Genomic DNA, 144,179 nt, shown 5'->3' with positions numbered 1-144,179 from the left:
CCAATATAAAGGGTGCTGCCTGTGTGCCAAGGGACAAGATGAATAAACAAAAGGAAAAAGGTGGCACACCAGGGCGCACACACCAAATAGAGATAAAGTGAAAAAAGCTTTATTGTAACAAAAAATGCACACACATGTTAAAAACATTTAAAACACTAAAATCAGTGATAAACTGTGTAGTACATGTAACGGACATATGTTGACAATCAAAATAATCTGCGTAGAAGTCATGGAATGTGGCCAAAATATAACGGTTATAATACAACGACCATACTTTCAATGTATATGAGACTCTACTAATACAGACATATCACCATAATGACAAAAAGATGTAAATAAGCTTGTCAATATATGTTACACTATTTCACCCATGGTGGTAAAAGAATATTTACTCAACACCAGCAATACCATAATAGTGAGCTAATAATAATATGGCCCTATAAGATCCTATGTGAATTGCATAGATGCAAAGATAGCCATACTCACCAAAGGTTATAGTGCTGTACTGCCTGTCCCTACGTGTATCGCTATGTCTTGTAGCTTCATCAGGGAAAGGTGAAGTCCAATAGCACAGTCAAAGTTTAAATAGTAGTAAGTGCACTTACTTATTGTTACCTCGATCGTCAACACCTGTGTTGATGGCCAAGGAGCAATCATCCAGCTATTTACATATGGCTTCCTGATAGTGCCTAAGCATGCGGTTCAGCCTGCTGTCAGGCTCCTAGTATGACTCAGAGAGAAGGCAGCAGGAGGGAACAGGGAGGGCCGAAGCTCCAGAGAGTTGTCTGGGCAACCAAAGATAACCATCCAAGGCAGGAGTGAAGTGTCAGCATATTGCTAACTACGCATGTTTCAGAGAGGATCACAGAGCAACAGGGATCCCTGCCGATTACCGAAATGATCGATGATATGCAATCTTCCATTCACTACTAAGTAAGATAATTATCCTTGGTCACTGACAGAAATTGGTTTCCTTTCTGAGATACGCAGGTTTCAGTTTCCCAGTCTATGTCAGGGTAGTTGAAGTCCCCCATAATAATCACCTCATTGTGATTTGCTGCTTTGTCTATTTGTTTCAATAATACATTTTCAGTGGTTTCTGTTATATTTGGTGGCTTATAACAATCCCCTATGAGGATTTTATTACTTTTCCCTCCTTGTATCTCCACCGATAGAGACTCCACCTCTTCGTTTCCCTCTTGCATATCTTCTATTAGTGTGGGCTTTAAAGTGGACTTTATATATAGACAGACTCCACCCCCTTTCCTTTTTTACGATCCCTCCTAAACAAATCATATCCTTGCAAGTTACCCACCCTGTCATAGCTGTCATCTAACCATGTCTCAGTTATTCCTACTATGTCGTATTTTTCCTCATACATTACCAACTCCAGATCTTCAATCTTATTGGTCAGGCTCCTTGCATTGGTCAGCATGCAGGAAAGAAGTTTTGCTTCCTTTTTCTTAGCTTCCTTCTGAGTACCCTGTCTTGGGTCCTCTTTACCACATCTAGTATCCTTGAATAGTTTGTCCTTCTGCTGCATGTTCTTGTCTGCTGTTTTTCCTCCCATCCCCTCTTCTTATAGTTTAAAGCCCTCCTGATGAGTGTGGCAAGTCTTCTGGCGAATGTGTGTTTCCCAGGATTTGTGAGGTGTATCCCATCTCTTGCGAGAAGTCCATCGTAGAGGTAATTCATGCCATGGTCCAAGAATCCAAATCCTTGCTGCCTGCACCACCGTCGTAGCCAGTTGTTCACCTCTGGTATCCTATTCCATCTTCTGATGCCATGACCATCGACTGGGAGGATTGATGAGAAAGCAACCTGTATGTTCCGTTCCTTTATTTTCTTCCCCAGAATTTCAAAGTCTTCGCAGATAGTTGGAAGGTCATTTCTTGCCGTGTCGTTTGTGCCTACATGTATCAGTAGGAAAGGATAGTCGTCCTTGGATTTGAGGATAGTTGGTATCCTGTTGGCCACATCCTTGATTTTTGCTCCTGGGAGGCAGCATACTTCTCGTGTGGTTATTTCCAGCCTGCAGATAGTTGCCTCCTTGCCTCTTAGTAGTGAGTCGCCCATAACTACCACTCTTCTTTTCTTTCCGGACGCACTGCTTGTTGCTCATGAGTGTTTTTGAGTGTCATTTGTTTCCGCCATTGTTGACACAGTAACTTCTTTTGGTGATAGTGTGTCTTCTCTTGTAGATACGGTATCATCCTGAGCTGTGCCATTTTCGTTCTCCAGCATGAGGGCTTCATATTGGTTACTAAGCTGTGTGGGTGGTGATGACCACTTGATCCATTTGCTTCTTTTCGTCACATGGCTTCACTTTTCAGCCTCTGTATGTGCTCTGAAGCTTTTTTCACTTTCTGTATCCTGAATGGTTGCTTGTGCTTCATCCAAGAAGTCCTCATGTTCTTTAATTACCTTCAATGTTGCTATTCTTTCTTCCAGTCGCTGCACCTTTTCCTCTAAGAGGGCAACAAGTTTGCACTTCTGACAGGTAAAGTTGAGTTTTTGGGCCGGAAGATCCGTAAACATGTAGCATGTGTTGCAGGTGACCATGTGGATTTTCTTCTCTTCCATATTGCTATTGCTGATGCAGTCTCTGATGGGTGGAAACTCGCGCGCCGATCCCTGGTTTTGTGATGTCCTCAAACAGCGAGTCGGCAAGTCCCAGCGATCGATCAGCTTAACGCGACTCTTCTCCTCTTCCCAGAATGCACCGGAAATATGCAGATGAGCTTCCTGCTTCTCCAATCCCTGGTTTTGTGATGTCCTCAAACAGCGAGACCCGGTAAGTCCCAGCGATCGATCAGCTTAAGGCGAATCTTCTCCTCTTCCCAGAATGCACCGGAAATATGCAGATGAGCTTCCTGCTTCTCCAATCCCTGGTTTTGTGATGTCCTCAAACAGCGAGACCCAGCAAGTTCCAGCGATCGATCAGCTTAAGGCGACTCTTCTCCTCTTCCCAGAATGCACCGGAAATATGCAGATGAGCTTCCTGCTTCTCCAATCCCTGGTTTTGTGACGTCCTCAAACAGCGAGACCCGGCAAGTCCCAGCGATCGATCAGCTTAAGGCGACTCTTCTCCTCTTCCCAGAATGCACCGGAAATATGCAGATGAGCTTCCTGCTTCTCCAATCCCTGGTTTTGTGATGTCCTCAAACAGCGAGACCCGACAAGTCCCAGCGATCGATCAGCTTAAGGCGACTCTTCTCCTCTTCCCAGAATGCACTGGAAATATGTAGATGAGCTTCCTGCTTCTCTAATCCCTGGTTTTGCGATAAAAATCAGATAAAAATAATAGGCTTAGCACATGAGATTAAATTATAGGATATAGTTAAATATATAAATAGCTAAGTGAGTGGGCACTAGTGAGGGTAACAACGGGGACACTTTCATGGTTAGAAGGATTTCAGTGACAGTGAAATGCCTCACGAAGCCCAGACTTAGGTGCAGCGGGCTGCCAGGGGAAGCATGGGTCAATCGCTCAAGGCAGTTGGAGGCAGCATTAAGTTCCCAGAAGAATATTCCTGTAATGCATGAAGCCTAGGGTTCAGACCAGGTCCCAGCATGTGGGATCCCACCAGAAAGGCCACGTTTATTTTTTGCAACCCTGCATGTTTTATGCTGTGCTTCAATAAGCTAGCACGCGATTTACCTCAAGAGGTGTTCCTGAGTCTAAAACAAAGGCAAAACAAAGCAAAGATAAAGTCCAAAAGAGTCCTTCCCTACAGGATTCACCCTCAGGTAACACACAAAGTCCTCAGTTCCTCCTGGAGCCAGGTTGGAGTTCCTCCTCTCCCAAGACATAACACACACTGACTCTCAAGTCAAGCTATTTAACCAGACCATGTGATGATCACATGACAATGACATCATCCCAGGTCCTGTCAGTAAACTTGCTAGTGTCGGCTCTGCAGGTGAAGATATGGTGGGCACCCTCCCCCCACTCTTTTGATGCCCACATAAAACCAGCCCATGTCTGCAACCTTAAATTAACCCTTCCAATATGTAGTGTGCTGGGGGAAAATATCCTGATTTCACATCACTGCTGCCACTATGCAGAGTGACACACAATGTATCTCCCCTCAAATAATGTGCCACTGACCCATCTATTTTCATGATGTCAGCTAGAGCTCCTTTTTTGCTTTTTAATGTATTTGGAGTAATGGTATCCAATTCACTGGATGACTAGTTTGGAAGCAGCAGGCTGACCCCAAATCAAGAGGGTTTTTTTGTGCAAGTGGCTTCCATGTTATTCGCAAATTGAAATTTCTAATTGCTGTTTATGGTGTGCTTTTTAATTTCCACTGTCCAATTGGAAACGCTCCGGTTCAGTCTGTTTTTTTACTTTTTAATGATTAACAGATTTAGTTTTGTATTTTAAATGTTAGTTTTATGCTATACATTTTATAGCATAAATCACATTTGCTGATTAACTTAAGAGTAATATAAAATACCAATAGATTCTCATACACTGCACAAGCAACAGCAAACATGCAACTGCTGTTTAATTCCATTTCCAATTTTTTTTAATAGGCTTAATTCTGGATGGGCAAACTGCATGAGATTTTAATGAAGTAAACCAAGATTTATTAACTAATTGACCATTTTAGATAAATGTCTCTTCAAGAAGAAATACAACTGGGAATGTCTGATTTACAATTCTAATTCTTGAATTCTTGTATTAATATTGATTCCATGAACAGTGAGGTACAGATATGATTTTGGGTTTCAAAATAAGAAATGGCAAAATTGATGAATGTTAAAGTTGATGAATGATAAATATTAAGAAAAAAACAGATATAAAGAAAGAGGGTAGATGAATAGATACCAGTATTTATTTTACTGATGTATTTGGCACCACTAATTTTCCAGTACGCTACATACACCATCATCACTATCATAATCAAAAAACAAGAAAACATTAGTGGTAATGACTGGATTCCAATGGAAAATAATGGTATCAGTGAAAAGATCCTGGAAAAATGGGACCAATTGTACTGCTAAGCTGCTATTGTCAATGTTAGAAAAAATTGGTAATCAGTTCATTATGAAGTACTCTGTGATAGGGGATGTTCCACCGATCAGCAAGAAGCACTATTTATATGAGTCAGTAAGTATGTATGGGAGAATATTTCCATGTGCTGTCTGACTGTTGCCAGCAGACATTAGAATTTGAGTGCCTATTAGAGTTGAGCGACTTTTGCTTTTTTAGGGTCGCGTTTCGTTTCGTGAAACCCGACTTTTCCAAAAGTCGGGTCGAGCAAGATCGTCCGATTATAGGGAAAAGTCGGGGTCGTCCCGAAACACGAAACCCAATGTAAGTCAATGGGGAATAAAAGTCGGCAGTGAGAGGAGGACAGGAAACACACCTACAGTGCCCATTTGAATGCCAAAAGCATCAATTCTTCTTACTTAAGCTTGTCAACCTTAATTAACTTCATAATACAAGTTACGCACTGAAAAATGGGGGTTATTTGGCTAAATTTGTGGGGGGGGAGGGCTGGCTGCAGGTTTTCATGTGCCCTGGGCGAAAGAGCGCCCCTTTAACAAATACCACAACTCATCATGCTCCGATACGGCAGAGAAATAGCGGTATAGTACAATGAAAAATACCTCACTTTTTACATCTCATGACGAGGCCCATCTATTTCTCCATACAAAATCATTGGTCCCATATAATGTTTGAAACAGTATATGATGAGCTCCACATAATGCTACAGTATATGTTGGTCCCCATGGATGAAGCTCCACTGTCTTATGGGCCCAAATAATGCTCCAAACATAATGGGCCCCATTTCTACTGCTCTAGTGTATAATGGGCCCTGTAAATGCTGCTCCAGTGTCTGATGTCCACCTTTGGAATGTTCCAGTGTATGGTGGGCCCCATCTATCATTCTCCAGAGTATAGTGCTCCCCAAAAATTGCTGTCCCAACATAGAAAACAATCAAATAAGTCTCCTCGCTAGGGAATCCCTGTACTTGTCTGGACAGGTGCTGTAGCTTGCTTAACAGCTCGCCAGCCGTTCTCACTCCCAGTATAGATTGCACGTGATTGCACAAAGGTTAGAAAGGGTACCGTATCCCTGGATAACATGTATGGATAGCGTACACATTCAAAATATATGTCTATACAGCATGAGGCAGGCTCAGACGGTGTTAGGCCCAGTATGGATTGCACGTCATTGCACAAAGGTTAGAAGGGATACCGTATCCCCGGATAACATGTATGGATAGCATACACATTCAAAATATATGTCTATACAGCATGAGGCAGGCTCAGACTGTGCTAGGCCCAGTATTGATTGCACGTCATTGCACAGAGGTTAGAAGGGGTACCGTATCCCCGGATAACATGTATGGATAGAGTACACATTCAAAATATATGTCTATACAGCATGAGGCAGGCTCAGACGGTGTTAGGCCCAGTATGGATTGCACGTCATTGCACAAAGGTTAAAAGGGGTACCGTATCCCCGGATAACATGTATGGATAGCGTACACATTCAAAATATATGTCTATACAGCATGAGGCAGGCTCAGACGGTGTTAGGCCCAGTATGGATTGCACGTCATTGCACAAAGGTTAGAAGGGGTACCGTATCCCCGGATAACATGTATGGATAGCGTACACATTCAAAATATATGTCTATACAGCATGAGGCAGGCTCAGACGGTGTTAGGCCCAGTATGGATTGCACGTCATTGCACAAAGGTTAGAAGGGGTACCGTATCCCCGGATAACATGTATGGATAGCGTACACATTCAAAATATATGTCTATACAGCATGAGGCAGGCTCAGACGGTGTTAGGCCCAGTATGGATTGCACGTCATTGCACAAAGGTTAGAAGGGGTACCGTATCCCCGGATAACATGTATGGATAGCGTACACATTCAAAATATATGTCTATACAGCATGAGGCAGGCTCAGACGGTGTTAGGCCCAGTATGGATTGCACGTCATTGCACAAAGGTTAGAAGGGGTACCGTATCCCCGGATAACATGTATGGATAGCGTACACATTCAAAATATATGTCTATACAGCATGAGGCAGGCTCAGACGGTGTTAGGCCCAGTATGGATTGTACGTCATTGCACAAAGGTTAGAAGGGGTACCGTATCCCCGGATAACATGTATGGATAGCGTACACATTCAAAATATATGTCTATACAGCATGAGGCAGGCTCAGACGGTGTTAGGCCCAGTATGGATTGCACGTCATTGCACAAAGGTTAGAAGGGGTACCGTATCCCCGGATAACATGTATGGATAGCGTACACATTCAAAATATATGTCTATACAGCATGAGGCAGGCTCAGACGGTGTTAGGCCCAGTATGGATTGCACGTCATTGCACAAAGGTTAGAAGGGGTACCGTATCCCCGGATAACATGTATGGATAGCGTACACATTCAAAATATATGTCTATACAGCATGAGGCAGGCTCAGACGGTGTTAGGCCCAGTATGGATTGCACGTCATTGCACAAAGGTTAGAAGGGGTACCGTATCCCCGGATAACATGTATGGATAGCGTACACATTCAAAATATATGTCTATACAGCATGAGGCAGGCTCAGACGGTGTTAGGCCCAGTATGGATTGCACGTCATTGCACAAAGGTTAGAAGGGGTACCGTATCCCCGGATAACATGTATGGATAGCGTACACATTCAAAATATATGTCTATACAGCATGAGGCAGGCTCAGACGGTGTTAGGCCCAGTATGGATTGCACGTGATTGCACAAAGGTTAGAAGGGGTACCGTATCCCCGGATAACATGTATGGATAGCGTACACATTCAAAATATATGTCTATACAGCATGAGGCAGGCTCAGACGGTGTTAGGCCCAGTATGGATTGCACGTCATTGCACAAAGGTTAGAAGGGGTACCGTATCCCCGGATAACATGTATGGATAGCGTACACATTCAAAATATATGTCTATACAGCATGAGGCAGGCTCAGACGGTGTTAGGCCCAGTATGGATTGCACGTGATTGCACAAAGGTTAGAAGGGGTACCGTATCCCCGGATAACATGTATGGATAGCGTACACATTCAAAATATATGTCTATACAGCATGAGGCAGGCTCAGACGGTGTTAGGCCCAGTATGGATTGCACGTCATTGCACAAAGGTTAGAAGGGGTACCGTATCCCCGGATAACATGTATGGATAGCGTACACATTCAAAATATATGTCTATACAGCATGAGGCAGGCTCAGACGGTGTTAGGCCCAGTATGGATTGCACGTCATTGCACAAAGGTTAGAAGGGGTACCGTATCCCCGGATAACATGTATGGATAGCGTACACATTCAAAATATATGTCTCAGGAGGCAGGCTCAGACGGTGTCAGGCACAGTATGGATTTGACGGCCCAGATTACACAGCGGAGGAGCAGGGAGAGGTAAAGATTGCAAATGCTGGGGCCCTGGCCAAGCAAGGGGGGCCCACTCGTGGGCGTCGGTACTGGCACTGGGCCCCTCATAGTACAGCGGTGTGTCTGACGGCGGGTGTGCACCACCACTGTCAGAGACACTTGATTGCACTATGAGGGACCCTGTGCCAGTGCCCGCGCCCAAGAGTCGGCCTACCCACCTGTCCAGGGCAACGGCACTCGCACGGTGTCATGCGCTAGGTGGTGACCCCGGCCATGGGGGGGGAGGCAGCACAGTTAGGGAGTTTTAGAAAGTGGCATATGTTGATGTTGGACATTCAACTGATGCAAAAGGCGAAATAGGTGAAGTACCAGGAAGAGGTGGACCAAAGCAAGCCATTTTTCTGTCACCCTATGTGTCATCAGGGGAAGGTGGGACAAAATCCTTGGAAACCCATGCGTGGTTCATTTATGCACACTTTATCCAAGTACAATTTATCAAAGTACTGGCAGTTATAACATGGCAGTTAGACAGGGCTGGAGACAGGTAAGACATTTATATACATCTACTCCCTGTACATTTGGAGGACAACAAATATATACCATATGCATTTGTGTAATTTTAATCCTGGCCGCTGCATTCACACACATCAACCGCCCTGGCATTAACTCACTACACTCCATTCACATTGGCCCCTCGCTTCTTTCCTCTCCTATGTATAGCACTCATGCTCTTTTCACGTTAAACTGCACAGATCCAGTCAGTCCCACCATTCAACAACAGAGACGCTCTCACAAATCACTTAACCATCTGCTCACTCTTTCTATCCTCCTTCTCCTAGTCGCAGGAGACATTGCTCCCAACCCTGGTCCCCCATGTTATAGAAAGTCAAACCTCCCGACTGCTACACTCAGAAACCCCTCTAATCTTATTAATATTCCCTGCATGCCATCTGTCTCTCTTAATTGTGCACTTTGGAATTCTCGCTCAGTGTGTAACAAACTCTCCTTCATTCATGACTTTTTCCTTTCTAATTCTCTTAACCTCCTGGCTCTTACTGAAACCTGGATCCAGCAGTCAGACACTACCGCTGCTGCTGCTCTTTCATACGGGGGGCTTCACTTCTCTCATACCCCAAGATCAGACAATAGAGCTGGTGGAGGCGTTGGTCTGCTCCTATCACCAAAATGTACCTTTCAGGTTATCCCTCAAGTACCCTCACTTGTCTTCCCTTCTTTTGAGGTCCATGCCGTCAGACTCTACACCCCCTTCTCCATGCGAGTGGCGGTGGTGTATCGTCCTCCCGGCCCCTCCCATCAGTTCCTGGATCATTTTGCCACTTGGCTTCCACATTTTCTCTCCTGTGACATCCCTACCCTCATCATGGGTGATTTCAACATCCCCATTGCTCTTCCCCTCTCCCCATCTGCTACTCACCTTTTATCTCTAACCTCCTCATTTGGCCTTTCGCAGCTTACTAATTCTCCAACGCATGAAGACGGAAACTCCCTCGATTTGGTCTTCTCTCGGCTTTGTGCAGTGGATGATTTTGCAAACTCCCCTCTCCCGCTCTCTGACCACAATCTTCTTTCATTCTCTATCAAGAACTGCCAGGCTGCTCAGGTCACCCCCACTGTCCAGACTTATAGAAACAAACAGGCCATTAACACCCAGAAACTTATGAAGAACTTGCAGTCTTCATTGGCCCCTATCTCCTCCCTCTCCTGTCCTGATTCTGCATTGAAGCATTACAATGAAACACTTCAAAGTGCCCTGGATGAATTTGCACCCCCTATAAATAGAACACCACAACGCAGACGGCGACAACCCTGGCACACGGTGCAAACACGTTTCCTGCAGCGGTGCTCCAGGTGCGCCGAACGTCTGTGGAGAAAATCCAATCTACACGAAGATTTCATCCATTTTAAGTTTATGCTTAGAACATACAACACTGCCCTTCACCTCTCCAAACAAACCTATTTCAACACCCTCATCACCTCACTGTCCAATAACCCGAAACGTCTCTTTGACACTTTTCATTCTCTACTCAATCCAAGAGTACAGGCCCCAACCACGGAGCTCCGAGCTGACGATCTGGCCAATTACTTCAAAGAAAAAATTGACCAGATCCGACAGGAAATTATCTCCCAATCACCTCATACCATGCACCGTCCTCCCTCCCCCACTGCATCTTACTCACTCTCTGATTTTGAACCAGTCACAGAAGAAGAAGTAAGCAGGCTCCTTGCATCTTCTCGCCCAACTACTTGCACCAGTGACCCATTTCCGTCACAGCTCCTTCAGTCCCTTTCCCCTGCTGTCACCCCTCACCTAACTAAAATATTTAACCTCTCTCTCTCTTCTGGTATTTTTCCCTTCTCATTTAAGCATGCCATCATACATCCACTACTTAAAAAACCATCCCTCGACCAAAACTGTGCCGCTAACTATAGACCTGTCTCTAATCTTCCCTTCATCTCTAAACTCCTGGAACGCCTGGTCCACTCCCGTCTTATCCGCTATCTCTCAGAAAACTCTCTTCTCGACCCTCTCCAATCCGGTTTCCGCTCTTTACACTCCACTGAAACTGCCCTCACTAAAGTCTCTAATGATCTGCTAACAGCTAAATCAAATGGTCATTACTCCATGCTAATTCTCTTGGATCTCTCTGCAGCATTCGACACTGTGGATCATCAGCTCCTCCTTACTATGCTCCGTTCCATTGGCCTCAAGGATACCATTCTCTCCTGGTTCTCCTCCTATCTCTCCGACCGCTCCTTTACTGTATCTTTTGCCGGTTCCTCCTCCTCTCATTTTCCCCTTACTGTTGGGGTCCCCCAAGGATCGGTTCTAGGTCCCCTCCTCTTCTCCTTGTACACTGCCCCTATTGGTCAAACAATCAGTAGATTTGGTTTCCAGTACCATCTCTATGCTGATGACACCCAATTATACGCTTCTTCTCTTGACATCACGCCAGCCTTTCTAGAAAACACCGGCGATTGTCTAAACGCTGTGTCTAATATCATGTCCTCACTATATCTGAAACTGAACCTGTCAAAGACTGAACTCCTGGTGTTTCCTCCCGCTACTAATGTACCTATACCCGACATTGCCATTTCTGTGTGTGGTTCCACTATTACTCCCCAGCAACAGGCCCGCTGTCTTGGGGTCATACTTGATTCCGAGCTTTCCTTTGCCCCCCACATTCGATCACTGGCTCGCTCTTGTCATCTGCACCTCAAAAACATTTCTAGAATTCGACCTTTTCTTACCTTTGACTCTGCAAAAACTCTTACTGTTTCTCTTATTCATTCTCGTCTTGACTATTGTAACTCTCTTCTAATCGGTCTCCCTCTTACCAAACTCTCCCCCCTCCAATCTGTCTTGAATGCTGCAGCCAGGATCATATTCCTCACCAATCGTTACACTGATGCCTCTACCTTGTGCCAGTCATTACACTGGCTACCCATCCACTCCAGAATTCAGTATAAACTTATTACCCTCACTCACAAAGCCCTCCATGGCTCAGCACCACCCTACATCTCCTCCCTTGTTTCAGTATACTACGCTACCCGCGCCCTCCGTTCTGCTGATGACCTGAGATTAGCATCCTCAATAGTCAGAACCTCCCACTCCCGTCTCCAAGACTTTACACGTGCCGCACCAATTCTTTGGAATGCACTTCCCAGGTCAATACGATTAGTCCCCAATCCCCACAATTTTAAGCGTGTCCTGAAAACGCATTTATTCAGACTGGCCTACCACCCCAACACATTAACCTAATCTATCCCTGTGTGGCAGAGCCAAAAGTTTTACCATAACCAGGTTCCCCACATCATGTTCCCACATGCTTTATGCCTCCATTAGCCCTCTGTGTCTGTACTGTTACACACTTAACATTATGACTGGTCCATACAATTCAGGGTAACTGTTACCACCCACCTTTCGTGTCTCCCTCTTTCCTCATAGACTGTAAGCTTGCGAGCAGGGCCCTCTTTCCTCTTGGTATGTGTTATAATCTACTGTATGTGATTATTGTTATGCTGTAATGTCTATTGTCTGTACAAATCCCCTCTGAAATGTAAAGTGCTGCGGAATATGTCGGCGCTATAAAAATAAAATTTATTATTATTTATTATTATTATTATTTTAATGAAGGTTAGATCATCCACATTTTGGGTTGACAGACGGGTCCTTTTTTCTGTCAGGATTGATCCAGCTGCACTGAAGACTCTTTCCGATAGCACACTTGCAGCTGGGCAAGAGAGCTCCTGTAAGGCATATTGGGCCAATTCAGGCCAGGTGTCCAGTTTAGCGGCCCAATAGTCAAAGGGGAATGACCTGTGTGGGAGAACATCGATATGGGAGGAAAAGTAGTTTGTAACCATAGTTGACAACTGCTGTCTCCTGTCACTTTCCATCGATGCAGTATTACCAGTTGTGTGAGCGGTATTTGAAAAATCAGTCCACAACATTGTCATGAAACCCCTGTCTCCAATGCCACTTCTGCTGTGTGCACCACGAACACCTCTGCCAAGCTGCCCCCGGCCTGTACGGCTCGTGTGAGAACCATCACCGCTGCTGTGTGCTGGGAATGCCTCAAGCAACCGATTTACCAGAGTTGCTTGTTTATTAGCCAATATTAGGTCAAGTTTCTCCTGTGGCATGATGTTTTGTAATTTGCCTTTATAGCGTGGATCCAGGATGCTGGCCAACCAGTAGTCGTCATCGTTCATCATTTTGGCAATGCGGGGGTCCCTTTTTAGGATCCGCAAGGTATAATCTGACATGTGGGCCAATGTTCCCGGTGTCAATGATGCACTGCGAGTGCTGGGTGGAGGAGCACTTTCTGGCAAATCCACATCCCTCCAGTCACGCACAAACCCTGTACCAGACCTTGCCACGCCAACATTTTCACTTGCCCCACGAGATGCATCCTCCTCCCCTAAGTAATCATCCCCATCATCCTCCTCCTCCTCCTCCTCTTCTTCCTCCACCTCGTCCAGGAGAGGTCCCTGAGCAGACAATGGCTGAATGTCATCAAGGATTCCCTCCTCCTCTTCCTCCTCATCAACATTGGCTGCAGACGCCTGCTCCTTAAGGTGCGTCAAAGTTTGCATGAGCAGACGCATAAGTGGGATGCTCAAGCTTAGGATGGCGTCGTCTGCGCTTACCAGCCGTGTGCATTCCTCAAAACACTGAAGGACTTTACAAAGGTCTTTCAGCTTCGACCACTGCACGCCTGTCAACTCCATGTCTGCTCTCAAAGTGCATGACCGTGTATCCTCCCACAAATGCATTATGGCCTGCCTCTGCTCGCACAGCCGCTCCACCATGTGCAGGGTGGAGTTCCACCTTGTTGCAATGTCGATAATGAGGCGGTGGTTGGGAAGGTGGAGCAATCGCTGCAGCTTCTGCATATGAACGGAGTGTACAGGCGACCGGCGGATGTGCGCGCACAGTCTTCGCACCTTCTGGAGCAGGGCTGTTAAATCCGGATAATTTTTGAGGAAGCACTTCACCACCAGGTTCAAGGTGTGAGCCAAGCAAGGTATGTGGCTGAGTTTTGAAAGGGCTATGGCTGCCACAAAATTATGGCCGTTATCACTAACTACCTTGCCTGCCTCAAGATGTACACTGCCCAGCCATGACTCAGTTTGTCGCTTCAAGTACTCGGCCAGCACCTCGGCGGTGTGTCTGTCGCCCAAACACATCATCTGCAACACAGCCTGCTGACGCTTTCCACTAGCTGCTCGATAGGGGGACACCTCGTGTGCAACAGTGGCAGCTGCAGATGGAGTGCTCGTACGACTGCGCTCTGTGGACGAGCTGTCGCTTCTGGAGGAGGAGGAGGAGGGTGGAACGCCTACAGCCAACTGTTTCCTATACCGTGGGCTAGGCAGCACTGTCCCACCACCGCTGTCCCCTGTGGTCCCTGCATCCACCACATTAACCCAGTGCGCAGTGATGGACACGTAACGGCCCTGGCCATGCCGACTGGACCATGCATCAGTTGTGAGGTGCACCTTTCCGCTCACTGACTGCTTGAGTGCATGGACAATGCGGTCTTTCACATGATGGTGGAGGGCTGGGATGGCTTTGCGAGAGAAGAAGTGGCGACTGGGTAGGTTATAGCGTGGTACTGCATAGGCCATGAGTTCGCGGAAAGCTGTGCTTTCCACCAACCGAAAGGGCATCATCTCAAACGAGATTAGTTTGGCAATGTGGGCGTTCATACCCAGTGTACGCGGATGAGAGACTGAGTACTTTCTTGACCTACTCATAGTGTCTGGGAGGGTGAGCTGGACTTGAGAGCTGCATATGGTGGAAGTAGCGGTGGACAGGGCGGACTGAGAGAGGGTTGATGATGGTGATGGAGTTGGTGTTCTTTCTGATGGCCTAGAATCAGTCTTTCGTTGATATAACAGTGGGATTCCCTGACTGCTGTGGCCTTGCAACGACACCTCAACATTTGCTGCTGTGCTAACCGGTGGGCTTACAGTGGGGGAAACAATGTAGCGTTGCTGACTACCTTCGTTGTGATCAGTTGCACATGTGGCACTTGAGGTTTGGTGTTGTGTCCACGCTTGCAAGTGCATGCTGGTTAAATGTCTAAGCATGCAACTGGTATTCAAATTTTTCAGATTTTTCCCTCGGCTAAAGGTCTTTGCGCACTTCTTACAGATAACCTTGGCCTGATCATGAGGATTTTGTTCAAAAAAGTGCCACACTGCACTCTTCCTACTTTGGCAGACATTTTGCGGCCTAGCACGCTGTGATCTTTTGACCCTCTGGACAAGCTGTCCAGCAACTCTTTTGATGTTTGGAACCTGTCTTTGGAGTGCTCCGGGCCTGCCAGATAACAGCTGTTGCGATGTCGATGTCTGCTGTGGATGCTCCTCATCTGAGCTATTGGAAGCAGCACCCTCTTCCCCCAATGGATGCCAATCTGGGTCAACAACTGGGTCATCCATCACCTCCTCTTCTATGTCATGTGCACCTTTCTCTGTGTCACCGTGTATGGTGGTATAGTGTGCGGGAAGGGGCACCTGAGTCTCATCAGGGTCAAAATCTGGCTCTGTACACTGCGAGGACAATGTAGTGCTCTGAGTGAATGTACCAGCAGAATCATCCATCAGCGGCTGTGCATCAGTGCACTCCATGTCAGATTCATCTTGGCCTGGGTAATTCACCATTTGACTTGATAATCCAGGCATGGTATGTGAAAACAGCTCCATGGAGTAATCAGTAGTATGGCCTGCGTCATCCTTCAATCTTGGTTGGGGTGAAGGACACAAGGAAAGGTGTGGTTCATGAACATGAGCCTCCAATGACGACTCAGTGCTTTTACTTTTTACAACTGAAGAAGAGGAGGCGATAGAGCTGGAGGCTGAGTCAGCAATGTAAGACAAAACTTTTTCCTGATGCTCTGCCTTTAAAAGCGGTTTGCCAACTCCTAGAAAACTAAGCGTTCGAGTCCTTATGTAGCCAGACGATGACGCAGGGTCAGCACCTCCTGCATTCGGTCCTATTTTGCTCCTGCCACTACCATCAGATCCACCACCAACACCATCATTACCAGCTGCCAACCCCCGCCCAATTCCACGGCCTCTTCCACTAGCCTTCCTCATTTTTGGTAGAAATGTAGACAAAATCCAACAAACTATATAGTAATGTAAAACAAGGTACAAGGTGTCTATAGGACAGGGGAGTTTTAGAATTTATGCACACAATTGTGGACACTGGACACTTGTGGATTGTGTGCGGCCCACTGATATCTGAGCGCTATGTGACACGCTCGATGGCACAGCTGCCTGTGACCAAAGTGACGAGAGGATAATGGAGATTTTGAATCTCTGCGTACACTTTTGGACACTGGACACTTGTGGATCGTGTGCGGCCCACTGATATCAGAGCGCTATGTGACACGCTCGATGGCACAGCTGCCTGTGACCAAAGTGACGAGAGGATAATGGAGATTTTGAATCTCTGCGTACACTTGTGGACAGTGGACACTTGTGGATTGTGTGCGGCCCACTGATATCTGAGCGCTATGTGACACGCTCGATGGCACAGCTGCCTGTGACCAAAGTGACGAGAGGATAATGGAGATTTTGAATCTCTGCGTACACTTTTGGACACTGGACACTTGTGGATTGTGTGCGGCCCACTGATATCTGAGCGCTATGTGACACGCTCGATGGCACAGCTGCCTGTGACCAAAGTGACGAGAGGATAATGGAGATTTTGAATCTCTGCGTACACTTGTGGACAGTGGACACTTGTGGATTGTGTGCGGCCCACTGATATCTGAGCGCTATGTGACACGCTCGATGGCACAGCTGCCTGTGACCAAAGTGACGAGAGGATAATGGAGATTTTGAATCTCTGAGTACACTTGTGGACAGTGGACACTTGTGGATTGTGTGCGGCCCACTGATATCTGAGCGCTATGTGACACGCTCGATGGCACAGCTGCCTGTGACCAAAGTGACGAGAGGATAATGGAGATTTTGAATCTCTGCGTACACTTTTGGACACTGGACACTTGTAGATTGTGTGCGGCCCACTGATATCTGAGCGCTATGTGACACGCTCGATGGCACAGCTGCCTGTGACCAAAGTGACGAGAGGATAATGGAGATTTTGAATCTCTGCGTACACTTGTGGACAGTGGACACTTGTGGATTGTGTGCGGCCCACTGATATCTGAGCGCTATGTGACACGCTCGATGGCACAGCTGCCTGTGACCAAAGTGACGAGAGGATAATGGAGATTTTGAATCTCTGCGTACATTTTTGGACACTGGACACTTGTGGATTGTGTGCGGCCCACTGATATCTGAGCGCTATGTGACATGCTCGATGGCACAGCTGCCTGTGACCAAAGTGACGAGAGGATAATGGAGATTTTGAATCTCTGCGTACACTTTTGGACAGTGGACACTTGTGGATTGTGTGAGGCCCACTGATATCTGAGCGCTATGTGACACGCTCGATGGCACAGCTGCCTGTGACCAAAGTGACGAGAGGATAATGGAGATTTTGAATCTCTGCGTACACTTGTGGACAGTGGACACTTGTGGATTGTGTGCGGCCCACTAATATCTGAGCGCTATGTGACACGCTCGATGGCACAGCTGCCTGTGACCAAAGTGACGAGAGGATAATGGAGATTTTGAATCTCTGCGTACACTTTTGGACACTGGACACTTGTGGATTGTGTGCGGCCCACTGATATCTGAGCGCTATGTGACACGCTCGATGGCACAGCTGCCTGTGACCAAAGTGATGAGAGGATAATGGAGATTTTGAATCTCTGCGTACACTTTTGGACACTTGTGGATTGTGTGCGGCCCACTGATATCTGAGCGCTATGTGACACGCTCGATGGCACAGTTGCCTGTGACCAAAGTGACGAGAGGATAATGGAGATTTTGAATCTCTGCGTACACTTGTGGACAGTGGACACTTGTGGATTGTGTGCGGCCCACTGATATCTGAGCGCTATGTGACACGCTCGATGGCACAGCTGCCTGTGACCAAAGTGACGAGAGGATAATGGAGATTTTGAATCTCTGCGTACACTTGTGGACAGTGGACACTTGTGGATTGTGTGCGGCCCACTGATATCTGAGCGCTATGTGACACGCTCGATGGCACAGCTGCCTGTGACCAAAGTGACGAGAGGATAATGGAGATTTTGAATCTCTGCGTACACTTGTGGACAGTGGACACTTGTGGATTGTGTGCGGCCCACTGATATCTGAGCGCTATGTGACACGCTCGATGGCACAGCTGCCTGTGACCAAAGTGACGAGAGGATAATGGAGATTTTGAATCTCTGCGTACACTTTTGGACAGTGGACACTTGTGGATTGTGTGCGGCCCACTGATATCTGAGCGCTATGTGACACGCTCGATGGCTCAGCTGCCTGTGACCAAAGTGACGAGAGGATAATGGAGATTTTGAATCTCTGCGTACACTTTTGGACACTGGACACTTGTGGATTGTGTGCGGCCCACTGATATCTGAGCGCTATGTGACACGCTCGATGGCACAGCTGCCTTTGACCAAAGTGACGAGAGGATAATGGAGATTTTGAATCTCTGCGTACACTTTTGGACACTGGACACTTGTGGATTGTGTGCGGCCCACTGATATCTGAGCGCTATGTGACACGCTCGATGGCACAGCTGCCTGTGACCAAAGTGACGAGAGGATAATGGAGATTTTGAATCTCTGCGTACACTTTTGGACAGTGGACACTTGTGGATTGTGTGCGGCCCACTGATATCTGAGCGCTATGTGACACGCTCGATGGCACAGCTGCCTGTGACCAAAGTGACGAGAAGATAATGGAGATTTTGAATCTCTGCGTACACTTGTGGACAGTGGACACTTGTGGATTGTGTGCGGCCCACTGATATCTGAGCGCTATGTGACACGCTCGATGGCACAGCTGCCTGTGACCAAAGTGACGAGAGGATAATGGAGATTTTGAATCTCTGCGTACACTTGTGGACAGTGGACACTTGTGGATTGTGTGCGGCCCACTGATATCTGAGCGCTATGTGACACGCTCGATGGCACAGCTGCCTGTGACCAAAGTGACGAGAGGATAATGGAGATTTTGAATCTCTGCGTACACTTGTGGACAGTGGACACTTGTGGATTGTGTGCGGCCCACTGATATCTGAGCGCTATGTGACACGCTCGATGGCACAGCTGCCTGTGACCAAAGTGACGAGAGGATAATGGAGATTTTGAATCTCTGCGTACACTTTGGGACACTGGACACTTGTGGATTGTGTGCGGCCCACTGATATCTGAGCGCTATGTGACACGCTCGATGGCACAGCTGCCTGTGACCAAAGTGACGAGAGGATAATGGAGATTTTGAATCTCTGCGTACACTTTTGGACACTGGACACTTGTGGATTGTGTGCGGCCCACTGATATCTGAGCGCTATGTGACACGCTCGATGGCACAGCTGCCTGTGACCAAAGTGACGAGAGGATAATGGAGATTTTGAATCTCTGCGTACACTTTTGGACACTGGACACTTGTGGATTGTGTGCGGCCCACTGATATCTGAGCGCTATGTGACACGCTCGATGGCACAGCTGCCTGTGACCAAAGGGACGAGAGGATAATGGAGATTTTGAATCTCTGCGTACACTTGTGGACAGTGGACACTTGTGGATTGTGTGCGGCCCACTGATATCTGAGCGCTATGTGACACGCTCGATGGCACAGCTGCCTGTGACCAAAGTGACGAGAGGATAATGGAGATTTTGAATCTCTGCGTACACTTGTGGACAGTGGACACTTGTGGATTGTGTGCGGCCCACTGATATCTGAGCGCTATGTGACACGCTCGATGGCACAGCTGCCTGTGACCAAAGTGACGAGAGGATAAGGGAGATTGGATTGCTTTTAAAAAAGCAGTTTGCGGAGCAGTGGGTAAACAGCAATGCCAGCGTGTCAGGAAGCCTTAAAAGGCAGCCCAACAACCAACACCACTGATACACCACAATATAGCCTCCCCTTGCACTGCACACACAGTGACTTGTGTGTTGTGCAGGCCAAATCGCTAGCAGCAGAAGCAGTTTTTTTGTCTTCTTCCCTGCCTAACGCTCTCCCTACAGAATCAGCAGCAACCTCTCCCTATACTAAGATCGGCAGAAGTAAGATGGCGGTCGGCGTGCACGCCCTTTTATACCCCCTGTGACGCCCACCAAAGCAAGCCAATCACTTGCATGCCCTTCTGAAAGATGGTGGTGACCCGTGCCTATGTCATCACGTTGCCCACAGTGTCCGTGGATCCTGATTGGCTGAAAAAGAGTGCAAAACAAACTTTTGAAACGCGACTTTGGCGCGTAAGTCGCCGACCTCGTGGCCGACCTCATCCTAGGGTCGGGTTTCGTTTCATGAAACCCGACTTTGCCAAAAGTCGGCGACTTTTGAATTTTTTCGACCCGTTTCGCTCAACTCTAGTGCCTATTGCAAAAAAGGTAGAAACATACAATCTAAAGATCATTAGCAGCAGACATTATTAGTTGAGAGTCTATTACAAACAAAGTGAAGTATGCACATGTCTTTGACAAGTCAAAAGTGAAAGACACTCTAGTTGCTATGCATAAATTATAACAGGTAAGAATCCGTTACTTAGATCCTGACAGTCCCTCAACCTGAATCCCCAACACGTATTTTGCATCTGTTACTTCTTGCAAAGTCTGTCAGTGTCCAAGATTCCAAAAGACACCCACTCACTCGTCATTCCAGATTGCGTTCAAGTGGTGTGACAGGCGCCTATGTCAACCAAGCTTTATCCCTTGTTCTTATGTCTGACAGAGCAAATCTAGTAACAGAAGATAAGTAACAGAAGATTTCTGCAAGACCTCCACCAAATACGGATTTGAAAATCTAATTGTGAGACAACGGAAAGCCGTGCAAGAAATACAATCATTGGACAACATTGCCATCAAACCAATGGACAATGGGGGTAACATAGTTTTATGGCCAAAACAAATGTATGAGAGGGAGGTATTCAGGCAAATAAAAGGCAAAAATACATACTGGAAATTAGATCCTCTGTATTTTTTCCCAGCTGAATAGAAGATTATTCTATTTTGGGCCTTCGAGAGTGTAATCATGCGAAAACAGATTCTCAATGGGTTACTTATAGTGTTGAGCAATACCATCCGACATTGAGAAATATCGGATCGGAATGGATCGGCCCGATACCCAAAAAAGTATCGGGTATCGCCGATTCCGATCCCGAAAGTCCCATTCAAGTCAATGGGACAGAAATATCGGAATTAAAAAAAACCCTTTCTTTACTTGCACATCCAGTTCGGGAAGGGGGAAGAGTGTGGGCGGTGCGTGGGCGGACACTGTGCATGTATGTGTGTGTGGGCAGTGTCTGTGCGGGCCTGCAGGGGGTCTGTACAGGCCTGCCGGGGGTCTGTATGGGCCTGCTGGGGGCTTGTGCCAGCTGCCAGGGGTCTGTACGGTCCTGCTGGGGGCTTGTGCCAGCTGCCGGGGGTCTGTACGGGCCTGCCAGGGGCTTGTGCTGGCTGCTGGGGGTCTGTACGGGCCTGTCGGGGGCTTTTTCCGGCTGCCGGAAGTCTGTACGGGCCTGCCGGGGGCTTGTGCCCGCTGCTGAGGGTCTGTACGGGCCTGCCGGGGGCTTCTGCTGGCTGCCGGGGGTCTGTACGAGCCTGCCGGGGGCTTGTGCCGGCTGCCGGGGTCTGTGCGGGCCTGCTGGGGGCTTGTGCCGGCTGCCGGGGGTCTGTATGGGCCTGCCGGGGGCTTGAGCTGGCTACCGGGGGTCTGTACGGGCCTGCCGGGGGGCTTGTGCTGGCTGCCGGGGGTCTGTTCGGGCCTGCTGGGGGTGTTGTGTGTGTGCAGGCATCGCCCGATGGGACTACAAGTCCCATCGGGCGATGCCTGCTACAATGACAGTGATTGACACATTAGCCAATGATGGGACAGTAGTAGTCCCATCATCCGGCTAATGTGTTGAATGTAAAAAAAAAAATGCATACTACCTACATACTACATACATACATACTACATATATACAACATTCATACATACTACATGCATACTACATATATACAACATTCATACAACATACATACATACTACATGCATACTTCATATATACTACATTCATACAACATACATAAATACTACATACATACTACACCGTTGTGAATATAATACATACTACATACATACAACATATACACTACATTCATACAGCATACATACATACATACTACATATATACTACATTCATACAACATACATACATACTACATACATACTACATATATACTACATCCATACAACATACATACTACATATATACTACATTCATACAGCATACATACATACATACTACATACATACTACATATATACAAAATTCATACAACATACATACTACATACATACTTCATATATACTACATTCAAACAACATACATACTACATACATACTTCATATATACTACATTCATACAGCATACATACATACTACATACTACATATATACTACATTCATACAGCATACATACATACATACTACATACTATGTACATACTACATATATACTGCATTCATACAACATACATACATACTACATACATACTACATATATACTGCATTCATACAACATACATACATACTACATATATACTACATTAATTCAACATACATACATACTACATACATATATACTACATTCACACAAAATTACATACATACATACATACTACATACTTACTACATACATACAACATGCTACAGACATACAACATACATACAATACATTCATACATTCATACAATACATACATATAGACATACAGTACATATAACATAGAGTACATACTCACCATCACTTGTCACTTTGATCCCCGAAGCCAGAGTCATCTGTGGAAAAATATGAAAATAACAAACAACTTATATACTCCCTGATCCACAGAAATCCACGAGTGTCCCACGCTGATCTCCCGTGGAGAACAGCAGCATCAGCTGATGCGACCGCTCTCTACGGGGCCCCAGGAATACAATGACGGGAGGTAGGTATTCCTCCGCCACTGTAAAAAAAATAGTCCCTAGTCTCCCTTTTGGCATTGCTGTGTGAGAAAGTTCCCACGCAGCTTTTGCCATAAAGTGAGACCAGGGACTATTTTTTTATGTAGTATGTATGTAGTATATAGCATGTAAGTAGTATGTATGAATATTGTATATATGTAGTATGTATGTTGTATGAATGTTGCATATATGTAGTATGTATGAATGTTGTATATATGTAGAATATATGTTGTATGAATGTTGTATATGTAGTATGTATGTAGTAAGTATGAATGTTGTACATATGTAGTATGTATGTAGTATGTATGTTGTATGAATGTAGTATGTATGTAGTATGTATGTAGTATGTATGAATGTTGTATATATGTAGTATGTATGTTGTATGAATGTTGTATATATGTAGTATGTATGTAGTATGTATGAATGTTGTATATATGTAGTATGTATGTATGTAGTATGTATGTTGTATGCATGTAGTATGTATATATACATATATATTTTTACATACAACACATTAGCCGCATGATGGGACTACTGTCCCATCATTGGCTAATGTGTCAATCACTGTCATTGTAGCAGACATAGCCCGATGGGACTTGTAGTCCCATCGGATGATGCCTGCACACACACAAGACCCCCGGCAGGCCCGCACAGACCCCCGGCAGCCGACACAGGCCCCCGGCAGACCCGTACAGACCCCTGGCAGCTGGCACAAGCCCCCGGCAGGCCCGTATAGACCCCCATCAGCCAGCTCAAGCCCCCGGCAGGCCCGTACAGACCCCCGGCAGCTGGCACAAGCCCCCGGCAGGCCTGTACAGACCCCCGCCAGCCGGCACAAGCCCCCAGCAGGCCCATACAGACCCCAGAAGCCGGCACAAGCCCCCGGCAGGCCCGTACAGACCCCCAGCAGCTGGCACAAGCCCCCGGCAGGCCCGTAGAGACCCCCGGCAGCCGGCACAAGCCCCCGGCGGGCCCGTACAGACCCCCGGCAGCTGGCACAGGCCCCCGGCAGGTCCGTACAGACCCCCGGCTGTCGGCACAGACCGCGCATCATGATGACATCATTTCAGCAGCCAATCACAGCCACAACAGTGGCTCATTGCATTATGGAGACTTCCAATTCCGGTATCCGATATTGAAAAAATATCGGTACTCGGTATCGGAATTCCGATACAGCGAATATCGGCCGATACCCGATGTTTGCAGTATCGGAATGCTCAACACTAGTTACTTATAAAGTTCCCCAAAATTCCAACCCTGTAATTTATCCATAAAATACATAAAAACCCACTGGAAACTCCAGGGCATCTGATTATGTCGGGCATTAAGGAAAGGGGTTATGTAACCCAATATGTAAGTTCATTGACCACTATTTAAAATCTTTGGTGGCGTCACTACTCTCATTTGCACATGACATAACAAAAACAAACGTCTATGACTACACAACATTTAATCTTAATTATGCAAGAAGTTTATTTCCAATAGGCCAGGAGACAATTTTTTTAAAAAGTCTTTGCCTCTTCCTGATTTCCTATTATTTTGCATGTGTCACGTGTACCTGTCCTGTGTGACATGGTAACTGAAACAACAAGACTGTCACGTATACCTGTCCTGTGTGACACGACCCGCAGGTCGGTAACTGAAACAACAAGACAAAAGGGGAACACCGGGTAACCAGTTACAATTGTGGGCCCTGCAATAGGGAACAGGGACATGGAGACCTCCTGCACTTCGCTGAGGCATTGTCCCTGAACACTCCTAAAGTTCCCTTTACAGGCTCTTCACCTGTCACCAACCAGGATACCTGAGTCCTTCAATAGTCCTGCACCTAACCCTTACTAGGGAACTGGATAGTGCAGACACTGGTCCCACCGCCGCACTAATACACGCGAAGGAAAATACACCAAACGGGGAAAGCAACAAAACACTTATCTTTCTCTGCTGCAGTCACTGGGCAGCAGAGTTCATCACTGGATTAACTTTCAGCAGTGGCTCGACACCTCAGAGCCAGCTGCTACCTTTACCATCTTTCTCTGCTGCAAACACTGGGTAGCAGAGTTCAGCTCCAGATCAATTTTCAGCAGTGGCTAAACACCTCAGAGCCAGCTGCTAACTTCACCGTGGTTGGAATCCACCAAGGACCTGCTATAACCAAACCCCAGCTGATACATCAGGTGACCTTATATAGCAAAGGAGGAGTGGTCACCATCAGCAGAGAAACCAAAGATATGTAATAACCCCAGAGACCACTGGAGGCAAAAGGTAAAGCAAAGAAAACTATCAGACATGTAATAACATCTGTGGCCACTGGGGGGAAAAACCCATATTAAGGCCCCAAAGGCCTGAAAGGAAAAAAAAAAGGTTTAAATGAGGGAATCCAGAAGCTCACACAGATCCAAGAATTGGACTGTGACAGCATGTTTGTCACAATTAAATGTTTAAGATCACTCAAAAAATTTAAATATTAGAGGAAGATAAAAGAAAATCCAATTTTTAAATGAAGGTCTGTACTGCTAAGCAAAAAATAAATCCAAACCGACAGGGCCCTGTGTGAAAAAGGTGATGGCTCCCCCCTTTAAAACAAAAATTAACTGGGGTTTATCACATCTTTGGGAAACTGAGTTCAAAATCCCTAACCACACCCAGGCCTGATTACTCCCACACCTGTTTTCAATTAAGAAATCACTTATATAGGACCTACCTGACAAAATGAAGTAGACTAAAAGATACTCCAAAGCTAAACATCATGCCGCGATCCAAAGAAATTCTGTAACAAATAAGAAACAAATTTATTGAGATCTATCAGTCAGGAAAAGGTTATAAAGCCATTTCTAAAGCTTTGGGACTCCAGTAAACCATGGGGTGAGTTATTATCCACAAATAGCAAAAATATGGAACAGTGGTGAGTAGGAGGAGGTCCCAGGAATGGCCAGCCAGTCAAAATTACCCCAAGAGCACAGCAGTGACTCATCCATATGGTCAAAAAAGATCATCTCAGTCTTACCAGAAAACATCTTGATGATTCCCAAGACTTTTGGGAGAATAGTCTGTGGACTGACAAGACAAAAGTTTAATTTTTGGAAGGTATATGTCACATTGCATATGGAATAGAAGTAGCACAGCCTTTCACAAAAGGAACATCGTGCCAACAGTAAATGTAAATATGGTGGTGGTAGTGTGATGGTTTGGGGCTGTTTTGCTACTTCATGACAGGGAACCATGAATTCTGCTGTCTTCCAAAAATTCCTGAAGGATCATGTCTGGCCATCTTTCCTTGACCTCAAGCTGAAGGTCACTTGGGTTCTGCAGTTCTCTGGTCTGATGATGGCAGATAGGTATCAGAGTTAACTCTTACCCTGTCCAAAAATATGTCATGTCAGATGACACCCCCTGCTGATGATAAAAATATGGCATGTATGATAGAAGGCAAGAAAAGCATCCTACCAGTGCTGCACAGATAAAATTGTTTCATGCAGCTAACTAACCCGAGCAATGCATTATATATTAACTTGACCATACTATGTCCTATACAGTAGCTGCCACCAATTCAAAAATAGCTGTGCTACACAAATAGTACACTGTGTCTGCACTTTTAAAGTTTATTACATCTATTAAGTATGTTGCATCAAGTGTGTTCACCCTGAAGAGGAAAATTTAATAATGAAAGAAATATTCTAAAGTTTATAGAAAAAGGTCAAGTTGTAAAAATGTAAAGAGTTTTCTACAAAAGAGGAAAACTTCTCAAAGGGAAGGTCATTAAAAACACTGAACAATTGTATTAATTGGCTTCCCAACTATTTATTACATTTAATAGAATGTTTTGTGATCACAAGCATTGAAAGCTGCAGTGGAGCACAACAAAGCAAATGAAGAAAGAAATGAGGAGCGTCTGTATTGTTAAATTTACTTTGGTTATTAATTGGGAACAAAGATTAAAGTCATAATTAAAAAATGAAGCAATGTTTGATCAGTACAGAAATTTACTGAATTCTGCATTGAATCATTAAACATTAAGCGATATTTCCACATTTCATTACAGGAGAGGCAGCATGAGCCCTATCCAGTCATTTATCTTAAATCACAATATCTAAAATATAAAGGAATTTGAACAGAAGCAAACAGTATGTGACTGCTCTGTCACTGCATCATAGGGTTAAGTTAATGAGGTACCACAAATCATAACAAGCTTTCTGTGCCAAGTTCTACTTAGCAGTGGTAAAATATTACTTTTCTTTATATTTATATTTAGTTTGTAATACACAGAGAGGTTATTGTGACTAAGAAAATTCCGAGAATTTTGATTTGTAAGAGGAAAAAAATAAAGTTTGCATCTCATCTACTTAGGGATGTAGTTACAAATTAGTGAATGTATTCAATGCAAATCAATCTCATGTCAAATTTCTAAAAAAACTTGATGAAATCAACAAATTAAAAACATTTGCTATTTTTTGTGCGCAAGTCAATAAATGACCACCACTATTTTTCATAAAGCAGCAAATTGTGTGAACCAGAGAAAGCTTGCATGATCTCAAGCATAGCTTTACACAATACCTTGCAGCTAGTACATCACATTGTATAGTACAGCAAGACAGGTGGAACTTTCATGGCCTGTATAAAAGCAAAGATATGGAATGCAGCGGCCAATTTATAGTGATTTTGAATAGTGAGGACATTTCACAGTTCACGGCTTATCAAAATAGATAAGGACAGTTAGTTTAGTGGGGATAACAGCTGGATGTGTGCAATATTGTATTCCCTGAAACATCTTTCCTGTAAAGCAATGTATTTACTTTACCTGAATCCAGATCTCGCGTTAGACGGATGTCAAGAAAAGGAACTTGGGGACCTAAACAAGAATAGGTGAACCAAAGTAATACACATTGATATTGAGATAGGTGATGAAGGTCATCCATGTAGTGTCTGTACCAAATGATGTCACCAAAAACTGGATTGGATGTGTTAAATATAACTTTCTCCTTCCACGATGGCTTGTATAAAATTTCAAGGGATGGAGAGATTTCTGAGCCAATGTGGGCATTGTCGATTGGTAGATAAAATTTGTTGTCAATCCTAAAATAATTTTGGCCCATAAGATATTCCAAAACTATGAGAATGAGTTGTTTCAATTCACTAGTAAAGGAACTATATTGGTCTAAATTACAGTGCATAAATTTCATATCTGGATGATGAGGAGTAATAGAGTATAAATTGATTAAGTCAAAGGTAAAAAAAAAAGAAAATAGTTTGTACCAATGTAATTTATCAAATATTTTGAGAACTGCAAAACCATCCTTCAGACATTCTGGTGTTGTGATAACTTAAAGCTACAGGTGCTCATCCATCCAGTCACTTAAGCTCTTGTTCACTGAACCTATACTGAAATAATGGTGTTAGGCGTCGGGTTCCTGTCGCTGCACAGCAGGAATCCCGAGCCTTGCATTCAGCAGTCTCCCATTCCTCTCTGGCCATAAAGAAGGATGCTCAGCAGACTCGTCGATCCTGGCGCTCTGCTCAGACCAGCTCTGTGTGTTTGGTTGCTGCTGCTACCTCTGGTCCAGCTATAGCAACGCATGCTGGTCAGCAGCGAGCTACTCCAGGGACTAAGTCCTTCTTTCAATCCACTGAGCATACCTGTGGCACGATCTCTCATTGTAGATCGGAGGTCAGATGCTCAGGTCCTTCTCCAGCTCGGATTGGACCATCAGGAAGGTCAGGAAGGTCCCGGAAGGATGCTGCTATAAAACGTTTGTATGGCCGCTCGGCCATGCGCAAATATAGACAAAGATTAGACCATGTGGAGTGAGTGTTGTATGCATGTATGAATGTCTCTGGTGAATGACTCATTAAGAAACCCCTACCTTTGGTACGTATGTGTTGTGCAGCCTAGTCTGTTAAGCGCCCAGGTCTTGCTGTAGGTAAAGGCAGTCAGAGACTGGAATCAGTGTCCACCGGTGGGTGTACACACCACGGTGCACGTGCTCGACACTCCATCATATTCAGCGTCTATAGTGGTGTCTGCAGGTGCGACGCCACATGCTCAGAAGGTCTAGAGGGACTCTGAACCCATGTCCTTGGGGCAGAGTTCTGTGACTGCATTCTGTGAGCCCCCTTGCCAAGCTCTGTGAGTTCTGACAAACTCCGGCATTTAATTTCCAAGGTACTGCAGCTCTGTGATGTAACGCACACTGGGTGAGGTTAAACAGCGTGTGGCCTTTTGTATACCGCTATATACATCCGCCATTACTAAGCAGCAGTTTACCACCTCTGCATGGTGGACCCCAGGCTGTGAACACACCTTACTATCATTTTATTATTTGGTGGGTTCTGCCAGCCCTAACAGATGTGACATAAGGGCCTCCCCTTATGTCCCATCTGTTAGGGCTGGCGAAACGCACCAAATAATAAAATGATAAGCAGTGACTTGTGCGTCATTTTCGATAATCTGTGAAAAATAGGCATGAAAGTTGATCTGTCAAAAAGCATTTATTGGTTTTATTATTATTAATCCCTTATGCTACATCCTTTTCAAGACATTTGGAACGAATGTATTTGAACATTAGACTTGGTTAGATAGTTACATAGTTACTTAGTGCATAGCATTTATGACACTAGGAGTACCACTACATGACAATTTGAACAGAATGTGTATGAGGACCTTCTTTATGTCTAATACAGGGTGTATCTGAGTCCCTCTTACATCACATTTTTGGCAGTTCTTGCTTCCTTCATAAATTACACTGACATATCCAATATTTTACTAAAAAATTAAATTGTGGTTTACTTAAATTATAATTGGTTTAAAAAAATCATTTTAAAATGTTGCTTTATATAAAAGTCATTATACATGAAAGACTGTTTCTTTGCATTATTTTTCATAAAAACTCCAGTTTCTTGTCGATTTTGAATTTTTTATCATCCCTTTTACCACCTTGGGTTTTTCGATTTTTGAGTTTTTGTTTTTTGCTCCCCTTATTCTCACAGCCATAACTTTTTTTTTACATTATTATGGCCATGTGATGGCTTGTTTTTTGCAGGACGAGTTGTATTCTTGAAAAACACCATTGCTTTTACCACTGAGTGTACATATAGTGTACTGGAAAAATAATAAGAACATTCAGAGTGCGGTGAAATTGAAAAAAGTGCAATTACACAATTTTTTTTACCATGTTCACTAAATGCTAAAACTAACATGTCATAATTATTCTCCAGGTTATTTTGTTTTGAGTTCGTACATACCAAGCATGTGCAGGTTCTTTTTTATTTAAGTGGTGAAAAAACTTCCAAAGTTTGTCCAAAAAAGGCATCATTTTCCAAGACCTGAACAGTCTACAGGGTGGGCCATGCATATGGATACATGTATATGGATACACCCAAATAAAATGGGAATGATTGGTGATATTAACTTCCTGTTTGTGGCACATTAGTATATGGGAGGGTAAAAACTTTCCAACATGGATGGTGACCATGACGGCCATTTTGAAGTTAGCCATTTTGGAACCAACTTTATTTTTTCACAATGGGAAGAGGGTCATGTGCAGCAGATGACCCAAATCGGCGCACTGAATTTGCAGAAAGCGCAAAACAAAAATTGGAACAGGATCCACAGTTTACACAGAAAATTATGTTCAATGATGAGGCAAAAATTTCTGGGTGGGCCATTTATATGGATACACCTAAATAAAATGGGAAGGGTGACAGTTTTCTTGCATAGGGTGTCTTGCATTGAAATCTGCAATTTCCCGGGTACTGCGTTCACCATATATCAACACAATTTCTATCCGCCCCTCACGTGTTAACCTCTTTGACATATCACTTGCTGTAAACAAAGATAAACTTGCAAATAACTCATGAAAGAATAAACTTATGTTAAAACCAAGCACACCATTGTTTTTCTTGTGAAATTCTCAATAAATTTGATGTGTCACATGACCTGCTTCACACTGGAAAAAATAAAGTTGGATCAAAAAAGGCTGACTTCAAAATGGCCACCATGGTCACCACCCATTTTTAAAAGTTTTCCCTCTCCCAAATACTAATGTGCCACAAACAGGAAGTTGATATCACCAACAATTCCAATTTCATTTAGGTGTATCCAAATGCATGGCCCACCATGTATATTTTTTTGGTGATCTGGGGCTAGTTGCATCTGTTTTCTCTCAGAAAGGAAATGTAACATCAACTGTTCTTCACTGTCCTATTAAGGGAATAGAAGAATCCAGGATATCTATAAACAGAAATATAGTGAGGAAACACTTAGCTAACCTAAATGAATTCAAGTCTCCAGGTCCAGATGAATTACACCCCAGAGTACTAAAGGAGATAGCAGAAGAAATATTTGAACCCCTCTCCATAATCTTTGAAAATTCTTGGAGAACAGGAGAAGTCCCAGAAGACTGGAGAAGAGCAAATGTTGTTCCTATCTTCAAAAAGGGGAAGAAGGTGGACCCAGGCAACTATAGGCTGGTGAGTCTGACTTCTATACCAGGAAAGATCTTTGAACAAATTATTAAACAACATGTATGTCAGTACCTGGATAAGAATGAAGTGATTAAACAGAGTCAGCATGGGTTTGTAACTAATAAGTCATGTCAGACTAACTTAATTTCCTTATATGATGGAATAACTGATTGGGTGGATCAAGGAAATGCTGTAGATATAGTATATCTTGACTTCAGCAAAGCATTTGACAAAGTATCTCATGCAATCCTTATTGAAAAAATGACTAAGTATGGAATGGACAAGGCAACTGTTAGGTGGATTCATAACTGGCTTAGTGATCGGACCCAAAGAGTGGTCGTAAATGGCTGCACATCCAGTTGGAAGAATGTCTCAAGTGGGGTACCACAGGGCTCTGTCCTGGGCCCTGTATTGTTCAACATCTTTATCAACGAATTAGATGAAGGAATTGAGGGTAAACTGATTAAATTTGCTGATGACACAAAGCTAGGAGGGATAGCTAATACTAGAGAAGAGAGAGAGAGGATTCAAAAAGATATAAATAAACTGGAGAAGTGGGCAGCAACTAACAGAATGGTTTTTAACAGGGAAAAATTCAAAGTACTACATCTGGGCAATAAAAATGAAAAAAGCATATACAGAATGGGAGGAATAGGGATAAGCAACAGCACATGTGAAAAAGACTTGGGTATACTAAATGATCACAGACTGAATATGAGTCAACAGTGCGATGCAGCAGCAAAAAAGGCAAATGCAATTCTAGGATGTATTAACAGAAGCATACAGTCTAGATCACGTGAAGTCATTATTTCCCTCTACTCCTCTTTGGTCAGACCTCATCTGGAATATTGTGTCCAGTTTTGGGCACCACATTTTAAAAAAGACATCAACAAACTAGAGCAAGTTCAGAAAAGAGCGACCAGAATGGTGACTGGTCTGCAAACCCTGTCTTATGAGGAAAAGTTGCAGGATTTGGGAATGTTTAGTTTGCAAAAGAGAAGACTGAGAGGAGACTTAATAGCTGTCTACAAATATCTAAAGGGCTGTCACATTGTAGAAGGATCAACTTTATTCTCATTTGCACAAGGAAAGACTAGAAGCAATGGGATGAAACTGAATGGGAGGAGACACAGATTAGATATTAGAAAAACTTTTTGACAGTTAGAGTGATCAATGAGTGGAACAAGGTGCCACGAGAAGTGGTGAGTAGAGTTGAGCGACTTTTGGTTTTTTAGGGTCGAGTTTCGTTTCGTGAAACCCGACTTTTCCAAAAGTCGGGTCGAGCAAGATCGTCCGATTATAGGGAAAAGTCGGGGTCGTCCCGAAACACGAAACCCAATGTAAGTCAATGGGGAATAAAAGTCGGCAGTGAGAGGAGGACAGGAAACACACCTACAGTGCCCATTTGAATGCCAAAAGCATCAATTCTTCTTACTTAAGCTTGCCAACCTTAATTAACTTCATAATACAAGTTACGCACTGAAAAATGGGGGTTATTTGGCTAAGTTGTGGGGGGAGGGCTGGCTGCAGGTTTTCATGTGCCCTGGGCGAAAGAGCGCCCCTTTAACACATACCACAACTCATCATGCTCCGATACGGCAGAGAAATAGTGGTAGAGTACAATGAAAAATACTTCACTTTTTACATTTCATGACGAGGCCCATCTATTTCTCCATACAGATTCATTGGTCCCATATAATGTTTGAAACAGTATATGTTGAGCTCCACATAATGCTACAGTATATGTTGGTCCCCATGGATGAAGCTCCACTGTCTTATGGGCCCAAATAATACTCCAAACATAATGGGCCCCATTTCTAATGCTCTAGTGTATAATGGGCCCTGTAAATGCTGCTCCAGTGTCTGATGTCCACCTTTGGAATGTTCCAGTGTACGGTGGGCCCCATCTATCATTCTCCAGAGTATAGTGCTCCCCAAAAATTGCTGTCCCAACATTGAAAACAATCAAATAAGTCTCCTCGCTAGGGAATCCCTGTACTTGTCTGGACTCCTCGTCGTCCCCATCTTCCATCTCACTGCACAGTATTTCAACTTTGCAAGTGCTGTGATCCTGAGCAAGCAGGGGGGGCCCACTCGTTGGCGACGGCACTGGCACAGGGCCCCTGATAGTACGGTGGTGTGTCTGATGGCGGGTGGGCCGAACCTGCACTTTCATCTGCAGCTTCCTCTTTGTCACCGTGTAAGATGGAACTGTATATGGGAAGGGTAACCTGAGTTTCATCAGGGTCAGATTCAGGTCGTGTAGTGTGCGAGGGGAATATAGTGGTCTGGGTCAATGTACCAGCAGATTCATCGAGCAGTGGCTGGGCATCAGTGCACTTGTGTCGCCCCCAGGAGTACGGTCGCCACAGTGGCATTACCTTCTTCCTAGGGAGTGTGATGTCATGCTTGGGAGCAACGAACGATCTCTCTAGCAGGTTAACTGATTGGGCGGCGTTATTCCCACGAGTCATGACCCTCCAAACAGCGTTCATGAAGGCAAAGTGTTTGTTTTACGTGGGCAGTATGGTTGCAAAGCTGAACCTTAAAGGAATGTCCAGAAGGGCACCACCAGGAGTGGAGCCTACGGTTAAATTCGACTCCACCTGGGAAACCTCAACCATGCCAGCTACAGAACAGATGCACACATTGCAAGCTTAATTCCGTTAACGAACGAGACTCCGTCATGCCCCGCAGTCCAAGTCCGGCTTACTAGAGGGACACGTGAGGCTCTGGCACATGAGATTGGCCAATAACTGGTGTGAAATGCCCTTACATGTCCGTGGCTGCATGTGCGATACACTGAAAAGGCCAGCGTTTGTCGCTTACAGGTGCAGATAACCCGGTGAACAACATTAGTGATGGAGATCACTGATTACAATTATTACCCGCGAACAATGATTTCCCAGTAAGTGCAGGTCAACCGCAGTTCCGGAATTAGGCCTAACCGTCATTCCTGAAAAAATGAAAAACTTACGTGTGCAAACCACAGGTGCTGTAGCTTGCTTAACAGCTCGCCAGCCGTTCACGCCCAATATGGATTACACGTGATTGCACAAAGGTGAGAAAGGGTACCGTATCCCCAGATAACATGTATGGATAGCGTACACATTCAAAATATATGTCTATACATCAGGAGGCAGGCTCAGACGGTGTTAGGCCCAGTATGGATTGCACGTAATTGCACAAAGGTTAGAAAGGGTACCGTTTCCCCGGATAACATGTATGGATAGTGTACACATTCAAAATATATGTCTATACATCAGGAGGCAGGCTCAGACGGTGTTAGGCCCAGTATGGATTGCACGTGATTGCACAAAGGTTAGAAAGGGTACCGTTTCCCCGGATAACATGTATGGATAGCGTACACATTCAAAATATATGTCTATACATCAGGAGGCAGGCTCAGACGGTGTTAGGCCCAGTATGGATTGCACGTGATTGCACAAAGGTTAGAAAGGGTACCGTTTCCCCGGATAACATGTATGGATACCGTACACATTCAAAATATATGTCTATACATCAGGAGGCAGGCTCAGACGGTGTTAGGCCCAGTATGGATTGCACATGATTGCACAAAGGTTAGAAAGGGTACCGTATCCCCGGATAACATGTATGGATAGCATACACATTCAAAATATATGTCTATACATCAGGAGGCAGGCTCAGACGGTGTTAGGCCCAGTATGGATTGCACGTGATTGCACAAAGGTTAGAAAGGGTACCGTATCCCCAGATAACATGTATGGATAGCGTACTCATTCAAAATATATGTCTATACATCAGGAGGCAGGCTCAGACGGTGTTAGGCCCAGTATGGATTGCACGTGATTGCACAAAGGTTAGAAAGGGTACCGTTTCCCCGGATAACATGTATGGATAGCGTACACATTCAAAATATATGTCTATACATCAGGAGGCAGGCTCAGACGGTGTTAGGCCCAGTATGGATTGCACGTGATTGCACAAAGGTTAGAAAGGGTACCGTATCCCCGGATAACATGTATGGATAGCGTACACATTCAAAATATATGTCTATACATCAGGAGGCAGGCTCAGACGGTGTTAGGCCCAGTATGGATTGCACGTGATTGCACAAAGGTTAGAAAGGGTACCGTTTCCCCGGATAACATGTATGGATAGCGTACACATTCAAAATATATGTCTATACAGCATGAGGCAGGCTCAGACGGTGTTAGGCCCAGTATGGATTGCACGTGATTGCACAAAGGTTAGAAAGGGTACCGTATCCCCGGATGACATGTATGGATAGCGTACACATTCAAAATATATGTCTATACATCAGGAGGCAGGCTCAGACGGTGTTAGGCCCAGTATGGATTGCACGTGATTGCACAAAGGTTAGAAAGGGTACCGTATCCCCAGATAACATGTATGGATAGCGTACACATTCAAAATATATGTCTATACATCAGGAGGCAGGCTCAGACGGTGTTAGGCCCAGTATGGATTGCACGTGATTGCACAAAGGTTAGAAAGGGTACCGTTTCCCCGGATAACATGTATGGATCGCATACACATTCAAAATATATGTCTATACATCAGGAGGCAGGCTCAGACGGTGTTAGGCCCAGTATGGATTGCACGTGATTGCACAAAGGTTAGAAAGAGTACCGTTTCCCCGGATAACATGTATGGATAGCGTACACATTCAAAATATATGTCTATACATCAGGAGGCAGGCTCAGACGGTGTTAGGCCCAGTATGGATTGCACGTGATTGCACAAAGGTTAGAAAGGGTACCGTTTCCACGGATAACATGTATGGATAGCGTACACATTCAAAATATATGTCTATACATCAGGAGGCAGGCTCAGACAGTGTTAGGCCCAGTATGGATTGCACGTGATTGCACAAAGGTTAGAAAGGGTACCGTATCCCCAGATAACATGTATGGATAGCGTACACATTCAAAATATATGTCTATACATCAGGAGGCAGGCTCAGACGGTGTTAGGCCCAGTATGGATTGCACGTGATTGCACAAAGGTTAGAAAGGGTACCGTATCCCCGGATAACATGTATGGATAGCGTACACATTCAAAATATATGTCTATACATCAGGAGGCAGGCTCAGACAGTGTCAGGAACAGTATGGATTTGACGGCCCAGACTACACAGCGGAGGAGCAGGGAGAGGTAAAAATTGCAAATGCTGGGGCCCTGCCCAAGCAAGGGGGGCCCACTCATGGGCGTCGGTACTGGCACTGGGCCCCTCATAGTACGGCGGTGTGTCTGACGGCGGGTGTGCACCACCACCGTCAGAGACACTTGATTGCACTATGAAGGACTCTGTGCCAGTGCCCGCGCCCAAGAGTCGGCCTACCCACCTGTCCAGGGCAACGGCACTCGCACGGTGTTGTGCGCTAGGTGGTGACCCCGGCCATGGGGGGGAGGCAGCACAGTTAGGGAGTTTTAGAAAGTGGCATATGTTGATGTTGGACATTCAGCTGATGCAAAAGGTGAAATAGGTCAAGTCCCAGGAAGAGGTGGACCAAAGCAAGCCATTTTTCTGTCACCCTATGTGTCATCAGGGGAAGGTGGGACAAAATCTTTGGAAACCCATGCGTGGTTCATTTTAATGAAGGTTAGATCATCCACATTTTGGGTTGACAGACAGGTCCTTTTTTCTGTCAGGATTGATCCAGCTGCACTGAAGACTCTTTCCGATAGCACACTTGCAGCTGGGCAAGCGAGCTCCTGTAAGGCATATTGTGCCAATTCAGGCCAGGTGTCCAGTTTAGCGGCCCAATAGTCAAAGGGGAATGACCTGTGTGGGAGAACATCGATATGGGAGGAAAAGTAGTTTGTAACCATAGTTGACAACTGCTGTCTCCTGTCACTTTCCATCGATGCAGTATTACCAGTTGTGTGAGCGGTACTTGAAAAATCAGTCCACAACATTGTCAAGAAACCCCTGTCTCCAACGCCACCTCTGCTGTGTGCACCACGAACACCTCTGCCAAGCTGCCCCCGGCCCGTACGGCTCGTGTGAGAACCATCACCGCTGCTGTGTGCTGGGAATGCCTCAAGCAACCGATTTACCAGAGTTGCTTGTTTATTAGCCAATATTAGGTCAAGGTTCTCCTGTGGCATGATGTTTTGTAATTTGCCTTTATAGCGTGGATCCAGGATGCTGGCCAACCAGTAGTCATCATCGTTCATCATTTTGGCAATGCGTGGGTCCCTTTTTAAGATCTGCAAGGCATAATCTGACATGTGGGCCAATGTTCCCGGTGTCAATGATGCACTGCAAGTGCTGGTTGAAGGAGCACTTTCGGGCAAATCCACATCCCTCCAGTCACGCACAAACCCTGTACCAGACCTTGCCACGCCAACATTTTCACTTGCCCCACGAGATGCATCCTCCTCCCCTAAGTAATCATCCCCATCATCCTCCTCCTCCTCCTCTTCTTCCTCCACCTCGTCCAGGAGAGGTCCCTGAGCAGACAATGGCTGAATGTCATCAAGGATTCCCTCCTCCTCTTCCTCCTCATCAACATTGGCTGCAGAAGCCTGCTCCTTAAGGTGCGTCAAAGTTTGCATGAGCAGACGTATAAGTGGGATGCTCATGCTTAGGATGGCGTCGTCTGCACTTACCAGCCGTGTGCATTCCTCAAAACACTGAAGGACTTTACAGAGGTCTTTCAGCTTCGACCACTGCACACCGTCAACTCCATGTCTGCTCTCAAAGTGCCTGGCCATGTATCCTCCCACAAATGCATTATGGCCTGCCTCTGCTCGCACAGCCGCTCCACCATGTGCAGGGTGGAGTTCCACCTTGTTGCAATGTCGATAATGAGGCGGTGGTTGGGAAGGTGGAGCAATCGCTGCAGCTTCTGCATACGAACGGAGTGTACAGGCGGATGTGCGCGCACAGTCTTCGCACCTTCTGGAGCAGGGCTGTTAACTCCGGATAATTTTTGAGGAAGCACTGCACCACCATGTTCAAGGTGTGAGCCAAGCAAGGTATGTGGCTGAGTTTTGAAAGGGCTATGGCTGCCACAAAATTACGCCCGTTATCACTAACTACCTTGCCTGCCTCAAGATGTACACTGCCCAGCCATGACTCAGTTTGTCGCTGAAAGTACTCGGCCAGCACCTCGGCGGTGTGTCTGTCGCCCAAACACATCATCTGCAACACTGCCTGCTGACGCTTTCCACTAGCTGCTCGATAGGGGGACACCTCGTGTGCAACAGTGGCAGCTGCAGATGGAGTGCTCGTACGACTGCGCTCTGTGGACGAGCTTTCGCTTCAGGAGGAGGAGGAGGAGGAGGAGGGTCGAACGCCTACAGCCAACTGTTTCCTATACCGTGGGCTAGGCAGCACTGTCCCACCACCGCTGTCCCCTGTGGACCCTGCATCCACCACATTAACCCAGTGCGCAGTGATGGACACGTAACGGCCCTGGCCATGCCGACTGGACCATGCATCAGTTGTGAGGTGCACCTTTCCGCTCACTGACTGCTTGAGTGCATGGACAATGCGGTCTTTCACATGATGGTGGAGGGCTGGGATGGCTTTGCGAGAGAAGAAGTGGTGACTGGGTAGGTCATAGCGTGGTACTGCATAGGCCATGAGTTCGCGGAAAGCTGCGCTTTCCACCAACCGAAAGGGCATCATCTCAAACGAGATTAGTTTGGCAATGTGGGCGTTCAAACCCAGTGTACGCGGATGAGAGACTGAGTACTTTCTTGACCTACTCATAGTGTCTGGGAGGGTGAGCTGGACTTGAGAGCTGCATATGGTGGAAGTAGCGGTGGACAGGGCGGACTGAGAGAGGGTTGATGATGGTGATGGAGTTGGTGTTCTTTCTGATGGCCTAAACTCAGTCTTTCGTTGATATAACAGTGGGATTCCCTGACTGGTGTGGCCTTGCAACGACACCTCAACATTTGCTGCTGTGCTAACCGGTGGGCTTACAGTGGGGGAAACAATGTAGCGTTGCTGACTACCTTCGTTGTGATCAGTTGCACATGTGGCACTTGAGGTTTGGTGTTGTGTCCACGCTTGCAAGTGCATGCTGGTTAAATGTCTAAGCATGCAACTGGTATTCAAATTTTTCAGATTTTTCCCTCGGCTAAAGGTCTTTGCGCACTTCTTACAGATAACCTTGGCCTGATCATGAGGATTTTGTTCAAAAAAGTGCCACACTGCACTCTTCCTACTTTGGCAGACATTTTGCGGCCTAGCACACTGTGATCTTTTGACCCTCTGGACAAGCTGTCCAGCAACTCTTTTGATGTTTGGAACCTGTCTTTGGAGTGCTCCGGGCCTGCCAGATAACAGCTGTTGCGATGTCGATGTCTGCTGTGGATGCTCCTCATCTGAGCTATTGGAAGCAGCACCCTCTTCCCCCAATGGATGCCAATCTGGGTCAACAACTGGGTCATCCATCACCTCCTCTTCTATGTCATGTGCACCTTCCTCTGTGTCACCGTGTATGGTGGTATAGTGTGCGGGAAGGGGCACCTGAGTCTCATCAGGGTCAGAATCTGGCTCTGTACACTGCGAGGACAATGTAGTGCTCTGAGTGAATTTACCAGCAGAATCATCCATCAGCGGCTGTGCATCAGTGCACTCCATGTCAGATTCATCTTGGCCTGGGTAATTCACCATTTCACTTGATAATCCAGGCATGGTATGTGAAAACAGCTCCATGGAGTAATCAGTAGTATGGCCTGCGTCATCCTTCAATCTTGGTTGGGGTGAAGGACACAAGGAAAGGTGTGGTTCATGAACATGAGCCTCCAATGACGACTCAGTGCTTTTACTTTTTACAACTGAAGAAGAGGAGGCGATAGAGCTGGAGGCTGAGTCAGCAATGTAAGACAAAACTTTTTCCTGATGCTCTGGCTTTAAAAGCGGTTTGCCAACTCCTAGAAAACTAAGCGTTCGAGGCTTTATGTAGCCAGACGATGACGCAGGCTCAACACCTCCTGCATTCGGTCCTATTTTGCTCTTGCCACTACCATCAGATCCACCACCAACACCATCATTACCAGCTGCCAACCCCCGCCCAATTCCACGGCCTCTTCCACCAGCCTTCCTCATTTTTGGTAGAAATGTAGACAAAATCCAACAAACTATATAGTAATGTAAAACAAGGTACAAGGTGTCTATAGGACAGGGGAGATTTTGAATTTCTGCAGACACTTGTGGACACTGGACCCTTTTGGATTGTGTGAGGCCCACTGAATATCTGAGCGCTCTGTCACAGGCTCGATGGCACAGCTGTGACCAAAGTGACTAGAGGATAAGGGAGATTTTGAATTTCTGCAGACACTTGTGGACACTAGACACTTTTGAATTGTGTGAGGCCCACTGATATCTGAGCGCTATGTCACAGGCTCGATGGCACAGCTGTGACAAAAGTGACTAGAGGATAAGGGAGATTTTGAATGTCAGCAGACACTTGTGGACACTGGACACTTTTGGATTGTGTGAGGCCCAATGAATATCTGAGCGCTATGTGACAGGCTCGATGGCACAGCTGTGACCAAAGTGACTAGAGGATAATTGAGATTTTGAATTTCAGCAGACACTTGTGGACACTGGACACTTTTGGATTGTGTGAGGCCCAATGAATATCTGAGCGCTATGTGACAGGCTCGATGGCACAGCTGTGACAAAAGTGACTAGAGGATAAGGGAGATTTTGAATTTCTGCAGACACTTGTGGACACTGGACACTTTTGGATTGTGTGAGGCCCACTGATATCTGAGCGCTATGTGACAGGCTCGATGGCACAGCTGTGACCAAAGTGACTAGAGGATAAGGGAGATTGTGAATTTCAGCAGACACTTGTGGACACTGGACACTTTTGGATTGTGTGAGGCCCACTGATATCTGAGCGCTATGTGACAGGCTCGATGGCACAGCTGTGACCAAAGTGACTAGAGGATAAGTGAGATTTTGAATTTCAGCAGACACTTGTGGACACTGGACACTTTTGGATTGTGTGAGGCCCAATGAATATCTGAGCGCTATGTGACAGGCTCGATGGCACAGCTGTGACAAAAGTGACGAGAGGATAAGGGAGATTTTGAATTTCTGCAGACACTTGTGGACACTGGACACTTTTGGATTGTGTGAGGCCCACTGATATCTGAGCGCTATGTGACAGGCTCGATGGCACAGCTGTGACCAAAGTGAATAGAGGATAAGGGAGATTTTGAATTTCAGCAGACACTTGTGGACACTGGACACTTTTGGATTGTGTGAGGCCCACTGATATCTGAGCGCTATGTCACAGGCTCGATGGCACACCTGTGACAAAAGTGACTAGAGGATAAGGGAGATTTCAGCAGACACTTGTGGACACTGGACACTTTTGGATTGTGTGAGGCCCAATGAATATCTGAGCGCTATGTGACAGGCTCGATGGCACAGCTGTGACAAAAGTGACGAGAGGATAAGGGAGATTTTGAATTTCTGCAGACACTTGTGGACACTGGACACTTTTGGATTGTGTGAGGCCCACTGATATCTGAGCTCTATGTGACAGGCTCGATGGCACAGCTGTGACCAAAGTGACTAGAGGATAAGGGAGATTTTGAATTTCAGCAGACACTTGTGGACACTGGACACTTTTGGATTGTGTGAGGCCCACTGATATCTGAGCGCTATGTCACAGGCTCGATGGCACACCTGTGACAAAAGTGACTAGAGGATAAGGGAGATTTTGAATTTCAGCAGACACTTGTGGACACTGGACACTTTTGGATTGTGTGAGGCCCACTGATATCTGAGTGCTATGTCACAGGCTCAATGGCACAGCTGTGACAAAAGTGACTAGAGGATAAGGGAGATTTTGAATTTCAGCAGTCACTTGTGGACACTGGACACTTTTGGATTGTGTGAGGCCCAATGAATATCTGAGCGCTATGTGACAGGCTCGATGGCACAGCTGTGACCAAAGTGACTAGAGGATAAGGGAGATTTTGAATTTCAGCAGGCACTTGTGGACACTGGACACTTTTGGATTGTGTGAGGCCCACTGATATCTGAGCGCTGTGTCACAGGCTCGATGGCACAGCTGTGACAAAAGTGACTAGAGGATAAGGGAGATTTTGAATTTCAGCAGACACTTGTGGACACTGGACACTTTTGGATTGTGTGAGGCCCACTGATATCTGAGCGCTATGTGACAGGCTCGATGGCACAGCTGTGACCAAAGTGACTAGAGGATAAGGGAGATTTTGAATTTCAGCAGACACTTGTGGACACTGGACACTTTTGGACTGTGTGAGGCCCACTGATATCTCAGCGCTATGTCACAGGCTCGATGGCACAGCTGTGACAAAAGTGACTAGAGGATAAGGGAGATTTTGAATTTCAGCAGACACTTGTGGACACTGGACACTTTTGGATTGTGTGTGGCCCAATGAATATCTGAGCGCTATGTGACAGGCTCGATGGCACAGCTGTGACTAAAGTGACTAGAGGATAAGTGAGATTTTGAATTTCAGCATACACTTGTGGACACTGGACACTTTTGGATTGTGTGAGGCCCAATGAATATCTGAACGCTATGTGACAGGCTCGATGGCACAGCTGTGACAAAAGTGACGAGAGGCTAAGGGAGATTTTGAATTTCTGCAGACACTTGTGGACAATGGACACTTTTGGATTGTGTGAGGCCCACTGATATCTGAGCGCTATGTGACAGGCTCGATGGCACAGCTGTGACAAAAGTGACGAGAGGCTAAGGGAGATTTTGAATTTCTGCAGACACTTGTGGACACTGGACACTTATGGATTGTGTGAGGCCCACTGAATATCACAGCGCTATGTCACAGGCAGAAATTGGCTAGTGTATCACAAACTACAAGGTGTATGTAGAATTGGGCAGAATAGGAATCTCTCTAGAGTGCAGGTCTGTAAGAACGGAACATGTCCTCGTTTTATTCTCACAGAGTGACACACTGATAGCTTCACTGTGGCTGTGATAACAGCCGTTACACGGTACTGTATGAGGAGCGTACACCGCTGTATGGTGTGAAAAAATGCACGCTCAGTACCTCAGCAGGACAAAAAAAAAAAATTGGGATTGCTTTTAAAAAAGCAGTTTGCGGAGCAGTGGGTAAACAGCAATGCAGGAATGTCAGGAAGCCTTAGAAGGCAGCCCAACAACCAACACCACTGATACACCACTATATAGCCTCCCCTTGCACTGCACACACAGTGACTGATGTGTTGTACAGGCAAAATCGCTAGCAGCAGAAGCAGTTTTTTTTTCTTCTCAGCAGGACAAAAAAAAAAAATTGGGATTGCTTTTAAAAAAGCAGTTTGCGGAGCAGTGGGTAAACAGCAATGCAGGAATGTCAGGAAGCCTTAGAAGGCAGCCCAACAACCAACACCACTGATACACCACTATATAGCCTCCCCTTGCACTGCACACACAGTGACTGATGTGTTGTACAGGCAAAATTGCTAGCAGCAGAAGCAGTTTTTTTTTCTTCTCAGCAGGACAAAAAAAAAATTGGGATTGCTTTTAAAAAAGCAGTTTGCGGAGCAGTGGGTAAACAGCAATGCAGGAATGTCAGGAAGCCTTAGAAGGCAGCCCAACAACCAACACCACTGATACACCACTATATAGCCTCCCCTTGCACTGCACACACAGTGACTGATGTGTTGTACAGGCAAAATCGCTAGCAGCAGAAGCAGTTTTTTTTTCTTCTCAGCAGGACAAAAAAAAAATTGGGATTGCTTTTAAAAAAGCAGTTTGCGGAGCAGTGGGTAAACAGCAATGCAGGAATGTCAGGAAGCCTTAGAAGGCAGCCCAACAACCAACACCACTGATACACCACTATATAGCCTCCCCTTGCACTGCACACACAGTGACTGGTGTGTTGTACAGGCAAAATCGCTAGCAGCAGAAGAAGTTTTTTTTTCTTCTCAGCAGGACAAAAAAAAAAAATTGGGATTGCTTTTAAAAAAGCAGTTTGCGGAGCAGTGGGTAAACAGCAATGCAGGAATGTCAGGAAGCCTTAGAAGGCAGCCCAACAACCAACACCACTGATACACCACTATATAGCTTCCCCTTGCACTGCACACACAGTGACTGGTGTGTTGTACAGGCAAAATCTCTAGCAGCAGAAGCAGTTTTTGGTGTCTTCTTCCCTGCCTAACGCTCTCCCTGCAAAATCAGCAGCAGCAGCAGCAGCTCTCCCTATTCTGAGATCAGCATGAGTAACATGGCGGTCGGCGTGCACTCCCTTTTATACCCCCTGTGACGCCCCCCAAAGCAAGCCAATCACTTGCATGCCCTTCTGAAAGATGGTGGTGACCCCTGCCTATGTCATCACGTTGCCCACAGTGTCCGTGGATCCTGATTGGCTGAAAAAGAGCGCAAAACAAACTTTTGAAATGCGACTTTGGCGCGTAAGTCGCCGACCTCGTGGCCGACCTCATCCTAGGGTCGGGTTTCGTTTCATGAAACCCGACTTTGCCAAAAGTCGGCGACTTTTGAAATTTTTCGACCCGTTTCGCTCAACTCTAGTGGTGAGTTCTCCTCAATGGAAGTCTTCAAACAGAGGCTGGACAGACATCTGACTGGGATGATTTAGCGAATCCTGCTTTGAGCAGGGGGTTGGACCAGATGGCCCAGGAGGTCCCTTCCAACTCTACGATTCTATGATTCTTATTTTTTTGCATGTCGAGCTGGTGTTTTTATTGATAACATTTTTGGATTGATATGAGGTTTTGATCGGCTGCCTGAGACTTTGATTTTTTATCCTTACGCCCCATACCGATCAGATTACTTCTTTTTATTTATTGATAGATTGGGTGATTCTGAACATGGCAATGCCAAAGATGTGTATTTTTTTATTATTGATTTTTTTTGAATGGGGCAAAATGTGAGTGATTTGAACTTTTGCATTTTTTATTTTTTTTAAATATTTTTGAAAACCTTATTTTTTACTTTTTACCCGATTCAATAGTCTCAATGGGAGACTAGAAGCTGCGATCATCGCCTGTGCTTCACATAGCAGAGCTTCAGAGATTGTCAGAAATTGACAGCGATATTTAACATGTTAGCATGAATTGCTCTACACCTCCAGCTGTTAAGGGCAAAAGTCAGCTGATGAAATCAGTTGATGTGTGCTGGAAAACTTGCAGGCTAATAGCTGAAGCCTGTATTAAGCAGGGGGAGGCAACTTATGATGTGCCTATGCATCATAGGTCATAAAGAGGTAATAGTGGAGTAAAAATGTGACACCACTGCTCTCAGCAGCTTTCTGAGAGTCAGAGATGCTTCCAGGAGTCTTCCTCATCCTGTTCTCTTTCCTTTCTGCACTTTTTCCATCTATTTAAACATTTTTACTGCCCCAAACCTCTTTGCAGTGCTTGCTGGAAAAATTTTCAGATTTCCCATTGACTCCTATTAACCCCTTTCCTACATTAGACGTACTATTATGTCCATGTGACCTGGGACCTAAGTCCCAAGGACGGAATAGTACGTCTAATGCGATCAGCTGCGCTCACGGGGGGAGCACAGCTGATCGCGGCCGGGTGTCAGCTGATTATCACAGCTGACACCCGACACAATGAGGTGACGGACCGCCCCCGACACGTTAACCCCTGGCACACCGCGATCAAACTTAGGGGTTAAAGGAAGCATCGGCAGGGAGGGGGCTCCCTCCGTACTTCCTTGCGACCCCCACAGCAGCACAATGTGCAGCGCCGCTAGGGGGGGTCGCCTTCCCTGCTGGTCCCCGTATCCAATATTCCCTAATAAATTCATTTTTTGAAAATAAAAAAACAAAAAACAATAAAAGTACACAGATTTGGTATCACCGCGTCTTTAATGACCCACCCTATAAAACTGTCCCATTAGTTAGCCCCTGTAGTGAACCCCTTAAAAAATAAAAATAAAAAACAAAGCAAAAAATAATGATTTATTATCATACCGCCGAACAAAAAGTGCAATAACACGAGATCAAAAAGACACATATAAATATCCATGGTATCGCTGAAAACGTCATCTTGTCTTGCAAAAAACGAGCCATGAAACAGCATCATCAGCCAAAAAATTAAAAAGTTATAGCTCGCAGAATAAAGCGATGCAAAAATAATTATTTTTTATATAAAATAGTTTTCATTGCATGAAACTGCCAAAACATAAAAAAACAACATAAATGAGTAATCGCTGTAACTGTACTGACCCAAAGAATAAAAACACTTTATCAATTTTACCACACGCGGAGCGGTGTAAACGCACCCCAAAAGAAATTCATGAAACGCTGTTTTTTGTTCATTCTGTGTCCCAAAAATCGGAATAAAAAGCGATCAAAAAATGTCACTTGCCCAAAAATGGCACCAATAAAAACGTCAACTCGTCCAGCAAAAAATAAGACCTCACATAACTTGGTGGGTCAAAATATGGAAAAATTATAGCTCTCAAAATGTGGTGATGCATAAACTATTTTTACAATAAAAAGCGTCTTTTAGCGTATGACAGCTGCCAAAAATAAAAACCGCCATATATAGTAAATCAAACCCCCCGTTATCACCGCCTTAGTTAGGGAAAAATAATAAAATAAAAAAAAATTATTTATTTCCATTTTCCGGTTAGGGTTAGGGCTAGGGTTAGGGTTGGAGTTAGAATTGGGGGGGTTTCCACTGTTTTGGCACATCAGGGGCTTTCCAAACGTGACATGGCGTCCAATCTCAATTCCAGCCAAAAAAGTTAAATGGCGCTGTTTCCCTTCCGAGCTCTGCCATGTGCCCAAATAGTGGTTTACCCCCATATATGGGGTATCAGCGTACTCAGGACAAATTGGACAACAATGTTTGTGGTCCAAATTCTCCTGCTTCCTTTTGGAGAATAAAAAATTGGGGACTAAAGGATCATGTTTGTGGAAAAAATATGATTTTTTATTTTCACACCCGGGCGTTATAAACTCCTCTGAAGCCCTAGGGGGTCCAAGGTATTCACCGCACATCTAGGTAAGTTCCTTAGGGGATCTAGTTTCCAAAATGGTGTCACTTGTGGGGGGTTTCCACTGTTTGGGCACTTTGGGGGCTCGTCAAACGCAACATGGTGTCAAATCTCAATTCCAGCCAATTTTAGATTGAAAAAGTCAAACGGCGCTGCTTCCCTTCCGAACCCTGCCGTGCGCTAAAACAGTGGTCCCCCCCATATATAGGGTATCAGCGTACTCAGGACAAATTGGACAACAACTTTTGTGGTCCAATTTCTCCTGTTACCCTTGGGAAAATTAAAAAATTGTTGCTAACAGATCATTTTTGTAAGTAAAAAGTTAAATGTTATTTTTTTCCTTCCATGTTGCTTCTGCTCCTGTGAAGTGCCTGAATGGTTAATAATCTTCTTGAATGTAGTTTTGAGTAGCTTGAGCGGTGCAGTTTTTAGAATGGTGTCACTTTTGGGTATTTTCTGCCATATAGACCCCTCAAAGTGACTTCAAATGTGAGGTGGTCACTAAAAAATGGTTTTGCAAATTTTATTGTAAAAATGAGAAATTGCTGGCCAAATTTTTAACCCTTATAACTTCCTAACAAGAAAAAATTATGTTTCCAAAATTGTGCTGATGTAAAGTAGAAATGTTGGAAATGTTATTTATTAACTATTTTGTGTCACGTAACTCTCTGGTTTAGGGGCATAAAAATTCAAAGTTTGAAAATCGCAACATTTTCTAAATTTTCGCCATATTTCCATTTTTCATAAATAAACGCTAGTTATAGCAAAGAAATTTTATCACTAAAGTGAAGTACAATATGTCATGAGAAAACAATGTCAGAATCGCCTAGATCCGTTGAAGCATTCCAGAGTTATTACCTCATAAAGGGACAATGGTCAGAATTGTAAAAATTGGCCCGGGAGTTAACGTGCGAACCACCCTTGGTAGTAAAGGGGTTAATCTCGTTACCCGAAACAAGCATTTGAGCATTAGGAATTGCTTGGTTCGAGTAACAAGCATCCAAGCATTTTAGTGCTCACTAATCTCTAATTATAATTTGTACTGTAGATGGCAGGCTATTAAATGTCTTTGAAATTTAATGTTGAAGAACGCTTTTCTTGAAATTGTTCCACAATCCCCCTACCCACCATGGAAATCTGGCAAGAAACTGCAGAAAAATTCTTGGAGCTTTGTATTTTCCCTAACTGTTTGGCAGCAGTAGATGGAAAACATATTCGGATTACCAAACCGGATCGAACTGGATCCGAGTACTTTAATTATAAAAAATATTTTTCCACAGTGCTCATGACTAGAGTTAAGCGAAACGGGTTGGTCAAATTCAAAAATAGCCGACTTTAGCTAAAGTCGGGTTTCGCCGATTGAAACCCGACCATAGCGTGAGGTCGACCATGAGGTCGCCGATCAGAGCACCAAAGTCGCGATTCAAATAATGCTTCCAGGGCCTTTTCTCAGCCAATGAAGGTGGCCACACACTGTGGGCAACGCGATGACAAGGGCAGCGGCCACCACCATCTTAGAGAAGGGCATTGAAGTGATTGGCTGGCTTTGTGTGGCATCACAGTGGGTATAAAAGGCTGTGACCGCCGACCGCCATCTTACTTCTGCTGATCTTAGAATAGGGAGAGGTGCTGCTGCTTATTCTGAACAGGGAGAGCGTTAGGCAGGGAAGAAGAAAAAAAAACGCTTCTGCTGATAGCGCTTTTCACTGTACAGTTAGTGTGCAGTGAAAGGGGAGGAATTTTGTTGTGTGCAGCAGCGCTGGTAGTGATTAGGCTACCTGCTAGCTGCATTGCTGTGTGCACACTGCTGTTCAAACTGCTTTTTTCAAAGCACTCCAACTTTTATTATTTTGTCCTGGTGAGTTACTGAGCGTTCATTTTTTCACACACCGTATAGCGGTGTATGCTCCTCACACACTACCGTGTACCGGCTGGTATCAATTAAGTATCTATCAAATAGAAGCTATCTGGGTTTGACTCTTGAAGAAAAAGCCGAGGTGTTTTTCCGTTTTTCCAGACCTACACCTTAGAGTGCTGTCCACTTTTCAAACAATTTTGTATATCTGCTGTTTGATAACGGTCAAAACTAGACAGAGACAGCGTGTGTCAGTCCCTATACAAATAGATGGAGATTGACAATTTTCCATAGAGACACCGTATAGCAGTGTATGCTCCTCACACACAAGCGTGTGCCGCCTTTGTATCATGGACAAATAGAAGCTATCTGTGTGTGACTCTGGAAAAAAAAGCCGAGGAGTTTTTCCAGACCTACACCTTAGAGTGCTGTCCGTATTTCAAACAGATTCGCATATCTGCTGTTTGATAACGGTCAAAACCCGACAGAGACAGCGTGTGTCAGTCCGTATACAAATAGACGGAGATTGACAATTTTCCATACAGACACCGTATAGAGCTGTCCGATTCTCAAACAGTATTGTCTATCTGCCGTTCGCATTAGTCACATCTATACAGAGTCAGCGTGTGTGTGTGACACTCAGTAAATACATATACGGATATTGTTAGATACACAAAAAACGTATATAGCTGTACAATTCTGATACAGTTCCATATATCTGCTTGTTGGATTACGGTCCAACACATACTGTGAGAGCGTCTGTGACTAATAAAATATATACGTAGATTTAGTTTTTTAATACACCTTACACAGCTGGACACTCCTCATACAGTACTATCTCTCTGCTGGTATTTTTGGAACATTTTCCCAAACATGAGGAAGTATGGTGGAAGAGTCCGCGGACATGGGCAGGGGGGCACAGCTGGAACTGATGGTGGTGGTGCATCAGCTGGTTCTGCCAAAAGCACAATAGCAGCTAAGGCAGGAGGTGTTGAGCCTGCATCATTGTCTGGCCCAAGAAGTCCTGTAAGGTTGCCTTTTCTTGGAGCAGGAAAACTGCTTTTAAAGCTGGAGCATCAGGATCAGGTTTTGGCGTGCATTGCTGAAACAGCCACCAGTTCTATTGCCCCCTCTTCTGAACATTCAAAACCTGAAAGCATAGAGTCGTCAGTGCAGGGTTCTGGTCAGGAAAAACACCTTTCCTTCTGTCCTTCACCCTCACCAAAAGTTAAGGATGCGGCAGCCCACACTTCAGATTACTCTATGGAGCTCTTTTCACATACCATGCCTGGGTTAATTAAAAATGAGGCCCATCATATACTAGAGCATTCAAAATGGGGGACATCTGACACTGGAGCATCATCCGTGAGGCCCATCATATACTTGAGCATTCCAAATGGGAGACATCAGACACTGGAGCAGCATTTACAGGGCCCTTTATACACTGGAGCATTACAAATGGAGCCCATTATATATTGAGCATTATTAGGGCCCATCATACACTGGAGCATCATCCATGAGGCCCATCATATACTGGAGCATTCCAGATTTGGGACATCAGACACTGGAGCAGCATTTACGGGGCCCTTTATACCCTGGAGCATTAGAAATGGAGCCCATTATATGTGGAGCATTATTTGGGCCCATAACACACTGGAGCATCGTCCATGGGGACCATCATATACTGTAGCATTATGTGGAGCTCATCATATACTGTACGGAACATTATATGTGGCCAATTATTCTGTATGGAGAAATATATGGGGCTCATTATTCTGTATGTCGCACAATGTGGTGGCCATAATACTGTATGGAGTAATATACTGTCCCTTTTTTGAGCTATTGTACAATTTAAAATAGATCAGTCATGTCATGTAAGCAGTGAAGTATTTGTCATTGTACTATACCTATATTTCTGTGCCGTATCGGAGCATCATGAGTTGTGGTATGTGTTAAAGGGGCGCACTGACACTCTTTGGCCCAGGGCACACGAAAATCTGGAGCCAGCCCTACCCCCCCACAACTTTAGCCAAATAAGCCCCAGTTTTCAATGCGTAACTATTATTATGAAGTATATTAATGTTGACAAGCTTCAGTAATAAGAATTGATGTTTTTGGCATTGAAATGGGCACGATAGGTGTGTTTACTGTCCTCCACTCCCTGCCGACTTTGCTTCCCCATTGACTTGCATTGGGTTTCGTGTTTCAGTCGGCCTCCGGCTTTTCCCTATAGTCGGCCAATTTCGTTCGACCCGACTTTTGAGAAAGTCGGGTTTCATGAAACCCGATTCGACCATATAAAAGGCAAAGTCACTCATCTCTACTCATGGTCATTGCAGCTGCAGACTGTAGCTTTGTTGCCGTGGATATTGGATCTTTTGGCCATGGTAATGACTCCCAGACATTTAAAAACTCAGACATGGGCCAATTTTACTATGGGAATAATTTTAATTTTTCCCCTGCCACGACAGGCATGGCTGAGATACTGGCAGGCGGACACGGCTGAGACACTGGCAGGTGGGTACAGCTGAGACACTGGCAGGCAGGCATGGCTGAGGCACAGGGCAGGCTGGCATGGGAGAGACACAGGGCAGGCTGGCATGGCAGAGACACAGGGCAGGCAGGAGTGGTATGTGAAAGAACAGATAGAGACCTGTTCACACAGCAGGTGCTAGTACTGGAACAGGCAGGATGGAGTGGAGTATAACGGAACAGGTTTGGACCTGTTCACATAGGAGGTGCAGGTACAAGTACTGACAGGAGGGAGTGGAGTATAACAGAACAAGTTTGGACCTGTTCATACAGGAGGAGCAAGTATAGGTACAGACAGGAAAGAGTGGAGTATGACGGGACAGGTTTGGACCTGTTCAAACAGGAGGTGCAGGTACGGGCACAAGCAGGAAGCAGTGGAGAATGAAGGAACAGGTTTAGACCTGTTCACACAGGAGGAGAACCGCAAGGCTGTGGGGAAGAGCTGGAGAGCTGCAAGAGGTTCTGCAGCAGCAGAACCAGAACCGAGCAGAATCGCAAGAGTACGGAGCACATGCAGAGCCTAAAGAGTACAGAGCAGACAAAGTTGCAAGAGAGGGGAGCATAAGCAGACAGGGAGGACACAAGGAAAGACACAGCAGGGAAAAAGCCAAAGACAAGGGGACTGACAAACAGAGGTAGGACAGAGTTCAGACAAGGTAATAGTGCAAGACAAGGAACAGAACCAAGGACACAGGGACCAGAGTATACACAGATACAAAGCAAGGCTAGAGCACAGGTTCCAGGAAATACTGCCTCCTGGAGGACAGCAAGACTGGTACAAGACAAAGCTAGGATAAAGACACATAGACCAGGATAGTCTGCCTTCTGGAGGGCAGACAGAGTACCAAGCCAAGCTAGGAGAAAGACCTCCAGGAAGGAGGAAACACAGAGCAAGACCTGGCAGCTCAGTAGCAAGACACTGACTGAGTAAACACATTGCACAGGCAAGATTCTAGTGAGTGGAGCTGCCCTAAATACTAGAGGGCTCTTGGTTATTGGTCAGGGACAGATTAGACAGGTGCACCCTGACTCCATAAGAACCAGAGATTTCTATACACACAGGCAGGAAACAAGCACAGAACAGAAAGGAGAAAGAGCATGGAGCTGGCAGCAGACAGAATCCCAGCATGGCCTGGAGCAGTGAGAAAGTTGGTGAATGGGGAGTGGGAAGCCATGCAGCGATGCCAGCAGGGTTGTTACAATTGACTCACCATGGCCCCATAATGTTATTTGGAGGCAGCGATGGGAGGGTAGAGTGGGACCCCTTCCTCTGCCTGCCTTCCAAATTTTGTAATCACTGGCAATCTCAGTATTTAGTGGGCTAAAGTGTCGGGAACGGTGCAAGCACTGCTCCTGACACTTAGTGCCAGGTGACAGCTGTCAGAATAAGCTGACACTCGTTGACGATCGCCCGTCCACAGCTTCTGTGCATGCAAAATTGCCTGGACGAACTCAGTACAGTGTTGGGAAGCAATTTCTAACCAGGAAGTACTGAGTATGTCCAGTGTCAGTGTTGGGAAGGGATTAAAATGTAAAAAATTACAATATATGTACAGTTGGGAAAATAAATATTTGATACACTGCTGATTTTGCAAGTTTTGCCACCTATAAGGAATGGGGAAGTCTGTTATTTTTATCATCGGTTTACTTGAGCTGTGAAAAACAGAATCTTAAAAAAATCCAGAATCTCATTGTATGATTTTTATAAAAATAACTTGAATTTTATTGCATGAAATATGTATTTGTTACTGTAGAAACACAGAACTTAATAATTGGTACAGAAACATTTGCTTGCAATTAGAGGTCAGATGTTTCCTGTAATTTTTGACCAAGTTTGCACTCACTGCAGAAGGAATTTTGACCCACTCCTCCATACAGAAAGTCTCAAGATATTTTAGGTTGTGGGGCTTTCACTGGGCAACATTGAGCTTCAACTCCCGACAAAGATTTTCTATTGGGTTCAGGTGTGGAAACTACCTATGACCCTCCAGAACCTTGAAGCTCTTCTTAAGGAGCCACTTCTTTATTTCCCTGTCTGTGTGTTTTGGGTCGTGGTCATGCTGGAAGGTCCAGCCATGCCCATCTTCAATACTCTTACTGAGACTCCTACGGAGTGAAGAAAGTTGTTAACTAAAATCTCAAGATATATGACCCCATCCATCCTCCCTTCAATGCGGTGCAGTTATTCTGTCCCCATTGCAATAGTGCACCCCCAAAGTATGATGTTTCACCCACCATACTTCACAGTAGAGACGATGTTCTTGGGTTTGTACTCATCCTTCTTCCTCCAAAAACGGAGAGTGGAGTTGAAATCAAAAAATTATACTTTGGTCTTATCTGACTACATGACCTTCTCCCATGCCTCCTCTGGATCATCCAGATGATCATTGGTGAATGTCAAATGGGCTTGTACACGTGCTTGCGTAAGCAGGGGGAACTTGCAGGATTTTAATCCATGATGGCATAGTGTGTTACTAATGGTAATGTTTGAGACTGTGGTCCCAGCTCTCTTGAGGTCATTGACCAGATCCTCCCATGTAGTTCTGGACTGATTCCTGACCTTTGTCAGAATCATTACCAATGGTTTATTCTAAGCCTACACAACTATAAAGAAGAGGGCCGTGATTAGACATGCTCTGAAAGCTGTGGTCTAATAATGTCCCAAGAGATGTAGAGGGTTGGTGAGGAAAGGAGGAAAAAAGTGAGCAGATAACTGCTGTATAAGAAATTAATAAGCTGGAGAGTGTTGGTTGATATGAGTAGTAAGGGGGCTGTATTACTCGTCAAAAAGAAATCTGACAGGTGCCACGCCCCTATCAAAGTGTATCAAACACGCCCCTTTTATACAATTTGATATCAAATTGTTCTAAAAGGGTCGTGTTTGATACACTTTTATATCAATTTGCTATAAATTTGATATAAAAGGTATCATAGGACAAAATATTTATATGTCTAATTATTTTCTCTTTTATAGGCCTTTTAATAAAGTAGAATAAAAGTAGAATAAAAGGTTCGTGATTGAATCACTTTTATATCAATCGCTATTGTTTGACATAAAAGGCTGTGTTTGATACGTTTTTATATGGCCAATAAAGGGACCCTTTTATAGCCTTTTTATACTTTAATTAGTATCGATTCATTGGGCATATTATTTATATGGCCAATATTTTAATAAAGGAAACAAATGGTCGCCTTTTATAGACATTTTATACTTTAATTAGTATCGATTCATTGGGCATATTATTTATATGGCCAATATTTTAATAAAGGAAACATTTTATTCAAATTGTAAATAAAAATGAAAGACGCCATTTTTATGAAAAATATAATAGTGTTTATTGAACAACAATCAAATACATTTTTATAAAGTACATTCAATTACATTTTATTTATCACACTGCCCTGCAGTTAATCCAATCAATATATATATATGTATATATATATATACTGTATATATATAATACAGGACAGTATAAAGTGTTACAAAAAGTGTTACATTCATATATAACAATTTGTATATTTAATATTATAAATATATACATCATATTTCTTACATAATAATTTAATTCATTGCAATTGAACAGAACCGATGTTACATAGTGAGCCACATGGATTGTAGTAACGGAACAGTACTTTTATTAGGCATCAGTGGAACTTGTGTGATACGTAATGGTGAGAAGTGTAAAGGACGGATCACCCGACTGGGGGTGGATAGGGTTCAAGGATTACACACGCCATCAGTTTCAATAATGGGCATTTTTAATTTATCTAAATGTGCTCTAGTAGTGGAATTACCCACAACTGTGGATGGCGTATTTAACTCGGCCATAACGTGCATAAATGTATTCCAGCTTCTTGGTAAATTCCTGCCAGTTAGGGCATGGCTCTGAGTTGTGTTACGCACCAAATCCAGCATATTAGAGTCGGGTAGAGTTGAGCGACTTTGGTCGGATCGGGTTTCGTGAAACCCGACTGAAACAAAATTTGTTTCAGATGAAACTGGTCCGACTAGGGCAAAAAAAGTCAGAGTTTCGTCTGAAACCCAACCCCAATACAAGTCAATGGGGAATAAAAGTCGGCATTGAGTGAATAAATGTCATCCGCTCAATGCCAACGTTTATTTCCCATTGACTTGCATTGGGGTCGGGTTTCCGATGAAACTCTGACTTTTTTTGCCCTAGTCGGACCAGTTTCATCTGAAACAAATTTTGTTTCAGTCGGGTTTCACGAAACCCGATCCGACCAAAGTCGCTCAACTCTAGAGCCGGGTATTACAGTACCTTTGAAAATAATCTTGCTTTTATCATTCCACGATGTAATATTTGTGTTTTGCAACATCTTGTTTAGTAGAAGTTCTGCATTCTTTTTATATCGTGGATTTACATGACGTACAATTTCATTGACAGCAGGACTTTTATCAAAGGGTGAATTTGACAATTGTTGGTGATCAGATTCTATAGTGTTAATGTTCTTTAAAGTTGATAGTTCCTTAGCATCTTGTTTAGCATGAACCAAGTATCTCTGCAGTACATCACTATATTTTTTAATTTTCACGTCATCCGGCATGTCACGACCCTGTAAAATCTCACTAATTTCACCATCAAGATGTTGGATAACGCTTTGGAGAATGTCTGTAATAGGGGGCCGAAGTTTGATTAGCTCCTGCTTGGGAACAAGATAAATTTTCTCGGTATGTTCCATTATTTGCCAGTAAGCAGGCTTGCTATTATTGGGATTGCAAAGCCTAAAAGAGGGCCTATAAAGCCACCAGTCTGCCTTAGTAGCTGCTTCTTTTTCTTTATGCTGTGAGATTTATTACTCATGGTTTTTATAACTTTTCGCCACTTTTTCAGTATATTTTTTTGTCGCTATTTCAGAGGGATTCGACCTTTTAAGATGTTTAACGCAATCTCCCCTATAGCTGTAATTAAATCATGACTCGCATTGCACAAAATAGATTTCTGACAGAAGGCGAGGCCTTCACCAGTGTTTTTAAGAGCTTACAGTTACACCGTATTCTCTTCGACATCTTTACAACACTATGGTCGCAGTGTAGAATGTCTGATTTTGTTTAAAATTCACTTTTTAGAAGTATTTTTCTTTTGAACATACACAGCCGGAAACGCTGGAGGAAACAGACCCGTCCTCAAGCGAAGATCCTCAGGGGTGTCGGCTCTTAAGTCTAGCAACAAATACCCATAAGGCACCCACGTGGCATCCTCAAAAGCTTCTAAGAAATAGCGTGTTTTTCCTGGATACATTTGTCGCGCTAGTGTTACAATTTGCAATTTACCCCGAGGGTTATTAAAAAGGACCATGTACTTTGTGTTTACATTTATTGTGCGGCTTTTCTTTCCTTGACAAAATATGTTTTGTACCAGGTAGAAAATGCTGAGATTTCTGTGGTGGACATACTTGGTAAATGCTTTTTCTATTTCGCAGTTATCACTAGCACTCTCCATGAGATCGTCAACAATAGTCAAATTTACCTTTTCAGGAGGGAATAATTCATCATCTACGAATGTATGCGGCAGACCCTCCACAAATCTGATGAAGGGAAAAGAAAGAGAGATTTCATCATTTAGTTTCTGCCAGCAGGAATAAAACCAAACAATATTATCAGGTTTATGAGAAAAATGAGTGTCAATATTATGTAACAATTGTTTTACAAAGTAACTTTTTCCAGAATTAGACTGGCCTGCTAGAATACACGAGAATGGATGTTGCAGACGGGGGGTCCATCACGAGTCGCAATTAATATCCAAATGGTACGGTGGTAAAATCGTCTAATAGGCTGCGCTTTGTATAAACACACTTTTGTGTTTTTCTTAATGGCCTCATTTCAATGGACCAGAACTTTTTATTTTTCACAATGCCGGGCTGCTCGACGATAATACGTTTCTGCGTTTCAGAATCACAATTACGCGGGTAGTCCAGAACAAGATCTTTTAGACTGCTGAAATTAATAGATTGAGCATTACCAACATTTAATGTTATCCCCTTCACTTTTAAGACAGTTTTACCGGTGTTGAGTTTGTATCCATAGGTCTTTGGGCCGGCAGATACAAACTTAGTGATGTAAGTGTCATCAGGTATCTCACTGGTCAATTCCCCCAGGTAATCACCTAAAGGAGGACTCCACTCACCTTCTCTCTGCACAAAGATAACAGAATCAGTATTGTGATAAAGACACCTTTCCTGCAGCCTGTCCAGCAGAGAGTAAAGCTCTAGTCTAGCATATGCTGTTGTAAAACAGGCTATAAAAATGTTTGTGTTCTTGTTGATGGTGTGGTGCCCTTCTGTATATTTCCAATCAATTGTTGCGGTTTCATCATCAATAAAATGCGACATCGAAACGTCGTAATACAGTAAAAAAAATGTTGAAACAGTTCATCAGGATTGCTAATAATGCAGGTACATGGTAAATTAGATTTCTGGGCAAACTTTCCCCATAAAGAATTTAAGAAAAGTTTGGAGATCTGTCTCTTAGCAGGGTTCTCTCCTATATGTTCAGAGCGTAATTGCACCCCTTCTTTGTCAGGAAAGGAATCAATGTACTGTTGTTTCTTACTGTCATCAGTGCACCAGCTAGGATAGCCTGAGGCCTCCTGCTTATCCCTAAGATGCAATTTAATGTACCGAGAAAACAGGCGATCACTCGTTTTGGGAAAATCCCAAATTTCATAGATGTGGGCTATCCTATAGCCTTTCTCTATGGCCATCTCAAGCTCTATAGTGCACCATCTACCTGTCAGAGCCCGCTCTTCATCACCATGTGTACATTCCTCTGTCTGCGAAGTTACAGAGCATGTGTAGCATAGAGGAAACAATAATTTTTTGTTGAGTTTTACCGGAAGAACAGGAAAAAATAAATCCCTCGGAGGGTAGACCTTGACTTTGGCAATACCAAAGTAATTTTTAATGAACCCAAAACCCTCATAGATAATGTGTGGATGACCAACAGGGTATGTTTTACAGACTGGTGAAATCATAGTAATGTAGTGTCTCCCCAGGTTTCAGTTGGTGATAAAGTTTAATGGCATTAGTACGTCCCCCATAAAGAGCATCACAGGGGGTCTAAAGGGGTTGGGAATTCCATTTGGAGAAGAAATAATTGAAGATTAGAATCTTTTTGAATCATTTCATTCCATTCATGTTCCCACAGGATTCTCACTGTGTAGCCACACCACTGCAGGAAACGTTTTTTAGCTAAAAAGGCATAATATAATTGCCCATAGGAAGTGTTTGTGACCTTATTTGCATCGTATTCATTATAGCAGATTGGGCACCCATGATAAAAGCACCCCTGAAATTCGAATGCAATATGTCTGTCGTTAATATAGGCATAACCGTCTAAAAAATATTTCCCAACTCGTTTTTCACCCCCTCTTAAAGCATGTTGGATTACTATGTTCTCTGTGTGGGATACATACATGAGCCACTGTATAGCGGGTGTTGAAAAGCGGTTTTTTGTCTTGTGATAATTATCACCCAGTAAAATGGCAATGGTCTTTTTTGTAAGAAATTTAAACCTGTACATTGACATACATACAGATGCAAGGGTTACGAGTTGAAAAGGATCAACACATCTGGACACCTCAATTTTTTTCTTTTCTCGCTTACAGTATATTTTAACATTTTTCTGCGTCATTTCCATGACACGCTCCCTGTAAAGTTCTTATGAATGTCTCAGAATCTCAACATCTTGTTTGCAGTAAGACTTTAGTTCAGACTTAAAGTCAAAAGCTGTATTTTCCTGCATCTCATACCACTCCATGAATTCCCCTTTCTCACTAGGTGACATGTACTCTACCCCATAATATTTTACAGCTGGTAGGGGACCCACACAGTTTTGATTTTCTTCGGTGTTAAAAAAGTGGGGGAAATGTCCTTTTGAACCTGAGAATCCCATAGCCTGCGGCATCTTACTAAGTTTCATCAGTATAAAATTTAGGGAGTCAATAAACCTCAGTTCCAAATCAGGGAGCTCTAGGCTAGTTTCACACTAGCTTATTTTCCACGTAGCGCTTGGCGCCGCTAAGCCCCGCCCCCTGCCGGCTCCCTACTATCGCACACGGCTACATGCGATCTGTGCACCCTATCTTTAGCATAGGGTGCGCAGACCGTGCGCAGACCGTGCGCTAGTAGGATTTTAGCATGCACTGCACACTTTTGAAGGTGCCCCGAGTGCCAAAATGCAACATGGTGCGTTCGGCGCACCTTCAAAAGTGCGCAGCGCATGCTAAAATCCTACTAGCGCACGGTCTGTGCACCCTATGCTAAAGATAGGGTGCGCAGATCGCATGCAGCGATGTCCGGATCGGGCGGGCAGGGAGCCGGCAGGGGGTGGGGCTTAGCGGCGCCAAGCGCTGCGTGGAAAATAAGCTAGTGTGAAACTAGCCTTACACACAAGAGACGGCCACCTCGGGATATCAATTTCACACAGAGTTTTTCAGAAATCAGTTCCTTAACAATAAAGTATGCGGCGTATCTTCCAGCATTGTGGGCTATAAACGTATATCCAGAAAATTTACCGGATGTAAAAGAATTGCACAAAATCATGAGTTGCTGATTTACCTTCAAACTCCCAGGAGGGGCTACCATACAGAGTTGTAGCATAAATATAATTTGGGATGTGAGTACCTGTCTCATGCATATATTCATAGTCATAAAATATATATTGATCTGTCGCCTCCTTTGGTACATACCGGCGCATGTAACAAAGGTGCTCATCAAATTTATTTAAACATCTGTGACAGACAGGACAACGCAATCCTTTACATTTATGTTCGGAATCACTTTCTCTGGGGACAAAATGATGACATTTATCACAAAATGTTTTAAGTCTGCAGAATGTTGGATTATCTGCAGATAAATGAGTGTGGTGATCTAAGCACTCACTAGACCGACAAAACACACGACAAATTGGACAGCGAGGTGGCTGATTCGTGTCGGTACTCTCCACACAACTCTCTCTTTGACAAGCCTTGCAAAAATATTGACACAAATGATTAAATTTGTGATGAAACAACGAATTGCATCTTTCACAAAAGTAATCCGTGCCGATAAAATCCTTCATATTTTTGATACCGTAGTAGTGATTATCATGATGCAATATGAAAATAGTTCTAGCACTAGGATATTACCTGTTTGAAAATATCGCCACTCGCCCTGACTGTAGTATAATACTTTAATGTTGATACCCAGATGTTTCTCAAAAGCTTCAATATCACTAAAACTTATAAGTTGGTCCTCAGGGATAGCCAGGGCCACATGCATGGTTTTGCATGATTCAGTAAAACTGTATTACCAACATCAGTGTCGGTGGTCAGGGTGCACACGCTAGCTGCAAAGCACAGATTTGTGCTGTAATTGTTATAGTCATACAGCCAACGTCTCTTTTGCTTAATGATTTGACTACTCGCTATAGATTTCAGAAGTCTTTTTATGCCTCCGAGTCTGTTTTTAATAATTGGTACGACTAATTTCAGGGAGCTGTTGGCTAAGCATTCAGCATTGCTTTGCAATGTGCGAGCTACGGCACTTAAGAATGCTTCCGAACTAAAATCCACCCTTGTTTGTTTTGTAGTGAAAATGGGATCTAACGTGTCACCGCCTTCAAGCCTTAACTGAACAAAGTCTCCAGGATCAATGTCTCTGATGACTCTGTCCAGTAAAGACTGAATGGCTCCATTCACAATGTTTAGGGTCTCTACAAATGATTGAATGCGGTCTAAATTTACAAATCTGAAATGATCAATATACATGCGTGCATTGAAATTGCGGACATCTCTTTGATGGTGATAAAAATGTTGGAAAAATACTGAATGATCTACGTCATGTACATTATCATCAACATGACCATCAGCTGCAACATCATGTACATTTTCAGCCTGTGTTTCAAGAGGCTCAAAGCTTTCAGCAATTGGAGACACATTGGTGCTAACATCCCTAGGGGGATCATGATTGTGAAACGAGGGACTCTGTGCATGTATCAACAGCTGAGGGTTTTGTGTAGTTATCGGTCTGTGAGTTGGCTCTCGCAGGCTTTTAGCTGCTAGTGAACGCCTTGCACTAACCAACAGCCTTTGAGCATGTTTAATTGTTCTCGATCTATAACCCCTTTGTGGAGATATTTTAGACAACTTCTGCAGACCATAACCAACCAAGCCTAGTCACATTGAATTATTTTTATTTGATTTCACTATGACTAATGGCGCATCTGCACAGTCTCTTTTGAATGCGTATAGCTCATCAACAATGTCAGGTGTTGGGGCCGCAGTTTGTAACCTTTCATAAGTGTCACAGAAATAGTTTAGTTGAACAGAAGAGTTTTTGTAATTTAAGTACTGATGTCCCATATCATTGAACACCTTAGAGTGTTCTTCAGGCCATCCAGGGGTAATAGGGGTTTTGTGCACTTTTTGTTTTTTACTTGCCCTCTGGGTCTGGGTTGATACTGTTCGTCTCTTTAAAGTATTTACAAGTGCAAAATCATTAGACGATCCTGCAAAAGCAATATCTGAAGGGTGTATAGTATGACACACACGTATATTGTCCAGATTAGTTGTCTTCTTACCCTCAGCAAGCTGATCAATTTCTCTGTTGATGGCTTCACATTCAGCTTGTGGCACACCGTCTACGGATATGTTTGAATGTGTAGTATTGGGAGCGGCTGAGTCGCCGTTATATTTTCAGGCTGAAGACTTCGTTCCCACCTTTCTAGGTTGCTTGGCTTTCACAGGACTGTCTTCATCCGACAGAACAATGATTGGTGAAAGCGGAGTTGATCTCACAGCCGGATTATCTCTTTGTGGGGGGCTCTGCGTTGGTCCGTAAGCACGCTCCTGCAGTACTTGAGGTTGCAGCAATGGCTGTGCATCTTTTGTTAGCATATTCTTTGTATCTAAAAGAAAAAAGTTAAATGTGTCAGTTATCCATGAAGCTTGAGCAACAATGGAAATGTTACATGTACCAGATAGTCAAGAAACACATATAAGTGTTTGTATAAAGATAGTATTTTAGGTTGTACCCCTTATGAGCAGGGGCATCATTAATTTTGCTTTAATTATTGTTTTGATAACTGTTACTTATGACTGGATGTCTAGGAATATCTGAATTATTAGTCTCTGCAGAATATGTAAGCTCTATATAAATAAAGATTATTATCATTATTACAGAAAACACTAAATATATACTTACAAGAATGTTCTGGGTATTGGTCTTCTGCAGGCTCTGGGTTCATAGCCGTCTCACTATTCACCATCAGTGGGATGGCTGCATTTTCATTTGAATATAGCTTTTTTCTGGCAGCTCGTTTATCAGCTGTAAATAAAATAAAACTATTACACAGTCCAGAAATGTTTTTCTTCACGGTACTGAGTATCTATTGTTTTTCAAGCTCACATTACCTTTTCTAAGCAGCTGCACCATATTTTTTGGTTTCCTGTTAGGCCTGATAGAAACCCTGGGAACCATAATCTTGAGCGATGTGTTTCGTGGTTTCCGTGGCTTTTTAGGACTGTTAGAAACCACGGGCCCATCAACATTATAGAATTCTTTCAAGTGTTGGTTACCTGTATAAAAAATTAGGGGAAATTTCATACCTGCATACATACGGGCTCTTTTTTCAAAGAGATGTTACTTTTTCCATATGTTCTTACCTTTTTCATGTGTTTGTCGCCTCCGCATCGGATTCACCAGATTTACAGGCTCTTCAGTAACATGACTGTTTTCTTGCTTATCGGCCGCTTGCAGCATCTCAGCATCTGTATGAGAAATTGTATTTAGTTTCACGTCTACATATGATTAAAGCAGTTAATATACAAATATGCAGCTTACCAGTGATAGGATAATGTGAAATTGCAGCGCTTGTTTCTCTGCCAGCGTTAAAAGTCCCTAATGGGTCCGCATTTATGGAAGCCAAATCCAAAGTCCGAAACATCTCAGGATAGGCGCTCTCTATAGACTCTTCTTAAAAAGAACTAAATATTATATAAATAATATGCAAAACAAAGCTTTAATCAGAATGTCTAACACTCCGTTCATTATAGAATCATAGAATCATAGAATAGTAGAGTTGGAAGGGACCTCCTGGGCCATCTGGTCCAACCCCCTGCTCATAGCAGGATTCGCTAAATCATCAGTCAGATGTCTGTCCAGCCTCTGTTTGAAGACTTCCATTGAAGGAGAACTCACCACTTCTCGTGGCAGCCTGTTCCACTCATTGATCACTCTAACTGTCAAAAAGTTTTTTCTAATATCTAATCTGTGTCTCCTCCCATTCAGTTTCATCCCATTGCTTCTAGTCTTTCCTTGTGCAAATGAGAATAAAGTTGATCCTTCTACAATGTGACAGCCCTTTAGATATTTGTAGACAGCTATTAAGTCTCCTCTCAGTCTTCTCTTTTGCAAACTAAGCATTCCCAAATCCTGCAACCTTTCCTCATAAGACAGGGTTTGCAGACCGGTCACCATTCTGGTCGCTCTTTTCTGAACTTGCTCCAGTTTGTTGATGTCTTTTTTAAAATGTGGTGCCCAAAACTGGACACAATATTCCAGATGAGGTCTGACCAAAGAGGAGTAGAGGGAAATAATGACTTCACATGATCTAGACTGTATGCTTTTGTTAATACATCCTAGAATTGCATTTGCTATTTTTGCTGCTGCATCACACTGTTGACTCATATTCAGTCTGTGATCTATTAGTATACCCAAGTCTTTTTCACATGTGCTGTTGCTTAGCCCTATTCCTCCCATTCTGGATATGCTTTTTTCATTATTATTGCCCAGATGTAGTACTTTGCATTTTTCCCTGTTAAAAACCATTCTGGAAGTTGCTGCCCACTTCTCCAGTTTATTTATATCTTTTTGAATCCTCTCTCTCTCTTCTCTAGTAATAGCTATCTCTCCTAGCTTTGTGTCATCAGCAAATTTAATCAGTTTACCCTCAATTCCTTCATCTAAATCATTAATAAAGATGTTGAACAATACAGGGCCCAGGACAGAGCCCTGTGGTACCCCACTTGAGACATTCTTCCCACTGGAAGTACAGCCATTTATGACCACTCTTTGGGTCCGATCACTAAGCCAGTTATGAATCCACCTAACAGTTGCCTTGTCCATTCCATACTTAGTCATTTTTTCAATAAGGATCGCATGAGATACTTTGTCAAATGCTTTGCTGAAGTCAAGATATACTATATCTACAGCATTTCCTTGATCCACCCAATCAGTGATTCCGTCATAGAAGGAAATTAAGTTAGTCTGACATGACTTACTAGTTCCAAACCCATGCTGACTCTGTTTAATCACTTCACTCTTATCCAGGTACTGACATACAGGTTGTTTAATAATTTGTTCAAAGATCTTTCCTGGTATAGAAGTCAGACTCACTGGCCTATAGTTGCCTGGGTCCACCTTCTTCCCCTTTTTGAAGATAGGAACAACATTTGCTCTTCTCCAGTCTTCTGGGACTTCTCCTGTTTTCCAAGAATTTTCAAAGATTATGGAGATGGGTTCAAAAATTTCTTTTGCTATCTCCTTCAGTACTCTGGGGTGTAATTCATCTGGACCAGGAGACTTGAATTCATTTAGGTTAGCTAAGTATTTCCTCACTATCTTTCTGTTTATAGATATCCTGGATTCTTCTATTCCCTTATATTCAATATAAGACCTACCTAGTTGTTGGTATTGTGTGCTCGTAAAAAGAGGCTTGGCTACTTCAAAATCGTAGGCTTCCATCTTAACTAAAATGATTAAAAGTGTGAATACTATTATAGTTTTAAAATTATTAACTATAACTATGCAGTGGAAAGTACTATAATATAAAATTATAATCTAAGTCTATGTCGAAAAAATACATTTTATATACTATATGATAAATGATACAAAAGGCAAATAAAATTATACGAGAACATCAGTTAAATAATTATACATCAAATAAATATTGTATTAAATATCTAAATTTCTTCTAAATGAGTAAATCTATTCTAAGGAAAATACAATTATATCCTATATAATAAATATTACTATACAACCATTGACAATAATTAGAGTTGAGCGATACCGTCCGATACTTCAAAGTATCGTATCGGATGGTATCGGCCGATCTTTAAAAAAAGTATCGGTATCGCCGATTCCGATACCGGAAGTCCCATTCAAGTCTATGGGACTTCCGGTATCGGAATAAGAAAAACCCTTTCCTGCCCTTGTACAGCCTCTCTGGGGTCTGTACGGGCCTTTCGGGGGGCTGTGCCGGCCTGCCAGGGGGTCTGTGCAGGCTCCGGTGGTCTGTGCCGGCCTGCCAGGGGGCTGTGCAGGCTCCGGGGGGCTGTGCCGGCCTGCCGGGGGGCTGTGCCGGCCTGCCGGGGGGCTGTGCCGGCCTGCCGGTGGTCTGTGCAGGCTCCGGGGGTCTGTGCAGGCATCGTCCGATGGGACTACAAGTCCCATCGGGCGATGCCTGCTACCATGACAGTGATTGACACATTAGCCAATGATGGGACAGTAGTAGTCCCATCATCCGGCTAATGTGTTAAATGTAAAAAAAAAAAAAAAAAAAATTACATGCTACATACATACAACATGCATACTACATACATGCTACATACATACTACATACTACATACATGCTACATTCATACTACATAAATACTACATGCAACATACATACTACATATATACTACATGCATGCTACATACATACTGCATGCTACATACATACCACATATATACTACATACATACTACATGCATGCTACATGCATGCTACATGCTACATACATAACACATATATACTACATGCATGCTACATACATACTACATGCTACATACTACATATATACTACATGCATGCTACATACTACATGCTACATACATACTACATATATACTACATGCATGCTACATATATACTGCATGCTACATGCATGCTACATACATACTACATACATACTACATATATACTACATACATACTACATGCATGCTACATGCATGCTACATACATACCACATATATACTACATGCATGCTACATACATACTACATGCTACATACATACTACATGCTACATACATACTACATATATACTACATGCATGCTACATACATACTACATGCTACATACATACTACATGCTACATACATACTACATATATACTACATGCATGCTACATACATACTACATGCTACATACATACTACATATATACTACATGCATGCTACATACATACTACATGCTACATACATACTACATATATACTACATGCATGCTACATACTACATGCTACATACATACTACATATATACTACATGCATGCTACATACATACTACATGCATGCTACATACATACTACATGCTACATACATACCACATATATACTACATACATACAATACATTCATACAATACATACATAGACATACAGTACATATAACATAGAGTAACATACTTACCAATACTTGTCACATTGTTCCCCGAAGCCATTGTCTTTTCCGGGATAAATATTAACATAACAAACCACAAAAATACTCACCCACGATCCGAAGCAGTCCACGAGTGTGTCCCACGACGGTCTTGGGTAGAGAACTGCAGCATCAGATGATGCTGCCGTTCTCTACGGGCTGCAGGAATCCAATGACGGAAGGTAGGTATCCTTCCGCACTGTATTCCTCCGCCACTTAAAAAAAAAAAAGTCCCTAGTCTCACTTTATGCCATTGCTGTGTGGGAAATTCCCACACAGCAATGGCATAAAGTGAGACTAGGGACTTTTTTTTTTAAGTGGCGGAGGAATACAGTGCGGAAGGATACCTACCTTCCGTCATTGGATTCCTGCAGCCCGTAGAGAACGGCAGCATCATCTGATGCTGCAGTTCTCTACCCAAGATCGTCGTGGGACACACTCGTGGACTGCTTCGGATCGTGGGTGAGTATTTTTGTGGTTGGTTATGTTAATATTTATCCCGGAAAAGACAATGGCTTCGGGGAACAATGTGACAAGTATTGGTAAGTATGTTACTCTATGTTATATGTACTGTATGTCTATGTATGTATTGTATGAATGTATTGTATGTAGTATATATGTAGTATGTATGTAGCATGCATGTAGTATATATGTGGTATGTATGTAGCATGTAGTATGTATGTAGCATGCATGTAGCATGCATGTAGTATGTATGTAGCATGCATGTAGTATGTATGTAGCATGCATGTAGTATGTATGTAGTATGTATGTAGTATGTATGTAGCATGCAGTATGTATGTAGCATGTATGTAGTATGTATGTAGTATATATGTAGTATGTATGTAGCATGTAGTATGTATGTAGCATGCATGTAGTATATATGTAGTATGTATGTAGCATGCATGTAGTATGTATGTAGTATGTATGTAGTATGTATGTAGCATGCAGTATGTATGTAGCATGTATGTAGTATGTATGTAGTATATATGTAGTATGTATGTAGCATGTAGTATGTATGTAGCATGCATGTAGTATATATGTAGTATGTATGTAGCATGCATGTAGTATGTATGTAGCATGTATGTAGTATGTATGTAGTATATATGTAGTATGTATGTAGCATGCATGTAGTATGTATGTAGTATGTATGTAGCATGCAGTATGTATGTAGCATGTATGTAGTATGTATGTAGTATATATGTAGTATGTATGTAGCATGCATGTAGTATGTATGTAGTATGTATGTAGCATGCAGTATGTATGTAGCATGTATGTAGTATGTATGTAGTATATATGTAGTATGTATGTAGCATGCATGTAGTATGTATGTAGCATGCATGTAGTATGTATGTAGTATTTTTTTTTTTTTAACATTTAACACATTAGCCGGATGATGGGACTACTACTGTCCCATCATTGGCTAATGTGTCAATCACTGTCATGGTAGCAGGCATCGCCCGATGGGACTTGTAGTCCCATCGGACGATGCTTGCACAGACCCCCGGACATCAGCACAGCCCCCCGGCAGGCCGGCACAGCCCCCCGGCAGGCCGGTACAGACCCCCACAGGGTGCACAGACCACCGGCAGGCCGGCACAGCCCCCCGGCAGGCCGGTACAGACCCCGGGCAGTCCACACAGCCCCCCGGCAGGCCGGCACAGCCCCCCGGCAGGCCGGCAGAGACCCCCGGAAGGCCCGAAATGACGGCGCATCATGATGCGCACACACCGCGCATCATGATGACGTCAGGCCGTCAATCAACTGAACTTCCGATTCCGATGCCGAATTCCGATATTGAAAAAATATCGGAAGTCGGTATCGGAATTCCGATACAGCAAGTATCGGCCGATACCCGATACTTGCGGTATCGGAATGCTCAACACTAACAATAATATTAATTAAATAATGTGTTAATACTTACTATTTTAAGGAGTAGATGTTGCTTTCCAATATAAAAGGAAAACTGTCTCTAATGCTGAATGTGTAAGGACATCACCTAAAGGCCTGTTTTAAAGCCAGACAACTTGATCACTCCAACTACATTCACACCCCAGTTACGCCTCACCAAAAGGTCTCAAGCAATCAGCAGAAAATCTACACCTCCAGTTAACACCCACAAGAGCCTCCCAGTTACATCCCATCATGCTGACCCAAGCAATCATGATATACTCATATTATACTGATATCAAACATGATATATTTGTATAACGTTCCACATTTAATTTCATTTTATACTTTTTGAATTTCTGATAAAGATCATACAGCGGCATTGATAAATTATATAGAGAATCTAGAGATTACGGAATTAAAAAAACAATTGTGCGTGATTGGTTAAATAACCAGGATAGCTATTTGTTGCACAAACCCGTGAGAAAAAGATTTCTGACAAATAAGATCATGGTCTCAAACATGGATGCATTGTGGCAAGGAGATTTAGTGAGTTTAACCCCTTCACCCCCAAGGGTGGTTTGCACGTTCATGACCGGGCCAATTTTTACAATTCTGACCACTGTACATTTATGAGGTCATAACTCTGGAATGCACAACATAGAAAAAGATTTTCCAGCGTCTCCAGGAGATAAAATAACAATTGCTTTATTGAAAATATAAAATCTTCTTACCATCAAGTAAAAACAACATAAAGAGGCATATGGAGGGGAGCACTTTCCTACGCGTTTCACCCTGAAAGGGCTTAATCATGGAATGCGTAAACAAGGTCTCCAAACAGATATTTAAGTGCAAAACATGTCAAGGAAACAGGTGATTCAATTAGGTGAAAAACACACAATAACTCTGGAATGCTTCCATGGATCCTGGTGATTCTGACATTGTTTTCTCGTGACATATTGTACTTCATGTTAGTGGTAAAATTTCATTCAAATAACTTGCATTTATTTGTGAGAAAAACGGAAATTTTACAAATTTGAATTTTTATTCCTTTAAATCACAGAGATACGGCACACAAAAAACTTGATAACTAACATTTCCCACATGTTTACTTTACATCAGCACAATTTTGGAACCAAAATTTTTTTTGTTAGGAAGTTATAAGGGTTAAAAGTTGACCAGCGATTTCTCATTTTTACAACACCATTTTATTTTTAGGACCACATCACATTTGAAGCCACTTTGAGCGGTCTATATGATAGAAAATACCCAAAAGTGACACCATTCTAAAAACTGCACCCCTTAAGGTGCTCAAAACCACATTCAAGAATTTTCTTAACCCTTTAGGTGCGTCACAAGAATTTTTTTGAATATTTAAAAAAAAATGAACATCTAACTTTTTTTCACAAAAAAAATACTTCAGGTTCAATTTTTTTTATTTTACCAAGGGTAACAGGAGAAATTGGACTGCAAAAGTTATTGTGCAATTTGTCCTGAGTACGCTGATACCTGATATGTGGGGGAGAAACGACTGTTTCGGCGCATGGCAGAGCTCAGAATGGAAGGAGCGCTGTTTGACTTTTTCAATGCAAAATTGGCTGGAATTCAGATCGGACGCCATGTCACATTTGGAGAGTCCCTTATGTACCTAAACAGTGGAAACCCCCTACAAGTGACCACATTTTGGAAACTAGACCCCCCAAGGAACTTATCTAGATATGTGGTGGGAACTTTGAACCCACAAGGGCTTTACAGAAGTTTATAACGTACAGCAGTACAATTAAAAAATCATATTTTTTCCACAAAAATGATCTTTTCACCCCAATTTTTATTTTCCCAAGGGTAACCGGACCCTAAAAGTTATTGTGCAATTTGTCCTGAGTACGCTGATACCCCACATGTGGGGGTAAACCACTATTTGGGCGCATGGCAGAGCTCGGAAGGGAAGCAGCACCATTTGACGTTTTTGGCTGGAATTGAGATCGGACACCATGTCGCGATTGGAAAACCCCTGATGTACCAAAACAGTGGAAACCCCCAACAAATGACACCATTTTGGAAACTAGACCCCCTAAGGAACTATCTAGATGTGTGGTGAGAACTTTGAACCCCCAAGGGCTTCACAGAAGTTTATAACATTTACAATTAAAGTACAATTAAAAAATCATATTATTTCCACAAAAATGATCTTTTCACCCTCAATTCTTATTTTTCCAAGGGTAACAGGACCCTAAAAGTTATTGTGCAATTTGTCCTGAGTACGCTGATACCCCACATGTGGGGGTAAACCACTATTTGGGCACATGGCAGAGCTCGGAAGGGAAGCAGCGCCATTTGACATTTTTGGCTGGAATTGAGATCGGACACAATGTCGCGATGGGAAAACCCCTGATGAACCTAAACAGTGGAAACCCCCCACAAATGACACCATTTTTTAAACTAGACCCCCCAAGGAACTTATCTAGATGTGTGGTGAGCACTTTGAACCCCCCAGTGATTCACAGAAGTTTATAACGCCCGGGCATGAAAATAAAAAATTCGTATTTTTTCCACAAACATGATCTTTTAGTAACCATTTTTTTATTTTCCCAAGGGTACCAGGAGAAATTCGACCCCAAAAGTTGTTGTCCAATTTGTCCTGAGTATGCTGATTCCCCAAATGTGGGAGAAAAATACTGTATGGGCACATTTCGGGGCTCGGAAGGGAAGTAGTGATGTTTTGGAATGCAGACTTTGATGGAATTGTCTGCGGGTGTCATGTTGCCTTTGGAGAGCCCCTAATGTACCTAAACAGTGGAAACCCCCCACAAATGACCCCATTTTGAAAACTAGACCCCCTAAGGAACTTATCTAGATGTGAGGTGAGCACTTTGAACCCCCAAGGGCTTCACAGAAGTTTATAATGCCAGGGCATGAAAATAAAAAAATCGCATTTTTTCCCACAAACATGATCAATTAGTCCCCAATTTTTTTATTTTCCCAAGGGTAACAGGAGAAATTGAACCCCAAAAGTTGTTGTCCAATTTGTCTTGAGCGCGCTGACACCCCATATGTGGGAGAAAACTACTGTATGGACACACGTCAGGGTTCGGAAGGGAAGTAGTGATGTTTTGGAATGCAGAGTTTGATGGAATGGTCTGCGGGTGTCATGTTGCCTTTGGAGAGCCCCTAATGTACCTAAACAGTGGAAACCCCCACAAATGACCCCATTTTGGAAACGAGACCCCCTAAGGAACTTATCTAGATGTGTGGTGAGCACTTTGAACCCCCAAGGGCTTCACAGAAGTTTATAATGCCCGGGCATGAAAATAAAAAAATTGTATTTTTTCCACAAACATGATCAATTAGTCCCCAATTTTTTTATTTTCCCAAGGGTAACAGGAGAAATTGAACCCCAAAAGTTGTTGTCCAATTTGTCCTGAGTATGCTGAAGCCCCATATGTGGGAAAAAACTACTGTATGGACACACGTCGGGGCTCGTAAGGGAAGTAGTGATGTTTTGGAATGCAGACTTTGAGGGAATGTTCTGCGGGTGTTATGTTGCCTTTGGAGAACCCCTAATGTACCTAAACAGTGGAAACCCCCCACAAGTGACCCCATTTTGGAAACAAGACTCCCTAAGGAACTTATCTAGATGTGTGGTGAGCACTTTGAACCCCCAAGGGCTTCACAGAAGTTTATAATGCCCGGGCATGAAAATAAAAAAATCATATTTTTTCCACAAAAATGATCAATTAGTCCCCAATTTTTCCATTTTCCCAAGGGTAACAGGAGAAATTGGACCCCAAAAGTTGTCCAATACGTCATGAGTATGCTGACACCCCATATGTGGGAGAAAACTACTGTATGGGCACACGTCGGGGCTCGGAAGGGAAGCAGTGACGTTTTGGAATGCAGAGTTTGATGGAATGGTCTGCGGGTGTCATGTGCGTTTGGAGAGCCCCTGATGTACCTAAACTATTGAAACTCCCCACAAGTGACCCCATTTTGGACCCTAGACCCCCCACGGAACTTATCTAGATGTGTGGTGAGCACTTTGAACCCCCAAGTGCTTCACAGAAGTTTATAACGCTCGGACGTGAAAATAAAAAAATCATTTTTTTCCACAAAAATGATATTTTTGCCCCCAATTTTTTATTTTCCTAAGGGTAACAGGAGAAATTGGACCCCAAAAATTGTTTTGCAATTTGTCCTGAGTAGGCTGATACCCTACATGTGGGGGTAAAACACTGTTTGGGCGCATGGCAGAGCTTGGAAGGGAAGGAGCACCATTTGACTTTTTCAACTCAGATTTGGCTGGAATTGAGATCAGACGCCATGTTGCATTTGGAGAGCCCCTGATGTGCCCAAACAGTGGAAACCCCCAATTCTAACTCCAACCTGAACCCCAACACACCCCTAACCCTAATCTCAGCCCTAACCCTAACCCTAGCCCTAACCCTAGCCCTAACCCTAGCCCTAGCCCTAACCCTAACCCTAGCCCTAACCCTACCCTAGCCCTAACCCTAACCCTAATGGAAAAATGGAAATAAATACATTTTTTTATTTTATTATTTTTCCCTAACTAAGTGGGTGATAACGGGGGGTTTGATTTACTATTTATGGCGGTTTTTAAATTTGGCAGCTGTCATACGCTAAAAGACGCTTTTTATTGTAAAAATAGTTTTTGCATCACCACATATTGAGAGCTATAATTTTTCCGTATTTTGACCCACCGAGTCATGTGAGGTCTTATTTTTTGCAGGACGATTTGACGTTTTTATTGGTTCCATTTTCGGGCACGTTACATTTTTTGATCGCTTTTTATTCCGATTTTTCGACGCAGAATGAACAAAAACCAGCGTTTCATGAATTTCTTTTGGGGGGGGTGCGTTTACACCGTTCCGCGTGCAGTAAAATTAATAAAGCGGTTTTATTCTTCAGGTCAGTGCGGTTACAGCAATACCTCATTTAGGTCTTTTTTTTATGTTTTGTCGGTTTTATGCAATGAAAACTATTTTATATAAAAAATAATTATTTTTGCATCATTTTATTCTGAGAGCTATAACTTTTTTAATTTTTCGCTGATAATGCTGTGTGGCAGCTCATTTTTTGCGGGACAAGATGACGTTTTCAGCGGTACCATGAATATTTATATGCATCTTTTTGATCGCGCGTTATTACACTTTTTGTTTGGCGGTATGATAATAAATCATTATTTTTTGCTTCGTTTTTTATTTTTATTTTTTAAGGGGTTCACTAAAGGGGTTAACTAATGGGACAGTTTTATAGGGCGGGTCGTTACGGACGCGGCGATACCCAATATGTGTACTTTTATTGTTTTGTTTTTTTTTATTTCCAAAAAATGGATTTATTTGGGGGAATATTTTTTTTTTTTTTCTAATTTATTTGGCGATTTTTTTTTAAATTATTTTAACACTTTTTTTTATTTTTTTTTAACTTTATTAAATAGTCCCAGGTGGGACATCACTGTCCTGTGACAGATCGCTGATCTGTCACATCACAGATCACTGTGACAGATCAGCGATCTGTCACAGGCAGTGCCGAAGGCTTCCTCATGCCTGCGCTTTGCAGGCACTGAGGAAGCCAGCTTCCTGCAGGCCCCCGAAGGCCCCCGTCGCCATCTTGGATTCGGGGACCTGCAGGAAAGGAGCCCCCCGCAGCAGTGCTGCACATTGCGCTGCCGTGGGGGGCTCAGGGAAGCACGGAGGGAGCCCCCTCCCTGCCGATGCTTCCGTTTAACCCCCGGTACACCGCGATCATGTTTGATCGTGGTGTGCAAGGGGTTAACGTGTCGGGGGCGGTCCGTGACCGCCCCTGACACATTGTGCCGGGTGTCAGCTGTGATAATCAGCTGACACCCGGCCGCGATCAGCGGCGCTCACCACGTGGGCGCCGCTGATCGCGGTAGACGTACTATCCCGTCCATGGGCATAGGGGCCCGGGTCCCATGGATGGGATAGTACGTCGGATGTCAGGAAGGGGTTAATTGACTATTCGAAGGAAAATGATAATGTTAAATATATCCTTGCCGTGATTGATTGCTTATCAAAATTTGCGTGGTGCGCAGCCTTATCAAACAAAACTGGAGCTGCTGTAGCCAGTTCATTCGAACTGATATTTCAAAATGATAAGCGCATACCGAAAAAATTACAGACTGATCGGGGCAAAGAATTTATTAATTCGTCGATGAAGCGCCTTTGTAAAACGTATGATATTCTACATTATCTTACGAATAATGCAGTTAAGGCCTCTATTGTGGAGCAGTCTAATCGCACATTACCAACTCGAATGTGGTGGTATTTTATGAAAAATAACACTAATAGGTATATTGATATTTTACCAGATTTGGTTGATAGCTACAATCGAACCTATCATTCTACCATTCGATGTAGACCGATTGATGTTACAAGCAAAAATTCACTACAAATATGGAAAAATATTTATAGCACTAGCATGAAAAATAAGCGTATTAAGCCTTCTTTTAAAATTGGCGACAATGTACGTTTGCTCCAATATAAACGTATATTTATGAAAGCTTATGAACAATCATATACCGATGAAATATGTATCATATCCGAAATTAACAAAAAATTCCAATTCCCCCTCTACAAAATCATGGATTTGTATGGAGAACCTGTGATTGGGTCATTTTATAAGGAGGAACTACAAAAAGTCACATCGGATGAGAATCGCATCTACAAAATAGAAAAAGTATTAAGAAAAAAGCTCCTACTGGCCAGTTTCTTACTCCACACTGATGAGGGGCAAGACCCCGAAACAGCTGTCTGTGGATGGATACCATGTTTTGGCATAGGTGGTTTCCTTCATTGGAGACTGCTCTTCCCGTGGTTGTTCCTTCCCGGGGAAAGACCTGGCTAGCCATTGCTTGCGTTGAGAAACATGTGATGGTGTCTCCGCGGCTTGTGTTTTGTAAAACAAGATAATTCTGTCATCACGGATGGAGCCCGTGTAGCTCTCATTAACTATCCATTAGCGACTCTTTTTAATCAAGTTGATATAACCCTGGGTGATCGCCTCATCTCACAATCATACAATCTATATACAGTAGCTATAGGGCCTACATTGAAACGCTGTCAAATTACAGCGCACAGACTTTAGCCTCCCAATTCAAATCAGGATTATTCTATAAAGATACCGCTGGACATCATGATGTATGAATCCTGGATGGTGCCAATGTGGGCTTCAACAAGCGGGCTCATGCAATCGCACACTCCAAGCCCGTCGATTTGCTAGGCCCAATTTTTAGCGATATTTTTGATCAGCCGAAGCTTATATTGAATGGACTTGACCTTAAAATCAAGCTGACATGAAGTAAAGACTCTTTTTCTTTAATGTCAGCTGAGCCCGACCCACTCAAAGTACAGATTCTGAATGCGTGTCTCTATGTAAAGAGATCCAGGTAGCTCCCGCTGTGAGGATTGGTCACTCTCAGGCCTTACTATTTGCTACAGCAAAATATGCTATTGATAGGGCCTGTATGAAAGTGTACAGCATTTCTGCAGGCCCAAGAATTTGTAATATAGAGAACCTCTTTTTATGGTCCATCCCACGAGTAATTATATTGGGTTTTGTAGATAATGAGGCCTTTAGCGGAATGTATAATAAAAACCCACTGTACTTTCATCATTATATAGTAAACCATGCGGCTTTATATTTGGATGGTCAGCAGATCCCCTCCCAGCCATTCCAACCTAATTTCAATATTGAATTAGCTGTAAGAGAGCATATGGCTCTTGCTCATATTTCTGGAAAGGCTGATTTGTGCGCTGGCAATTGACCGAGAAGAATTTATGGACGGCTATACACTTTTTGCATTTGATTTATCAGCCGACCAAGAACCTGGAGGTCACTTATCTTTCATTAAAACTGGAAACCTGCGTTCTGAAGTCCGATTTGCGTTTGCCACACCTCATCCGATAAATATGGTGGTATACGGCGTGAATTCGTCTATTCTAGAAATTAATAACTGCCATGAAGTATTGTATGATTTCTACTGATGATGGATTCCCTGCAGCTCACTACGTTATTGAAAGCCGATCACTATACAGAGTCCATATTTTATGGGGTGTATCCGTGTGACTTGCTACCGTCAAATAGAGTAACTCAGAGGCCTGCGGTGTACATCGTAAATACAGATCGCTCCAATCAGAGCGGCAAATATTGGATATTAATTTTACTTTGCAACGAAAAAAATGTGATATTCTTTGACAGTTGTGACGAGCGTCAGCTTACGCTGAGTCGTTTTCCTTTTTAGAGTGGACCCTCTGGGCCGTGGCACCCACCCACCTAGTGCGAGCTGACCTAGTGAGAATCCACCCCCTATACAGGGAGTGTCAGGGGCAAGACCAAGGGGGTGAGCCACCACAGCAGCTGGATCAGATGGCCGGCTCAGGAAGATACTATTGAGTGTCTGGCAACAGGAAGGACAGGATACAAAAGACAGGGTTTCTTTTGCAAAACGTGGTTACACACTTTATTCATGTGCAAGGCATAAACAGGGAATCAGGTGCAGGTCACAAATGGTGAAACACGGCAAGGTGCGTGCAAGGGCATGCCAAATGTTCCAGACACAACACGTGCAGAAAACATACCAGGGTCCAGGGCAGGGTACGTGTTAGGGTTCACACCAGAGTTCCTAGGAAGGATGCGTGCTAGGACACGCTAGAGTCCAAGACAAAGTGCGTGCTAGGAAACACGCCAGAGTCCAAGACAGGGTGTGATGGCATCGGACTCAGGACTACTGGCAACGACTGACAGGATCCGGGCATCAGGCTGCGGGCATCAGCTCCAGACATCAGGCCGCAGACATCTGGTTCCGGACCTCTGGCAGCTATCGGCAGGTTTCGGGAATCCCACAGGCAAATCAGAATACGAGGCAGGGGGCGTGTAGAGGGACACGCCAGGGACAGGTACAAAGACGGAGGTCTGCGCATGTAGAGGGACACGCCAGGGACAGGTACAAAGACGGAGGCCTGCGCGTGTAGAGGGACACGCCAGGGACAGACGAGACAGAGTCCTGGGCGTGCAGAGAGGCACACCAGGGTCAGGCGAGGCAGAGTCCTACACGCACAGAGAGGCATGCCAGGGTCAGGCAAGGCAGAGTCCTGCACGTGCAGAGAGGCACGACAGGGTCAGGCAAGGCAGAGTCCTGCACGTGCAGAGAGGCATGCCACGGTCAGGCGAGGCAGAGTCCTGCGCATGCAGAGAGGCACACCAGGGTCAGGGTTCAAGGACAGGGTTAGGGCCTGTGCGTGCAAGAGGGCATGACAGGGGACATGGCAAAGCCTGCGCGTACCTTTACAGAAGCACGGGGAGGTATGCCATGGGCAGGCAAGGGCCTGCACGTGCTTTAGAGAGCACGCAGAGCACAGTGCGGAAACAGCGTGAAGTGCAAGGGAGCACAGAGAGCACGGCTGGGGTACTGGCTAGCTGATCGGGCTATGGCACTGACAGACGGGCAAGACTCCAGCGAACCCAGCTGAGGCATAGCAGGCGACACAGCTGTCACTGACCGACGAGCACGGCTGAGGCACAAGCAGGCGGGCACGGCTGAGGCAGAAACAGGAGGCTAGGAAGGCCAGGCACATGCAAAGGGCACACGGATCAACAAGGCAAGACAAGAAACAAGATAGAGCTTAGGCAGAGTGCGGAACCAGGAACGGAAGCATAGGCAGAAACACAGAATCAGGACAGAGCAAGAACAGAGCTAGCAGCGGTGTGTAGGCCGAAGCCCAGAGCCGGGCCAAGGCAGAGCCATAGGACAAGAGATGGAGTACGAGCAACCCAGCAGACCAAGCAGCCATGTCTGAAACCCCTGATCATGTGACCATTCCTAGGTTCCAGCATTGTCTGGTTCTGCAAACATCTCTGCATGTCTGAAACCCCTGATCATGTGACCACTCTCTGTGATCCTGGAGGACTGAACTGGAAGTTCCCCCTGGTCATGACCCGGAAGTGGAGGTGTTAATGCACTATATCAGACCGCCCCTCCCTATGCTCAGGGCCTGAGTATTGTGTTGCTTCCCTGCATGGCTGATTGGTCTGCTGGGTTGCTCCTTCTATTCTGTGCCCTTGCACTTTGCTCTGCCGTGCGTCTCTGCACACGCTCCGTGTTCGTACTCCATCTCTTGTCCCATGGCTCTGCCTTGGCCCGGCTCTGGGCTTCGGCCTACGCTCCGCTGCTAGCTCTGTTCTTGCTCTGTCCTGATTCCGTGTTTCTGCCTATGCTTCCGTTCCAGGTTCCGTACTCTGCATAAGTTCTGTCTTGTTTCTCGTCTCGCCTTGCCTTGTTGCTCCGTGTGCCCTTTGCATGCACCTGGCCTTCCCAGCCTCCTGTTTGTGCCTCAGCCATACCCACCCTAGCCGTGCCTACCTACTTGTGCCTCAGCCATGCTCGTCGGTCAGTGACAGCTGTGTCGCCTGCCATGCCTCAGCCGGGTTTGCTGGAGTCTTGCCCGTCTGTCAGTGCCCCAGCCTGATCAGCTAGCCAGTGCCCCAGCCGTGCTCTCTGTGCTCCCTTGCACTTCACGCTGTTTCCGCACTGTGCTCTGCGTGCTCTCTAAACCACGCGCAGGCCCTCGCCTGATAATGGCATACCTCCCCGTGCTTCTGTAAAAGTACTCACATGCTTTGCCATGTCCCCTGTCATGCCCTCTTGCACGCACAACTGTTATGGACTCTCGCCAGACAGCATACTTTTTCCGGATGAATTTATAGTCTTCCCAAAGAGAAATAGCAAATTATTCTGCTATCAAGACAGGCAAATTCAAAATAATTATAGCACTGTGTGCGAACATTATTGCGTGTATATCCTAAAGAAACTTGCAATGGGCCTTTCATTCCGTGAGATTTTGCAACATTTTACTGATGACTTAAATCATAATGATAATTTAGTATATAAATCTGTAAGGCAAGATTTACTTGAATCAAACTGCTACCCCTGCAAGCATTCTTTTATATTTAAGCAGCGCTGCTTATCACTCTGTAATATGTAGGACTCGTCATAACCATGAAGCTTACATATTACAATAAGTGTATGATTCCTTTATTATTAGCAAAGAATCAATACTAATTGAAGTTAGCCATGGGAAAATGTCCACCAGGATGCAGTGCCATCTTTTTTTTTTGATGAGTTAGGTGTGTAAATAGTGACCTTTCTGGTCTGTTCAATTAAAATATATAGACCCTATTGTAAGTCCATACCTTAACAACTTGTCATCTTTACATCTGCATCTCTTTACAGCTTTGACCTTTCTGGTCTGTTCAATTAAAATACATAGACCCTATTGTATTGTAATGGTACATCCTGTCCTCTGTATTCGATTTTCTGCATTCCTGAAATCCTACGGGAAAGGTCCCAGGACACACGAAGTACAAGCACCCAGAAAATACACACAGGCTTTATATTGGCCTGTTTAATATATATATTGATTTGATTAACTGCAGGGCTGTGTGATAAATAAAATGGAATTGAATGTACTTCTAAAATGACAGTGTAAATACAACCCAGAAAAAATATATATATACTGTATATATATATATATATATATATATTGATTTGATTAACTGCAGCGCTGTGTGATAGATAAAATGTAATTGAATGTACTTCTAAAATGACAGTGTAAATACACCCCAGAAATATGTACCAGAAATAAATATATATATATATATATATATTGATTTGATTTGATTTGATTTGATTAACTGCAGCGCTGTGTGATAAATAAAATGACAGTGTAAATGTCAAATATAATGCGTTATAAAAACGTATTTGATTGTTGTTCAATAAACACTATAAAATGTATTTGATTGTTGTTCAATAAACACTATCATCTTTTTTATAAAAATATCGTCTCTCATTTTTATTTACAATTCGAATAAAATGTTTCCTTTATTAAAGGAAATTAATATAAAATTGTATCAAACACAACCCTTTTATAACAATTTGATATCAAATTGTATAAAAGGGGCGTGTTTGATACACTTTGATAGGGGCGTGACACCTGTGAGATTTCTTTTTGACGAGTAATACAGCCCCCTTACTACTGATATGTTAAGAGTTAACCTGTTAGGAATCTGTGTCCTGCCATAGTAATGCAGAGATCCAGATCCTCACATTCATCTCCAGAGGCTAAGTCCTTTCTGCCAGCTTGTGAGCATGCTCCTGGAATGAGCTCCCATTGGAGTTCAGGAGTCAGGTGCTCAGGTCCTGCTCCTGATTAAATTGGTTCAGCTCAGGTCTCTGGAGATTTCCGGAAGGTCCCGGTCACTATAAAAAGTGCGCATGGCCGTTATGCCATGCGCTAGTATTTTCTGATACTTGCTGCTGTATGTTTGCTGATGGATGCTTGGTCTGGTGTATGACTTATTATGAAACCCCTTCCCTTGGTTATTACGAGTGTGTGAGTGATTGGGTCACCCAGTAGCAGCGCTAGCGCCAGCGCGCTCAAGCTTCAGCCATCTCAGCAGCAAAGCGTCCTGCATCGCGCTTGCGTTATTGCGGTTGCAGACTTCTGTGGCGTTCGCAGTTGCTACGCCGTGCACACGCTCATTCATGGTAAGTCCGTTTGGTTGTAATGCCACTTTAACTACTCCTGTGCTTGGCTACCGTACGTGTGCTGCTGTGTCCCTGTGTGTTTAACAGGCTCAGCGTTACCTTTTCTTTATTATTTTTCTGTGCAGCTCTGTGTCCCATAACAGAGACTGCCTCTTTTGCACTTGGCTGATTTAGAACCCTGTGCACACTACCGCTGTAGTGCACTGCCTCCCTTAGCAGCGTTTTTGCCATCTGCCTCACGGTGGACCCCGAGTGGCGAAGGCACTTTTATTATTTATTTTTTTAGTGCCTTCCACCACTCATAACATAATACTAGCGCCAGGGTCTGGCTAGAGATGGCGGATCAGCAGCAGCTGTTACAGCTTGTGCGTCAGCTCGAGGCTCGCCTTGCTACCCTTGAGAGGTCTCTCGCAGCTGCGCAGGCTACAGATGCTGCCATCCAGGCACTTACGGACGTGGTAGGGCGTATGTCCATGTCCGCCCTTGCGCCCACAGTTACCCGCCTCCCGTTGCCCGATAAATATGCTGGGGATGGCGCCTCCTGTAGGGTTTTATCAGCCAGTGCTCAATACACCTAGAGCTGCTGGCTGCGCAATTCCCTATGGAGCGGGCTAAGGTGGCTTTTGTTATCTCCCTATTGTTGGGCAAGGCGCTGGAATGAGCTACGCCTCTGTGGGAGAGTGGTGACCCCGAGATTCGGTCCGCGGCTAACTTGCTGACTGCCATCAGGCAAGTTTTTCTCGGTCCTCGGGTCACGCATGATATGTCCCTGCAGCTACTCGCCCTTACTCAGGGGTCACTCTCGGTTAGCCAGTATGCCGTCCATTTTTGGACACTGGCGTCCGAGTTGGAATGGTCCGACAAGGCCCTAATCCCCGTTTTTTGGCGAGGTCTAGCGGTGCATGTGAAGGATGCTCTCTCTACTAGAGAGATCCCCACCAGCTTAGAGGAGCTAATCTCCGTCTCCTCACGGATTGACCTCCGTTTTTTGGAGCGCGGTATGGATCGGGCGCACTCCAAGGGCAAATCCGTTTCAGCTCCCAAATTTTTTGAACCTCTTGAGCTGGCGGAGCCAGAGGTTCTACCTCCTGAGCCCATATCTCACACCAACCTTAATTCAGACTCCGACCAGGAATCCATCTGCGGTTGTCATCATGTCTGTGCAGTTTATCCGGAAGCCGGCTCCCCGCAAAGGTTGGAGTCTGAACCGGTTATCGAAACCATTATTCCTCCTCATTTTAGGGCTCAGGGGCTCGCCTGGGCACATGCGCCTAACACGCACCACCATCGGGGCTATATGCAGGTCTCAAAACTGTTGGCTGGTGCGTATTGGTGGCCCCATAGAGCTCGGGACATAAAAAAGATTTATTCAGGCTTGCACCTTGTGTGCTCAGCCTAACCCTCCTAGACAGAGGGTGGCGACTTCTGCCAACACGCGGCAGCGTGCCTCTGTCACTCCCACTCCTACTATCTCTCAAGTGTCCCTCTTGAAACCTGGTGACCTCGGTACCTCTGATGCCTTCCAGGTGTCTCGGGTTACTGTAACTCCTACCAGGGCTCGGGGAGGAGGGGGCCTTAGGAGGGGGGGTAATGTTAGGAATCTGTGTCCTGCCATACTAATGCAGAGATCCAGATCCTCACATTCATCTCCAGAGGCTAAGTCCTTTCTGCCAGCTTGTGAGCATGCTCCTGGAATGAGCTCCCATTGGAGTTCAGGAGTCAGGTGCTCAGGTCCTGCTCCTGATTCTATTGGTTCAGCTCAGGTCTCTGGAGATTTCCGGAAGGTCCCGGTCACTATAAAAAGTGCGCATGGCCGTTATGCCATGCGCTAGTATTTTCTGCTACTTGCTGCTGTATGTTTGTTGATGGATGCTTGGTCTGGTGTATGACTTATTATGAAACCCCTTCCCTCAGTTATTACGAGTGTGTGAGTGATTGGGTCAGACAGTAGCAGCACTAGCGCCAGCACGCTCAAGCTTCAGCCATCTCAGCAGCAAAGCGTCCTGCATCGCGCTTGCGTTATTGCGGTTGCAGACTTCTGTGGCGTTCGCAGTGGCACCGCCGTGCACACGCTCATTCACGGTAAGTCCGTTTGGTTGTAGTGCCACTTTAACTACTCCTGTGCTTGGCTACCGTACATGTGCCGCTGTGTCCCTGTGCGTTTAACAGGCTCAGCGTTACCTTTCTTTATTATTTTTCTGTGCAGCTCTGTGTCCCATAACAGAGACTGCCTCTTTTGCACTTGGCTGATTTAGAACCCTGTGCACACTACCGCTGTAGTGCACTGCCTCCCTTAGCAGCGTTTTTGCCATCTGCCGCACGGTGGACCCTGAGTGGCGAAGGCACTTTAATTATTTATTTTTTTTAGTGCCTTCCACCACTCATAACATAACCTTTCTCCTGGAATGTAGAAACTGTGCACACATGTCCTGGCTATTAATGCCAAAGCATTGCAAAATATGAAATCTCTCATTGTAGCAGAATGGCGACAGGTAGCAAAAGAAAGTCAAATGCAAACTTGCTGATTTTTATGCTGTCTGATGAATTAAAGCAATTTAAGAACTTGAGAACCGTCCTTTAACTTGAACTATGGAGAGAGTGTTTTTTTCAGCATAATTTGGATTTGTATGCATTGTTTTCCCAAATTCTGTAGTTAGATCAGCTTTTCTATATAGCCAAATTAAGCACACAGCCAGATATGTTTTTTTTTACTGGCAGTCAAAGACATAAACATGCAACAGTATAGGCAAGCTGTGGGATAACACAACACCCATCCAAATGACGAGGGCACAAAAACTGATGTACCTCAATAAGCACAAAAGAAAAAATCCAGTATAGAGTGCCAATAAAATGTATCCTTTATTTAACTCACTCAAAGTGATTCACAACATAATCATGCAAAAAAATTCCTATTAGATTATTATCGATAATAGGGGAAATGACCAACATCAACAGACCAATAACTCATGTAAACAGTGCCAGTATAAAATCCTTTCCTATTGCCAGTAAAGTCTCCTGTCCCCTGTACCAGCCGTGTCCAATTCAGGCTATTATAAGATAAATTAGAATAACACTTACACCTGTGATGGTCTCCTGTGTATGGTGTCCCTGAGAGCCCCAATGCGCATTTTGTCCCTTCGTCAGTAGGTGAACGCCGGGGGGAAGTGGTGAGATCATTAAATAGTGTAGACAGCCAATGGCAAGCTTTGTTTTGGAGGTGTGTGTCATGCAAAGAGTTCCGTGTCTATTGAAAAAAGTTCCGTTATCTGCATGTCCAAGGGATATCACTTCAGCCCTTTGGCACTTTGATGGCCTAACACTACAGAAAAATATGTTTATGGTAACAGCGGACATCGAGAGCCTATATGCCTCAATCAGGCATACGGACGTTATTAGCGTGGTTTCCTGGTTCCTCCAATCTAGTAACCTGGATAAAGCCTTGATTGACTTCATCATCGAGTTATTGGAATTCATATTGAAACATAATTGTTTCATTTTCATTAACCAAATTTATCTTCAAACACAGGGAACGGCAATTGGGGCCACTTGTGCCCCCTCGTATGCAAACCTGTTTCTCAGGGCAAGGGAACGTTAGATCTTCCTTTGCAACCCAGTCAACAATGCGGACAAAATACATAATTGGATCCGCTATATAGATGATGTTTGGTTTATCTGGGAGGGATCCAGTGAAAAACTGAAAAATTTGATGGAAGATCTTAATGATAACAATCTGAACATAAAATTGACATATACTTATGGTCACCAGGTAAATTTCCTTGACGTTATTATTCAGACGAATGAGGTGGGAAAGCTGACCATGGATGTATATAGGAAGCCCACGGTTACTAACAAAATCTTGCATGTTGAGTTGTCTCACCATCGCACAACAATATGTGGCATTCCAATAGGCCAGCATTTAATGATCAGACAGATTTGTTCCACAGAAGAGAATTTTCAAAGACAGGCTAGAGATCTCTACTCAAGATTTTGAGATAGAGGGTGTAGCCATAGAGCAATATGCAAAGGCTATCATAGAGCAAATGGGGTACCTAGAAACACATTGCTCTATAAACCATCATGTCAGAATGATAAAAAATTCAGAACTAGTCAGATTCATTACCCCTTTTAACAGCCAGTGGGATCAACTTGTGGACATTCTCCGAAAACATTGGAATGTAATAGAGACTGATCCGATCCTTAAAAATCTTATCCCCCCCTGCACCTCTAGTGACAGCTAAGAGGTCTAAAAACCTCTGGGACCTTCTTGTGTATAGTCACTATACTCTGGATCAGCAGAAACTTCTCTTCAGGGTTTCTTTCCATGTGGGCTATGTAAGGCCTGCAGGAATTTGGTCAAGTGCAAGGAATTCAGCAATTCAAGGGGCACATGTACATTTCAAGTTTGACATAGGCTCACCTATTCATCCACGGGTGTCAACTACTACACACAATGTCCATGTAAAAAAAAATGAATGTGTGGATGACTGCCCGTGAGTTCAAAATCCAGGTTAGAGAACATGTACGTGATATTGACAAATCTAAAATTAGCAATACGGAGGAACTGTTGAAACTCTACCGAGGCACTTCAAGGATTTTCATAACTCTGACTTAAGCCTACTCACCCTGAGATTTATTGACCAGGTATCAATGGGTCAGAGGGGGGGTGATCTGTTTAAGAGGTTGGCACAGATTGAAAGCCACTGGATATATCGTCTGCAGACAGTAACACCATCTGGCCTTAATGAGAATTTTGGGTTTAGCTCTTTTCTTTAATATATCGGTATCTTTTAACTAAGGGTGGGTTGGGGTGGTATTTATGCTTATGGGTTATTTGTTTTTTTTGGGTTTTATTATATGGGCTGCATGGTAGCTCAGCGGATAGCACTGCAGCCTTGCAGTGCTGGGGTCCTGGGTTCAAATCCCACCAAGGACAATTCTTTCTACTCATTACGGCCTGGTAGCCCTTTGGTTCTTTTTGCACGTGATTCAGTCCTTCTGGACATGGTTTTGGTTTATGTGGGACAAGCTTTGCCACAATGGAATAATGATGACCAGTCCACCAAGGACCACATCTCCAATATGAATATCTATTACTGGCTTAACCATTCATCCCTTGATCAAGGGACTATTATAGTTTTATGTGGAATGTGAGTAATGGGATTTTTTACAAGATAGATTGTGGAGTAGTATATAGTTTATGATATGTTAGATGTATTATACATCAGTATGGATTGTTACTTGTGTAAATTTTTCTTATAGTATGCACCGGACCCTTTTTGTCATGTTTTGCACTTTATATTTATATTGTAGTGGGGCGTGGCGAGATCAAACCCCAATTCAATAAAGTGGAGGCAGTTCAAACATTGCCATGACCTCTGTCAAAAAAGCAAGTTAGAGCCTTCCTGGGGATCGTGGGGTATTACAGAAGGTTCATCCCAAACTTCGCCATGATGGCTGCGCCTTTAACTGATCTTCTTAAGGGGTCAAAGTCATTAATGGTCAGATGGTCCGAAGAGGCATAGTCAGCCTTCCAAGAAATGAAAGGGGCTCTAAGTAAGCCCCCCATTCTGGTGGCCCCGGACTTTAAAAAGGAGTTCATCCTTCAGACAGATGCCTCAGATGTCTGGGTAGGAGCAGTCCTTTCCCAGGAGATAAATGGGGTGGAGCATCCTGTCCTCTACCTGAGTAGGAAGCTATCTTCATGCTAAAAGAATAACTCAGTCGTAGAGGAGTGTTTGACCATAAAATGGGCAGTGGATACATTACGGTATTATCTGGTGGGACATAAGTTTAGACTGATATCCGACCATGCCCCGCTCAGAAGGCGTTAGTGCATTGTAGATAGTCACATAGTTTCTAACCTGGAAACAACAGCAATAACTATGTGCTTGTGAATTAAATACATCATATGGCCTACTGAGGTCTTTCCTTGCTATTGTGGCAATTGTTTGTTTTGCGCCTGCGCACTTGAAATCTAACACGTCATGCAGTATTCTGATGGTCCTTTCTCGTCACTGTGGTAACCATCTGTGTCCACGCCTGAGCAGTGGGGTTGACAGGTCACATAGCTCTATCCCGGAAATAACTTTGAGCCACAGGTTAGACCTCTGTCTCCGGCGTGACTGTGCGCCCTGGCCTCCATTTTCATTACGGCTAATTAGGTATGTAGCCGCAGCTGCTGTTTATACACTTTGATTGTTGAACATATTTATACAAATGTTTCAGATTGACCCTTTAGCCCCTGACGAAGCCAACTTGCGGTGGCGACATGCGTCGGGCACTCCACAAACTCCCCCATGTGAGTGGTATGGTTCTGGGACAGTGCAGGCAGGATTTAATTTTTGCAAACTTAGCCGTTTGGGCTACTTCATGGCTGTTCCATACCTTATAGGTTGTTGAATTCCTGTGTATTTATTTTTTGCTCTGTGCCCTTGATTATGTATTTGGCTCTATAAGTTTATTCTGACAATCGTGCTTTTTGATAGAGGCTCATCATTCTTTCCCCCGGTGCTTGCATCTTTGTATGTTTCTTTACATTGTGTGATTTACTGGCTACATACTGTCTAAATATTGTGTCATATCAAGACATGTATAAACCCTTATGAATTATTGTGGTCTATCTATAAGTATGTGCCCTTGATAACTCTTTATTAGGAACCTTTTGGGGATTTTTTGCCATTTAATATTCCCTCTAGGCATGATTGTACAGTCATTGCATATTTTCATGTACCTCTGTGCCAATTTCTTTGTTCTTACATACCGGGGTGAGTCTTGTTGGCTCTATTATGAGCCTTTGTGCTTTGTATGTGTCATTTTATGACTTTTAAATGTTTTTATATTTTTTTAGTCTGTCACCAATAAAATTTGTATTTTGTGTAGTGATCCCTGCATCTTTTGGTCAGTAGCTTTTTCTACTAATTTCACATATCATTGCTATTTATAATGTGATGCACTATGCACTTTTGTTAATAACCTCTGTAAGTTCATTATGAGTGGATAATTGATTGGTCCATCAAGATGGTGCTAACCATTGCTTATATGGTTATGAAGCTGCCTGCCTGTTCTTGTATTGTCTACAATTTTTATTATTTGTGAATTGCTGTTTGTACTCATGTAATTTTGAAGAGATTGATTTTTTTATATATCGGTCTTTAATTATACATAACTGAGTATTACGGATTTTTTGGACTCAAAAAGATTCTCTGGTAGTCCTTTTATGTATGATTTAACATTTTTGAGAGTATCCGTGTAATGAGGAATATGTATTTAATAACCCAATTTTCCCTATATGTATTTCTAAAACACGGAGCTATATGTGGGGAGGGATAAGCCTCCTGTGTGTGGTGAGGCTCCGGGACTGAGCCTAAAGGATTGGACATTTGGACTGTGTTTGGCCTGAGCTAAAGACTATTTCTTTTGTCCTCTTTTGTTTCTGGGTTTGTGGAGCAATAAACCCTATGAACTTTAAAATGAAGGTGCCTCCTGATTGCCACCCGTTGCACCTGAGCGAGTACAATCCCTACAATATGTATAACTTGAATATGTATTGAGATGTAATCTCTATTAGATATTGTATATTTTGTATATATATGCAATTATGCTGCTATCTAGAGTTACCACTTTGCACATTTGAGTGCTATTATGATCTATATTGAATTTCCACTAATGTCTGCTTTTGTGGACGTTTATGGCACTTTGCACTTTCAATTATTAATTATATATAAATTATTTCTATTGAGATACTTGTAATATAACTAATGTATTAATTATCAGTATTCCACTGCTTATATTTATATTTATGCACTTTTATTCAGTTCCATTTATTTATACATCTATTTACATTTCATATCTGAGTAATCTCACATGACTCACAGATAGGGCGCTTTACTTCCTGGTATGATACACGCAGCGCTTTCCCACTTATTGACTCTATGGAAAACGGGCACCAGGAACAGGGTGCATGTGCCATCTCTATGACGGCCCATGTGTGGCTTGCGTTCCACAACCGCAATCCATGGCCTCCTAATGGATGGGTGACGTCGGCGGCGCATGCACAGTTGATACCAGAAGTGATTTCAATAGACATGGAACTTTTTGCATGACACACACCTCCTGAACTGAGCTTGCCATTGGCTGTCTACACTATTTAATGAGCTCTCCCTTCCCCCCGGCATTCATCTCCTGACGAAGGGATGAAACACACGTTGGGGCGCTCGGGAACACCACACACAGGAGACCATCACACATGTAAGTGTTATTCTAATTTATCTTATAATAGCCTGATTTGGACATGGCTGGTACCAGGGACAGGAGACTTTATTGGCTATAGGAAAGGATTTTATACTGGCACTGTTTACATGAGTTATAGGTCCGTTGATGTTGGTCCTTTTCCCTATTATCGATAAGTAGTGACCTTAATAATCTAATAGGAATTTTTTTGCATGAAAATGTTGTGAATCACTTTGAGTAAGTTAAATAAAGGATAAATTGTATTGGCACTCTATACTGGATTTTGTCTTTTGTGCTTATATATGTATAGGCAAGCTGTATAGTTGAATTTACTTTGAGTATACATTCACTAATCAAATACAATGTTAACTTAGCCCAATACAATGTTTACAGCAGACTGGACTGAAATGTGGCTGTGTTAAAATGAGTAACTAATTTTATATGACTGTCTCTGTATTGTAATTTTCATTTAAACATAATCATTAAATGTTATAATTTTTTTTATGTGCCATGTGCAGTTTGGCTGCAATAATTCACTTTGTGTTTCTTTACAAAAGCTAATTATTTTGTGTTATGATGCAAAAAAAAACATAAAAATGCAATCCATTTTTAGTGTAATCATTTTATAGTGATATAGTATGACAGATTAAAGAATAACAGTTAGTGAAATACTTATTCATTTTGACAACCACTATTCACTTCATAACCTAATAGTCCTTGGATATACAGTATGTATTATTAATAAACTGGCAAATATTTTACTATAATGTCAAAATTTTACAACCCGGACAAGACTGTTAGCAGGACAAATACATGGAGTGATTTTAAGGGAATTATAAAATACCGTATTTTGTAGTGTACAGGTACACTTACCATAACTTGTATGTTTTAAGGTCCAGATATGGTTTAAAATCATATTGAAAAAACAGATACTGTAGGAATTACTAATACAAGAGTGAACATAGGGATCCCAATTTTTTTGGCGCCCCCACTCAGCGAGGACTGTCCCTTGCTGCCCTGCCGGTCCCTGATATCGCAGGTATGAAAACAATGACCGATAGTGCAGAGATGAATGGTAAAAATGCCCTATAGCTACTGCAAGCAATCCCAGAAAGATTAGAAAACAATTACCACATCATGACATCAAGGTCCACCATATTGCAATAAAAGTACCCTAGCATGGCCATCTCATCGTTTTTGCCTCTTGATGAACCGCTGGTGCGGGGAAGCGCGTTGGGGTGACTCCACAAATGATATGTGGCCACATCTTTAATTTATATGTATGCTCCATTGCTAGGGTACTTTTATTGCAATATGGTGGACCTTGATGTCATGATGTGGTAATTGTTTTCTAATCTTTCTGGGATTGCTTGTAGTAGCTATAGGGCATTTTTACCATCGGGATCCCTAGGGTGCCAACATCCATGAATAGGAAGGTATCAGAAAGGCTCATTTTAGGGCTTTGCAGCATATCAGTTCATGCCTTTTATTGTGGCATGTGCCATTTTTTTCATTGGGAAATTGGTGTTTTTATATTTAAATGAATTAAAATAATTTTTATAGGAATATATGTTCACTCTATGGTTTAAAATCATGCAATTTTTAGAATTAGAAAGCCAAATCAAATATAATTAAGTAAAGGTTTACAAGCAAAACTTCTTAAAAAACTGAGGATCAAGTGTAGGTAAAATATATACCATAAAAGTTTATGACAAATAAAACCAAACATATATAGTGGGTTCGGAAAGTATTCAGACCCCTTTAAAACGTTTCACTCTTTGTTTCATTGCAGTCATTTGGTTAATTCAAAAAAGTTCATTTTTTTCTCATTAATGTACACTCTGCACCCCATCTTGACTGAAGAAAAAACAGAAATGTAGAAACTTTTGCAAATTTATTAAAAAAGAAAAACTGAAATATCACATGGTCATAAGTATTCAGACCCTTTGCTCAGTATTGAGTAGAAGCGCCCTTTTGTGCTAGTACAGCCATGAGTCTTCTTGGGAATGATGCAACAAGTTGTTCACACCTGGATTTGGGGATCCTCTGCCATTCTTCCCTGCAGATCCTCTCCAGCTCCCTCAGGTTGGATGGTGAACGTTGGTGGACAGCCATTTTCAGGTCTCTCCAGAGATGCTCAATTGGTTTTAGGTCAGGGCTCTTGCTGTGCCAGTCAAGAATAGACACAGAGTTGTTCCGAAGCCACGCCTTTGATATTTTAGCTGTGTGCTTGAGAATAAGTGGAGTTAAAAATCAGGAGTTGTTGCTGAGTGTAAATTTGTGAACTGACTGATTCCTTTAGGCTATGTTCACATTTCAACAGTTAGAATGGATCCAGCAGCAATCAGTTAACAAAAAAGGTGTGCCGAATCAACTTTTCTTTCCAGATTATAAAAACTGATTTAAACGTTCATCCATTTTTTATAACATTGAATTATATGTAAAATTGATCCGTTCAATAGCCATCAGTTTTTCTTTCATTTCAAAAGGATGAGTTTTTAGCTTACTGGAACAGATTCAAAAGGAACCAAATGTATGACTGTTTAAAGGATCGATTGTCCATAGACTTCAATGTTAAAAAACAGATCCAGTTAATATCAGTTTTTTTTTCAGCTGCACGAATAAGGTGTGTCTGCACATTTTTGTTAATGGATTGCTGTTGGATTCATTCCAACTGAGGATTACAGTTGATACCAAAGAAACACATTTAGGTTAACAGAAAGGTACGTCAAAAAGGAAAGGAGGACTATGGTGGAATGTAAGGAGTGATATGAATGCAAATGTGACAGAGGAAATAAAGGTGGAATGTTGTGACATATTTAAAATCTTGTAGGTGGAAGTACATAGTAAGGTAAATACTGAACCAGTAATTTTTGCTGCAATCTATAGACCCACCCATCATCTCTGAAGTGTGGGAAGGTCAACTGCATAATCAGATAGTGCTAGCTGCTTAAGCTGCTAAATTACTGTTTATGGGAGATTTTAAAGCACCCCTCCAGCTTTTTTTTTGTTATTTGAGCATAAATTCCCTGACCTTAGTCTTATGCTTACCAGCCACAATCTTCAGCTGCTCTTGGGGCCCTCCAGTCCCATGAGTCTTCTTATGATTGCAACTTCTGACTGATTGGAAACCATAAGTAATGTTCTCAAACTCTCATTCTGGCACACGTAGATTTACCTTGATTTGTGACTTCAGGAGTGATCGAGCAGGTCACAAACTTCTGGAGACCGACAAGGGGCAGGGACCTTAATTTAGCAGTACCAATCCAGTGCTGCAATAAAAAAAACCCTGCTAGAGTGATGCTTTAACTATCCAGGTCTTGACTGGTGTATGAGCTCTGTTTCCACTTCACAGGAGAAAAAATGTCCCAGCTTGTTGCAGAATGATAACCAAGAAGAGGCAATGCCTTGGTGTTTCTCGTTATCTCTGATGATGCAGAGGAATATCACAGTTTATGCAAACCTTGGTTACAGTGATTGCAATATCATTTCCTTTTGGCTTTGGGTTAGCTTACATATAAATACGCACAGTGCAATGTGCTCAAAAATCGCATTGCACACGCACCAATTTTATTCAATGAGGTATTACTCGTCAGAGAGTTTTTCCTCAGCTGGAATTGGACTAAGAAAAAAATTGCAGCATGCAGCATATAGCCGTGTAAAGAGGGCAAGACTCACCAATGCAAGTCAGTGATTGATAGAAAAAAATTGGACCCCACACAAATTATCCATATGCGTCCGATTTTTAAGTACAAATATATAAAAAAATACAGTAAAGCTACAGATAAATGACAGAAAGATATTAGTTAGAGAGAAAAGATAGATATTCTGCTGATATTTAATGTCACAACCCCCTCACATATTGTAAACTTGCACCTTTAATGCTTTTCACACGGCACTAAAGGGTGTTTAGCCTGGTTTAACCTAATAGATAAAAAAATAAATTATTTAAAAAAATGATGTGTGATCCCCCATTTTTTTTGACAACTAGCAGAGGTAAAGCTGGCTATGTTACTGACATTACTGCTCCTCACTGTAACCGAGTGTCGCAGATCCCAGCAGAAGCTGGGAGTGGCTATTGCTCAAAGCACATGGAGCCTCAGAAGGAGACTCCACAGCCTTTGATCATTGGAATAGAGGAACATTGTGGTAAGTGCTGGACTACGTCAGACCTGTGTGGGAACTTAGCTAAGAAATTGGTGAGTAAGGGACAGTCTTGTTTTTAGTCCTACCTTTTTATGTTTTGCAGGTTTCAATTTGTGGATTATGTTGGATTCCCTGGACAATATTCCTCACCTGTCTGCTGAGAAAGTAATTATCCATTTGTTCTGTGACAGGTATAGTTTTGTTACATCTAGATGGCACGCTGCATTGTTGTATGACGTGACTATACAGCTGCTATACAGCAGAGACACTGAGTAGCCTTTACTAATAGAGATGAGCGACTTTGCCTTTTTTCGGGTCGAGTCGGGTTTCACGAAACCCGACTTTCGCAAAAGTCGGGTCGAACAAAATCTGCCGACTACAGTGAAGAGTCGGAGGCCGACTGAAACATGAAACCCAAAGCAAATCAATGGGGAAGCAAAGTCGGCAGGGAATGGAAGACATTAAACATACGTACAGTGCCCATTTCAATGCCAAAAACATCAATTCTTATAACTGAAGCTTGTCAACCTTAATTTACTTCCTAATAATAGTTACACATTGAAAACTGGGGGTTATTTGGCTAAAGGGGTTGGGCTGGCTCCAGGTTTTCATGTGCCCTGGGCCAAAGAGTGTGAGTGGGCCCCTTTAACACATACCACAACTCATGATGCTCCGATGCGCCACAGAAATATACCGTAGGTATAGTACAATAACACATACTTCACTGCTTACATGACATGACTGATCTATTTTAAATTGTACAATAGCTCAAAAACAGGACAGTATATTACTCCATACAGTTTTATGGCCACCACATTGTGCGCCATACAGAATAATGAGCCCCATATATTTCTCCATACCAAATAATTAGTCACATATAATGTTCCATACAGTATCTGATGAGCTCCACATAATGCTCCATACATAATGGGCCCCAATTGTAATGCTCCAGTGTATAATGTGCCCCTTAGATGCTGCTCCAGTATCTGATCTGCCCCATTTACATTGCTCCAGTACATGATGGGCCTCATGGATTCATGGATGATGCTCCCGTGTATGATGGGCTCCAATAATACTCCATATGTAATGGGCCCCATTTGTAATGCTCCAGTGTATAATGGGCCCCTTAGATGCTGCTCCAGTGTCTGATCTGCCCCATTTACATTGCTCCAGTACATTATGGGTATCATGGATGATGCTCCAGTGTATGATGGGCTCCAATAATGCTCCATATATAATAGGCCCCAGTTGTAATGCTCCAGTGTATAATGGGCCCCTTAGATGCTGCTCCAGTGTCTGATCTGCCCCATTTACATTGCTCCAGTACAGGATGGGCATCATGGATGATGCTCCAGTATATGATGGGCTCCAATAATGCTCCATATATAATGGGCCCAATTTGTAATGCTCCAGTATATAATAGGCCCCTTAGATGCTGCTCCAGTGTCTGATCTGCCCCATTTACAATGCTCCAGTACATGATGGGCCTCATTGATGATGCTCCAGTGTATCATGGGCCCTAATAATGCTCCATATATAATGGGCCCCATTTGTAATGCTCCAGTGTATAATGTGCCCCTTAGATGCTGCTCCAGTGTCTGATCTGCCCCATTTACATTGCTCCAGTACATGATGAGCCTCATGGATGATGCTCCAGTGTATAATAGGCTCCACTAATGCTCCATATAAAATGGGCCCATTTGTAATGATCCAGTGTATAATGTGCCCCTTGGATGCTGCTCCAGTGTCTGATCTTCCCCATTTACATTGCTCCAGTACATGATGGGCCCTATTTTAACTAACACACGCATGGTATGTGAAAAGAGCTCCATGGAGTAATCTGAGGTGTGTGCTTCCACATCCTTCACTTTTGGTGTGGGTGAAGGACACAAGGAAAGGGGTTGCTCCAGACCAGAAGTCTGCACTAACGACTCAGGGCTTGCATTTTTTACAACTTCAGAAGAGGAGGCGATAGAGCAGGAGGCTGTTTCAGCAATATAAGCCACAAACAGTTTCTGATACTCCGGCTTTAAAAGCAATCTACCTACTCCCAGAAAAGGGAGCCTTACAGGCCTTCCAGAGCTACACCATGACGCTGGCTCAACACCTCCTGCCTTAGCTGTTATTGTGTTTTTGGCACTACCAGCAGATGCACCACCATCAGTACCAGGTGGCCCTCCACGCCCACATCCACGTCCTCTTCCACCATAGTTCCTCATGTTTTGGAAAATGGACCCAAAATACCAGCAGGTATATGGTACTGTATCAGAAGCGTACAGCTCTATACAGTCTATGGATAACAGTAAATCTCTGTATATATTTCATGAGGTATACACAGACGCTCACAGGCTCAGTATGGATTACCCAATAATATAACAAGTTAAAAAACGGTACAGTATCACCAGATACAAGGTATATATAGTATAGTGTAAACATTCTGATTCTCCGTATACATTTCAGGAGGCAGACACAAACGCTCTCAGGCCCAGTATGGATTACACAAGAATATGAAAAGCTGTAAAAGTGTTATGTAACACAAGCGTACAGCTGTATACAGTGTTGGGGTAATCTTAAAGTTCCAAATATATTGCCGGAGTAACAGACAGACGTTTACAGGCTCATTATGGACTACACCAGAATCTAAAGAGCTAAAAAGGTTACTGTAGCAGAAGTGCTCTGCTGTATACAGTGTTGGCCTAATTGAAAATATCGGTATATATTTCCGGAGTCACCCTCAGACGATCACTCAGTTTGGTTTTGACCATAATAAAAAATGTTGTAAAAAAGGTCCTGGATAACAAGATAGCAAGTATATATTTTTTAGGGTACAACTGAAATCTCCATATAAATAGTCCCGTAGTCATTCTCAGATGCTTACATAGTATGGATTTGACCGTAATGCTAAATGTCGAACAAAGGTACTGTATAACAAGATACAAGCTGTATCGAGTATAGTGTAAAGTTTCTCCGACTCACTGTATATATAGAAGGCGTAACCCACACATGCACACTCACTATGGATGATGTAGGGAAGGTGGACTGACAGACAAACCAGCCTGTAGTGAGAAGCAGAGGTGTAGCGCAGTGTAGGTGTGAAACTGCTAAGATAAAGAGAAAGGGTGAGGTGTTTTAGCTGGCCCATTGGAGGGCAGTGGAGAGTGTAGGAGTGGGACTGAATAACTGCCATTGGTCAGAGAAACTGTTAGCTGATGGTGGGCGGAGTTACCAGAACTGGAAGTATAAAAGGCTGAGGGAAGGTTCAGGAAGAGTCAGTCAGCGAAGGGAGCACAGTAAATAGGAAGTTCTGCTGAGGAAATAGAGACAGTGGAAAGACTCCAGAGAGGACTGACAATTGAGGTGGTCACGGGCGGGTGGCCCAGAGGACGGTAGCCGCAGACGAAGACAGCCTGGGGCTATCATGCGGACGGTGTGCTCAGACTGGTACAGCGCTGTGGTGGTTGGGTCTAGGCCAGACACAGTGGAAGAGCCAAAGAGGATGCCACGATAATAGTTACAAAGGAAGTGAAGGTACTGGGGCCTGTGTACAGAGAAATGTGAAACGGCTGTGGTGAATTGCTGTTGTCAACAGAAGGATGGGCACTAAAAACAGACCTTTTCAATGCAAACTCTGCCTCGGTCTCGTGTTTGTCTGCGGCAAGAAGAGGGTCCCCGCCACAGTTGGTTATCCTACATATGATACCTTAATACAAATTTTTGAAACAAGGTACATTATCAGCACATACCAGGTGTGTCCAGTCTAGGGTTAAATTTCTGTCTATACTTCTGGAGTCAGACACAGACACTCATAGGCTCACTATGTATTACACCAGAATTAAAAAAGTAGAAAAAGGGAAAGGTATTCATAGCATACATCAGTATACAGTGTTGTGGTACTTTTAAATCTTGTATATATTTCAATCTCCGTAAGCAAGTCAAGAATCTCCGCTACTGGAAACTACATGGATACAAGTATAGATGCAAAGTCGAGTGTTAGCGGAACTTTTGAAATTACTCATCGCGGGAAAACCTCCCGGTAGATGTTGCACAGGTGATGCAGACCCTCAATTACTGTGTCTGTAGAGAAAGCGAAAAAGGTTCTTGGTGAAGAAAGGATTGCTTTATCGCAGTAGCGTGGATCACATCACCATTACTCGTCTCCATTAAATTGTGATCACAGGGAGAGATGCACCCATGGTCCTCACTGCCTATCATGATGTGTCTGGTTATTTTGGAGTGCAAAAGACAGAAGCCACAGGCCGTAGGCAATTCTATTGGATTGGCATGAGAGGAGACATTGAAAAATGGTGGCAGGAATGTCACACGTCTGTGACTATCACAACTGTGAAAGGTGATCATAAACCACCACTGCATCTGCTTGTAAGTTGACGTCCATTTCAAATGGTAGCCATTGATCATCTGAAGGTAGAGGCCAGCAGGACAGGCCATAGCTACATCTCAACCATCATTGATCAAAACCCCAAATTTCTATTGGCCGTCTCTGTGAAGGATTTAACTGCCCAGACTACACAGCGGTGGAGCAGGGAGAGGTAAGTATTGCAACTTGCAAGTGCTGTGGCCATGACCAAGCAGGGGGTGCACAATCGTGGTCGACAGTACTGGCACAGGGCCCCTCATAGTATGCTGGTGTGTCTGATGGCGAGTGGGCCCTCCCACCGTCTGAGACACTGTACTGGACTATGAGGGATCCTGTGCCATTGCCGTCGACCATCAGTGGGTCCACCCACCTGTTCAGAGCAACGGCACTTGCCCGGGTGCGCCAGGTCTTGACCCCAGCCATTGGGGGAGGGGTTGGCAGCCCAGTTAGGGAGGTTTAAAAATTGGCATATGTAGATATGTTGGCTGGACATTCAGCTGCTGCAAAGTGCGTAATTGGGCAATTCCGAGGAAGAGGAGGAAAAAACTGAGGCACTTTTCTGGTAACCTATGTGTCATTAGGGGAAGGTGGGTCAAAATCCTTTGAAACCCATGCATGGTTCATTTTAATGAAGGTTAGATCATCAACATTTTGGGTCGACAGACGGGTCCTTTTTTCTGTCAGAATTGATCCAGCAGCACTGAAGACTCTTTCAGATACCACACTAGCAGCAGGGCAAGCGAGCTCCTGTAAGGCATATTGTGCCAATTCAGGCCAGGCGTCCAGTTTAGAGGCGCAATAGTCAAAGGAGAATGACCTGTGAGGGAGAACATCGATATGGGAGGAAAAGTAGTTTGTAACCATAGTTGACAACTGCTGCCTCATGTCACTTTTAATCGATGCAGTATTAGCAGTCGTGTGAGCGGTACTTGAGAAATCATTCCATATCATGGTCATTAAGCCCCTGTCTCCAACGCCACTTCTGCTGTGTGCACCACGAACACCTCTTCCATTGTGCCCACTACGGCTCATGGGAGAACCAGCACTGCTGCTGTGTGCTGAGAAAGCCTCAAACAAATGGTTTACCAGAGTTGCTTGTTTTTTGCCAATATTATCTCTAGGTTCTCCTGTGGCATGATGTTGTGTAATTTGCCTTTGTAGCGTGGATCAAGGATGCTGGCCAGCAAGTAGTCATCATCCCTCATCATTTTGGCAATGCAGGGGTCCCTTTTTAGGACCCGCAAGGCATAATCACACATGTGGGCCAATGTTCAAGGTGTCAATGATGCACTGCCCGTGGTGGGTGGAGGAGCAGTTTCTGGCAAATTCACATCCCTACAGTAACGCACAAACACTGTCCCTGACCTTGGAACGCCAACATTTTCTCTTGCCCCCTGAGAAACATCCTCCTGCACAAAATAATCATCCCCTCATCCTCATCCGCCTCCTCTTCCTCATCTTCCTCCACCTCGATAGTGGGACACCTCATGTGCAACACTGCCAGCTGCGGATGTAGTGCTCGTGCGACTGCGCTTTGTGGATGAGCTTTCGCTGATCGACGAGGAGGAGCGAAAGCCTACAGCCAACTGTTTCCTATATCATGGGCTAGGCAGCACTGTTCCATCGCCGCAGTCCCCAGTGGAGCCTGCATCCACCACATTAAACCAGTGAGCAGTGATGGACACGTAATGGCCCTGGCCATGCCTACTGGTCCATGCATCCATTGTGAGGTGCACCTTTCCACTCACTGACTGTTTTAGTGCATGGACAATGCGGTCTTTCACATGCCGGTAGAGGGCAGGGATGGCTTTTTGAGAAAAGAAGTGCCAACATGGTAGGTCATAGTGTGGGACAGTGTAGGCCATGAGGTCTCGGAAAGCTTTGCTTTCAACCAAATGGTAGGGCATCATCTCTAATCAGATTAGTTTGGCAATGTAGGTGTTCAAACACAGTGTATGCGGATGAGAGCATGAGTACTTTCTTTTCCTACTCAGAGTGTCTGGTCGGGTGAGCTGGACTGGAGAGCTGCATATGGGGGAAGTAGCGGTGGATCGGATGGAGTGAGCGGGGGTTGGTGATGGTATTGGTGGTGATGGCCTAGATTCAGTGTTGTGTTGCAAAACCATTGTGATTCCCTCAGTGCTTTGGCCTTGTGAAAACATCTCCACAGTTAGTGCTGGTGATGTGCTTAATGGTGGCGGTGGTCTTACAGTGGGGGTAGCAATGAAGTGTTGTTGGCTACCTTCAGTCGGAGCAGGTGCACATGTGCTACCTGAGGTTTTGTAGTCCGTCCACGCTTGCAAGTGCATGTTGATGCAACTGGTATTCAAATTTCTCAGTTGTTTACCTCGACTAAAGGTCCTTCTGCACTTCTTACAAGTAACCTTTGCCTCATCAGTAGGATTTTGGACAAAGAAGTGCTACACTGCACTCTTCCTACTATGGTAAACATTTTCTTGCCTTGCACGCTGTGCTAAGTTGACCGTCTGGTCAAGCTGTCCTGCAACTCTTTTCAAGTTTTTGTTCCACGTTTTAGGACAGCTACGGGCCTGCTAAATAACCGCTGCTGCGATGTCAATGCCTGCTGTGGATCTTTCTCCTTATCTGAACTATTGCCAGCGCCACCCTCCTACCCAAATGGTTGACAATCCAGGTCCAGAACTAGGTCATCCATCTCCTCCTCTTCAAAGTCATCTGCACCTTCCTCTTTACCTTCCTCTGTGTCCCGTGTAAGGTGGTATAGTATGTGGGAAGGGGCACCTGGGTTTCACCAGGGTCAGATTCTGGCTCAATAGACTGCGAGGGCAATGTAGTGCTGTGGGTCAATGTACCAGCAGAATCATCTAGCAGTGGCTGTGCAAGATTCATCTTGGACTGGGGAATTCAGGATTTGACTGGATAACCCAGGCATGGTATGTGAAAAGAGCTCCATTGAGTAATCTGAAATGTGGGCTGCCGCATCCTTAACTTTTGGAGGGGGTGAAGGACACAAGGAAAGGTTTTTTTACGACCAGAACCCTGCACTGACGACTTTGTGCTTGCAGGTTTCGACCGTTCAGAAGAGGAGGCAATAGAGCAGGTGGCTGTTTCTGCAATGTACGCCAAAACCTGTTCCTGATGCTCTGACTTTAAAAGCGGTTTTCCTACTCCAACAAAAGGCAACCTTACAGGCCTTCTTGGGCCAGAGATTGACACAGGCTCAGCACCTCCTGCCTTAGGCCTCTTTCACACATCAGGTTTTCGCCGTCAGGCGCGATCCGGCTCTTTTGACAAAAACCGGATCCAGCGAAATGCAATGCCGGATCCGGTTTCCCCCCCATTGACTTGCATTTGCGCCGGATCGCGCCGGATGGCCATGCGTTTCATCCGGTTTTCACCGGATCCGGCAATGTGTCGCAATTCGGCGTCTGGAAAAAACGGCTACTGTAACGTGTTTTGTCTCCGGCGAAAAAGCCCGACCCGCCGGATCCGGCGCGTCCGGCTTTTTCACACAATGAAAGTCCGGTGGCCGGATCCATTTTTTTGGGTCTAAGCATGCTCAGTAGCTCTGCCCACTGCACACATATATAAAAGCATGACAGTGGGACCCTCAGCCACACCCAACATGCCACCCAAGACAGGAACCAGGCGTAGGAGAAGGCAGGAGACCACTGCAGCACCATCAGCACCACCACCACCACAAATGGAGCAGCAAAGGGAGAATGCCAAACAACGGGAGGGGAGTCCACCAGCAGATGAGAGACGGTAATTATCAAATCCCCCATTCCTCAAAACTAGGTCCATGGAATATCAAGATATTCATTGGCTCTTTGTTTCTCTTTATTCAACAGCCGCCCAAGAGATGCAGCAGCAGCAGCAGCACTGGCAGCACTGGCAGCAGCAGCAGCACCACCCACAGCCATGGAGTCTGGCCAGCAAGAGGACACTACATCTTCTTCTGGGAGCCCTCCCTCGCATCGTCAGCGTTTGACGGTAAGTTTTTATTTCCAAAATCCATCATCTCTGTAATATATGTCTATTCATTGCCTTTTATTTCAAAACAGGAATCACAAGCTGAAGAGGAGCTCCCAGAAGAAGAAGGAAGGGGTGGACAGACACCTGGAGTGGGCTCACAATTGGTAAGAATTTTTCATCAAACGCAGAAACACAACATCACACTACACACAACACATAGAAAACAATGTACCGCAGACATCGCACAGCAAACAAATATGGCAACATCCAAACACATAATTTTTTTTCTTTTCTTCTCTAGTCTTCCCAATCTGGTGCTCGGCCAAGAGGTCCTCGCAGTGCCTTCCAGGGTCGTCGGCGACAGCAACGCGGCGGTCACCAGCGTGTAAGTATAATATTTAAGTTTAATTTTGGTACACTTTTTATTTCATGTCTTAAAGTGTGGTGACTAATTTTGCTATTTTTCTATTTTACTTTAACAGCCTTCACAGCGTGCTCCCAACTCTGACGGTGAGGATGGAGGAATAGATGTGGACCACCTCATCGATCTCGTCAGAGAAAGGGAGCCGCTATGGAATATGGCTGACCGCCGCCATGCTGACCTGATTGTTACCCGACGGCTCTGGGAGGAAATCTGTTCGCTCCTTGTGGACCGCTGGGAGGACCTCGATGCTCGGGCCCAGATTAAAGAGAGTAAGTATATACAGTACCGGTTGCTTGATGTAAACCAGTGTTTCCCGAACTCCAGTCCTCGTGGTCCCCACGGATCATGTGTTCAGGATTTCTATTTACTATGGAAATCCTGAAAACATGACCCCTGGGGACCATGAAGACTGGAGTTTGGGAAACACTGATGTTGTATACTAACCACTTTGTCCTTTCTCGTTTCAGGGGACAGAATTGTGAAGCGGTGGCGGTCTGTGAGGGATCGTTTCAAGAAGGAGTTCAATAAAGAGATGCGGGCCCTGAGTGGATCTGGAGGACGCAGGAGCAAGTACAAGTACGCACGAGCCCTGTCGTTCCTCCGCGATACAATGGTCACCAGAAGGTAAATATTACACACCACATGTAAAAAAAAAATGTTTAGATGTAACAATTTTTTTTCAGCCAGGGCCATGCCATGTCACTATTTTAATTGTTTTTTTTTCTCTTTATTCCACAGCGCGGTGAGCAGCACTCGGGATCCTGCACGATTGGACCCTTCTGAGGCGATCCCTGAGGACCCCGGCACCGAGGGACACTTCGACCGCCCCGGTACATCTGCACCTTCCCAGCCTTCCCACACATTCGACCCATCTGTCCCATCCACCAGCACAGGAGCATCGTGGCCGCCTACATTACATGAAGCTGCTGGGGAGGAGATCGCTTTCCCTTTACCCCACCCTTCTGCCCCTGCCACCTCTAGTACACCTGCGGCTACTGGGCGGCAGCGGCAGAGGGGTCAGGAAAAGACTTATGCGCCAGAGTTCTTGCATCTGAATGCATCTCTCCAGAACTGTCTAAAAGTCTTGTCAGAGCAAATCTCCGCAGGCTTTCAGCAGATCAACTCCAGCATTCTGGAGGTGAAGACACTTCTGCAAACCATGCATTCAGAAGCAAGATCTTCACCAAACCACACCTTTTTCAGGTCTGTTGTGGAGCGCATGGAAACGCTCTCTCCTAGCCAGCAGATGCATGTGATGCATTCGTGCCACGGTGCTCTCCAGCACGTTACCTCCCAACCTCCTACTCCCACCCCAGTAGTTCCTCCACCTGCACCCCCTCCAGCCACTTTCCATCCTCCCCCTCCTATTACATACCAGCCACCTCCCCAGTACCAGCAACCTCCTGTCAGAGACACCGCACTGCACTTACTCATAGAGCCAGTACGCGTGTCCTGAGTACAGAAGCAGTGCTAAAAGATACCTGTGGAGAAGGGCAGCAGAGGTGACCATGCGTGCTTCAGGCTAATAGTGTCAGGGTCCAGTCAGCGCTGGAAAGTAAAGAGGCATAGGACCTGCGGACACTGAAAATGAATAATCTGGCATGGGACCTATGATCATGTGACTGCAAGGGGGCGGGGCTTAGCGTCCTGTTTTCAGATAGGACAGGACACCATACAACAACTCAGAGTCAGGCAAAACAGAGGTCACAGCAGTAAGGGCAAACGAGGTACAGGAGGGACAAACAGACGGGTAGTCAGTAGAGTTGAGCGAAACGGGTCGAACAATTTCAAAAGTCGCCGACTTTTGGCAAAGTCGGGTTTCATGAAACGAAACCCGACCCTAGGATGAGGTCGGCCACGAGGTCGGCGACTTACGCGCCAAAGTCGCGTTTCAAAAGTTTGTTTAGCGCTCTTTTTCAGCCAATCAGGATCCACGGACACTGTGGGCAACGTGATGACATAGGCAGGGGTCACTACCATCTTTAAGAAGGGCATGCAAGTGATTGGCTTGCTTTGGTGGGCGTCACAGGGGTTATAAAAGGGCGTGCACGCCGACCGCCATCTTACTTCTGCCGATCTTAGCATAGGGAGAGGTTGCTGATTCTGTAGGGAGAGCATTAGGCAGGGAAGAAGACAAAAAAACTGCTTCTGCTGCTAGCGATTTTGCCTGTGCAAAACACTAGTCACTGTGTGTGCAGTGCAAGGGGAGGCTATATTGTGGTGGATCAGCGGTGTTGGTTGTTAGGCTGCCTTCTAAGGCTTCCTGACAGCTGCATTGCTGTTTCCCCACTGCTCTGCAAACTGCTTTTTTAAAAGCAATCCCAATTTTTTTTTTTGTCCTGCTAAGGTACTGAGCGTGCATTTATTCACACCATACAGCGGTGTACGCTCCTCACACAGTACCGTGTAACAGCTGTTATCACAGCCACAGTGAAGCTATCTGTGTGTCACTGTGGAAGGATAAGTGGAGGACTTGTTCCGTTCTTACAGACCTACACTCTAGGGAGATTCCTATTCTGCCCAATTCTACAATTCACTTTTTTCACGCCTGTGCCATCGAGCCTGTGACATAGCGCTCTGATATTCAGTGGGCCTCACACAATCCAAAAGTGTCCAGTGTCCACAAGTGTCTGCAGAAATTCAAAATCTCCCTTATCCTGTAGTCACTTTTTTCACACCTGCTGCATCGAGCCTGTGACATAGCGCTCTGATATTCATTGGGCCTCACACAATCCAAAAGTGTCCAGTGTCCACAAGTGTCTGCAGAAATTCAAAATCTCCCTTGTCCTGTAGTCACTTTTTTCACACCTGTGCCATCGAGCCTGTGACATAGCGCTGTGATATTCAGTGGGCCTCACACAATCCAAGTGTCCACAAGTGTCTGCAGAAATTTAAAATCTCCCTTATCCTGTAGTCACTTTTTTCACACCTGTGCCATCGAGCCTGTGACATAGCGCTGTGATATTCAGTGGGCCTCACACAATCCAGGTGTCCAGTGTCCACAAGTGTCTGCAGAAATTCAAAATTTCCCTTATCCTGTAGTCACTTTTTTCACACCTGTGCCATCGAGCCTGTGACATAGCACTGTGATATTCAGTGGGCCTCACACAATCCAAGTGTCCAGTGTCCACAAGTGTCTGCAGAAATTCAAAATCTCCCAGAAATTCAAAATCTCCCTTATCCTGTAGTCACTTTTTTCACACCTGTGCCATCGAGCCTGTGACATAGCACTGTGATATTCAGTGGGCCTCACACAATCCAAGTGTCCAGTGTCCACAAGTGTCTGCAGAAATTCAAAATCTCCCAGAAATTCAAAATCTCCCTTATCCTGTAGTCACTTTTTTCACACCTGTGCCATCGAGCCTGTGACATAGCACTGTGATATTCAGTGGGCCTCACACAATCCAAGTGTCCAGTGTCCACAAGTGTCTGCAGAAATTCAAAATCTCCCAGAAATTCAAAATCTCCCTTATCCTGTAGTCACTTTTTTCACACCTGTGCCATTGAGCCTGTGACATAGCGCTGTGATATTCAGTGGGCCTCACACAATCCAAGTGTCCAGTGTCCACAAGTGTCTGCAGAAATTCAAAATCTCCCTTATCCTGTAGTCACTTTTTTCACACCTGTGCCATCGAGCCTGTGACATAGCACTGTGATATTCAGTGGGCCTCACACAATCCAAGTGTCCAGTGTCCACAAGTGTCTGCAGAAATTCAAAATCTCCCAGAAATTCAAAATCTCCCTTATCCTGAAGTCACTATTTTCACACCTGTGCCATCGAGCCTGTGACATAGCGCTGTGATATTCAGTGGGACTCACACAATCCAAGTGTCCAGTGTCCACAAGTGTCTGCAGAAATTCAAAATCTCCCAGAAATTCAAAATCTCCCTTATCCTGTAGTCACTTTTTTCACACCTGTGCCATCGAGCCTGTGACATAGCGCTGTGATATTCAGTGGGCCTCACACAATCCAAGTGTCCAGTGTCCACAAGTGTCTGCAGAAATTCAAAATCTCCCTTATCCTGTAGTCACTTTTTTCACACCTGTGCCTGCCATCGAGCCTGTGACATAGCACTGTGATATTCAGTGGGCCTCACACAATCCAAGTGTCCAGTGTCCACAAGTGTCTGCAGAAATTCAAAATCTCCCTTTTTACTCTTCGCCACGACAGCACCCACTGGAGGTATCGGATCCGCCCATTTGGAACAGGAAACCCTACAGGAAAGATAAAAGGGGCGGTCCGCCTTTCCTCCTCAGTTTTTGGTTTCCTGTTCCAAATGGAGCAGGATCCTGCAGGATCTTACCTGGGCCATGCATCCGCCTGTGCGGTCTCTTCGGGAACGGCAGGGGCTGCGGTCCGGAGGCAGCGTCGGGGGAGACTCCGTTTGACGGCTCCCCCCTCGTCTGGTGGCATAGTGGTAATGGCCGGGTCCGGGGAGGGCCGCCCGGTCTTACCAGGGAGCGCACCGGTCTGGCATCCGGGAGATTCCCCCCCCCATTCCCATCGGTGGGGGTATAGCGTGGATGGTGAGGCCATGTGCGCGCGAGCCGCGTGTGTTAATAGCGGTGGCGCGGGAGCAGGCCGGCGCCCGACGCTCCCATACCCCGGAAGTAATGGTTGAACTTCCGGGGTAAGATGGCGATGACGCGGCGCATGCGCCCTGTGACAGGGCGACTTCCGGGGCAACGATACAGATAAAACAGCGCTGCAGCGCTGCAACATTGGAACATGTCGTCCCCCGCAGAGTCGCAAACCCCAGCAGGGGATTCAGCTGGGGGCAACTCCACCAGGGACCGCAGCGCCAGGACGGAGACTGCCCGCAGGAGCGAGGCAGCAGAAACCCGATCCAAACCGTCTCAGCCATCTGAACCGGTATTAAGCTTCACTGGGTGAGTGTGCAAAGCATATGCTCTACCTATTAAGCTAACCTCCTCTCCCCCCCCCTCCCCCCTCTCTTTACCTTTGACCTCCCGTTTCAGTCAAAGAAAAAAGGAAAAACAAAACATAAAGAATGTGCATTATGTTCAGAGCCTCTCCCTGACTCCTACCCCAAAAAACTCTGCAAACAATGCATGAAAGAGACCAGGCAGGGGCCGACGATATCTTCTCAGGATATCCGAGCCATAATTAGGGAGGAAATACAAGCCATCAACCGCGCCAGCACTCCCGCAGAGTCCAGGCATAGAAAACAGGTTATTGTCAGTTCAGAGTCAGAGGAAGAACAGGGGTTAAACTCAGGCTCCGCATCCACGTCCTCATCATCATCCTCGGAGGCGGAAGGACGCGCATGTTTTCCTCTGGACAGCGTAGATAACCTGGTAAAAGCGGTTAGGAATACTATGGGGTGTGAAGAGGAAAGGGGAGCCCAGACCGCGCAGGACATTATGTTTGCGGGATTGGCAGAAAAAAAGAGGAGATCATTTCCAGTAATACCGGCAATTAAAGATCTCATCAAAAGGGAATGGGAAAAACACGACCAGAGGGGTTTTCTCCCATCCGCTTCAAAACGGAAGTACCCGTTCACTGATGAAGATCTATTAAAATGGTCTAAAATACCAAAGGTGGACGCTGTCATATCCTCCACTTCCAAACAAACCTCGATCCCGGTCGAGGACGCAGGATTGTTAGCAGACCCATTGGACCGAAAGGCTGAATCCTCGCTCAAAAGGTCCTGGGAGTCCACCACCGGGGTATTCAAACCCGCAATAGCCAGCACATGTACTGCTAGGTCAATGCTGGTATGGCTAGATCAATTAGACCAGCAGATTGAGCAAAGAGTGTCAAGGAAGAAACTGCGTGCAGCCATCCCGTTGATAAGAGGGGCAGCTGCCTTTATGGCAGACGCTTCAGCGGACACCCTAAGACTTGCAGCAAGGTCGGCAGCCCTGGTGAATAACGCCAGACGCGCGCTTTGGATAAAAAGCTGGAAAGGGGATGCACAATCAAAATCCAAAATTAGTGCAACCCCATGCGAGGGTGAGTTCCTCTTCGGAAAAGCCTTAGACGAAATTCTCGCCAAGGCAAAAGAAAGAAAAAAGGCCTTCAGTGATTCTCCCATTCCGTTTTATAGGAAAACCTTTAAAAGACGGCCATTCGGGAGAAGAAGACAATCGGACAGAACGAGATGGGCCACGAAAGACGAAAAGCAGAAGGGTACCATCTTCAGAGGGCCAACATATAGGAGAGAAAAAAATTAAAAGTTTAGACCCACCGGTTGGGGGCAGATTAAAATTTTTTTTTACCAAATGGGAACAAATTACGTTAAACCCATGGATTTTGAATATAATCAAGGAAGGAATAAAGATTGAATTCCTTCGAATCCCCTATGAGTTCTTTGTTATAACTCGCCTTAATTCCTCACTTCAGCAAAAGGCTCTCGAAGACGAGATTCGAGTCCTGCTAGCTAAAAAAGTTTTAGTTGACGTCCCTGAGGAACAACAGGGTAGGGGCTTTTACTCTCCCCTGTTTTTGGTGTCTAAACCAGACGGTACATTTAGAACCATTATTAATTTAAAGAAGCTAAATTCATTTATAAAAAATTATAAGTTCAAAATGGAATCGATTAGATCCACTATAAAGCTTCTTTTCCCAAATTGCGTAATGGCAGGGATTGATTTAAAAGATGCTTATTATCATCTCCCTATACACAACAGATTCCAGAAATACCTAAGAGTCGCAGTGGAAGTCGAGGGCAGGATTCGTCATTTCCAATACGCGGCCATGCCCTTCGGGCTTTCCACGGCACCAAGAATATTTACCAAGGTGATGGCAGAAGTGATGGCCTACCTTCGCCAAAAGGACACACTAATTGTACCATATCTAGACGACTTCCTAGTAATTGGGAATTCAGTCAAACAATGTACTGAACGCGTGACTGACGCAGTCTCCTCTTTTCAGAGCCTTGGCTGGATCATCAATATCCAAAAGTCCAGACTCGATCCGCAATCTCTCCAGACATTTCTAGGATTTCAACTAGATTCCTTGACCCAGAGATGTCTACTACCCCAGGTAAAAATCATCCTCACAAAACAAAAAATACAAGCAGCTATAGATAAACCACGTGTATCCTTAAGAGGAGCAATGTCACTATTAGGATCACTAAATTCTTGCACCCCGGCAGTCCGGTGGGCCCAGTACCATGTCCGTACACTACAACACCAGATCCTCCAGGAGGATAAGCGACATAGTGGTCGTTTACAGAGCAAAATAACCCTGTCACAAGAAGTCTTGACTTCCCTAGAGTGGTGGTTAGACGATGACCATTTATGTTCAGGAGTCCCATGGGTTATAGTTCCATCCTGTATTGTAACCACCGATGCCAGTCCCCAGGGCTGGGGAGCCCACATGGAGAATGGGTTTTATCAGGGAAGGTGGAGTAAAGAGGAATGTGATTACTCATCTAATTTAAAAGAACTGACTGCAGTGTTCTATGCTCTATACAACTTCCTTCCGCAGCTCCAACAGAAGCATGTAAGGATCCTGTCGGACAATACCACCACAGTGGCATATATAAACAGACCAGGAGGAACTCGATCAGAGACTCTGATGTCTTCAGCGGCAAAAATTTTAAACTTAGCAGAAAACTATTTTTTGTCCCTCTCGGCCCTTCATATAAGAGGCGAGAGCAATCAAAAGGCAGACTTCCTAAGCCGTCACACTCTACGACAAGGAGAGTGGTGCCTCAATCGGAAGGTCTTCAGGGACATAGTAGCCGCATGGGGACAACCCGAGGTGGATCTTTTTGCCACAAGGGAGAACAGGCAGATAAAAACCTTTGCCTCCCTATCTCCGTCAGATCACCCAAACATACTGGACGCCTTTCTAGTTCCATGGAATTTCAACCTAGCGTATGCGTTCCCTCCATTGATCCTCCTACCTCAAGTAATTCGGAAGATCAGAGACGACAAAGCAAGAATAATCTTAATAGCACCGTTCTGGCCAAAAAGACCGTGGTTTTCGTGGCTGCAGATTATGTCGATAACAGATCCTTGGGTCCTTCCGACTGCCAATCTACTCTCCCAAGGCCCCTTTTTCCACCCTCAAGTGCTCAGCTTGCACTTGACGGCGTGGAATTTGAGAGGCAGTTATTGAGGACAAGAGGATTCTCGGAGTCCTTAATTGCTACACTACTACAAAGTAGAAAACAGTCCACGACCCAGATTTACATTAGAATATGGAAAAAATTTCTTCAATTCCATACAGTACCTCATACAACAGAAGTTCCGATAATCCCAATCTTGGAATTTCTGCAGAAGGGTAAAGACTTAAGCTTAGCAGTAAATACACTGAGAGTACAAATATCGGCATTAGGAGCACTATATGGCCATAATATAGCAGGCAACAAATGGATAACTCGTTTTATTACAGCATGTGAACGAATAACTCCAATCCACATACCCTCCGTCCCTACATGGGATCTAAATCTGGTCTTAGACGCCCTAACGGTAGACCCCTTTGAGCCGATCGACACAATACCCTTCAAATACTTAGCACTTAAAATGGCCCTCTTAGTATCACTAACCTCAGCTAGAAGAGTGGGTGATATTCAGGCCTTGTCAATAGATCCACCTTTTTTTCAAGAATACCAAGACAGATTGGTATTAAAACCAGACCCTGCCTACCTGCCAAAAGTGGCAACAAAATATCATAGATCTCAGGAGATACTCCTCCCAACCTTCTATAAAAATCCCTCTACTCCGGAAGAGCAGAGGTTCCATACTCTGGACGTCAAAAGAACTGTCCTAAAATGTATTGAGAGGTCCAACAGTTGGAGGCAGAGTAGGGCCCTATTTGTTTCATTTCAGGGCTGTAAGAAGGGGTATGGAGTCACGAAGAGCACCATTTCCCGGTGGATCAGAGAGGCCATTCGTTTAGCCTACTCCGCAAAAAACGAAGATCCTCCAGGGAACATCAGGGCGCATTCCACCAGGGCAATGGCAACCTCTTGGGCGGAAAAGGGAGATGTTCCGATTGAAACTATATGTAAGGCGGCAGTTTGGTCATCCCCTTCTACCTTCTATAACCACTACAGACTTGATCTTTCATCAACCTCTGACTTAAGCTTTGGCAGGACTATCCTTGGCACGGTGGTCCCGCCCAGGTGATGGTCTCTGGAATCTCTCCAGTGGGTGCTGTCGTGGCGAAGAGTAAAAAGCCGGATTACTTACCGGTAATGCTCTTTTAATGAGTCCACGACAGCACCCGTTCACTTCCCCCCCTAAAGATATCAATAGTTAAAGTATTACCAAATAATGGATAAGAAAGATGTTAAAATAAGAGAACATTGCCTAATCCTTGGCGGTCCTTCTGGTACTCTGAAACGTAAAACTGAGGAGGAAAGGCGGACCGCCCCTTTTATCTTTCCTGTAGGGTTTCCTGTTCCAAATGGGCGGATCCGATACCTCCAGTGGGTGCTGTCGTGGACTCATTAAAAGAGCATTACCGGTAAGTAATCCGGCTTATCCTGTAGTCACTTTTTTCACACCTGTGCCATCGAGCCTGTGAAATAGCACTGTGATATTCAGTGGGCCTCACACAATCCAAGTGTCCAGTGTCCACAAGTGTCTGCAGAAAATCTAAATCTCCCCTGTCCTATAGACACCTTGTACCTTGTTTTACATTACTATATAGTTTGTTGGATTTTGTCTACATTTCTACCAAAAATGAGGAAGGCTAGTGGAAGAGGCCGTGGAATTGGGCGGGGGTTGGCAGCTGGTAATGATGGTGTTGGTGGATCTGATGGTAGTGGCAAAAGCAAAATAGGACCGAATGCAGGAGGTGTTGAGCCTGCGTCATCGTCTGGCTCCATAAGGCTTCGAAGGCTTAGTTTTCTAGGAGTTGGCAAACCGCTTTTAACGCCAGAGCATCAGGAAAAAGTTTTGTCTTACATTGCTGACTCAGCCTCCAGCTCTATCGCCTCCTCTTCTGAAGTTGTAAAAAGTAAAAGCACTGAGTCGTCATTGGAGGCTCATGTTCATGAACCACACCTTTCCTTGTGTCCTTCACCACAACCAAGATTGAAGGATGACGCAGGCCATACTACTGAATACTCCATGGAGCTGTTTTCACATACCATGCCTGGATTATCAAGTGAAATGGTGAATTACCCATGCCAAGATGAATCTGACATGGAGTGCACTGATGCACAGCAGCTGATGGATGATTCTGCTGGTACATTCACTCAGAGCACTACATTGTCCTCGCAGTGTACAGAGCCAGATTCTGACCCTGATGAGACTCAGGTGCCCCTTCCCGCACACTATACCACCATACACGGTGACACAGAGGAAGGTGCACATGACATTGAAGAGGAGGTGATGGATGACCCAGTTGTTGACCCAGATTGGCATCCATTGGGGAAGAGGGTGCTGCTTCCAATAGCTCAGATGAGGAGCATCCACAGCAGACATCAACATCGCAACAGCTGTTATCTGGCAGGCCCGGAGCACTCCAAAGACAGGTTCCAAAAATCAAAAGAGTTGCTGGACAGCTTGTCCAGAGGGACAAAACATCACAACGTGCTAGGCCGCAAAATGTCTGCCAAAGTAGAAAGAGTGCAGTGTGGCACTTTTTTGAACAAAATCCTCATGATCAGGCCAAGGTTATCTGTAAGAAGTGCGCAAAGACCTTTAGCCGAGGGAAAAATCTGAAAAATTTGAATACCAGTTGCATGCTTAGACATTTAACCAGCATGCCCTTGCAAGCGTGGACACAACACCAAACCTCAAGTGCCACATGTGCAACTGATCACAAATAAGGTAGTCAGCAACGCTACATTGTTTCCCCCACTGTAAGCCCACCGGTTAGCACAGCAGCAAATGTTGAGGTGTCGTTGCAAGGCCACAGCAGTCAGGGAATCCCACTGTTATATCAACGAAATACTGAATCTAGGCCATCAGAAAGAACACCAACTCCATCACCATCATCAACCCTCTCTCAGTCCGCCCTGTCCACCTCTACTTCCACCATATGCAGCTCTCAAGTCCAGCTCACCCTCCCAGACACTATGAGTAGGTCAAGAAAGTACTCAGTCTCTCATCCACGTACACTGGGTTTGAACGCCCACATTGCCAAACTAATCTCGTTTGAGATGATGCCCTATCGGTTGGTGGAAAGCGCAGCTTTCCGCGAACTCATGGCCTATGCAGTACCACGCTATGACCTAGCCAGTCGCCACTTCTTCTCTCGCAAAGCCATCCCAGCCCTCCACCATCATGTGAAAGACCGCATTGTCCATGCACTCAAGCAGTCAGTGAGTGGAAAGGTGCACCTCACAACTGATGCATGGTCCAGTCGGCATGGCCAGGGCCGTTACGTTTCCATCACTGCGCACTGGGTTAATGTGGTGGATGCAGGGTCCACAGGGGACAGCGGTGGTGGGACAGTGCTGCCTAGCCCACGGTATAGGAAACAGTTGGCTGTAGGCGTTCCACCCTCCTCCTCCTCCTCCTCCTCCAGAAGCGAAAGCTCGTCCACAGAGCGCAGTCGTACGAGCACTCCATCTGCAGCTGCCACTGTTGCACATGAGGTGTCCCCCTATCGAGCAGCTAGTGGAAAGCGTCAGCAGGCTGTGTTGCAGATGATGTGTTTGGGCGACAGACACACCGCCGAGGTGCTGGCCGAGTACTTGAAGCGACAAACTGAGTCATGGCTGGGCAGTGTACATCTTGAGGCAGGCAAGGTAGTTAGTGATAACGGCCGTAATTTTGTGGCAGCCATAGCCCTTTCAAAACTCAGCCACATACCTTGCTTGGCTCACACCTTGAACCTGGTGGTGCAGTGCTTCCTCAAAAATTATCCGGAGTTAACAGCCCTGCTCCATAAGGTGCAAAGACTCTGCGCGCACATCCGCCGGTCGCCTGTACACTCCGTTCGTATGCAGAAGCTGCAGCGATTGCTCCACCTTCCCAACCACCGCCTCATTATCGACATTGCAACAAGGTGGAACTCCACCCTGCACATGGTGGAGCGGCTGTGCGAGCAGAGGCAGGCCATAATGCATTTGTGGGAGGATACACGGCCAGGCACTTTGAGAGCAGACATGGAGTTGACAGGTGTGCAGTGGTCGAAGCTGAAAGACCTCTGTAAAGTCCTTCAGTGTTTTGAGGAATGCACACGGCTGGTAAGCGCAGACGACGCCATCCTAAGCATGAGCATCCCACTTATGCGTCTGCTCATGCAAACTTTGATGCACCTTAAGGAGCAGGTGTCTGCAGCCAATGTTGACGAGGAGGAAGAGATGGAGGGAATCCTTGATGACATTCAGCCATTGTCTGCTCAGGGACCTCTCCTGGACGAGTTGGAGGAAGAAGAGGAAGAGGAGGATGATGATGGGGATGATTACTTAGGGGAGGAGGATGCATCTCGTGGGGCAAGTGAAAATGTTGGCATGGCAAGGTCTGGTACAGGGTTTGTGCGTGACTGGAGGGATGTGGATTTGCCAGAAAGTGCTCCTCCAACCAGCACTCGCAGTGCATCATTGACACCGGGAACATTGGCCCACATGTCAGATTATGCCTTGCGGATCCTAAAAAGGGACCCCCGCATTGCCAAAATGATGAACGATGACGACTACTGGTTGGCCAGCATCCTGGATCCACGCTATAAAGGCAAATTGCAAAACATCATGACACAGGAGAACCTTGACCTAATATTGGCTAATAAACAAGCAACTCTGGTAAATCGGTTGCTTGAGGCATTCCTAGCACACAGCAGCGGTGATGGTTCTCACACGAGCCGTACGGGCCGGGGGCAGCTTGGCAGAGGTGTTCATGGTGCACACAGCAGAAGTGGCGTTGGAGACAGGGGTTTCATGACAATGTTGTGGACTGATTTTTCAAGTACCGCTCACACAACTGGTAATACAGCATCGATGGAAAATGACAGGAGACAGCAGTTGTCAACTATGGTTACAAACTACTTTTCCTCCCATATCGATGTTCTCCCACACAGGTCATTCCCCTTTGACTATTGGGCTGCTAAACTGGACACCTGGCCTGAATTGGCACAATATGCCTTACAGGAGCTCGCTTGCCCAGCTGCAAGTGTGCTATCGGAAAGAGTCTTCAGTGCACCTGGATCAATCCTGACAGAAAAAAGGACCCGTCTGTCAACCCAAAATGTGGATGATCTAACCTTCATTAAAATGAACCATGCATGGATTTCCCAAGGATTTTGTCCCACCTTCCCCTGATGACACATAGGGTGACAGAAAAATGGCTTGCTTTGGTCCACCTCTTCCTGGGACTTGACCTATTTTGCCTTTTGCATCAGCTGAATGTCCAACATCAACACTTTCTAAAACTCCCTAACTGTGCTGCCTCCCCCCCATGGCCGGGGTCACCACCTAGCGCACGACACCGTGCGAGTGCCGTTGCCCTGGACAGGTGGGTAGGCCGACTCTTGGGCGCGGGCACTGGCACAGGGTCCCTCATAGTGCAATCAAGTGTCTCTGACAGTGGTGGTGCACACCCGACGTCAGACACACCGCCGTACTATGAGGGGTCCAGTGCCGGTACCGACGCCCACGAGTGGGCCCCCCTTGATTGGGCAGGGCCCCAGCATTTGCAATCTTTACCTCTCCCTGCTCCTCCGCTGTGTAGTCTGGGCCGTCAAATCCATACTGTGCCTGACACCGTCTGAGCCTGCCTCCTGATGTATAGACATATTTTTTGAATGTGTACACTATCCATACATGTTATCCGGGGATACGGTACCCTTTCTCACCTTTGTGCAATCACTTGCAAGCCATACTGTGCCTGACACCGTCTGAGCCTGCCTCCTGATGTATAGACATATCTTTTGAATGTGTACGCTATCCATACATGTTATCCGGGGATACGGTACCCTTTCTCACCTTTGTGCAATCACTTGCAAGCCATACTGGGCCTTACACCGTCTGAGCCTGCCTCCTGATGTATAGACATATCTTTTGAATGTGTACGCTATCCATACATGTTATCCGGGGATACGGTACCCTTTCTCACCTTTGTGCAATCACTTGCAAGCCATACTGGGCCTGACACCGTCTGAGCCTGCCTCCTGATGTATAGACATATCTTTTGAATGTGTACGCTATCCATACATGTTATCCGGGGATACGGTACCCTTTCTCACCTTTGTGCAATCACTTGCAAGCCATACTGGGCCTTACACCGTCTGAGCCTGCCTCCTGATGTATAGACATATCTTTTGAATGTGTACGCTATCCATACATGTTATCCGGGGATACGGTACCCTTTCTCACCTTTGTGCAATCACTTGCAAGCCATACTGTGCCTGACACCGTCTGAGCCTGCCTCCTGATGTATAGACATATCTTTTGAATGTGTACGCTATCCATACATGTTATCCGGGGATACGGTACCCTTTCTCACCTTTGTGCAATCACTTGCAAGCCATACTGGGCCTTACACCGTCTGAGCCTGCCTCCTGATGTATAGACATATCTTTTGAATGTGTACGCTATCCATACATGTTATCTGGGGATACGGTACCCTTTCTCACCTTTGTGCAATCACTTGCAAGCCATACTGTGCCTGACACCGTCTGAGCCTGCCTCCTGATGTATAGACATATCTTTTGAATGTGTACGCTATCCATACATGTTATCCGGGGATACGGTACCCTTTCTCACCTTTGTGCAATCACTTTCAAGCCATACTGGGCCTTACACCGTCTGAGCCTGCCTCCTGATGTATAGACATATCTTTTGAATGTGTACGCTATCCATACATGTTATCCGGGGATACGGTACCTTTTCTCACCTTTGTGCAATCACTTGCAAGCCATACTGGGCCTGACACCGTCTGAGCCTGCCTCCTGATGTATAGACATATCTTTTGAATGTGTACGCTATCCATACATGTTATCCGGGGATATGGTACCCTTTCTCACCTTTGTGCAATCACTTGCAAGCCATACTGGGCCTTACACCGTCTGAGCCTGCCTCCTGATGTATAGACATATCTTTTGAATGTGTACGCTATCCATACATGTTATCCGGGGATACGGTGCCCTTTCTCACCTTTGTGCAATCACTTGCAAGCCATACTGTGCCTGACACCGTCTGAGCCTGCCTCCTGATGTATAGACATACCTTTTGAATGTGTACGCTATCCATACATGTTATCCGGGGATACGGTACCCTTTCTCACCTTTGTGCAATCACTTGCAAGCCATACTGGGCCTTACACCGTCTGAGCCTGCCTCCTGATGTATAGACATATCTTTTGAATGTGTACGCTATCCATACATGTTATCCGGGGATACGGTACCCTTTCTCACCTTTGTGCAATCATTTGCAAGCCATACTGGGCCTTACACCGTCTGAGCCTGCCTCCTGATGTATAGACATATATTTTGAATGTGTACGCTATCCATACATGTTATCCGGGGATACGGTACCTTTTCTCACCTTTGTGCAATCACTTGCAAGCCATACTGGACTGACACCGTCTAAGCATGCCTCCTGATGTATAGACATATCTTTTGAATGTGTACGCTATCCATACATGTTATCCGGGGATACGGTACCCTTTCTCACCTTTGTGCAATCACTTGCAAGCCATACTGGGCCTTAAACCGTCTGAGCCTGCCTCCTGATGTATAGACACATCTTTTGAATGTGTACGCTATCCATACATGTTGTCCAGGGATACGGTACCCTTTCTCACCTTTGTGCAATCACTTGCAAGCCATACTGGGCCTTACACCGTCTGAGCCTGCCTCCTGATGTATAGACATATCTTTTGAATGTGTACGCTATCCATACATGTTGTCTGGGGATACGGTACCCTTACTCACCTTTGTGCAATCACTTGCAAGCCATACTGGGCCTTACACCGTCTGAGCCTGCCTCCTGATGTATAGACATATCTTTTGAATGTGTACGCTATCCATACATGTTATGCGGGGATACGGTACCCTTTCTCACCTTTGTGCAATCACGTGTAACCCATACTGGGCGTGAGAACGGCTGGCGAGCTGTTAAGCAAGCTACAGCACCTGTGGTTTGCACACGTAAGTTTTTCATTTTTTTCAGGAATGACGGTTAGGCCTAATTCCGGCACTGCGGTTGACCTGCACTTACTGGGAAATCATCGTTCGCGAGTAATAATTGTAATCAGTGATCCCCATCAATAACGTTGTTCAGCGGGTTATCTGCACCTGTAAGCGACAAACGCTGGCCTTTTCAGTGTAGCGCACATGCAGCCACGGACATGTAAGGGCATGACACACCAGTTATTGGCCAATCTCATGTGCCAGAGCCTCACGTGTCCCTCTAGTAAGCCGGACTCGGACCGCGGGGCATGACGGAGTCTCGTTCGTTAACGGAATTAAGCTTGCAATGTGTGCATCTGTTCTGTAGCTGGCATGGTTGAGGTTGCCCGTGTTGAGTCAAATTACACCGTAGGCTCCACTCCTAGTGGTGCCCTTCTGGACATTCCTTTAAGGTTCAGCTTTGCAACCATACTGCCCACGTAAAACAAACACTTTGCCTTCATGAACGCTGTTTGGAGGGTCATGACTCGTGGGAATAACGCCGCCCAATCAGTTAACCTGCTAGAGAGATCCTTCGTTGCGTCGTTGCTGACATCACACTCCCTAGGAGGAAGGTAATGCCACTGTGGCGACCGTACTCCTGGGGGCGACACAAGTGCACTGATGCCCAGCCACTGCTCGATGAATCTGCTGGTACATTGACCCAGACCACTACATTCCCCTCGCACGCTACCCGGCCTGAATATGACCCTGATGAAACTCAGGTTACCCTTCCCATATACAGTTCCATCTTACACGGTGACAAAGAGGAAGCTGCAGATGAAAGTGCAGGTTCGGCCCACCCACCATCAGACACACCACCGTACTATCAGGGGCCCTGTGCCAGTGCCGTCGCCAACGAGTGGGCCCCCCCTGCTTGCTCAGGATCACAGCACTTGCAAGGTTGAAATACTGTGCAGTGAGATGGAAGATGGGGACGACGAGGAGTCCAGACTAGTACAGGGATTCCCTAGCGAGGAGACTTATTTGATTGTTTTCAATGTTGGGACAGCAATTTTTGGGGAGCACTATACTCTGGAGAATGATAGATGGGGCCCACCGTACACTGGAACATTCCAAAGGTGGACATCAGACACTGGAGCAGCATTTACAGGGCCCATTATACACTAGAGCATTAGAAATGGGGCCCATTATGTTTGGAGCATTATTTGGGCCCATAAGACAGTGGAGCTTCATCCATGGGGACCAACATATACTGTAGCATTATGTGGAGCTCATCATATACTGTTTCAAACATTATATGGGACCAATGATTCTGTATGGAGAAATAGATGGGTCTCGTCATGAGATGTAAAAAGTGAAGTATTTTTCATTGTACTATACCGCTATTTCTCTGCCGTATCGGAGCATGATGAGTTGTGGTATGTGTTAAAGGGGTGCTCTTTTGCCCAGGGCACATGAAAACCTGGAGTCAGCCCTACCCCCCCACAACTTTAGCCATATAACCCCCATTTTTCAGTGCGTAACTTGTATTATGAAGTTAATTAAGGTTGACCAGATGAATTACACCCCAGAGAACTGAAGGAGATAGCAGAAGAAATTTTTGAACCCCTCTCCATAATCTTTGAAAATTCTTGGAGAACAGGAGAAGTGCCAGAAGACTGGAGAAGAGCAAATGTTGTTCCTATCTTCAAAAAGGGGAAGAAGGTGGACCCAGGCAACTATAGGCCGGTGAGTCTGACTTCTATACCAGGAAAGATCTTTGAACAAATTATTAAACAACATGTATGTCAATACCTGGATAAGAATGAAGTGATTAAACAGAGTCAGCATGGGTTTGTAACTAATAAGTCATGTCAGACTAACTTAATTTCCTTCTATGACGGTATCACTGATTGGGTGGATCAAGGAAATGCTGTAGATATAGTATATCTTGACTTCAACAAAGCATTTGACAAAGTCTCTCATAAAATCCTTATTGAAAAAATGACTAAGTATGGAATGGACAAGGCAACTGTTAGGTGGATTCATAACTGGCTTAGTGATCGGACCCAAAGAGTGGTCGTAAATGGCTGCACATCCAGTTGGAAGAATGTCTCAAGTGGGGTACCACAGGGCTCTGTCCTGGGCCCTGTATTGTTCAACATCTTTATCAACGATTTAGATGAAGGAATTGAGGGTAATCTGATTAAATTCGCTGATGACACAAAGCTAGGACGGATAGCTAATACAAGAGAAGAGAGAGAGAGGATTCAAAAAGATTTAAATAAACTGGAGAAGTGGGCAGAAACTAACAGAATGATTTTTAACAGGGAGAAATGCAAAGTACTACATCTGGGCAATAAAAATGAAAAAAGCATATACAGAATGGGAGGAATAGGGCTAAGTGACAGCACATGTGAAAAAGACTTGGGTATACTAATAGATCACAGACTGAATATGAGTCAACAGTGTGATGCAGCAGCAAAAAAGGCAAATGCAATTCTAGGATGTATTAACAGAAGCATACAGTCTAGATCACGTGAAGTCATTATTTCCCTCTACTCCTCTTTGGTCAGACCTCATCTGGAATATTGTGTCCAGTTTTGGGCACCACATTTTAAAAAAGACATCAACAAACTGGAGCAAGTTCAGAAAAGAGCGACCAGAATGGTGACCGGTCTGCAAACCCTGTCTTATGAGGAAAGGTTGCAGGATTTGGGAATGTTTAGTTTGCAAAAGAGAAGACTGAGAGGAGACTTAATAGCTGTCTACAAATATCTAAAGGGCTGTCACATTGTAGAAGGATCAACTTTATTCTCATTTGCACAAGGAAAGACTAGAAGCAATGGGATGAAACTGAAGCGGAGGAGACACAGATTAGATATTAGAAAAAACTTTTTGACAGTTAGAGTGATCAATGAGTGGAACAGGCTGCCACGAGAAGTGGTGAGTTCTCCTTCAATGGAAGTCTTCAAACAGAGGCTGGACAGACATCTGACTGGGATGATTTAGCGAATCCTGCTTTGAGCAGGGGGTTGGACCAGATGGCCCAGGAGGTCCCTTCCAACTCTACGATTCTATGATTCTATGATTCTATGATTCTATGACCAGCTTAAGTAAGAAGAATTGATGCTTTTGGCATTCAAATGAGCACTATAGGTGTGTTTCCTGTCCTCCTCTCACTGCCGACTTTTATTTCCCATTGACTTACATTGGGTTTCGTGTTTTGGGACGACCCCGACTAATCGGCCGATCTTGCTCGACCCAACTTTTGGAAAAGTCGGGTTTCATGAAACGAAACTCGACCATAAAAAACAAAAGTCGCTCAACTCTAGTAGTCAGACAAAGCCAAAGGTCATACACAAGAGGGCGACGAGGTACCAAGGGGACAAGCAGAGAGAAGTCGGGTCACAAGCAGAGAGTCATACACGAGTGGTAGCGCAGTACAAGAGGGTCAGGCAGAACTCGTAACAGGGACAGAACCGAATCACAACCGAACAAGCAAGCAAGATATCAGGCACAAGGCACACGTATACAAGAGGTCACTTAACTCAGCCGAGGGCAGGAGTATAACTGACACCGGACCCAGGTCCAGTGAGCACTAAATAGCCTCCTTCTGCCAGAGAGAGGCAGCACAATTAACCCATAGTCTTACCAGGACGGGTCAAAGCGAAATCCCGTCCTGGATCATGACAGTACCCTCCTCTCAATGGGGGGCCACTGGACCCCCAGGTCTCTCAGGGTACTTGGCGTGAAAGGCTCGGATCAACCGATCCGCATGAACTGATCGAGCAGGAACCCACGAGCGTTCCTCAGGACCGTAGCCCTTCCAATGTATCAGATACTGAAGGTCGCGACGGACCAACCTGGAGTCGAAAATTCGTTCCACCTCGTACTCAGCCTGTCCATCTACCAAAACCGATGTCGGGGAAGATGATGATCCCTTCCCACCGGACCTCACAGGTTTCAAAAGGGCCTTATGGAAAACATTAGGGATCCTTAGAGATGGCGGAAGACTCAACCGAAAAGCCACCGGGTTAACTGCTTCGGTAATTACATTGGGACCTATGAACTTGGGTCCAAGCTTCGCAGAGGGGACCTTGAGCCTTATATTTTTGGTGGATAACCATACCTTATCTCCGACCTGAAACACTGGACCCACGGATCGCTTTTTGTCCGCAAAAAATTTACATTTGTCCTGGGCCTTCGTAATGTTATTCTGGACCTCCCGCCATACCTCCCCCAACCGCTGGATCGTCTCATCTGCCCCAGGACACCCAGAATTCAAGCGGGAAAATTCTCCAAAATGAGGATGAAACCCATAATTGCAAAAAAATGGAGATGTACCCGTAGACTGGTTAGTGCGGTTGTTAAATGCAAACTCAGCCAATGGTAACACAGAACACCAATCATCCTGTCGGGCTGAGGTCAAACAACACAGAATTTGCTCCAGAGTCTGATTGGTCTGCTCAGTCTGCCCATTAGTCTCTGGATGGTAAGCGGATGAAAAGGACAGACCAATACCCAACCTCCTACAAAAAGCTCTCCAAAATCTAGACACAAATTGCACTCCCCTATCAGACACCACATTCAGGGGTACCCCATGCAGCCGCACCAAATGCTCCACAAACAATCTGGACAATGTTTCCGCATTAGGTAGAGCTGCCAAAGGTACAAAATGTGCCTGCTTACTAAACATGTCCACTACGACCCAGACCACGGTATTACCCTTGGAAGGGGGAAGGTTGGTGATGAAATCCATGGACAGATGAGTCCATGGTCTCTCCGGAATTGGCAGTGGTACCAATTCCTCAGCCGGCCTGTTATGGGGAGTTTTCGCATGGGCACAAACCTCACACGCAGACACTTACTCCCCAACATCAGAGGCTAAAGAAGACCACCAGAATATTCTAGCAATGGCCTTCCGGGTCGCTGAGATCCCTGGATGTCCACCCAGAACTGAGTCATGGAACTCCTGGAGGACCTTGAGATGAAACTGAGCTGGCACAAAAAGTTTATCCACCGGCTTAGCTGGAGGTGCAAGAGCCTGGGCTTCTCGAATCTCCCGTTCCAACACATTAGAAACCTCTGCCGCCACCACCCCAGGCTGAAGAATGGAGGATGGAGGTTCCGGGGGGGACACCGGATCTAGACTGCGTGACAACGCATCCGCTCTGATATTCTTGGATCCTGGTCGAAAAGTGATCGAGAAGTTGAATCGGGAAAAAAAAGTGACCGTCTAGCCTGTCTAGGAGTCAACCTTTTAGCTGACTCAATGTAAGCTAGGTTTTTGTGGTCCGTGATTACCGTTATAGGATGAACAGCCCCCTCCAAAAAATGCCTCCATTCTGCAAAAGCCAATTTTATGGCCAGAAGTTCCCGATTCCCCACATCATAGTTTCTCTCCGCAGGGGAGAACTTCTTTGAGAAAAAGGCACAAGGTCTTAAATTGGTCAAAGTGGCGGGTCCCTGGGACAATACCGCCCCCACCCCCACCTCTGAGGCATCTACCTCAACAATAAATGGTTCAGAGGGGTCCGGTTGAATAAGAACCGGGGCCGACATGACATTTTTTCAAAAACATTTTTTCACAAACTGAAATGCCGCTACCGCTGCGGTTTACCAATTCTTGATATCGGCCCCTTTTGAGTCATGTCTGTGAGGGGTTTAACCACCTGTGAGAACCCCCTTATAAATTTCCGATAATAATTAGCGAACCCTAGGAAACGTTGCAGACCCTTCAAATCACACGGTTGAACCCACTCGAGAATGGCCTGCACCTTATTAGGATCCATGCGATACCCTTCAGCAGACACGATGAATCCCAGAAAGGACAGTTCCTGAACAAAAAATAAACATTTTTCAAGTTTAGCAAAAAGACAGTTCTCCATGAGCCTTTGGAGAACTGCCCGAACATGACCAATGTGAGCCTGTTTATCAGGCGAGTAGATTAAAATGTCATCCAAATACACCACCATAAAACGTCCAATCAAATCGGAGAACACATGATTTATGAAATTTTGGAAGACCGCTGGAGCGTTGGTCAGGCCGAAGGGCATGACTAAATTTTCAAACAACCCTTCAGTAGTGAGAAAAGCGGTCTTCCACTCATCTCCGTCCCGAACTCGGATAAGGTTATACGCTCCCCGTAGATCTAATTTCGAAAACCACTTAGCTCCGGACAACTGATTGTATAAATCAGGAATAAGTGGAAGGGGATAAGTATTCCTCACAGTTATTTTATTTAACTCACGAAAATCGAGGCATGGGCGCAAACCACCGTCTTTTTTTTTTACAAAAAAGAACCCTGCCACCACAGGAGAAACAGAAGGACGAATATGTCCCTTACAGAGGCTCTCGGAAATATATTCCTTCATCGCAGCCCGTTCCGGACCCGAGAGGTTATACAGGCGGGCTTTGGGCAATTTAGCACCTGCAACCAGGTCAATGGCACAATCAAATGGTCGGTGTGGTGGTAAAACCTCAGCCTCTTATTCGGAGAAAACGTCAGTATAATCTATCAGGCACTCCGGAATGCCTTCTAGACCCATGGACGACACAGACACAGAAACAAGACATTTCTCAGAGCAATAGGGACCCCATTTAACAATATCCCGAGATTCCCAATTAATCACAGGATTATGCAGATGTAACCAGGGGAACCCCAACACCAGTCCCGCAGGCAGGTTGTTCATTACAAAACATGAAATACGTTCCTGGTGTAAGGAACTCACTTTAAGGAGAAACTCTTCAGTACAAAACATAATGTCATTCTTAACCAGTCGTGTTTTGTCAATAGCAACAAGGTGAATCGGAGTCTCCAACCTAACTGTCCCTATCTTACACCTGGCCACCAAGTCAGAGTCAATAAAGTTCAATGATGAACCGCAATCCACGAAGGCAGAAGTGGATGTGGAGACACTCCCACAACAAAGTTCCACTTGAAATGACAATTTAGAAAATGCAGAAAAGGGTACCTGAGAGCCTGGGTGACCTCCACGATAATCACCCGGGCTCAGTCGCTTGTTGGTTAGTGGCCAGGAGGGGCAATCCTTTTTTCAATGTCCAGACTCACTACTGTGAACACAGCATTTTCTCACGTGCCATTGTCTCCTTTCTTCCTCCTTAAGGTTGATGGTTCCCATCTCCGTGATTTTCAATGAAGAACTGGCTCCCCTTCCTTGGGAGAATAATGATGTCTCGGTTTGAATCACTCCCCTTGCCCGTAACCTGCGATCCATTCAGACGGCCTGTGTCATAGCTTCCTCCAGGGCATCAGGTGGGGGGTGGAGAGCCAAGGCGTCTTTCAGATGCTCAGACAGGCCTCTACGGAACAACCCCCGGAGGGCGGCGTCGTTCCAGCAGACCTCAGCAGCCCAGCATCTGAACTCTGAGCAAAACCACTCGGCTGAGTGCTTCCCCTGGCAAACATTCATCAGCGTGTCCTCAGCCATACGCACCCGATCAGGCTCATCATAAATATGCCCCAGTGCCTCAAAAAATGAGTCCACAGTCATACGCTCAGGGGCCGTGGTAGGAAGGGAGAAAGCCCAAGCTTGGGGGGCTCCCCTTAACAGAGACATAATGACCCCCACTCTCTGACTTTCATCCCCAGAAGAGTGTGGTCTTAAGGAAAAAAAAAGATTACAGCCCTCCTTGAAAACTCTGAAGTCATTTTTATCTCCAGAAAAGGTATCTGGTAACTTCACTGGAGACTCAGGGGAAATTAATGTAACATCCCGAGCCCCCAATGAAAGAACCCCCTGCACAGTGTCGGCAATCAGCTGCTGAGACTGAGCCAGGACTCTTTGTTCTCCAAAGAGTTTCTGAGACATCTGCATCAGATACTTAACCTGTTCAGAAAGAGTGTGCATAGGATCCATCACACACACAGGTGAATGGGAGCAGAGAAAAAAAAATGTTATGGGTCAGTTATAATGTCAGAGACACCGAACTGCACTTGCTCATAGAGCCAGTCCGCGTGTCCTGAGTACAGAAACAGTGCTAAAAGATACCTGTGGAGAATGGCAGCAGAGGTGACCATGCGTGCTTCAGGCTAATAGTGTCAGGGTCCAGTCAGCGCTGGAAAGTAAAGAGGCATAGGACCTGCGGACACTGAAAATGAATAATCTGGCACGGGACCTATGGTCATGTGACTGCAAGGGGGTGGGGCTTAGTGTCCTGTTTTCAGATAGGACAGGACACCATACAACAACTCAGAGTCAGGCAAAACAGAGGTCACAGCAGTACGGGCAAACGAGGTACAGGAGGGACAAACAGACGGGTAGTCAGACAAAGCCAAAGGTCATACACAAGAGGGCGACGAGGTACCAAGGGGACAAGCAGAGAGAAGTCGGGTCACAAGCAGAGAGTCATACACGAGAGGTAACGCAGTACAAGAGGGTCAGGCAGAACTCGTAACAGGGACAGAACCGAATCACAACCGAACAAGCAAGCAAGATATCAGGCACAAGGCACACGTATACAAGAGGTCACTTAACTCAGCCGAGGGCAGGAGTATAACTGACACCGGACCCAGGTCCAGTGAGCACTAAATAGCCTCCTTCTGCCAGAGAGAGGCAGCACAATTAACACATAGTCTAACCAGGACGGGTCAAAGCGAAATCCCGTCCTGGATCATGACACCTCCCCAGTACCAGCAACCTCCCCAGTACCAGCAACCTCCCCAGTTCCAGACATCTCCCCACTTCCAGGAACCTGCCCCGTACCAAACTCCTTCCCCGTACTAAACTCCTTCCCCATACAACTTTCCATCAACATCATCTGCTCCTACAGTCCCTGCCCAACCCTCCACTCCACCACCCACCACCTCTTCTGCCTCCCACATGTCCACCCATTCTGTAGCTTTTTCCACACCTTCACCTCTAACTGTTCCTTCCCCACCACGATCCCAGTCCTCTCTCCACACTCCCAGTGTCGAAGTGTCCCGCAGCCCCTCCAGCAGTATTTCAACCCCACACTACACCAATTTATAATGTGTGTTTTGTAATAAAAATGACCAGTTGGTTTCAAACCTTTATTAAAAAAGTTTTTTTAACTTTAAAAACAGTTTACAAAAAAAAAAAATTTTAAATAAAAGTTAAATTATCGTTTACACTGGTTGTCTGTCATTTCTTTCTGCGGCGAAATATGTTTAAAAAAAGGTTAAATACAAAGGTAAAAAGGTATTCAAAAGCAGGTATATAACTGTGGGTAAATTTTAGCTTTTTGCCACAGTTGTGTTCCTGGTTGTGTTTGAAGCAAAGTATTTCACCTAAAAAGTTGTGTTTATTGTTGGTGATTTCCTAACAATGTACACAACTTTTGTTAAAAGGTGAAATACTTTGCATAAAACACAACCAGGTACACACCTGTGGCCTAAAGGTAAAAATAGTAAGACCATGACAAGATAGCCAACTTTGGTTGGCAAAGGTATATACTGTTGGTACAGAAGGTACACAAGTTTGGTTAAGGGCACAAATCTTTCACACTCTGTCATCCTGCCAGTGTACTCTGCCTTGAGGTGACATAAAGTATAGTGCAAAATTGTCCCTCATTACTGAAACCGTCACAGAACTTCTAGTGGTAATGTCATGGTAATCTTGCAAGGTGGTTTCTTCAGAGGTGTCCTCAATGGAAATGGGTTCCTTGCAGATAACAAAATTGTGGAGTACCACGCACGCTTTGATCACCTCGTCCACAGTTTCTGTCTTGAGGTTGATCGCAGTCAATAGGACCCGCCATTTGGCTGTCAGAATACCAAAGGTACATTCAACCATTCTTCTTGCTCTTGTGAGGCCGTAATTAAAAATGCGTTTTGTTCTTGACAATCCTCTGCTACCGTACGGTTTCAAAAGGTGTTCTGACAGCTGGAAGGCTTCATCCCCTACACAGACAAATGGCATAGGTGGACCAGATGTTTGTGGCAGCGGTCTAGGGGATGGGAACTGGAAGGTGTTTCCATACAGTTTACGCCCTATGGCAGATAGTTTGAAAACTTGAGAGTCATTGGAGCGGCCATAGGCCCCAATATCAACAGCAATAAATTTGTATTCCGTGTCAGCGATGGCCATGAGGACAATTGAAAAATGTTTCTTGTAATTGAAATATTCCGATCCCGATCCGGCTGGCTTTACAATGCGGATATGTTTCCCGTCCACAGCGCCCAAGCAGTTCGGAAACTGACATATCTCTTGAAACTTTTCTGAAATTTCAATCCACCTCTCTGTTGTGGGCTCTGGTAAAAACTCTTCAGCTAAGGAGTCCCACAGTGCACGGCATGTGTGCTTCACTATTCCAGATATGGTGGAAATCCCGAGTCTGTACTGGAAATGCAGTGACGAAAGGGATTCTCCAGTTGCAAGAAATCTGTGGGGAATTAAAAAACAATCAATTAGTTTAAAATAACAGCATTACATACCAAAACTCAGCTATAACACTTGGAGATACAAACTACCACCAACAAGATTGCAGTGAAAGTGTGCTCTGATGCGAGCATATCCAATAAATGTGGCTTACCTTAAAGTCACCATCAGACGCTCTGTGGGTGAAACAGAGAAGCGGCAATAGGTGTCCGATTTTCTTATGAGGTGTGCAATGCGCTCCACCAAGTAATCAAAATTCTCCATTTTCATCCGAACATATCCAAAAAATTTATCCGGGTTTCGTCTAAGGTCCATGCAGAGTGTAGAATAGACCACATGCGTCATTCTCTTGGCTGTGATGGTGTGTATCCACAAACGTCGTCTACGATGCCTGATGCGCTGCTGTCTCGCTCTCTCCTTCTCCAGAACAATCACCCTCAAACGATTCGCCTCCGCTGTAAAATCCGCCAAATTCTTCAAAATATTTCCAATCACAACATCCATCTTCGCCAGTCACTTGCTCTTCTCTCCAACCTGCACTTTCTCCTCTACAACCTGTCAAAGAAGGGCTGTAGGAACACGGTATATATAGTTTTTCAGTAGCCAATCCCGTTCGGAAGGCCACAAGGGGCCTTTTTAAAAACCGGATACGGCGTAATCCGTCGAAAAACGGATCGAAAACCGGATGAACCGGATGAGACGGATCCGTTTTTGGCTGTCATGCACAAGATGGATCCGGCAGAAAACCGGATCCGTCACATCCGGTTTTACAAAACATTTGCCGGATCCGGCGCTCCGGCACGACGCCGGAACGCGCCTGACGCCAAAAACCTGATGTGTGAAAGTAGCCTTAGCTGCTATTGTGCTTTTGCCAGAACCAGCTGATGCACCACCACCATCAGTACCAGCTGCGCCCCTCTGCCCACGTCCGCGGCCTCTTCCACCATACTTCCTCATGTTTGGGAAAATGTACCAAAAATACCAGCAGAGAGATGGCACTGTATGAGGAGCGTCCAGCTGTGTAAGGTGTATTAAACAAATTAAATCAACGTATATATTATGTTAATCACAGACGCTCTCACGGTATGTATTGGACCGTAATCCAACAAACATATATACGGAACTGTATCAGAAGTGTACAGCTGTATACGATTTTTATGCAACTAACAATCTCCATATATGTAGTTACGGAGTGTCACACACGCTGACTAGGTATAAAAGTGACTGTGATGCGAACGGCAGATATACAATACTGTTGGAGAATTGGACAGCTCTATACGATGTGTGTAAAGAAAATTGTCAAGCACCGTGTATTTGAATACGGACTGACACGCTGTCTCTGTCTAGTTTTGACCGTTATCAAACAGCAGATATACGAAACTGTTTGAAAAATGGACACGACCCTAACGTGTAGGCCTGGAAAAATGGAAAAACTCCTCACTTTTTTTTTCCAGAGTCACACACAGGTAGCTTCTATTTGTCTGTGCTAGATGGCGGTACACGGAAGTGTGTGAGGAGCGTACACCGCTGTACGGTGTGTGTATGTAAAATTGTCAAGCTCCGTGTATTTGTATATGGACTGACACACGCTGTCTCTGTCTAGTTTTGACTGTATTCAAACAGCAGATTTACGAAACTGTTTGAAAAATGGACACGACTCTAAGGTGTAGGTCTGGAAAAACGGACAAACTCTCCGGCTTTTTCTTCCAGACTCACACCCAGATAGCTTCTTTTTGTCCGTGATACCAGCCGGTACTCGGTAGTGTGTGAGGAGCGTACACCGCTAGACGGTGTCTGTGTCAGGAACACCGCACTGCACTAGCTCACTGAGCCAGTGCACGTGTCCTGAGTACAAAGACTGTGCACAAATATACCTGCGGAGCGGGGTCTCAGTGGAGACAATGCATGCTCCAAGCTCACAGGACCTGAAGCATGTGACTGTTGGGGGGTGTGGCCTCAGCGCCACAGAGCCAGGAGCTGCAGGGAAACTCCTAGAAAGGTAACTACAGGACAATGTAACCAAGGGGCATAGACAGAGAAAGAAACCAGATCAAGCCGGGTCAAAGCATGAGATAGCAATACAGTACCAAAGAGACAGAATGGATAGTCAGGACGTAGCAATAGATCAGAAAACCAGAACGGGCAATAGACGGTACAATAGGGACAAACTGTAACAGAGTAACGATAGCCAAGCCAGGAGGTCAGAACCGGAAAAGACAATAGTGCCAAAACGAGAAACGGAGTACAGAGTGAGGGAACGGACCGGGTCATACACGGGAAGCAAGCAAGCAATGCAGAATACACGCACACCAGGGGTCAGACACACCAGAACAACAGTATAGCTGACAGAGAACCCTAGAAAAGAGTGAGTTTAAATACCCCTCCCAGATCCAGAAAGAGGCCACGAACACTTAACCCTGTGAGTGCAGGGCAAGAACCTTGTTCAAACCATGACAGAACCCCCCTCTTAACAGGGGGGCCACTGGACCCCCAGGCATGTCTGGGTATCTGGCGTGGAAAGCTTGCACCAGACGATCGGCATGCATCGAACTGGCCGGAACCCATGACCGATCCTCCAGAGAGTACCCCTTCCAGTGTATCAGATACTGGAGTCTCCGGCGCACCTACCGAGAGTCGACAATGTGCCCTACTTCATACTCCAGCTGCCCCTCTGCCAGCACTGGCGGAGCATTTGATGAGGGATCCTCTCTCACCGTCCCCACAGGCTTTAACAGGGACCTGTGGAAGACATCAGAAATTTTAAAGGAGGTGGGAAGCTGCAGTCGGTAGGCTACTGGGTTAACAGCCTCCACAACTTTGTATGGGCCAATAAACTTGGGGCCCAGCTTTATAGATGGTATCTTAAGCTTGATATCGCGGATGGATAGCCACACCTTCTCCCCTACTGCAAATGCTGGACCTGACCCCCTCCTCCTGTCAGCAAACCGCTTATAGTTTTCCTGGGCCTTGGAAATATTCCTCTGAACCTCCCTCCAAAGAATTCTAAGACGTGTCGCACCCTCAGCTCCAGGGCAACCTGAATCCATGCGGGAAAACTCTCCAAAATGTGGGTTAAACCCATAGTTGATGTGAAAGGGAGACTTCCCAGTAGATTGACTCACACGACCGTTGAATGCAAACTCTGCCATGGGCAATACCTCACACCAGTCCTCCTGCCTGGAAGAGGCCAAGCATCTCAGAATCTGTTCCAACGATTGGTTCGTGCGCTCCGTCTGTCCATTAGACTCTGGGTGGTAGGCAGAGGAGAAGGACAACGAAATCCCCAGTTTTTTGCAAAAAGCCCTCCAGAACCTGGCTACAAACTGAACCCCTCTGTCTGACACCACATTCATAGGCACTCCATGCAACTGAATTATATGCTGCATAAATAAACGGCCAGGGCTTCAACTGATGGTAACGCTGGGAGAGGTACAAAGTGGGCTTGATATGAAAACCCTTCCACCACCACCCATATCACCGAGTTGCCCCTGGAAGGAGGAAGATTTGTGATAAAATCCATGGACAAATGTGTCCATGGTCTATCCGGAATGGGCAAAGGCACCAACTCCCTGGCCGGCCGGACCTGAGAACTTTTAGAACGAGCGCACACCCCACATGCAGTCACAAACTTTTTAATATCTGTTTCCATAGAGGGCTACCAGAAACCCCTTGCAATTTCCCCCTGCATAGCTGCAATCCCAGGGTGAGCACTCAACATAGAATCGTGAAATTCCTGCATAAGTCCGAGACGGAAACGTTCCGGTACAAACAATTTACCTGGGGGTTTACCACCCGGAGCCCGAGCCTGGGCCTCCAAAATCTCTCTCTGTAACTCAGATGAGATTTCGGCCACCACTACTCCTGGCTGAAGAATGAAGGCGGGAGGTTCTGGAGGGGACACTGAATCAAAGTTTCGAGATAAGGCATCAGCCTTGATGTTTTTAAATCCCGGGCCGAATGTGATGGTAAACTGAAATCGAGAAAAAAAAAAGCGCCCACCAAGCCTGTCTGGGGTCAATCTCTTGGCAGACTCGATATAGGCCAAATTTTTGTGATAAATGATGACTGCAATGGGATGAATAGCCCCCTCCAGGAAATGCCTCCATTCTTCAAGAGCTAACTTTACCGCCAACAACTCTCTATTGCCAACATCGTAATTTCTCTCGGCAGAGGAACATTTTTTAGAGAAGAAGGCGCAAGGCCTCAGATTAGTAAGGGTAGGAGGGCCCTGAGACAAAACTGCCCCCACCCCTACTTCCGAGGCGTCAACCTCCACGATAAAAGGTCTTGATGGGTCGTGTTGTACCCATACAGGCGCTGAAGAAAAGCACTTTTTTAATGTCATGAAAGAATTTTTTGCAGCTACAGACCAATTTTTTACATCAGCTCCCTTGATAGTGAGGTCGGTTAGAGGCTTTACCACCTGCGAGAAGCCCTTAATAAATTTCCTATAAAAGTTAGCAAAGCCTAAAAATCGCAGCAACCCTTTCAAGTCATGAGGCTGCACCCAATCTGTAACAGCCTGGACCTTCTTAGGATCCATGCGGAACCCCTCCCCTGACACAATCAACCCCAGAAAGGATACTTCTTGCACCAAAAATGAGCATTTTTCCAACTTGGCATACAAATGATTCTCCCTCAGTCTCAGGAGAACCATCTGCAAATGGTGCAAGTGAGACTGACTGCCCACCGAGTACACCAGAATGTCATCCAAATAGATAACCACAAAACGACCAATCAAATCATAGAAAACTACATTAATAAAATTCTGAAAAACAGCAGGAGTGATGGTGAGACCAAAGGGCATAACCAAGTTTTCGAACAGCCCTTCAGTTGTCAGCAATGTTGTTTTCCATTTGTCCCCTTCCCGGACTCTTATAAGGTTGTATGCCCCACGTAAATCCAGTTTAGAGAACCACTTGGCCCCGGTGAGTTGGTTACATAGATCAGGAATTAGGGGGAGAGGGTATGTATTTTTCACAGTAATTTTGTTTAATTCCGGAAGTCAAGGCACGGCCGCAAACCACCATCTTTTTTCTTAACAAAAAAGAAGCCCGCCGCCACAGGTGAAACAGAAGGCCTAATATGCCCTTTGCTGAGACTCTCGGTAATGTACTCCTTCATGGCTAGACGTTCGGGCCCAGACAAATTGAACAGGCGAGCCTTGGGTAACTTGGCTCCAGGGACTAGATTAATGGCACAATCAAAGGGTCTATGTGGTGGTAGCGCCTCAGCCTCACTTTCAGAAAATATGGCTTCAAAATCTTTCAGGTACTCCGGAATACCTCCCAGATCGACAGACAACACTGACACAGATTTTACTGGGGTGACAAGAGTTGTCAAGTTACAACATAGACCGTTAGCCATACAACCTCACTGAATGATCTCCCCCGTGACCCAGTCAATAGTAGGATTGTGACGTTGAAGCCAAGGCATACCCAGTACCAGTCCAGCCGGCAGATTATTTAGAACAAAACACCTTAATTTTTCCACGTGAGTGGAACCCACTTTCAGCGAAAAGGTATCAGTCATGAAACAAATTCCCTCCTGGGTGATAGGAGAAGAATCAATTGCCACAATTTTATCAGGATCTTTTAACCTGACTGTCCCTATCTTATGAAAAGTCACAACTTTGGCATCGATCAGATTAATAGAAGAACCACAGTCAACAAAGGCAGTAGTCCCGACCGGACCGCCTGTAAGTTCTAGTTCCACCAGAAGCAGAATTTTAGTAAGTGAGGAAAAGGGTACCTGGGAGTCTGGGCAACCTCCTCGATTGTTACACAGACTCAGTCGTTTTCCTGACGGCTTCACTAAAGAAGGGCAAGAAGGACAGTTCCTTCTCCAATGTCCAGTGGATCCACAGTAAAAGCACAATTGGTTGTCTCTACAACGTCTCCTCTCTTTTTTCTCCAATGATGTGGCACCAACCTCCATGGGCTCAGGGCTAGATGCAGAGTCTCTCAGATTGGAGAATAAAGGGGTCTCCTGCAGCATGACCCCTCTTTCCCGCAGCCTACGGTCCATGCGGACAGCCTGGATCATAGCGTCCTCCAAAGAATCCGGTGGAGGATGAAGGGCTAGGGCATCTTTCAAACGTTCGGATAGGCCTCTACAGAACAAACCCCAGAGGGCAGCATCATCCCAGGAGACCTCCGCTGCCCAGCTTCTGAACTCAGAGCAGAACCATTCAGCAGAGTGCCTCCCCTGTGTCACACTCATAGAGTGCGTCTGGCAGAGGATATCAGGCTCATCATAAATGTGCCCCAGAGCCTCAAAGAACAACTTCACCGACATATGTTCAGGAGCAGAGGAAGAGAGAGAGAAAGCCCATGCCTGTGGAGCCCCCCGAAGTAGGGAAATGATGACCCCCACCCTCCGGAACTCATCCCCGGAGGAGCGGGGCTTCAGAGAAACAAAAAGCTTGCATCCTTCTCTGACCGACCTGAACTCCCTTTTATCCCCTGAGAAAGAGTCTGGCAATTTGACCGGAGATTCAGGGGATGCCAATGACACATCTCTATGCCCAGCACTAGGAGCCCCTGCAGCGACAGCCCCCTGCACAGTATCCACCAACTGTTGCTGGGTATGGGCCATCATGCGCTTTTCCACATTAAGTTTGTGGAACATTTGGGTCAGGTGATTGACCTGATCAGCCAAAGCTTGCATGGGATCCATGAAGATAACACACTTTTTTTTTTCCCTTCAGAGGAAAAAAAAACTGAAATGGTCAGCTATAATATCAGGAACACCGCACTGCACTTGCTCACTGAGCCAGTGCGCGTGTCCTGAGTACAAAGACTGTGCACAAAGATACCTGCAGAGCAGGGTCTCAATGGTGACAATGCATGCTCCAAGCTCACAGGACCTGAAGCATGTGACTGCTGGGAGCGTGGCCTCAGCGCTAGTCAGGAGCTGCAGGGAAACTTCTAGAAAGGTAACTACTGGACAATGCAACCAAGGGCATAGGCAGAGACAGAAACCATATCAAGCTGGGTCAAAGCACGAGATAGCAATACAGTACCAAAGGGTTAGACAGAATGGATAGTCAGGACATAGCAATAGATCAGAAAACCAGAACGGGCAATAGACGGTACAATAGGGACAAACTGTAATGGAGTTACGATAGCCAAGCCAGGAGGTCAGAACCAGAAAAGACAATAGTGCCAATAGTGCCAAAACGAGAAACGGAGTACAGAGTGAGGGAACGGACCGGGTCATACATGGGAAGCAAACAAGCAATGCAGAATACACGCACACCAGGGGTCAGGCACACCAGAACAACAGTATAGCTGACAGAGAACTGTCAGGATCCTGTCAGCGCCGGCGTGCAGCCTCCGCTGAGCAGGGACTCACCCGCGCTGTAGGGGTACCAGGGTCAGGTACAGCCAGAAAGTACTGATGCACAAGACCTGTGGATGCTGAAGTTTAGCAAGCAGACACGGGACCTACGGTCATGTGACTGCAAGGGGGCGGGGCTTAGTGTCCTGCTTAGTGAGATGGAAAGACACTATACAGAATAACTCAGAGTCAGGCAAAACGGGGTTCATACACAGAGATAGCAGTACCGTGCCAGGGATGAGACAGAACGGATAGTCAGGGCCAAGCAGAAGTCAAAACCAAATGGACATAGAAGGTACCAAGCAGAATCCAAAGCAATATCCAGAGCACAGACCGAGTCATACACAGAGAATCAAGCAACCAGAACACAGCACAAACACACTCAGGGGTCACCACACTATGCCAAGGGCGAAAGTATAACTGACAGGGATGGGAGCATTCTGAGGCTATAAGAAGCCTGTCCCAGAACCAGGGAGAGGCCACAATCATAGCCTTAGGTGTGCAGGTAAGCCTGCACCGGGATCACAACCTTTAACCCCAGAAATGCCAGTCATCAGCACTGGTTCCAGACATTAACCCCATGTGTGCGAGTCAAACCCGCACTGAGATCATGACAAGAACCCTGGTAAAGCGTGAGTATAAATACCCCTCCCAGATCCAGAAAGAGGCCATGAACAATTAACCCTGTGAGTGCAGGGCAAGAACCTTGTACAAACCAAGACAATCTGTATGGAAAATTGTCAAGCTCAGTGTATTTGTATACGGACTGACACACGCTGTCTCTGTCTACCTTTGACAGTAATCAAACAGCAGATATAGGAAACTGTTTGAAAAACGGACACAACTCTAAAGTGTAGGTCTGGAAAAACAGACAAACTCCTTGGCTTTTTCTTCCAGAGTCACACCCAGATAGCTTCTTTTTGTCCGTGATACCAGCCAATACACGGTAGTGTGTGAGGAGCGTTCACAACTAAACGGTGTGTGAAAAAATGAATGCTCAGTAACTCACCAGGACAAAATAATAAAATTTGGAGTGCTTTGTAAAAAGCAGTTTGAACAGCAGTGTGCACACAGCAATGCAGCTAGCAGGTAGCCGTAAAAGGCAGCCTAATCACCACCAGCGCTGCTGCACACAACAAAAATCCTCCCCTTTCACTGCACACTAACTGTACAGTGAAAAGCGCTATCAGCAGAAGCAGTTTGTTTTTTTCTTCTTCCCTGCCTAACGCTCTCCCTGTTCAGAATCAGCAGCAGCACCTCTCCCTATTGTAAGATAGGCAGAAGTAAGATGGTGTTCGGCGTTCACAGCCTTTTATACCCACTGTGACGCCACACAAAGCCAGTCAATCACTTCAGTGCCCTTCTGTAAGATGGTGCTGGCCGCTGCGAATGTCATCGCGTTGCCCACAGTGTGCGTCCTCCATCATTGGGTGAGAAAAGGCACTGAAAGCATAATTTGAAACGCTACTTTGGAGCGCTGATCGGCGACCTCAAGGCTGATTTCACGCTAGGGTCAGGTTTTGATCGGCGAAACCCGACTTTGGCGAAAGTCTGCCATTTTTTAATCTGACCGACCTGTTTTGCTCAACTCTATTTACTACCACTGCTCAGTGTCTCGTACTGAACTACTATGACTTGACACAGTTCAACTCACTGACATCAGCACAAGCACTGTGGAAAAATTTGCATTAGCGCTCTCACTGACATCAGTGAGTTGAACTGAGTTAATTGGCTGTGAACTTGCAGGACTCTTCTGACAGTGCCACAAGCGTGAGAAATTCCTCTACGCTCACGTTGACATCAGTGAGGTGATAGGAGTTCCATAAGGCACTGAGCTGAGCAAGCATGCACAACAAGGTGTCTCTGATGGATGGCAGGCTGTATAGTTGCATCATACAACAATGCAGCCTGCAATCTAGATGTAGCAGAGCTAGATGTGTTGCAGTACAAATGGATTATTATCCTTCCAGTGGACAGATGAGGAATATTGATGTTTATTATTTTTATTCTGGGACGTTGACTTCAGTGGACTGGATGATGAGAATATGGTTTAATTTTAATTAAAGGAATTTTTTCTGGATGTGTGCTTTTTTATAGAATATGACTATTGTTGTTTATTATTTTAATTCTGTTACAGGAGACATTGGTTTCTGTAGACTGGGTGATGGTGTGAATATGGTTTTATTTAGATTTATTAAAGGAGTCTGTGTCATTCTTTCATGTAAAGCACTTTATTCTGGCTATTTAAATAATTGGAAGAACAGTGTGGGATCACTCTATTTTTCATTACCATCCTTGTTAACGCTGACAGCTGAGGGTTGCAACCCTCAAACAGAAGGGTCTCTGGTGTCTTCTCTCCGCTCGCTCACAGTGACTGACAAGCTTCTGTCTATGGGCGCAGTCAGACGGCTGTATTACTTGCACAAGGCTCACACTGTAATCCTCAGACTGGCCATTGGTTCTCCTGACCTGAGAGTGATGGCATGTATTTCAATACAGTTGTCACGTTCAGTAAAGGAGAGCTGGCGAACAGTCCAAAGATTATTATGCGATCCTTATGAAAGTAATTTGGCAGTCTGAATATGCCCTATAAGTGAGATCTGGAGAGAAAAATTAATTCTTTCTGGTAGACTGGACCATGCAGTGTGGCTGTATGTGCCCTTCCCTTTATATTTTCTCATCCCTCAGACAAACTTGATAGACATTTTTCAATTTTTTCAGCTATATTAATTACTAGCTGAAGAGCTCGGTGCTGCCCGGGCATAGTAACTAACTATGGATAGTTATAACAAATTATAATGATTATATCTATTTATAAATGAAGGTGAGTGTATAGCCCCACCCACTCCGCATAGCCACATTCACTATAATATCCCACATCATCCCGTCAGCCAGAGCTACCGGACTACTACCCCTAATATCCCACATCGTCCTGTCAGCTAGAGCCACTGGACTACTACCCCTAATATCCCACATCATCCCGTCAGCCAGAGCCACTGGACTACTACCACTAATATCCAACATCATCCCATCAGCCAGAGCCACCGGACTACTACCCCTAATATCCCACATCGTCCCATCAGCCTGGGGTCAGAACCAGAATGCTGAGTGGAACGGTCATAACTTCCATACTGGGGATCCCTTTAAGAGAGACCTGGTGTCAGAACCAGAGCGCTGAGTGGATTTGCCTGGACTTCCATACTCGGGATCCCTTTATGAGAGGCCTGGTGTCAGAATCAGAGCGCTGAGTGGATTTGCCCTGCCTTCCATACCGGGGATCTCTTTAATAGAAGCCTGGGGTGACAATCAGAGTGCTGAGGGATTTACCCTAACTTCCATATCAGAGATCCCTTTAAGAGAGGCCTGGTGTCAGTACCAAAGTGCAGAGTGGATTTTCCCTCATTTCCATACCGGGGAACCCGTTAAGAAGGCACCTAGGGTCAGAACCAGAGCGCTGAGTGGATTTGCCATAACTTCCATACCGTAGCTCCCTTTAAGAGAGCCTGGGATCATAACCAGAGTGCTAAGTGGATTTGCCCTGACTTCCATACCAATGCTCCATTTAATAGAAGCCTGGGGTGAGAACAAGAGCACTGAGGGATTTACCCTGACTTCCATACCGCGGATCCCTTTAAGAAAGGCCTGGGGTCAGTATCAAAGCGCAGAGTGGATTTGCCCTCACTTCCATACCAGGGATCCCTTTAAGAGAGCCTGGGATCAGAACCAGAGCACTCAGTGGATTTGCCCTGACTTCTATACCAATGATCCTTTTAATAGAACCCTGGGGTCAGAATCAGAGTGCTGAGGTATTTGCCCTAACTTCCATACAGGAGATCCCTTTAAGAGAGCCTGGGGTCAGTACCAGAGCATTTGAAGGCAATTGCCCTGACTTCCATAACGAGGATATCTTTTAAGTGAGTCCTGGGGTCAAAACCAAAGCGCTGGATGGATTCGCTCTGACTTCCATACCAATGATCCCTTTAAGAGGGAAGATGTGCCTATAGAATAGAGGATGTGTGATGGGTATCTGGACATAGGAGGGGGGATTCATTTCTGTCATGTGCTCTCTGCTCCTTTTTGGGGGGCAGACAATAGCTGGGAGCTTATGTTCCCGGGGATGCTAGATTTCTCCCACCATGTCAGTGTCTGCTGAGGTGTTGTCAAGTGGCAAAACTTGCTCATAGCAACCAATCACAGATCAGCATCTTTTAACCAGCTCTGGTGAAATGAGAGATGCTTAGTGATTGGTTGCATGGAAAACTGTTGCTCATAGCAACCAATCACAGCTCAGCTTCTTTTGAACAGCTCTGCTGAATTGAAAGATGCTTCATGATTGGTTGGTGATACACACACATTCAGTTTTATATATAGAGATGTAATTGTGCAACTTCCAGACGTAAAAAATAATTAAATAGTAAATATTCATCACTTAGTAGAAATGATCGAATCAATTCAATGGAAATTGAATTCGAGTTGAATTTCCTAAAATCTGCTGGTTACATGAAATTGAAACAATGTGCACTTTAATTTGCATTCACCTCCCTAAAATGGCTGTCACCATTTTACACATTGTAGTAGATTGTATGTGTCATAGGCTTCCAATGTGCATGCGATTCCCATGTATAAGTCAGTATTTCACTCTCATCCCACTCTTGTATTCACTCCTACTGGCTGCCTGCTAAGAATTAGGTAACACAGTTCAAAGCACTTATTACCCAGAATATCTTTTTTTCCTGTGAATAGATTCTCATTTCTCCTCTTCATCTGTTTTTTCCACTTATTGTTCTTCATACAGCTAGTTTTAAGTTAAAAAGTCTACCATTTTACATAATGATTATGGCAAACAGACACAAGGAGCACATGGTGAGCAGAGGTAAGGAGCACACATTGTCCTATATTTCCATCACACATCTCACTTCCAGTGTTCCACTTAACCAAATGAAAACAAACAGCATATGCTGCGAGGAAACTTTATACTAGGTATGTACATCCTTTACTGATCTGAGGGCCACAATGTCATATTGATGGACTTCCAAGGGCCACGGTATAACTTAAAAGGGTACAACCTTTTGAGAGGTTTAGAGTAGCATATCAAAAATATATCCCATAAATGTCTAAGGCCTGTTTCACATTTCCGTTTTTTGACGGCAGTCAAAATCCGCCAGAATGTGAAAAAACGGATCCGTTTCTGTTGTTGCACAAACGGATGCCAATGGATCCGGTTTTTTGACTGATCCGCTTTATCAGGTAGTGCTGGAAATTTAAAGGAACGAGAGAGAGAGAGAGTTTTCTACCGCCAGAACGGAATGTGGGGTCTGGCAAGGAAATTCTTCTGGGCATGCTTAGTGTAAAAAAGCAGATCCGATCCCAGATTCCGTCAATTAACGGTTGGCAATGGATCTGCCGCCCATAGGTGACCATTATACCGAAAGGCGGACAGCGGCGGATCCATTGCTATCCGCTATTTTGACGCAGACAAAAAACATTTCATTGTCCGTCCACTCAAGTCAGCGGATGCCAAAATTTGGGTGGATCTGTCAAAAAAAGGATCCAACGGATGACCATCCGTCAAAATCCGCCGCTAATGAAAGTCAAAAAATGGCGGATCCGTTTTTTTTGCAAAACGGCGGATTTTGACTGATGGCAACAAACGGAAATGTGAAACAGGCCTAAGCGATGCAGGTTCCATCACGAAGACTCTGAAATGGAGAATGAAGTGCATTTTTTCCTTTTTTCCTGAGTCAATACTTTGAGAGGAGAAGAAGCTGCATACATGTAACTCTCTCCATTGATGACTATGGGTGCTGTCGTACCTGACTGCATTTCACAATTCCCACAAAAATAGAATAGTGAGAGCAGTATGCATAGACGGGCAGCACTCCAACTCACCTATGCCTGTCTGGAGTGGTAGACAGGGTCAAGGAACCATAGTCTTTGATATGGGGAGCCAAATATTGGTGCATAGTGCTCTACTAATGCTTTCCCATCAATGCTTCTGAGCAGTGTGCTACGTCTTATTCCCTTCGACATGGAAACTACTTTATACATAATGTTGAAGGCCACATAAAAAGGCATGATGGGTTTCATGTGGTCTCTGAGTTACAGGTTGTGCATAACTACTTATACTATTGGATAAATCATTAGAGCAAAATTAAACTACTTGTAATTAGAATTTTTGGGAAAAGTTTTTTGAACCTTGCAAATTTGAATTTCAAAAGCATCGATCATTACTGTTTTACAGATGTACAGTACATAAACGACACCAAAACAATTATAGATTTTAGTCTATTTCCATTCTGCCTTCTTTTCTTTCACTGCTTTCCAAGCATTTTAAAAAAGAAATAGTCAAAGATGACAGCAGAGGGTGAAAGAATGAATAGAGAAACAGGCAAAGTGTTTTTAACTCCGTTTCATTATAGAACAATGATGAAGTGAATTACTCTATTATTCCCTAAAGAACAATAATTAACAAGCTTCCTTATGCGCTCGTTTACTCCTTCTTCACTCCTCCACAGTTACTATTGCACACAGACAAAAGATGAGAACTAGTGCGGGGTGGACATAGGCCATGGTGTATAACTACATATAGAACAGGGACCGTTTAGATGAAGACATTTTTTATTGTATGTGGTATGAAAAATAGAAATCATGGAACCACAATATACTTCATTCCAGTGTAAGAATCAGAAATTGCACTATTATTTTTTTTTACAAGAAGCCATTACATTTTATCCTGTTTTAAGATCCCTGCCAAAGTTTTGGACATTCAGTCAGTCACTGTGGCTTGGTTCCAACAAGTAATGGCATGTCCTGTCTAAAGGGAGTCTGTCAGCACAGAGTGACTGTACCTTTCGCATGGCCAAGCCTTTCAATCCACCTTTCCACCTTATTCTTTTCTATCACTCCTTGCTCTTATCAATGTAGGAAGAAGAGGGCAAAGATCGATGCCAAACAGTAGGTGGGAGGTTGCATTGATCTGCTCAGTAGAGATGAGCGAATCAAGCAAAATTCAAATTTGCCTACTGGTGCAGTTTTTCCAGGAAAATTTGATTTGCAGAAGATTAAATGTCTCTTATTATGCTCTAGAATCACTACAGACACTAGAGCAGAATAAATGCAACATGTAAAAAAATACCTGCCCCTCTGCTCTTCACCATCACCCACCCAGTCCTCCTTGCATTTTCGGATCCCTGCTGCTAGCCCTGAAATCCCCAAACCTTTCACACTGAATTGGGACTTCCGGCACTGATGAAGCTCAGCAGGGTTATTTGCAAGTGTGTGAAAGCATATTGGCTTTCAAAAATAATTAACTCATTATGTGCCATTAGTTTGATCTCCACAGTGGAGATGCAAAATTAAAAGGAATACACGGACAACAGCAATTTCATTCCTGACATTGGTATCAAGAGTGAATCCACCGTTCATTTATTTTGAGTATTCCACACACCTTGCTATATTTTAATGCATTTGGAATAAAGTTTGCAACATTTACCAAACTGGTGAGTGCCACTCTCCATCTCTTAACATATGCTTTGCAACTACTTTTTGGACTTTAGCCCCTTCATGACCAGAGGGCCATTTTTTTCACTCCAAGATGACGGGTTTTTTATACTATT

The sequence above is a fragment of the Dendrobates tinctorius genome, unplaced genomic scaffold (assembly GCF_039654945.1).
Source record: "Dendrobates tinctorius isolate UK_male_01 unplaced genomic scaffold, ASM3965494v1 ptg000039l, whole genome shotgun sequence".
Taxonomy (NCBI): domain Eukaryota; kingdom Metazoa; phylum Chordata; class Amphibia; order Anura; family Dendrobatidae; genus Dendrobates; species Dendrobates tinctorius.
The sequence above is the reverse complement of the archived record's forward strand: the minus strand, read 5'-3'. Positions refer to the sequence as shown.